The 121,896-nt window shown below is 39.3% G+C and overlaps 5 protein-coding genes and 1 long non-coding RNA gene across 7 annotated transcripts; 2 read left to right on the forward strand and 4 right to left on the reverse strand.

Moving 5' to 3' along the window:
• Positions 1-6,517: 6,517 nt before the first annotated feature.
• On the reverse strand, positions 6,518-8,186 carry LOC119691038 (silk gland factor 1). Its single transcript, XM_038107446.2, has one exon. The coding sequence runs from the start codon at positions 8,124-8,126 to the stop codon at positions 7,095-7,097; it is 1,032 nt and encodes a 343-aa protein (XP_037963374.1). The 5' UTR covers positions 8,127-8,186; the 3' UTR covers positions 6,518-7,094.
• A 16,381-nt stretch (positions 8,187-24,567) lies between these two features.
• Positions 24,568-66,422, reverse strand: LOC105392168. Of its 2 annotated transcripts, none has more exons than XM_038107456.2 (7): positions 65,451-66,422; positions 59,549-59,647; positions 47,028-47,155; positions 42,471-42,524; positions 27,807-27,901; positions 27,035-27,157; positions 24,568-26,749 (listed from the first exon to the last, which is right to left on the reverse strand). In XM_038107456.2, exons 1-7 carry the CDS (start codon positions 66,211-66,213, stop codon positions 26,578-26,580), a joined length of 1,434 nt encoding a protein of 477 aa, XP_037963384.2. In that variant the 5' UTR covers positions 66,214-66,422; the 3' UTR covers positions 24,568-26,577. The 2 variants fall into 2 exon arrangements, with proteins under 2 accessions (XP_037963384.2, XP_037963385.2); XM_038107457.2 differs by having other exon boundaries at positions 26,608-26,749; positions 27,031-27,157.
• LOC125490553 lies at positions 61,214-65,227 on the reverse strand. The gene is made up of 3 exons (XR_007267742.1): positions 64,778-65,227; positions 64,501-64,666; positions 61,214-61,732 (listed from the first exon to the last, which is right to left on the reverse strand). It is a non-coding gene; the product is annotated as an uncharacterized LOC125490553 (long non-coding RNA).
• Positions 66,423-67,323: 901 nt separating the features above from the next.
• On the forward strand, positions 67,324-68,488 carry LOC125490576 (ribonuclease H1-like). Its single transcript, XM_048630255.1, has 2 exons — positions 67,324-67,911; positions 68,351-68,488. The coding sequence occupies exons 1-2, from the start codon at positions 67,329-67,331 to the stop codon at positions 68,386-68,388; spliced, it is 621 nt and encodes a 206-aa protein (XP_048486212.1). The 5' UTR covers positions 67,324-67,328; the 3' UTR covers positions 68,389-68,488.
• Positions 68,489-72,029: 3,541 nt separating this feature from the next.
• LOC119691042 (WD repeat-containing protein 20) lies at positions 72,030-75,638 on the reverse strand. The gene is made up of 3 exons (XM_038107479.2): positions 75,256-75,638; positions 74,315-74,497; positions 72,030-73,852 (listed from the first exon to the last, which is right to left on the reverse strand). Exons 1-3 carry the CDS (start codon positions 75,532-75,534, stop codon positions 72,617-72,619), a joined length of 1,698 nt encoding a protein of 565 aa, XP_037963407.2. The 5' UTR covers positions 75,535-75,638; the 3' UTR covers positions 72,030-72,616.
• Positions 75,639-76,005: 367 nt separating this feature from the next.
• LOC105392169 (DNA damage-binding protein 1) lies at positions 76,006-121,681 on the forward strand. Its single transcript, XM_048630061.1, has 23 exons — positions 76,006-76,223; positions 76,600-76,748; positions 76,993-77,258; positions 77,398-77,497; positions 77,652-77,757; positions 77,965-78,047; positions 78,486-78,636; positions 80,143-80,364; positions 80,786-80,945; positions 81,403-81,511; positions 87,397-87,584; positions 88,502-88,653; positions 89,078-89,249; positions 89,682-89,825; positions 90,294-90,417; positions 90,873-91,074; positions 101,596-101,729; positions 102,049-102,174; positions 108,580-108,729; positions 109,547-109,677; positions 110,348-110,520; positions 120,898-121,124; positions 121,499-121,681. The coding sequence occupies exons 1-23, from the start codon at positions 76,163-76,165 to the stop codon at positions 121,580-121,582; spliced, it is 3,414 nt and encodes a 1,137-aa protein (XP_048486018.1). The 5' UTR covers positions 76,006-76,162; the 3' UTR covers positions 121,583-121,681.
• The last annotated feature ends 215 nt before the right edge of the window (positions 121,682-121,896 follow it).

A 121,896-nucleotide genomic window follows, 5' to 3' on the forward strand; every position in this document is an offset into this window, starting at 1 on the left:
AATCATAAGTTTCGGACACGTCGGGACGGCCGGAAAATTGGTTCTTGGAAAAATTTTAGGAGGTACCAACCGTCACTATGTTATTTCCTAGTTCAGTTCAGCATTTTAAACTACCTTTAGCATTAAGAGTTTACCTATTATTGTAAATCACATTTAGCATTAAGTATTTTCTGAATAAATATTCTATTCTATTCTATTCTACTATAATAATATTTATCTACATGTATACAATATTGTAAAATATAGCATGGGTCATATTATTATGACGTTTGATTGTCAGATATTTATGCCTGTAACATCCTGTATATAAAGTTAATTTTCAGTGGAAAACTAACAAATGATAAATTAAGTACACTTGTCCAAAATTAATAATGCACATGCAGATCTTCACATGCGAATCATTAAATCGTAAGAGCCTTAAAAATAACACTTGCATTTTGCACCTTGTTCGAAAGAAATAGGACTCAATATCATGTGTCACATAATCGAAAACAACCGATCTGTCAAAGATGTCTATGCGCATTATCAATTTTGGAGCACTGTATATGGTTTTGACAGCTGCCCTTTAGGCTTATTGCTATATTTTACGAAGTATAGTTGTTAACACATGAGGTCACGACTGACTTTAATAATATGAGTATACGTTAACTATGTGCTTGCAAATAGAGGAATCTTTAAAAAACGGTTTGACAAAAATATGTATTCAGGTTCGATTGTAAGTACTACCTACATGCGAATGAAAATTTCCATCTTCCACCAGCCCCACGGCTTTTGGTCGAAAATTTAAAACTATTTGTCGAGTAAACACCATCCATAACGCCAAACCACTTAGCCGTATTGGCCGCGAGAGGGCCCGGCGGGGGGTTACCGCGACGGAGCGAGCGCGAGGGCCGGCGGGGGGCTACAGCGACTGCCTGCTAGTCGCAACCGCCTCTTGCCTGATGGTCCATACAGGAAGGCTTGGGATATAAATCCTTCTTGTCTCACAAATTTGAGGATGTGGAGAATTGAGATATTACTAGCAAATCTCGGATATTTCCGGTCTTTTCGAGAGGATTTAGGCAATCTGCGTTACCTCTGGGTAACCTATCAACTAACAAAATTTATTACAGGTTTATTATCAATGTTTTCCTGATTTGCTAAAGAATGTGGTAGGTAATTAGGTATTAATTTTAAATTAAATTATGTTTTAATATTTTCTTAGCTTTCTATTACACGAACGTTGTTTATACTTAGAATAAGATGAATGTTGGGTATTTCGTATGGTATCGTACGGTATTTCAGAGTACACCCTCTAGGTTTAGGCCTTTCGATCGATCGGGGACTTTCAATTTATGTTATGGATCATACGCAGTGACGTCTCTTGGAATTTTGTGGATTATTTTTTACCTACGCACTATTTTGGTCTACGCTAGTAGTTGCGTAGGTAAATCGGTAAGTATAAAGGTTTCTATATGTGACCTAAAGCAACATTTATAACAGGCGTGATGTATCTATAGGTATAGTCGATAGAGTGTAAAAGAAACGTAGTATTTGTATGGAAAACTTTTAATTATTCTTAATCATATTTTCTTCATTGACCACAAAATTTGTAGTGATGTAACAATCTTCTACCTCAGTCCCATACCGTGGATTACCAGATATTACGTGCATAGACTGTACAAGACTGTAATTAACGAACCACGTGACAAAAACAATCATTTCAACCCAACGACAGCATAAATCGGTAAAAAAAACAAAAACAAAACACGATTCCTACATCGCGCATTTCACACATGAATACGTCGCCGTAATATGTTACGTATGTGCTGCGGCGGCGTCTATACCTAATATATCCATGTAATGTATATAACATAGACAGATATATATATATTCTTAAACATGTCATCTTTAACGTGTTTGCTCTCCCTAGCTAAGTAAACATGGCGACGTGCCTGCGACGTGCGTGAAAAGGAAAAAACCTAAAGGCGGTTTCAACGAAAATGTCAGCTTTCTGAGAAGATTTATTTATTTAAATCGTAATAATGTAATATTCGGTGGAGCGGCGCGTGGCTCGGCGCCTGTTGTGAGTTTCGAGCGTCGCCAGAATTGAAAACCGAACGGAGCAAGAATTTCAAATGAAACACCCTCATCTTTCAATCAGCTTTTGAATTAGCCACAAAATATTGACAAAATTTAGCTACCTACTGCATTAGTATTTTTTTCTCAATTGCTTTAGTTAATATTCATACTCAACTATTCGCAACCAGATTCTTTCACAGAGACCGAGTAATAACTATTGGACGTTCACCATCATCATAACTCTCCAGCTCCACACAAAATCAGTAAGTAAGTAGATTTATTTTTCCCATCAAATTACATTGGTCTTTAACACATTGAATGTCTATGTAGATGGCTATGTCCGGCAGTGGATGAATACGGGCTGATGATGACATTGAATGCCGACTACGCAATATTGCGTAGGTACGAACCAGTGATTCGAGGTACCACGGGCACTCAAAGGGTTAAACAATAGTTTATGCCCGGTCCATAGCGGCACGTGCACAGAGCCGGCGCGCGGTCCATAGACAATCACAGAGGAAAAAAACACTACGTTATAGGCCCAATGGTTACCTTTACAACCGACCATAAACCACCCGCGGAGTCACGGCCAAGCCCATCTCACACCCATAGACAACGTAGAACCTCGCGACCAAATCTATGGTGATAATTACCAAACGATTCCCCATTGTGTTCCGCTGATGCATATGAATTTGTGAACACCAGTAGCTTTTAAACGTATGTTTTGCTAACTTTCGCTTCGTTTTTTCTGGCCATACGCTACGCCTACTAAGTTTTAAAGTCTATTTTTGTACCTAACTACACATAACTAATAGTCCGTTATAAAAATTCTACACCTAGCTACCTGACATAATACATGTAGGTTTGACTTCAGCATTTGTACTATGCTGACACTGGATCCAGACCAGATCTATACAGAATACATATAATTAAGAAACAGGAATTGTAGATAAATAAAACATTGCATGTATTAGTGTACTGATGTATGTACTCATAAAAATACTGTAAATATACTGAAGTGTTTTTGTTACACATTACAGCAATTGTAAGTACACTACCAAGCAATGAAAAAATTGCACTAACTTGGTCTATGTCACTGGCACTTTTTGATTGGCCGCGGCCCGGCCCTAACCTACCTAGGCCTAAATTATCCAACGACGACAGCTGCTTATTAATTTAATCGTTAATCCATTCCCTTTATATTACGCAAAAAGTATTTATTTCCTACGTTCCAACACATAGTAAATGTGTTTATTCATGATTACAGGGTCAAGGTCAAGTAAGTGGCATACTTTACACAATACTTTACAAAAAATATACCTACTCACTTAAAAAAATCAATTAGTATGAAGAAGCTCTTCAACAACGCAACAAAATTTGTTGCTATAGAAATAAGCGAACATTTGACCAAAACTCTATTCTAATATCTAGTTGTGTTGAGCTTAAGTCTAGATAGTGCTGACTCATCTTTTTTTGCGTGATTAACACACAGCATATTTACATTCCTCAGCTTTTTGTCCTTGTGGGTGCTGACAAGAGCGTGATTGGCAAGTCTCAGAGTCTCTGGTGAGATACTTTGTATGTGCCAGCCTCATTCAATGCAACCTTTTTACGCCGTGTGATTTCCCTTTCTTTAAACAAATTAACACTTTAGTATAAGCGTCATCCCTTTTGTAGTTTTTATTATTTTATTGACGGCTCCGACTGTCCATTGACCACCTAAAATCTCTGCTCGTCCAACTTCATTCCGGCTTTTAAGTACAAAGGTAGAAGGCTCAAATTACAACAATAATATTGGTAGATCCCATAGATGTCGTGGATATTACTCTGACAGCCGGACGTTGTACGAAATGACCGGAATATGAGTTGCGCAATTGCCGACAAAAGTGAAAATGGCCGGCAGTAAAAGTTGACTTTATCTCGCAGACGGGTACCAGAAAATATTTTTTTACGATTTTTAATACCATTTAGCTATGTTTGGTTGTAAACAGAGAATGGGCTATTGTGTAAAGGGTTGAACTTAAAAAAATATACCCAAATACACAGTCCTTTGTTTTTCTTTAGCGCCACTTTGAACTTTGAATAAGAACTACTATTAAGAATTTGAGATAGTATAACAGATTTGCAGTAAGAAAATCGAATAGAAACACATAAATTATTTTTGTAAATACTTAATTTTATTAACTCTTGAAACTAACAGATGATATAATAGATCCTATCTAAATTCGAGTATAGGATATTATTAAATATGTATTTATGAACACACGGATAAATTTAGCATAACCACCGTCATATACCTACTTATGTACAGTACGTATATAATGTAGCCCATGTAAGCAATGTTTGACAAGTGTATGTGTTAAGTAATGCGAACAGGTAAAGAAATAATACCTAAGCTCTTTTGAATGTCAAATTATAATTTTTTTGCACATATGATGTAAGCTTTAAGTACTTCGAATCGCCGCCAGAGTACATTCTACTGTTCACTAGCTGCTTTAAAAAATATCAAAATTTATACAAGACACTTGCCAAATGGAATGCTAAATTGAAACTTGCATATAAATATATATTTTTATATTTAAATCGGAATGTGCACAAGTTTCGATAGGAACCTATCTTACACCAAACACCATATTTATAGTCTTACTTAAATAAAATTACTTACAGGCTATATATACAAAACTTATCTACATGTAACGTAACGCGTTCGATGGCGACAATACGAGAATTTTTTCAATTTTATCTATCTAAGAATTTATACAATTTTGTTGCCCAAACTCTCATGAACACAGACAATTTTGATGGCTACAGCAGTACTGAAGTATCGTGCATTGGTATCGTAGTGTTATCATAACTAAATATTCACAGTTGTAGAGTAACTTCTATAAGAAGCATCAAAAATTTACTATGCCGTAAAGTCATGTGAACGATTTCAAATATGTAATATGTGTGTTCCACATTAATTTATAAAATTTAAGTATAATCATTAATAATCAACCTGAGAGAAGAGTATTTAACTGCTAGATCTTCATTAGCCATTTCGTGTTTTAACCTATATTGCATCAAACTGATAGTCATAAATGTATATAGAAACTGCATCGGCAATGTCGATCGACAAAAAATACTGAATGAGATCGTCCATTGCGTACTGAAAGGTGGACGCTTATCTTACTGTAACTCTGAATAAATTTATCAAACCTTTTTAAAATCTATGAATACGGGAGTAAAATGTATGATACCATCTAAAATTTGCACCATGAATGTGATAAACACTATAAAAATCAGTACTGCTGTAGTACTTTTACTTTACTTTAACTTCGCTATATTTATATTTTCAAAGCCACTATTTAGTAAAACTCTCTTTAAAATAAAATTAAAAACCTAAACTATCAGAGTAAGATACAATGTGTACTTACTTAACATACCTAGGCTCATATAAAAGTAAATTAACTTTGAACTATATTTATATATCATCTTCTCACTAATATTATTTATTATATTGCACATTCCTACAATATTAAAATATCCTTTAGGTAAAATACATATTACTGTATGGTATAGAAAAGCTTAGTGGGGCACGCTTTAGCTGGTTTATTGGAGTTTGAAGTTAATTTATGTTTTATGAAAGTGCCTGTACTTATTAAAGAGAAAAGTCGAATTAAGAACCTCCTTTTTTCAAAGTCGGAAAAAAACATACGTGCAACTAAATGACTTATATACCAATCAGACATAAGTATATGAAGTTCTTGAGCATTTAACACATTGCACATATCGCAGTACTATAAAACATATTTTTAAATTAAACGAATTGAAAAATTACGCACTTATTCAAGTGTAAATATCAATCATTATAAAAACTATATCCCTATTAATATAAAACCATATGTAAGTAAAAAACTTAGATTACAACTGTTGCAATGATATTCCGGTCGTATTAAAAAAAAGTTATTTGAGATACATGAATTCGATAGTTAGTGTTGAATCCCTATAAATACAAGTTTTTATTTTTAATATAAACTTTTTATTAAGCAATTTAACGTGATTTTTACGAGCATAATTGACTTTGTTGCATTAAAACCTGCAGATAAATATTTAGCTTTCAGAATTTCATATGCAGAATTAACTTTGCCGAACGTATAATCTACGCACTCAGTAAAACATTTTAGTATGATCTATGCATGGTTTTCATTTTATTATTTATCACGAACAACTATTTCATTTTTAATGATACATATCAGTTTATATTTGTAATTTTATAGTTCGATAACTCATTGCTAGCAAATAATCGATATTGTGTGAGAGGGGCAATTGACTTTCTATACAAAAGAGTTCAACGTCGGCGAGGCACTTCCATTTTCGACATAAGCAAATAATCTCTTTGATAATGACGACTTTTGATAACACTATCAGATTAATTGGAAGCTTTCGATAAAAACGTGATATTGTTGCCGTTTTGTTTATATTTTTCTATGTACACAACACAGGAACGGTTTATGGCAAACTTTTTTAGGAAAATTATTTTTTTGTCTAATAAGAAACGAAGAGGATTTATTCATTGTGTTTTTTTAATCGAATGTAAATTCACACATATAGATAATTTTAGAAGGCTAAAAAAGCTAAAGACGTATTGAAAATACGCATTAGTTGATGAACTTCAAATTTGGTGGATCACTGTATATTGAGGATTTACCTTTTTCAAGCTAAACTATACGCATTGATAAAAGAATACCTATAAGATATTACTTGTACGAGATTTATATCCTTTAAGTTGAGTAGATGTGAGTTGTTTTACTAAATAGTGGCTGTGAGGAGCGGCGCGGCGCGGGCGGGCGCAGTTAGGCCTAGCGCCGCGCCGCCGCCGCCTTACTCGATCTTACACTAAATACTCATGTAACTTACTCGCAAATATATGTTACTATGTACACTCGTATCATTTACACACAAAATTCACAAAGTTATACCTATCGGCGAGTCCATCACTCACTTCACTCGGGGGTCCGGCCCGGGCGGGGTGCCTAGGCCAGCGGGTACTGTCACAAGGGCGGCTGCGCGTGGTGCGCGTGCGCGTGCGCGTGGTGCGCGTGGTGGTACAGCGAGCTCTGGTAGTAGTTGTCGTGCGAGTAGCCGTAGTTCACGTCGTACATCTTGAGGTCGGTCTTGGAGTCGGCGGCGGGCAGCAGGCGCGTGATGCTGAAGGGGTGCGAGGGCGGCGCGTAGCCCGGCGGCTCCTGCTTCAGCGCCGCGTAGTGCTCCAGCGCGAGTGGCGCGTGCTCCGGCAGGCACAGCTCGGGCGCGTGCAGCTGCGCCAGCAGCTCGTCGCGCATGTCCTTGTCCTCCCCCGCGCCCCCCGCGCCGCCGCCCGCCATCGCCTTGTCGTGGCCCAGCTCGCGCTTGTCCCCCGGGTGGTGGCCGTGCGTCTGCTTCTGCGCCTGGCGGATCGTCTCCTTCTTCTCGTCCTTGAAGCGCTTCTGGCGGCGCAGGAAGCAGCCGTTCTCGAACATGTTGCCGCTGTCCGGGTGCAGCGTCCAGAACGAACCCTTGCCCGGCTTGTCCGGCGTGCGCGGCACCTTCACGAAGCAGTCGTTGAACGACAGCGAGTGCCGGATGGAGTTCTGCCAGCGCTGCTGGTTCTGCCGGTAGAAGGGGAACAGGTCCATGATGAACTGGTAGATCTCGGAGAGCGTGAGCATGCGCGAGGGGTTGTTCTGGATGGCCATGGTGATGAGCGAGATGTAGGAGTAGGGCGGCTTGGCGTGCGTGTAGGAGCGGCGGTACGTCTTGTCCGTGCGCGCGCGCTGCAGCGCCGACGTGGGGCTGGCCGGGTCCTCGCGCGGCAGCGAGTAGCCGCCGCCCATGCACGACGGCATGCTGCTGGGCGGGCTGTAGCCCACGCCCGGGGAGCCCATGCACGAGCCGCCCGCCACCATGTTGTTGGAGTACAGCTGCGGATAGGCCTGCGCCGGCATGCAGCCCATGCCGTTGTAGGGCGGCGCCAGGCCGGGGCTCAGCGAGCTCAGCGCCGCGCTGGCGGGCACGTCCCCGTACGACAGCTTCTGCGAGATCATGGCTAGCGCATTCCGCGTGCCGCCGGACCGCCGCAAACACTACCACTGATTGAAAGAGTAAATAGAGGCCGGGGGCTCGCGCGCCCCTCCACCGCCGGGGGCGGGGCCTGCGCGGCCACGCCCGCCCCGCCGCGCCCCGCGTCCCCCGCGCCCCCCGCGCGCCCCGCCGGCCCCGCGCCGCGGTAGAGACGCGGAACAATCATAAGTGCGTTACCGGGATGTTCCGGCTGTACCGAGGGCGCGACGGATCTATGCCACATTCAAATTAGACCTATAGCTGTTTCACTTCCTTTGTCTGCTCTAACGTTGCATTTATTTTGAGTTCGAGACAGTTTTTGTTTAAATTTTACGGCTTCGCACCCAATTCTAATACACGTATGTGAGACTAAGGAGTTTATGATTCAAGTTCATACAATAAACAATCGGTTTCGAATGTGTAAAAAATCCGTAATTAAATTAAATTATAAACACCTAAAATTGTGAACATCATCGCAAACCGAAAGTCGCAAGGTACGAGAGCTTCTAGAACTAAACTTGTGTTTTGTTTTCATACTAAAATTATTTACATTACTTTAACGCTTAAAGATTAGTTTCCTATCTTATAAAGTGTTTATTGATAATGTATCAGTGCATTTCAATAATGATTGCTACGCGGTCCGTAGTCGCTACGACGGCTACGCGCTACGCCGCCGACGGCTAATAAAACGCCTGAAAAAGTTACATTTAGGTTTTTATGAAAACAATCTGAAGAAACTTAACACGGGTGTTATACTTACGTGTTACATGAATAGAATACCTTGTATAGACTTATAGAGGATACAAACTAGGAGTACAGTTAAAATATCTGCTGAAATACAAATGATTTATGCATTTTTTAAGTTACAGATTAGTAGGGTATCTATGAATGCATCAATTTTCGTGTTTTTATTGTGGTAAGTAGTCGTAGTTTTTCTGTGTTTGTGTGTACTAAAAAATTAGGTAGGTAAGTAAGTATATTTTTAGGTTTATGAACTGTGACGGACACAAACGTATTTTATAGTTTTAAATAGTCGTAACTTAGACTTTTAAAGATTTATTGTGAGATGGTTGTAAAATACTTACTACCTATAACTTTATAGTACAAGAGTTATAGATATATTACTCAATGTTTGAGGCCAGACTCGATCGACACCACATTTTTATTATCTGGCGAGGACAAGTGACCTCTGCCCTTCTTAGCTAATTACTAATTAGTTTACTCAGTCACGCAACACGCATAAATTTCTACCACTGTGAAGATATCAAAATAAATACGTATTTAATTACTCATACATGTTTTTATAAAAATACGATGATACATGAGGGGTATGTATACATTATTGCTAGGAGATAAACTGAAAGGAAATAATTAGCTAGGTCATTCTATAAAAATTCGTAAGCACATCTATATGTCTTTACATTGTATTTTACATAATAAGAGATTATCTGGAACTTTTTCATTGCCGCGAATGTCTGTAAGAAGTAGACCGTATAGCTAGGTTTGGCTTATATATAAGAGCACGTTAAAAAAGGCTATAGTGTGTTTTTTTTGGAAACTTATCTGCGTCGGTACTACGTTGCGAAGGCTTTTTGGGTGGAAATAAAGTAGTAGCACTGTAACTCGAACCACAAGAAAACACTTAACAAAACACTTAAAACGATTCTGTTCCCTTCATGAACGGTTTTTTCAAGTTGTGGGGGTTTCAAGTTATTTTTATTCGTTTTGTAGTATACTGTAGTTGGAGTTTGGCAAGTGAGGAAGGTTTTTTTCTTTATTCAGTGTGAATTCAGAAAATCTTTGTGGCGAAGTGAATCTTGCGGGATGAGAGCCATTAGTACCTACTGCCTACTATAATTCTATGTTCTTACTAAACAAACACATTAGTAAACGAGGTACAGCTACACGTTTCAGTCTTAATGTGTTTGTGCATCGCTGATTCCGAACCTTTACGATGCTACTCACAGTTGGTCAGACTATAAACAATACTAATTAACTTAAGTATTAAAGGATCTACTTAATTGATGTTACAGTCTCAGATAGATAATATTTTGAAATTGATGCCTTTTTCAGTTATTATGAAAACGGCTAGATGGGCACGAGATTTTTAAATATGTTAACTATTTGAAATTTATCTTTCACGATCTCTCTCTGAAATCATAAATAAAAGAGTATGATTTAATCATCATCTCTCTCATAACCCATCAAGTTCCCACTGCTGGGGCACGGGTCTCCTTCCAATGAAATAAGAGTTTTAGGCCTAGTCCACCACGCTGGCTCAGTGCTGGATGGTGCACAATTACTTAACAAACAAGACCTATCAATGCTAATTTCTCTTATTTGCTCCATCGTCTGCTGTTTTCGTATTTGAGCAGATCTAAGCACGGGTTCTTGCAAGAACAGCCCCAGTTTATATAAAACACGTTATCAGCTCCACTTAATGAGGCAAACAACAACTCCTAACGACCACAACGGAGGAACTGGCACAACACGAGCAAACAAACTTATCACAGGCAGACAATGTGGAAATTATTCCTTCTTGCTAATTGTTGGGGAGAACTCTTTGTTATTTGTAATGGACTTTGTATATTTTGTCCGTATACGAAATAACAAAAGAATCGATTTGTCAAATTATTTTGTTTTCATCTTGTTGTTGACTGTTTTGTTTAGTAGGTACTAATTTGCTAAAATTCAGTAATCTAACTGGCCGGTAATTGCTTAGGTACGTAGGTATTATTAGATACATATAATTATTGTAAATGTATTATCCGTGAATTTGGTCACAGAAACCCAGTTTTGTTGTTTGAAATATTAAGGTTTATCTTTACCCAGCATAAACACATGGCATTCACAATAATGCAACAAAACTGCCAACAATATCCACTAATCCTATTTCTAAGTGAAACTCCCTTAATCTCCATTCTTCTTAAACTAACAGGCTTCACCGAGCAAAAGTCACAACACTGACCAAAGGAGTTTAAAAACAAATTGCATTAAACCACAGAGATAAATAGGACAAGACAGGTAAGCTGAGGTAAGCCGGCCGGGCACAATCAGTGCACGCACCAAGTGACTCCTCCGCTCTATTGTTAAAAACCTTCATTCATAAACACCTCCACCTTCATCACTCTATATTGAAACCTATTGTAACAGCTGAAGAGACTATTTATCTGTATTCCAAGTGTATAAGTAAGTGAGGTATGGTTATGTTATGGTTATGAGTTATCGGGTGATGTCCTGCGTAGGTTTTGTGGCAAGATTGAGCTGAAACAGACGTGAGAATGCGATAGATCGGTGAGGATTTAAACATTTTAAACTGTCTGATAGTAGGCCACACGCAGGTTGCATGCGTATGCGCATATTTTAGAGGTACTAATATAGGTAGGTACTTACTCTGTCAGTTTCCCACCTGGTAACATCAAGTTAGTCAGAACTTAAGTGTGGAATGCAAGTCTGTGATTAACTGAATTACGTTGAACTGAAAAAAAAATCGAGTCAGAAACAGGGCTACGAAGTATAATCATTCAGAGAAATAAACAGTTCCGTTGTTTCGACTGTGGCTATTTGTAACGAAAACATGCATGAATGACATGCAAGAAATATACTTCATCATCATCAACTATTACTCTTTCACTCCTAGAAATATATAGGTACTCACAAAATAACTTATAAGCTTATAACACACTAGCATTCAACATAAAGTATCAAATCTAAATCTTTGTAGGTTGGTACTCTTTTATTTCTTTATAAGTATTTAACTTCAAAAAGCTTCGTTTCTATGTAACGTAACATAGCTAGTTTCAGAGCCTCTATCGTGAATTCAAAACTAAATATATCATTTACGAAATAATTAGTGTGAAATCCCAAAATCAGTTCGCGATAGGTACACTGTACGCAAAACCACTTGATGCACATACTTCTCAAAAATATTTAAACCACTAAAATTTAAAAATCACATTCTTGTAACAAACCATTTGAACTCTTTCGGATTCCCAGAATCCCTGACACCTCCACCAGTTCTTCTCAAGTTGCCTCTCGCGTGTGGACTGTAGAGTCTTAGATTAACAATATACGAACAAGATGGTATGTCACATACTAAAACAAAACAAAAAACTGACTGCATTTTGTTTACTATCAAACCACTCTAAGTAAGTCCAATCTAATGACAACCATTGTATGCACCAATGAATAAGGTCACAAATCCTCTAACCGAACTAATTCAAAATATGAGCTCAGTGGTAGAAGTGGGCTGTTATTTGTCGAGACATTTCTTTTTTACCAAAACTCCATCTTGTTCATATATTGTTAATCTAAGTGTAGAGTCAACACAGTAATGCGGCGGTGGGAGTGCTAATCTCGTTTGTACCAGTTAGCGAGCTCCCAAACTTGGGCACAGGGCATATATGACCCGTAGAGTGGTACCTTAACCTTGGATGCCGTGGGTCGCTGCCGTATTTTGATTGTGGTGAGATGTTTAGGTAAGAATAAAAGTCAAATTTAAATATGTGTAATGAGAAATCTTTGACAGAGAATTATTTTGGAAGAATAATTAATATATAATATATTGCTAAGTCTTACATGATAAATTTTAATGTAAGTATCCTTGGTATTATCTATACAACTCATGTTTAATGGCACAACCTCATAAGCAGCTAGGGATTAGATAATCTTATTCGTTTCTCTAAAAAACTACTACATCAGTACTTGATATTCGCGACTTGCGAAACACTTTTTGCTAAACTTTACATCAACAACACTGGCCTTGGGACAAAAGTAATCATAACCTAGACTCTCTATATCACAACCCACGCTTCCTCTCAATCAAAAAATCCATCAAAAGTAACTCGTTAACTCAAGAAAGAAAGAAAAAACTGGTCAAGTACCAAATTTACCAGCTCGAGTGTACTACCGCAACATAGTTGAGTTTAGTATTTTTGTTGCTACCACGTTTAGTTTGGATGTCGTTATGTTTTGGTAATCAAAAAAGTACGTTTCAACGTCAACAAATACGAGTACACACGCAAGCAATGAAAAAGTTCCAGTAACAACCAAATTACTCCTAAACGATGAAGAATATTGAAGTACATTTAACAGCGCATCAGAATATTACCAACTAAAAACGTAAATATTCTGATCAAACTCTAATTTAAATGTGTTAAATAAATGACCCATCATTTGGTGTTGAAATTTTGTAAATGGAACCTTTGCATTGCCCGTGAGTGCATAACCACTGAGCTACTATAGGCTTACTACTACTAATTTTATGCTTTGTTTAATTCTCTTAATTATAATTATACTTCTATGCTATCCTGAGTAGGTATGCACGAATTATTACACAGTATACAATACACTATACTGTGAACAACGTCACAATATAATACAATATAACTTTATTGAAAAAACACACAACATACATTAAATAACAAAAGGAGTAAGCACAATGGGCGGCCTTATCACTAAAAGCGATCTCTTCCAGGCAACCATTGGGTGAATGATAGACTTATTTAGTAAAAGAAGAAGGTGTACACGTATTACATTTAAATAAAAGTCAGTCTATCATCTACCTACCATCGGCATTGACCCCCAGCATAAGGTAGCCCTCGTGAGCTACTGTACAAGAAGCAAGCACTCGCAGCATTGTATTTAAAGTATAGATACATATTTGCATGAAGTCAACAGCTCTCCGTCGCTGGACGCTCTCGGGCGCACTCGCCGTCGGCAAATACTTTACTGTATAGAAAATCGTTTATTGGACTAGATACTAGTGTTTTTTATTAAAATTGGGATTTGCAATTAGGTGGAGTAGAAAAAAATTAAGGTAGAGAAGGCTATTTAATATTTACTGAAGTCAAAGTTTAACTGAAAAATGAAAGTGTATATTAGTTAAAACAAATAACACCTATTCGGAATTTAGCTAGACACTTTATTTAGACCGACCTAAAACTAAGTTATAGCGTCTTCTACTTAGCCCAATCTTGTTTTTTTTTGTAAAACCTGTTTTTTTCAGTAGTAAAGACTACAGTAGATTTTTGCTAAATGTATTTATAAATATAATATGTATCAATCTTTGTCGCGACAATTTCAAGCTCTCAGATTCGGATATTTAATTGTTTTTTCTTGGAGATCGTATATGAAGAATCTATAACTTGTTTTATTATGATAGGAATTCTAACGAAAGCTAACAAATGGATGAAGTTTTCTCGATGTCTCCCTGGGTGGTCCAAATTACGGCACTTAACGTGTGACACAAAAAAAAAACCTAAAAAAATATGAAAATTGGGAATCACACTCATAAAACGAAAGAACGGTGTGGATATGGTTCTATCCGTTGAACAAAGATATCTACATATTTTTGTGGGCCTAGGCCAATGGTTATGACTATACTTTCCTAATAAATGCTTAGGTACCTACTTTTGATTTATAAATTACGTATACCTAATAATATTATTATGTAGAGTTTGTTTGTCCTATTGGTATCACCCTCATTATCATCATACCAGACTTATCTCTACAGCTACCAATATAATAGCATTAAGTCCACCTCATTGTACATATTTACTTTTGTATATTGTGCAATAAAAGTATAAATAAATAAATACCTAATACCCTTATTTAAAACTTCAGAATATCATACGTATTTTACACCAGATAGAAGATAGATAGATAGAATACACTTTATTTGTACACCAACAATGAAAAATAAGATTAACAAATTGCAACTTAATTAGGGTACAAAAGGCGGTCTTATCACTAAAAGCTATCTCTGCCAGACAACCTTTAGATGGAGGGAATAAGAGATTAACCCCCTTATTCATAGAAAAGTTACAAGACGTTTTAACTAATAAACTGTTTTGTCCCTCTCCGACAAAGAACAATTTATTCTTTGACAGAGAGGGACAAAACAGTTTATTAGTTAAAAACGTTCTGTATTTTCTCTATGAATAAGGGGGTAAGACTACGACTACTTAACTTCCTAGCCATATCCATGTTATATGTATGACAGACATGGCAGCCACAATGTTTGTTTTCCTAGGTCAGGTAGGTGCGCCGGCGCACGGCGATGAAAGCTCCCCCCTCCCCTCCCCTCCCCTTCCCCTTGCCCCCTTCTCAAGAGCCTGTTTCCTCTCCCTTTTCAGATGATAATGAAACAACACAACCTTTGCCTCAGGAACGTGACTCCAAATTTAAAATGGCCTCAAAATTAAAATTTAGATAAAGTGAGTGTTTTTGATAACGATGCTTAGTTTTAGTCGATGAAAAAAGCTTGTGATATATATGACATATTTTTCAGATATTTATATTATTATTATTTTTTATATTATATTATTTTTTTGACGGCTGTATGGCGTAGTGGTTAGTGGCCCTGACTGCTATGCCAAAGGTCCCGGGTTCGATTCCCGGCTGGGGCAGATATTTGTTTAAAGACAGATATTTGTACTCGGGTCTTGGGTGTTGATATTTATATTTTTTATGTATCTATCTATGTATTTGTGTAGATATATCAGCTGTCCGACACCCATAACACAGCTTGGGGTCGGATGGCCGTGTGTGAGATGTCCCCACATATATTTTTAAAAAATAAAAAATAACAGTAGGCATGATAAATATGATCATCATCCCGCAAAGGTCTGGTCTTCCACTGCTGTACTTAACAAAATAAGTATTTTAAGAGAACTATATGCAAAAGTGTATGCAAATATTGAAAAGTTAATGAGCTTTTTCAACAACAAACGACAATGGACTCTTTTTAATAGACGCTTTCTCATTGTTTCCAAATAACCAATGTGAAGTACCAACAGTAGAGACTCATTGAATGCCCACTATCGCCATTCTTCGCCTCTCTTAAAGCTTACGGCGAGCACTAGTATTTAATTTAAGGGTCATACATCCCTTTTTACGAAAAATAAGTGTCCCACGCTCCCCTAAAAAGTTTGAGCCGCAATATCGATGGCCCGGCCCGTGCGCCCTCTTAAAAAACAATCAAAGTTGTACCACAAAACTATGGGAGCTCCCGATAAGGGAATGACCCGGGCTTTTTAATATTTAATTAAATTGTTACGTGAATTTTCCATGTTCGGATATCCCGGCCGCAGTTCGTAATTTAAAGACTGAAATATTGATGTGAGGGCAAATTGTTGCTATTACGGGCAGGTAATTGCTCTTATTATGGACAGAATTTTAGTATTATAGTAACCTACCTATAGCTATTATTTAATTAAGAATATAGTTACCTACCATTCTAATAACATTCTAATAAGTTATTAGGAACTGGGTATTTCAAAAAGTCTACATGCCTCTAATAATCCATGAAATTTATAAAATATATCTGCATAATAAAGCCATGTATGTTGTTCAAACTACGTAGATAGGATGGTAAGAAAATGAAACTCGCGGTTTTAGTCCTACATTACAAGCGTACCCAGTTTACACACCGATAAATGTAAAGAGTCTCCAAAAACACTAAAGAGGTCTTACAACCGACTAAAACCTGCGTATTGCCGGCTTAAGACCTCATAACTAGCGTGGGGAGACCACGGGAACCATGGGAGTCCAGATTAGAATATTTAACAGTCGTAATGCAAAATTAATTTGTGGTAACCCTAGGGAATGTGCGTACTTGAACGCACCCCTAGGCTTGCAAACAATTGTAATCTTTACCCCTATAACCTTTAGGATTATTGTCGTGTTACACGGTATCGCTAGACATTGGTAATCTCGGTGGTATTGGTTTGGTTCAGGGGTTGCTAATACTTTTTATATTTGTTAATATGCCTGTTAAAGTGTCCGTGTAATGAAGTCGCTAGTGAAAGTATTTTCACACGGGTAGGAAAATTATAAGTAGGTACGTACATTGACTATCGCTAGTGCCATCTTAATGCAGATCTGTGTGCTTTGCGCGCAACAGCTAATTAATAACTATAGGACATAGATCTCGTTATCTTTAACTTTATTGGTCACTGAAACCTAGAGCTTATAACTTTTTTTTAAAACAGTTATTTGCCTGTCAGCCATACTTTCAGCTAACAAGTAGTTTTTACTATGCAAGAATTAAGAAACGATACAAGAGTCAGAGTGTTACGTTTAGCGAGTCTCGCTGCAATGCTCTCGCCTAATTAGACAGGGGTCAAGCGGGGGTCGCGGGGCGCGGGGGTGCTAAGTGCCACTCACCATAAAACCATCATAAACTTGTGCCTCGGTAAATGTACAGTGGCAGGCAGCCGTGGTGTACTGGACGTTAACTGGTCAGGTTCTTGATGCGTGTCTAATGTCTTTGGACGTCAGTAAATGTATTAAAAATGTATGTATAAATTATGAGTACTTTTTCAAGCAAGTAGGTAGTAAGAGGTAACGTAAAGATACCGAATATTTATTGCATGTAGAGTTGAAGTTAAATTTAATTATATATTGTCTTTTTACTAAAATATCACTAACTCAACAGAATATCTTGTTGTTAAAAATAAGTGATTACCCTTAAAATAAAAAATTACATGGTCAACACAGCTACCACACTAGAAAACCATTTATGTGAGCGAGTGTACCCGACCACCCGCACTCGGTCCATGCAGCTCACCTCGTCAAGCCACTGCGGCCTACCAGCCTAGGGGCAACACTACTCCCGCCGCTTACCCAGGGAGAAACTACTTCTGCCTACCCGTCGCGTTGGGATATGTATGATGCTGTGATAAGAGACGAGATGAGAGCGATGAGAAGTTCCCCCCTATACATGTATAAGTATATGTATAGTTGGTTCATAGTGTTGACAACTTGTTGTATTGTAACAAAGCATCTATAGTAATTGTACTTTCACAATTCAAAATGGAAATTAAGAAAATGACCAACTTTAAAATAACTACCGAATAGCTGATGATTCGATCGTCAGTTTTTTATCAATCATAGCCATATCAACGGAATCAACAAACCGATAGAGATACATTCAAACATTCTTATCCACGTATATACCCATAAAGCCCTAATTTCCGATGGCAGCAAAAAAATACGCATCACCAATCTTTTTACAACATCGATAACGACCTGCCTCAACAGAGACGCACATTCTACCCGAAAACAGTCTCAATAAATGTTAAATGTTTGACCACTCAATTAAACAGGGGCTAGCAAACACTTCGCTGGTGGTCCCGGGTTCGAGGCCCGTGTCCGCTGTGGATCCGTCAGAAGTTGCATGAGCTTGCATTTTTGGAAGACGTGATGTGAAGTGATGTGATAATTTTATTAAGATTTTCGTGCGAAATAACACGAACGTGTTTTGTTTTTAGTGGGCGGATTATAATTTTTGGTGCTGGGTATATGTCTTGCATGTATGTATACATAATATATGTATACACATCGATAATTAATATTACCTATGTATATTTAGTATATGCATATTAAGTAATTAGTGTTATCTAACTACACTGAAGATTTTCCAATGTACCGTGGGTCGTGATTAGGGAATACAAGCCCGGGATCCCGCTCCCCGGGATCCCGGGATCCCGGTCATTTTCCAGTCCCGAAATTTTTGGGATTAAAATTTGCCAACCCCGGGATTTTCGGGATTGACAAAAAAGGGTAAATTAGTATGTAAGGGTATTCTCGTAGCTTTGTTGTCATTAGTTAAATGTCAAATGATTGTTTTGTACCCGTGTGACGTCACAGATGTGATAATTTATAAACAAATGTGGCTGACACCGTTTTCGCCTGTTTATGAAAAGTAGAACTTTTAAGTTAAAGTTTTGCAATTGGCAAGGTCCAAAAAAATAATACATAGATTATTTTGTTTGGTATAATAGAGCAATTATTAATCATATTAGACCTACTTTAAAAAAGAGTCAAGTAGCTTATTGTTTTTTTTTTAAGAAGTATATTTTTTTTTCAACTAAGTATGGTCTGACAATGTTAAATTATAAATACTGTGTCTCCAATAAACCTAAAAACTTTGATTCGTTAGACGTGTTTTTGTTTGTGACCTTAATCCCGGGACTATCCCGGGATCCCGGAATTGTCTTCATCCAGTCCCGAAATCCCGGGATCCCAAATAAAGGCCGGGATTGTATTCCCTAGTCGTGATGAAGTGATGATGAATAAAAATAAGTTGGTAATACATGGTATAAAGTATAAACTTATATACTCCCATGACTTTAAACCAAATGGAGACCGTAGCTCAGACGCACCGGAGCACGGGGTTCGAATCCCGTCAAAGGCAATCTTTCATGAATCGATCTACCTACCAACAAAAACTAAATTGAGTCATCATAACTTTGATTTATAGCAATAAACCCGAGTGTATTCGCATATAGCGTATGGCACGTGTGATGCGTTCGAAACCAGTGACCCATGGCCGGCAGAGGGCGCGCGCGCGCCAGTGTTGTTTTTTTAAAATATTTAGTTTTAATTTCGTTAATTGAACACATGCAATGCACATGACCATTCGTTTCTTTATGCCACGATGTGAATCAATCTGTGGTTTGATTTTCGCTGGTGTTTTAGTGTTATTTTTTTACTTACTGGGCTAAATCTATAGTAAGTACCTATATGTACTTACTTGTGGGTTTATAAGTTTCACGGGAGCATTTATGCGGTCGGTGGTCTGAAATGGTTGGACTGATTCTAGTGCAGTTTATATTTGGATTATGACTTGATGTACCAGTATAATTATTTTGAGAAGGCAAGAAAAAAAACAATTTAATTCACCATAAACTCAACAATAGACCAATAGATCTATAAGTAGAGTTTGTTTATGCTTGATTATGGTATAAGTATATTGGTTCCTAGACGCATTTCGAATTTAAAAAGCCAAAATCTAACCAGAACATTAACGAAATCGTATAAAACGTCAAAGTTAACAATTAACAAATTGCTAAGTCAAACCCACCCCTGCATCACGATTGATCAGCCTTCACTTCACACCTGGCGGCTATATCACACATTATCTTTTTATCCTCAACAATGGTACCTGCCAAGCTACCCTCAGAGGGTCCGCGGATCCCACGCAATGACGCAACCCTCCCCATTACCGATGGTATTAGAATAATACTTGTAAAAACATAATTATGTTCGCACACGCGTCTCTACCGACTGTGAGAGTGGGTCATCCCTGGGTTTAGGGTTGCCGCGGGTAGGTAATTATTCAAATTGGTATGTCCTACAGTTAGTACTGTAGCCTGCTGTATATGGCCTAAGACAAATAAATTATGATTATGATAATTTAAAAAAATCGGTTTTGTAAACAATTAAAATTGTATCTTATTATAAGAAGATTTTAGAGCACAGTAGCTCAACTAGCCACGATGGGGTAGGTATTCTAGTAGTTTATAAAATGTAGTGTCACATAATGAGACCGCCCAAGCTCCAACACAAGTTGCCTCCAGGGCGATGTCTCCATTGTGCACCTCGTTGACGGATACTCGATGTTCTTAGAATCGACACTCGATAGAACAAGTTCGTTCGGTAACACCGGTAGTGAACGTTTCGGAGCTTTTCTCCGATTCGGCGATTGTTGATGTAGAAGACATTTTGATGAGAGAGTTGTGAGACGTTTATTGACGATAATTAACTGATTGATTAATTATAACTACTTATTATTATTCTACTTATTATATTATTATTCTAACGACCCTGAAATAACAACTTAGTAGGTATTTTCAGATCGTTCCATATATGTTATGTAACATTATAACAAATGATTAGTAAGTATATGAAAGAGCTTCGTCCATTGACGTATAACCTGTGCTTATGGCCTTATTATGCGCCCGGAGTACCCTGGGCCGTCAGCGATTGTGTGCGAACTAAATTGATCCATATCTCATTACTTAATAATGAATTGTATATTGTAAAAGATTAGATGGGTTTATTAACACCGCAAGAGCGAATAGCAATACGAGCAAACTTATAGTGCCACAAACTTATCTGTTCCGGTGAGAACTCACGTAAATGTCTAATATTTCTTGATTCTGTAAGATTTTACGTTTGCCTATAGTGGTAATTCACCCTTGTAGTTTTAATAAACCCATCTAATCTATATGAATATATAATTCATTGGTAAGTTATGAGATATGGATCAATTCAGTTCGGTCTCACCGGAACAGATAAGTTTGTCGCACTATAAAATCTTATAGAATTAAGAAATATTAGACATTTATGTGAGCTGTCACCGGAACAGATAAGTTTGTGGCACTGTAAGTTTGCCCAAGCTGTGTAATCGCAATGTGGAGGTACGAGCGCGGAGTACGAGGAACGAGCAGTCAAGAGTCTGCGCCCGCGCGGCTGGGAGTGGGAATAAGAATGGAAAAGATCAAGTGGTAAAAAATATTTGAAAATTTTTTAAGGTAGAGACTGCAGTTGGAAGCATAATAAGTTAATAATCTAATGTTTTGTTTTATGAGTAACCATATTTTTTAGACGGTCGAATAGTGGTTATATAGTGGCCCTGACTGCTATGCCGAAGGTCCCGGGTTCGATTCCCGGCTGGGGCAGATATTTGTTTAAAGACAAATATTTGTACTCGGGTCTTGGGTGTTGATATTTATATTTGATATGTATCTATCTATGTATTTTTGTAGATATAATATCAGCTGTCCGATACCCATAACACAGGCTCTGCCTAGCTTGGGGTCGGGTGGCCGTGTGTGAAGATGTCTCCACATATTATATTATTATTAAATATTATATTTTTTTAAGAAAATGTGTCTATCTCCTCTTCGTCTATCTATACTCCACGATACGGAATTATACTAAGCATTTTTTATTATTGCATAATAAAAACGAACTTTGTATTTTAATAAAAGTGTATTTATTTTTGCTGACGGTACCTGTCTAACCATCTGTTAAATTACTTTTACTGGTAATGTGCTACTGTATTTTCAATAGTCCTGGGACTGGGACTAAACAAAACCACATTGTCATATTGGTGTGGTGGGCGGAAAAGAAAACTCCTCGCGCGTCTGCGGTAGAGGAATAGTCGCTGAGGAAAGCAATGGTGGTCGCCTACACTGGTGGTGACTGCGCTATAAGAAAAGAAAACTACGACTTGTATTCAGTGACTTTTGATTGGACCAAGTAAGATTATTTTTTTTATTTCTAAAATCTTAGATTATTAGATTAGCTTTCTAGGTTTTTTCCTTCAATCCAATCTCAAATCACGATAAATGTACTTAGTAGGTACCTATGTAAATTCAGTCTAAAAACAAATTGAATCAATGTCTACAGTTGCTTAGCGATAATTGTGTTCAAATTACATTAAGGTAACGGTTTTTACCATATTAGTATTATAGAGGGTGTTTAGTAATTGATTGATGTGTCTGTAATTATTTTTGTAAACGAAAGCTGATGAGTTGGCACGGTCAGTATGGCACGCGTTGTGGCAGGTATTCTACCCCAGGGAAAATCGATCAATTTGTATAAGTAGGTAGGCAGGAATACTTACCTTATTTTTTTTTTGCTTTTAGGATCCTAACATTTTTGGTGCTGTTTTCAATTCAATAGCCAGGGTAATTCAAATAGGTAAGCCTCAGCAAAGCGCCATTTTCATATTATTATATTCTTTCTTTATTCACGGACGCACTATCCATAAGCACTATAGGTACCATAACTTAGCCGCTGCCACTGGTAACATCCCAATACTTCGTTTCCCAAAAACGCCTCTGTATCACGGCACTATAACCTTAAATACCGTGTAACAAGGGAGCTTTCTGTGGACTTTTAATGTGAACCTCAGCGTAGAGGACAAAAATCAGCGCGAATGATTAATTCATGGGTCGTAATGAGGTCGCCGGATTGATTCGCGTCCAATTTGTGACTGCGGCGGCATGCTAGACTGTGTTGCCATGTGAAACGAGATATTTTTGACACTTTATTATAGATTTAATAATGATTTATGAAGTCATTAAATACCTTTGTATAGTAGTTAACTATAAGTAACAAGGAATTAACTTCACCTAACTTATCTGTGCCTACTTACATAGGTACTTACTAATATGCTACATTGAACTGTTGATGGTAATTATTAAAAATGAAATTCACATTGTTAAAGTAACACATAGAGCAAGCTGTTACATTAGCGGTTGATGCTCTATGAACGTGCAGGGGCGTCCCACTATGTCTACGGCTGGCCACCCCGTGGTCACATCACCCTTGCATATTTCATAGACTGACTACCGCAGAATGATTTTCTGGTAATTACTATTGGTTACAGTTTTATAATAAGTAAAACCTATACCGTGTAGTCACCTACACAGTTTTTAGAAGTACTATCTATTGTTTGATAAAATGTATCAGGCAGGTAAACCCTAACCGTCCTGAACAAAATACAAACTAATAAGGTCATCAAACCCAAATTACAATCACATTACGGCTCCCCTTCTAATTTCAAACTCATCCCATAGACAACCGATGAGCGACACCTCCGATAAGGTTTCCCACCGCAATATGTCCAGCCAGCGCCACGCTTTCCGCCGGAAGTGCAAGATGGCGCCGCCACGCTCCCGCCACGCGCCCGCGCGTGCACTTTGCGCTTTTATTTTTATTGAAAACTATAAAAAACAATAATGGACACAATGCCCTTGTTTTCTCACTCTCGAATAAATTAGTGCCGGAAGGTTGGGGTTAAGCGCAATCGAGCTGCTCATTAATAACGAATAAGGGAGACATGATTTCATAGCAGAAAAAATACTATCTAAAGAAACTTCAATTATATTTCACACACACTATCATAGCTTTCTGTAGTTTCTGCTGTTTAGATTGATATATTAGTGGTATGTGGATAATGGGTGCTTTATTGCTGTAAGAATTTGTAACACTATAATTACTAACCTTAGTTTAATGTACAACAATCATATAAATTAATCCTAAGATGTTCGATAAATATATAATAATAAATAGATACTTGAATTGAATATAATAGGTTTTACTCACGTAGGCAAGTCGAAGGTCCAGGACTCGGAGCGGGGCCCCTCGAAGATGGAATCCGAAGGAATCTTGATGTTCACCCACAACATACGTCTGTTTATAATACTTACAGAAAACAAAATATAATCCCATATGGCAGCTGGTTATATTTAATCCATAATTCCAAATTCACCATTATTCCGTGTCAGTTAAAGTGTCAGAACCACCAGACAACGACTGATATCTTGACAAAGTAAAATTAACCTACCGCACAAAAAGAAATACATTGATTTCAATATACCCACATACAACACGTAAATAGTGTCACCCCTAGTACAATTAGACTTATAGGCGGTGCAAAATTAAAACAAAATGTTTCGATTAATAATTTTATTGTTTGATTTCCGTGAACATTATAATTGAATACGCTATGACTATGACCAATACAATATGTCAACCATCTTAGTTCTCTATTTTCTGAAACAAGGACGGCTACGTTACGTATTTAAGGCACCAGTGATTAACTATACATTATTTATCATTATCCGTTAATATACAAAGTATTTACTTAATAGAAGGTCGCATGACATGTATTTCGTAACAAATTATAGGCAAATTACTAACAGATTTTAAATCACATAGTTGAGAATTAAATAATATCATTTATTTCCGTCCGATCTGTCATTTTAAATCAATAAGTATAAGTATTTGCAAAAAAAACGTAAGAGTGTTACCTATACCTAAATGTCAGCTAAAAGTCTATAACTAAAACTATAAAATATATCATTATAATATAATTTGGTATGGGGTTATTAATTAGGCAAATAAGTTAATAAATAAAAGGATCAGTCTATTCTACGTGTCGTGGTGTCGGTGGTTAGTGGGTTGTTAGATGATGAGTATTGTTGTTATACTGGGTATAAGATCAGGCAAGCAAATATAAAGTTCTATAATTCGTCAGTTATAAACCTTCTGTTTGGTACAGAGGATCGTTTTGGCTGAAATTACACCCTGTACTATACATTCTACATATTACAGTCTACGATAGTTAATAAAATTGTTTGTGAAATAAAAGTTAGATACTATTTTAGTTTAAAAAATGAGTCAATGTTGATACAAAATAAATCACGAGCAAACACCATTTCACGCATTATCATAAAATTAAATTAAAACTGATGAAACTAGGATTTTACAAGATAAAATGTACTTACTTATTGATGTAGTGTTATAATTATTTCTTACCATTCCAAAACAATTCAAAGTTGTTGACATCTGTCTCAAAATTATATCTAAAATGCGATGATAAAAACAAATCCTTATACATTACAGATTAGTTAATGGTGTTGTTAGAGAGCACACACACATATTAATATAAAAAATTACCTGACGTATAAATAAGTTGAGACGAAAATCACAATAACATGAGCAGACATAATCACAAAAACATTTAAACATAAATTCGTAAAAAATGAGCATTTTTGCTATTGAATATTGGGACATAAATTAAATTGAAACATAAAATATTAAAATTCGAACTCAGCTAAACGAAAATGTTAGTCAAAATAACGTGTACTGTAAATATTAGTACATATTTAACTATCGAAAAACGCGATAAAAGCACATTCAGTAGACAAGCAGTTGGCTAAAGAAATAATAAAACAGAAAACTGCACAACAAATTATCACTATGTGTTTCTAAACAAAACGCAGAGAATTTGGGATTTAAAGATTATGGATGTTAATCTGAGCTTCCTTGTGTGGCCATGCCATTATGGCCACGGTGATGTGTCAAAAAGCGATTGCACAAAAATTAAAACCGTCAACATTCACACCACTTCTCGTGGGGGAAAAATGGCGGAATGCTGTAAATACATGCACCGACTACTTCGCCTTTATTTGCTGTTTAATTTACATCACCTTATGAGGAATCACTTGGCTGAGTGAGTAATTTACTCAATTTTTCACTTCGTACTAAGAATAGGGACCAACATTGTTGAACTCCAAATTGTGTTTTGTTTTGATGGGAAGATAATCTTGATGGACTATGTTGTGATAGATATTATTTATCGATAAGAGCTTTGTACTACAAAGTCATTTACTGAGATTCTATAAAAATATATTTATTTTATCTTTATTTCTATATTTTTCTTTCCTAATTTCTGAATATTTAATTATTATTTTATTAAGTATGAGTATTGTTTTAATCAAATTATTATATTTTTGTGTAAGTAACTGGAATATCTACTGAACACAATAACCATATTTTATAAGTGTGTAATTGAATTAAATGGGTTAACAATATAACATGGATTAAGTAATTTCGATTACATTTTCAACATTACAACGTATTTAATTCTATCCAAATACCAAAGCTCTAATTAATTTAGTCCGAAAAGTTTCCTAACCAATATCGCGACCAGAATTTGCTATGGCAACACTCACCTCGACAAACTTTTTGCACGCACTTCTTAATCCAACAGTCCCATTATTTTAATCCAACAATCGACCAAACGAGGTCGGTAGCCACCGCAACGAGTTCTCGGGCCACGAACGTTCGTTACAAGTCTGTGACGGGTCCGAACACGACGGTTGAGTTGTTGGAAGAGCTGGTTCTTCGCACGCGAGCGTTCGCCTCGTGCTCGGGCTCGCTCGGGAGCGACTCGGGGCCGCTCGGGCTGAGCTGGACGCCGTTGAACTTCGAACGCAGCTGCGTCACGAGGCGTTCGAGTCTGTAATGGAATAGTCTTTGGTCAGCTTTAGACGTGAAAGTTGCGTTCGCAAAATCTCAATTTTGCAAGAGTTCTTCTTTTTTTAGCGCGTCGGTGGCAAACATTAGATCTAGTCTAGGGTTTGCCACCGTCGATATCCTCTAGGATTGGCCAGTCAGATGAGTCTCAGTAGCTGACAGTACAGTTAACTCAAAACTACTAATAGTACCTAAGCATAAGTCTGATTTCGTGCACCTCATGGTAGGTAACTAGAAATACAATAGCAATCAAACACTACATACTTACTTCAAAGCGTGCTCCTCAGCATTGACCTTCGCCTTCTTCGCGTCGGTGACTTCTTTCCTCAGGCGCGTCAGCTCTTCGGTCTCCTCCGCGGCGGCGGCAGGGGCGCCCTCCTTGGCTTCCACACTGCGGGGAAACAGTGTTGTTAGCTCGGTACAGGTTAACTATAAATTGTTAAATATCGGAGACTTTAAAACAGAGTTCAGATGTTTTTTTGGATGTTCCATATGAGTGTGTCGCGATCGCAGAACGAAGATAAAATAAATTGAGAAAATCGCTATCTTTTGTACTGCATAATTTTATAAAATATCTAAAGGATCGCAGTCGAAATTAGGTGATTTGCAATACTGACATAGCTCTTATAACTTTTACGCAGCAGTAGGTCGGCTAGTCCTTGCTGCACCAAAACGACTCTAAACCGGTAAGTGGTTGAATACAACCGCGTGTTGGGCGCTGATTGGCAGACGCAGGTATCAGCAGATCTGACGGATCATTATTATACAACACGACCCATCCATCACGGGTAGACCCGTGATCTAGCCAATGAAGGAAGAGTTTTTAGGCTTAGTCCACCACGCTGGCCTAGTGGGGGCTGGTGGACCCCAACACAAGCAAGCTAATTCTAAGAGAGTTGTCGGGTAAGTGGCCAATCCGATTTTCAGATATTTTCAAGCTGCCCGAAGGCCTCATTATGATTGGCAGACGCCGGTATGCAGCACATCAAACGGATGACTATGATTGGTTGGTGCCGACACGGGGCCGGCGTGGCGCGTACCCATTGGCCCGGGAGACCCTGGTGAGCTCGTCCTCCAGCTTGCCGATGCGCTCCAGCATGCGCCGCTTGTCCGCCTCCGCCGCGCGCAGCGAACTCTGCAAGAAACAAATGAATATGAAACAATTGAACGATGTGGTTTTTAATTGCAACTACAAGTTGGAATCTGGGAGTGTGGAATACCTATCGAGCAATATTTGCTATATCATAATTGGAATAGTTCTCTAACCTCGGGATATGGCAGTAGTAGAGTAGTGCCAAAAAATTACGTTGTGGTTTTATGTATCCGCGATAAGTAATATTGCAAGGCTTGATTTGTGTGAGCATTTTTGCTAGCTATTGCACTCTCATAAAACATGCCTGACTTAGGGCAATGGAATTCGAATAAGCCCTACCATTTCATAGCTACGTATCCACTAACGACACTCCACATCAAACTTACACCATTTCATAGCTACGTATCCACTAACGACACTCCACATCAAACTTACACAGCCCTAATTTCCTTCCAGAAATCATCAACGACATCCCGAAAAAATTGTTTAAAACCGCAACGCCGCTATATAAATCTTGCAAGGCGTACAATTTACGGCTTCGGCGGTCGGTATTTCACTCAGTGTATCTGGCCCGGGCGCGGGAGGCAGCAGAGCTTTCGGCTAATGTATTCGGAGACACGACGTGCTGACCAGACGATACAGTGAGGGCGCTAATATGACCACACGAGAGGTGAGCAGTCATTTGTGCAGGTGAAGATTTGAAATTTCAAGAAATGTTTCGCGAACTTTTGGACGAAAGAAAGAGCGAAGGTAGTAAGTAGTAAGTGTAGATTAATTTTACAAAATCAGCACAAGTAGTTCGGGTTTTTACACCGTTCAAGGAGCGGCGAGTGGCGCGGGATAGTTGGAAAACCTACTTCTGAATACTTTTTCGTTTAGAATTTCATGATACGCTAGAGGTGCTATTTTGAACAAGAAAACAAAAACTTGTATATCTACCGGAAACGTCAGCATTGGAAAAGACAACGACCAAAACATACTATGACACATAAATGGTTGTATTGTAACTAGCAGTTCCTCCACTCTGGCCATTTTAGCGCCCCGCACCTTCAGTAGCACAATATGCTAGTCGCTGTAATGCGCGGCATTACCTGTTCTACCACTCCCCCTGTATAGTGTAGGCGCGTAAAGTGTTCATTAAATATCATAGTAATGGACACAGTAGTTTTCTATTATCGCTGGTGGTTGTTGACCGTTCAGACAAGCCAGTTTCCATAGACGACCACGAATGGTTTTTCGGCTATATGAGGAAAGCCGAGAGCAGTGCCTATAGATGTCTAGCTAGCAATACATTAACCAGTTTTTGATAAGTTTATTTTTAAAAAGACACAAGATTGTATACTTTTTATTCCAAGTAAAATGCAGTAGTACACGTTCAAATCTAAATTGCAGTATGCCCGCTGGTTATCGGTACTCCTCGAAAAATAACATATTCTAATGGTACGATGAACTTACAAAGCTCAAATGCTACAAACTAGGATAGAGTTAGAGCTTATGTAGTAATATTAACGGCAATGGTCTTATACTATAGCGCTCCAAAAATCTTTTAGTTGGTGCCATATCAAAACCCTGGCATGCCACACGAACCCAACTAAATAAATAACAATGGCCGCAACAACGGCTACAGATAGTTTGCTCAGTAAATTCATCAAAAAGTAGCTTAGTTCGGTAACCAGTATATCTTGGTCTATCAGGGCAGTCCAGTGAAGGGACCACAACGGTCAAGGAGTATTGGTAGGTAATGCTGTTTACTATAGGCGTAGGAAAGACGAAGCTAGCGGTTCGAATTTAGGTGCCAATATTTTTGATCGAGCACTACAGAAGGGGTATTATGTAAGTTTCCCGTAAGTATCTTTTGTATTAATTTATTTATACGGCACTGTAGCGATGTTAAGTTTTCACCAGTTTTATGTAGATCTCAATGTAATGCCAGTTTACAACAACTTAGCTATTTAACTAATGTCCAGAGACTTTTCTGAAAACTACCGGAGTTCTAATAATCTACATAAGGTTTCATTTGAATTTGAAGATCCTAGTTATTCTTTAACTGAATTGTTTGAAACCATGAACTACATAGAGCACCGTCGCGCCAACAGTGGGGTTGCCAGTGTTGCCACCACCGAGACGACATGTGTGTGTCAGACAAACAACGCGAACGCGAGACACCTAATTTTATTTGTTCCGCTAATTTCTTGTTACAGCAAACACTATGATAGATTGGGCGTAGATTTTTTGGTCAGTTTTGTACATACCTAGTTGTTGCTGAATTTATTTTTAACCCACGGCAAAATGAGGTGTATTATAAGTTTAACTTGTCCGTGTATCTGTCTGTTGTAGCGTAGCTCCTAAACGGCTGAATCGATTTTCGTTTGGTTTTTTAGGGTCATAGCATAGGTAATGTTACCCCGAGCCACCCGAGTGTCCATATTTTATCAAAATCGGCCGTTCAAAAGTTATGCGATTTTTAATAATAATAATAAATAATAATAATAATATGTGGGGACATCTCACACACGGCCATCCGACCCCAAGCTAGGCAGAGCCTGTGATATGGGTATCGGACAGCTGATATATCTACACAAATACATAGATAATAATAATGTCCTCCTAGCCGAATTTCGACTACGGCGGCCAATCTCATTTGAGATCAGCCATCTACGCAGGAGTAGATTATAGTGCCCAAGTGTGTGCGCAGTACACAGGAGCACTCTCTGTTCCATCACTCTCATAGCCCAATGGGACGGATTGACCGACACGACTGGAGAGAGCTAGGCGCAGGACCGACTGCTTTACATGCCCATCCGACAGCATGGATCGTTTCACTGTTTCGGACATCAGGTGATCAGCCTTCTATGTCCTAACCAAACTTAGAACCACAATTTAGAAACACAAATTGATGGTCCCACCCGGGAATCGAACCCGGGACCTCTGGGCCATGAAGCGAAGCTTCTACCACTAGACCACAGATACAGTAGACATAGATAGATAGATATTAAATATAAATATCAACACCCAAGACCCGAGAACAAATATCTGTGTTTAAACAAATAGTTTTAGTTTTGAATATCGGGGGGTTAGTTATGGCTTAATCGAATCTATGTATAATCTCAAATATATAATTATTCATGGTGCTACGTATCAATATGTCGTCTTCCCAGTAGACCCGCCACGTGCGGCCGGCGTGATCCGCAACGAGGCGACTGACACCTCGCCGCTTAATAAGTTAATTGAGGTGCAAAAATACACGCACTTAGCACACCAGAAGGTACAGGCGGCTCCACGTTCTATATGATCTTTTGTGTGAAGTTTGTGAACATACAGACGGATGCTCATGACTGTAATTCACGAATGGGTAGTCAGAAGTGACTCGCAAGCGAGCCACCCGCTTTTCGCTGTAAGTACATTTGTTAATTTAACATTTTGGAGTTAGTGAAAGAGAGTAATATTCGGCAGTTGGAAAGCTTCATTTTTATCTTACTAGCTGTCCACATGAGCTTTAGATCGGTAAACACTCTTCGAGGCAAAATCTTATCGAGGTCGTTAGATGAGTTTTTAATTTTTGTCCATATCAGTCCCGCAGTTGTTTTAAGCGTATACTGATTATTTTTTTCCTATGGTACCTATGCAGATTAACGTGTTTTATGTGTATTTGTCGACCCGACAGTACTTTACCATTGAAACAGCGTAGCTACGTACCTACTGCGAGCACTCAGGAGACTCGCTAACTCGAGGTGAGCGCAGCTTGAATGGAACCAGAGATGAGCATTTATCTATGCTTTGTTAACAGAACTAAATAATTTATTACAGCATACGCTACTTGTCTTTCAAACACAAATAACCATGAACTCAACATACCATAAATTCATATCTTTATGAGCGGACTCTATTATTCCTATTCATTATTGATAATAAAAGTATATAGTTATGATAATTAATCATCAATTTAATTAAGCTTAAAATAAACAAAAATGAGCCTACAAAGAAATGTCAACTCTATCAAATTAAGAGCGGACTAAAACATAAATCCAACTAAAAAGGACTCCGGAAAACATTACGTTAAGCCCAACGCCGATTACAGCCATCAGAAGCGGCGCAACAAATCGCGCAATCGAATAAAACGTCTAGAACCATACAATAATAATGTTAATGACGCCCAACAGTTATCGGCAAAGCCGCAGCCTGATCCAGGGGGGATACTCTGACTTTGCAAAAAACACACGAAATTTAACTGCCACGCAATCAGTACGATTAACACACCGACATAGGGTTGTGGGTAGCGCAGAAACGCTCAGAAACTTTGCTTTTCGTAAACTAGAGTGACCCTGTGTGACGTCACGGGCCCGGGGTGGCGCCGGTGCAGCGCCATCCACTTCCATCTGCCAATATTTGCTCAGCACCCCTCCTATAGTCCTTGCAGTACAACACTTCGAACGCAAAATCGACCCGTAAAGAAAGGCAATAGAGGTGGCACTGGCTCGGCAAACGCACCCGCACCCGTTAATATTTGAAATACGAAGGGACGCCGCACGCACCGAGACGCGGATCGCATAGATTTAACGTCCATTTTTGCGTGACGCAATCGGCGCCCAAATACGGGGTTTGGTTGAGTTTTCGGTTTAGTGCTGTGATGGACGCCGGCTCCAGTTACTGTATTGATAAAGTGCCTCCATGTAATCAATACTTTTGATATGTCAATTTGGTAATGCGGGACGCGCTATATGTGCTCAGTAATGTGGGAATGTGTTGCTTATGTTGGGGAAAATATTATATAAGTACAAACTTACAGCTTATGTCAATTGAATACAAAACATTTTGCAGGAGCCATTGGTTTTTCATAGATTCTTAACAGCAAATATTGAAAACATCGACAGTCGATAAAATCCGTAATGCGTCTATCGATAGTTTCCCACCACTAGCCAGGCTCGCCCGGTGTACGGCCCCAGCGTTAACGTTTAGCGACGATCACAATGTGAGTTGTCGATGGTTTTATAATCCGCAATGCTACCATGCCCTATGGGGGGCGAAGAATAACTTACAAACTGTTATCCGCTCGATAGAAAAAATACATTATAAATACATTGGGTACATTGTGCAGCGATGATGGCTGTAGCGCTAACGGTTGCAGCGGTTTGACTAAAGTGCTTTCGATTCCCGGCCGGGCTATATATTTGTTAAAACATGGATTTTTGATCTAGTATCTTGGTTGAATGACCTATTTTGATCAAACATATTTCAACATAATATTTAAGTATATTAAAAGGTGATTAAAAGATGAAGAATGCGTTTTCCGTTTGCCTTGAAACGGTGCCACAGGCAAGAAACCCACCAAACTTCTAACACTTTCTTCTTTTATTCGGTAGAGTACTTAATAAATATACCAACCATTAAAAAATATAGAGATAAATAATAGAAACTACACACACTTTTAATAATCTACCCTACTTACTTGTCTCTAAGGGCGTCTTGCACAACAAAGTTAAATAAAATTAAATCTATGACATCTTGCTCTGGCATTATACTGTCAGAGCAAGGGACAAACTATTTAATTTTATTTAACTTTGTTGTGCAAGACGCCCTAAGTATAGTTGGAAATCACAATATTTTGTTAAGTGTATTATTCTAATCTTAGTAAATTTTACTCTGGTTTACAGGCAACCCAACATATAAGTATACATACAAATTGTAAGAATGGACACGTACGTTTTGTATGTGCCATATGTAAATAAATCACTTTATTGTAATCCGGTCCGCATTCAGCCGTCCTATTCTATTCTACAGTTATTATCTGCATAAGTAAATAAATAATTTATGTAAGGTGAAGAGCTCCATTCATAGCTTTACTACAAAGCGGGCGCGATACAATAAAAGGTGACATTAAGTAAATAAAATGACAACGCATTAAAAACTTTGCCCGTAAATGTCTGCGGATTTTAATTTCATTACTTTCAATCGTTAGAGATGTAGTATTTATGCGACATATTATTTGGGCCATTATTTTATTTTAGGGACAATTATCGGTCCCCTAAAAAGAAAGATTTAAAAAAATATATATAATGAAGTTCAGGAATAAAGCTACCGTCTGTAGCAATCAAATAAGACACCGGTCACATAAAACATTATAAATTTAAGAAAAATACTTAATTTATTTACAAATTACGGTAACTCTGTTGTTGTTTTTGGTAACGCAATTGTTTTTCATACAAAAATTGTCTGTCCCTCGGAGCGAGTCATATGAAACAAGCACAACGTGTGTAAAAAATTATAATGGAAACAATTTTTTTGAATATTATAACGAATATGTCATTATTTAAACTTTACTTCACGGTAATAATCATGATTTTATATGCACATATTATGGGACAATTAATATTCCTGGCCGAGTCCCCAAGCCTAAGCAAAAATACACCTACACTAGGTTACCCTAGGAAATTCAATCATAAATAAACTTTTTTTCACTTTCTTACACCTAAGATCATTTGAATGGCTGTGTATTTGTATCGGAGTGCAGGAAGGAGAGCGGGACGGATAAAATGACCAAATCTTTCGGATAAGAGTCCTGGAGAGAAGCGCGTGTATTTATTGTGGCGCCACTGAGTTACCGGCGACATACGGTGAGTTTTATAGATATTTATTATTTTATTTCATGCAATATATGTAATAATTAGTAACAATTATGAGGGCATTTTGATATCCCATGTATGTGTATTCATTTAAGTACTAACTTCAAATAGGTTATTGTTTTACAACTGCGTTACCGCTACACTTCGTTACTTTTTCAGTAACGCAGTTGTAACTATAGTAACTCAGGGGTTTTTCTTATAGTTTTCCGGTATCTGTTACTCAATTTATGGTACAAATATAACATTTGAGCTTATTATATTGTTACAGTATAACATTTCAGACTCAATGGCGTAAACAGCGGCTGAAAAACAACGGCTTTATAGGCAAAAAAAATGAGAAATATTTCTTAGTATTAAGTTGTTATATTTTCAGCGATTTTAATGTTTGTTATTAAACAAAGAGTTCTGTTAATTTTAGTTTGATAGTTTTTTTCACATTATGATTAGTTTTAATTGAAGAAAGTATAAAGATTGTGATTGAGATACCACTGTGTTACCAATTAACCACAGCGTTATCTATTTGTCCCTCGTTTCCTGAGAGTATTCACAAACATTTTAGCTACTCTATATTAGAAATAATGTTAAACTAAATATAATAATTATAATTCACCTTATTTAGAGCTATTTCTAAAGCTTTGAGCAAAAAATTATGATTATTTTGTCCTTTTTTCGAAAAGTATTGCATTAAAACTTATTGATTGGTAACGCAGTGGGAAACTTTATTATAGAATGAATAACAAAACTGAGAATATTTTGTAATTTAAACTGTTAGATTAATGTTTTTTTTCTTACTTTTTATCTGGTATATGTTTACAAACCAAAATATATGTTCCTAACAATAAAACATAATTTTGTATGAAAGTAACGCAGTAGTGTTTTTTTCTCATCGTTCCTCGATTAAACGTCAATAACTTTAAGAAATAGCAAGAAAACATCGCTGCAAATGTATTTAATGAATAATATAAATGTTAATTAACATAAATAAATATTGAAAGGTTAATTAATAAGAAGTTTATTTTTGAAAAAAATATCTGTAAAAGTATGCCAAATTGTACCCAAAATAAAATAATGGCCCATTTATTCAATACTCTCGTATATTTATTTGTGTGTTCTATGTAATACCAACAATGTATAATTTTCAATGTTATATTTTTGTATACTGAATCTAATAAAAATGGGGCAAAATATTATGCATAAATAAAATTGTTCTAGTCTAGACGAATGTCATTGTCCGATACAAAGTTTGCGTAGTTTCTTATGAATGAGTTCCACTATTTTCTTGCAGCTTAGCAGCAATAAAGGTAATTTAAAATTTTATAAAAGAAATATGGGCATCACGTACAGACATGTCACACATTCCAAAATCCAACACACTTTAAACCGTAGCGATGTGTTGGTAAGCTTATTTATTCCCTACGGGCTAGACATAAGATTCAAATGTCCTGTTGAGCTTGTTTCGCACCGTTTCGCGCTAAAATAAATAAACAATATTTCGAATGAGGCGCGAAGTGGCCTGCGCGTATTTCCAATCATCCTTTTGAAAGTCTATGTTTATTTTTGATTTTGGAAAAATTGGGGCTCGCTATATACTTAAGGTGACCATACGTCCCGCTTTCGGCGGGACAGTCCCGCTTTCAAGCTGTCCGTCCCGCTATCCCCCGCGAGGGCAAAAATGTCCCGCTTTCATAAACATGCCAAACGATAATTTAAATTACCTACATTTTGCATTAATCACTTGAGACAGCTCTATATCTTCTTACCTCTCACATAGACTTAGGGAATGCAATCTCGTCCCGCCGAGATCCCGAACTCGCGAGACCCCGGCCATATTTAACGAGATTGAAACTCGTTAAATTTCGTACGGGATCTCGCGAGATAACGAGATCGACAAATGCAGCGTGACTACGTGTATTTCATTCAAAATCAGAAGTCGTCGATCAGATGATTCTCTCGACATGATGGGTTTTTTAAGAAGCCATGATGTCGATTCGAAAGGCTGAAATTCTAATTTTAACGCTGTCAAACTATAAATTTTGCTAAAAAGCAGAAAAAAATGACAATTACGCAAACACACATAGGGTGGGTTGCACCATTTAACTTTAACTATTACAAACGTCAAATCCCTTGACGAGAGAGATCAATCTTCAAGAGATTTGACGTTTGTAATAGTGTTAAATGGTGCAACCCACCCATAGAGTCGAATTTTAAACAAATACAATAAGGTTTTGACAGCTCTAAAATTAGAATTTAGTTATGTCTTCAGAATCGAAATAATTTTCACACCTTGATGGCCTTTCCGTACGAGTACCTTGATAACTTGATCTGACTTCTCTTTTGAACTTCTTTTATTTGATTAATAAGATCTCACAACATTTATTTAAGAACTTCACAAGTTCTTACAAGTTAAGTTTTTGTTTTTATTTAGTAAAACTAATGTTCCTATTACTCCTAATTTTTGAAAGTAAAGTAATAAATTTACAAAATACTAAATATAGATTTTTTTTACCAATTTTGCACAAATTTGAGCTGATTAGCCGTAATAGGTGTATTAATTATAGACATAAACATTTTCTTTATTGGAGTTAGAGACAAAATAATATTTTCATTCATTTTTTTAATAAAAGTCACTTATTTTTTATAACTAAGCAACGTTATGTCAGTTACTAGTACCTACTATAAAAATAAGCATATTCCCTACATAGACTACATCAAAATTGTAATGAATAGGTACCAATAAGTTTTTTTTTTGCAACATAAATCCGCAGGTGTCCCGCTTTGACAAAAAAAATAAATGGTCACGTTATATATACTACGTGTTTAGTATTAAACGTGTATTCATGTTTTTATCTACTTTAATTTGGTATTTATAATAACTTTATACGGAGAGGGCTATGCTCGGGGTTGATCTGAAGGATCGCATTATCAATCAGGTAATTCGGAAGAGAAGTAATGGAACAGATATTTATATAAGCTCTTAAGTTCTGCAGACTATAGTAGCATTAAGCCGGCCATTGGATAACAGACTAGGTAGGTACCATGGAGAGATGACCAAGAATAGGCTTAAGCTTTATTTATTTTTTTCTATAGTAGTTACCTATTTATTTAATTAGTATATCATTTATTTAAGTATATTTCTAATATATATTTTATTATTAAACACTTATGTCTGATGAGTCTGACGATGAATCATTTGTATCGGCTGATTCTTCTTCATCTTATCTTAGCGCTGATGCTGATGGCCTGTGTCTAGGTGATATTTTAATTAAAGAATTCTCCTCACTTCCCAAAAATTTTAACGTTTGCCACATTAATGCACAAAGTATTCCCAAACATTACAATGAACTGCTAAATACTTTTTCATCGGGCATAGTTCATGCAGTTTTGGTATCTGAGAGTTGGCTAAAACCTACCTTATCTTCTCATGCGTACTGTCTTCCTGGATATGTCCTCGTTCGTAATGATCGCGTGGGGAGAGCTGGTGGAGGAGTAGCTATTTACTTGAAAAGTGATATCCCGTTTTCAGTCATTGCCCAGTCTCCTTCGTCCAGTAATGCCCCCGCTGAATATTTATTCATTGAAATTAATCTGGGCGTCAAGGTTCTACTTGGAGTGTCCTATTGCCCCCCAAGTAATAATTATTTCCCCTCATTAGAAGCTGTGCTTGAAAATATAACCCCCAACTACTCACATCACTTAATTATGGGTGATTTTAATACGGATGTGCTCGTTCCTGACTCTCGCACCCGAAAATTACACTCAATTGTCGATTCAGTGAACCTCAAAATTCTGCCCTTATCGGCAACTCACCACTCTTCCACAACTGACACCTCAATCGACCTTATCCTCACTTCTGATGACTCTCTCATAGCTCGCCACGGGCAATATCTCGCGCCTGGTTTCTCCAAACACGATTTAATTTTTTGCTCGTATCGCTTACGCATTCCCAAACCAAAGCCAGTGGTACTTTTTCAACGCAACTTCACCAAGATCGATGTTGAGAAGCTTAGATCCGATGCCGCACAAATCCAATGGAGTGACATGCAGGACTTGCCTGATGTTAATGACAAAGTTGAGTTTCTCTGCACTAACATCATTAAACTTTTTGATACTCATGCTCCTGTTCGACCAGTAAAACTCAAACATCGACCAACTCCTTGGATAAATGACACTATCCGAAAGTTTATGGTTAGGAGAGATAGAGCCTTTCGTAGGTACAAAATGTCGCGTACTGACGAAAACTGGACTGCTTGTAAGGTTGCTAGAAATCGGTGTAACCAGATGTGTAGGAACGCCAAACGCCGATACATCGCTGAGCAACTTGAATTATCTTCGCCTGCAGGCATTTGGAAATTTCTCAGGTCTCTTGGCGTGGGTAAGCCTCCCAAACAAGATGAGCACATCCCTTTCGACTTAAACAATCTGAACAAACACTTCGCATCCTCTTCCACTGTCGACACCTTTACTAAAACATTAACTCTAAACCATATTCAAAATTTGCCCACGCCAGACATCGATACCTTCAATTTCGCACCGGCAACAGCGGAAGAGATCAGGAAAATTATATTGTCCCTTAAATCTAAGGCGGTAGGTCACGACAACATTGGGCGCATTATGGTGGTCAATCTACTCGACATCCTTCTCCCTGCCATCACTCACATCATCAACCATTCCCTTACCTCTGGACATTTCCCTGATCTTTGGCGTAAAGCTTATGTTATTCCTCTCCCTAAAATAGCAAATCCTTCTTCTCTTAACCATTACCGTCCCATATCAATATTACCTTTCCTGTCCAAAGTCCTGGAGTCGATTGTCCACCGCCAGCTCACCGCGTTTTTGTCAAATGGTGGTCTCCTTAACCCATACCAGTCTGGTTTTCGGGCTGGGCATAGCACGACGACTGCCTTGTTGAAAGTCACAGAGGACATACGAAGCGGTATGGAGAAAAGAATGATTACCGTGCTTGTTCTTATTGATTTCACCAATGCATTTAATGCTGTGGACCATGACCTTTTGTTAGCTGTACTAGAAAAATCCAAGATCTCTCTCGCTGCTGTCAGCTGGTTTTCTTCCTATCTTCGGGGTCGTCAGCAGGCTATTCGGAGCTGCTCGGTATTATCCGACTGGTCTGATCTGTCTGCTGGCGTCCCTCAAGGCGGTATACTCTCTCCTCTACTTTTCTCAATTTTTATTGATCTAGTTTCCTCAAACCTTTTCTGTTCCTACCATCTATATGCTGATGATCTGCAACTGTACAGTCAAGTTAATCCTGATGACCTCGTCTCGGCTATTAATCACCTAAATGGAGACCTAAACAGGATTCTAGAGTGGTCAAATCGGTTCGGCATTATGGTAAACCCTACGAAATGTCAGGCAATAATTGTTGGAAGCTCTCAATTAATGTCAAACCATGACCTAGTTTCAACTCCCTTAGTTTTCGATGGATGTAATATTCCATTTACATCTACAGTCAAAGACCTTGGAATCATAATCGATGAACATTTGAGTTGGGTCCCACAGGTTGACAGTGTGTCGCGTCGGATCTACGCTTCGATGCACTCTCTTCTACGCCTTAAAAACTTTTTACCTTTTCAGACTAAGCTTTCTCTGGCCACCTCTCTTCTCTTACCCATTCTCGACTACGCTGACGTGTGCTATTTGGATGTGACCGAGGCACTCCTTAATAAACTGGAACGCTTGCAGAACACCTGCATACGTTTCATTTTCGGACTACGGAAGTATGATCACGTGTCCAGCTACCGTGCCAAGTTGAAATGGCTTCCTATCCGAGATAGGAGAAATTTACGTATTCTCTGTCTTCTGTTTTCTGTCCTCCATGAACCCAAATCCCCTCCATACCTAAAGTCCATGTTTAACTTTTTGTCTGACACTCATAGCCGACACCTCCGCTCCTCCCACAACCTTTTATTATCATTACCATCACATCAGTCTGGCTTTATGCTACATTCCTTCTCTGTCTCAGCAGTCCGTCTGTGGAATGATCTCCCTGAGTCTATCAGGAAGGCTCCCAGTCGTGCACTTTTTAAATCCTTAGTTCGGTCTCATTACCTCAACAAGTTAGGATATAATTAATTACAGCCTTTTCATGTACCTCTGTTTTAGTGTTATATATTTATGTGTATGTATATGTAGTATAAGTATATATAAATGTATTATTATATATTATTATAATGTTAGGTATAGCTTTATATATATTTTTTTATATATATATATGTAGGTATAATTATGGTAGATTTTGTGTAAGTTTTTTTTTTTGTGAGATTCATTGATTGATTGTGATTTTTGTTATTTTTTTGCACTTCCCTACTTTCTGCTCCTGAACCTCCTGCAGGTTGACTGGTAGAGAATGCTCTTAGCATTAAGTCCACCTCATTGTACATCTACTTTTGTAAATTGTGCAATAAAAGTATAAATAAATAAAAATAAATAAATAGGCAAGCATGGCGTGGAACGCCATCCAGATCATAAAAAAACCCTGAGTAACAATCAATCAAGAGGTTTTGATAGCCTTGAATGTTGTTAGATAGAGATTGAATAGCTTATCACCTTTCAATAGTGGATACTATTCAACAGGGCAGCTTTTAAACATCACGAACTCTACACCTTACTGTGACTGTTAGCCTACTGTGTCTGTATTCAGAGCATCCTTGCACCCAGCGTGAATGTAAATACGCGTCCGGGACCACCCACCTCGCTGTAGGTGTGTCAATAATGTTCTAATAGGTGCGTGGAAAAACGCCGGGTTTTTATATCAGCCCCGGCCGAGACGGGATAAACAAGCGAAGAGGCTGCCAACCCTTCCTCAAGTGGAAGAAGGTTTTTTTTTTAAGTGGCCAGTGTTGTTAAGCGTTTATGCATATTCGAATTATTTTAAGAGTAGCTACTCTTTTGTTTTTGCACAAAGATTTCATAGCCGTACCTTTTGTTAAATTTGTTGGTATTATTTTCTTACCTATCTGACTTTGTACACTATAGGTGATACTGGAGCTGTACATATCGATTTATTTACTGTTGTAATACTAGTACCTATTTAACAGAAACTGCTAAGCTGTTCTATAGTATGTTAGTACATAATAATATTATTATTTATATATAACTATTCGTTTTATTTTAGTCTTGCATTTGATATCACCCAGTCAAATCTGGTCAGCACGGGTGATTAGACCAAACCTCACTGATAGATTCAGTGAGAGGCCTACCATGTCCTATAAAGGACTTTAATGAATTTGACATAATTTTAATGTGAATATAAATTAATGGTATTATTTTGTTACGTATTGTTTGAGTTGCATAATATTTAATGGTAAATAATTATTGTTATTAATTATAAATTTATATTGATTATAATTAGATATTAATAGAATGTTTACTTAATTGAATGATTGTATTTGTTTAAGATATTTGGATATAATAATTTAAATTGGATAAATTTCAAGACATATTTTTATATTTAATACTTTGCATGATAGTGTAGACAAAAAAAATATTATTATTAATGTATCTGTAATTGATTAATGTAATTTATTTAAAGTGTTAATTTATTTTAATAATTTGTTTAAATTGTCAATATTTGCATGATTATGATTACTTGTTTGGTAATAATTTCTTAAACTAAAGTCAATGCATATATTTGTAAAACTTATTATTGAATAAAGGCTTTATTATTATTTGACTGGCATGTGATATATTTTAGAGTGCACTTTTCCACAATACAAATACCTTACCATACATTTATGTAACAAGTACATCACTTTTCTAAATTATAAACGGCTTTACGAAAATATACTTCCACGCCCTCTAGAAGGAAATGTATGAACTACCTAACATGTCCAAATTCCGAGAGTACTGTAATGGTAGAGTGAGAGCCTTGACAGTTCCGTTCCTACTCATAGATGGCGCTGGTAGTCTCATTCCAAAAATTACTCCGTTAATTTTCCGATTTTTACTTTGAAAATATAATATTTTGCTCATACCTTTATATCCTCCAGACTTCTATCTGACAGTTTTGTGTCTTGTGAAATCCCATTCTGAAAATAATAGAAGAGTTTCTGTTAGTTTTTTGTAAACTTAATTATTTTACTATGTACCTACGGAATATGAAAATTTCGGATTGGGATCGCGTATTAGAACCGGCTCTTAGTAAGTAGGAACTATCCAATAAGCATTAATGTAAATAATTGGATTACTATAGTCTGCAGTGCAGAGTCAGTCACCTTTTACTCTTTAATTGTGTTCATACTGGTAGTAAATAAAAGTACGCTAGTTCTGTTAAGAAGCCATATTGCATTTGTGGCAAGCGTGTCATATGTCAGATTGCCGCTAGTTTATCGATAATCTAATAGAATAGTGAGCTTGTTTATATCTTAGGTATATATTACAGCTTATAATGATAGCGTTTTGAATGGTTTTTATTAGTGCGGTTAGTAAACAATGCCAAAAATCTCTTAGGGATATCACAACACAACATGCATAGGCAATAGGCATATAAATAGGATTATGAAAAGTATATATAAATTAACCTTATCCACAATTTGCACGTAAATAAGAGAGAGTAATATTTTTTTACCACGACTGTATCTATCTTTGAAGTCCACCCCACAAATAATATATCTACCATTCAGTTTGAACTCTTACCATGAAGGAAACAAAACAAAACTCAATGTTCCTGCGTCCTCAACTAGCAAAGTTAGGTATATTCCATGCGTATTTAACCACAACAATTTTCATACATCACTGCCATTGTAAACCCAAGGACAACTATCATATCAGACATAATACGGCTACAACAATGATATGTCATTAGGACGGGTGCTAATAAGCCTATTTCCGGTGTAACAGGAAGTATCAAAATCATGGAGTAGCCACCTAACCTTTACAGGTCATTGAACCGGGTTGGTTCGGTCCATCTCTGTAAAGTTGGAGGGAAGCCAAGTGATGTCGTAATGACATGGCTTGTCTAGACTTGTGGCGTGTCGGAGACACAATACTGAGTCGAGACAGACAGTCACCATCGTTAAATAAATATCATTTACAAAGGCAAAAAATGAAACATCAGCCGTAGGGTTTCGTTCCCGTGTACCCGGGAATTCCCGGGAAATTTGTCCTTCCCGAAACCGGGAAAAAAATTGCATTCCCGGGAATTCCCGGGTTTAATTTTTAATCGATTCTATGCTATATTTTCATCTTTATTTATCTGTTTCTCCTACCTTAAACCAAACAAAATTATCGGCAGGCTCGTCGTCTACATCAGAAACTCGGTTTTGTTGTAAATTATTGGAAAATCATACCTACGTGTTATTGTTTTCGCGCAGCTGCATTGCAAAGATAAATTCACCTCTGATAGTTTCACCTCTTCCTGATTCAATATTTTCATTTTTATTTATCTGTTGGTCCTACCGCTAGGGTTGCCAACCGTACTATATTATAGTATTGTACTATATTTTGGCTCTTCGTACTATATACTGTTGAACTAAAATATAGTACGCAAAAATACTATATTTCACAATACAGTCAAGCATGCAATGAATTTTTTGAGTATTGATGTAGAGAACATTATTTTGAAAATGTATAGTTACTTCTCTGTTTCGGCAGTAAGACGTGAAGAGCTTAAAAAATTTGTTGCATCTGTTGATGGTGAATGGCATGAATTAAAACGTCATGTTGGCACCAGGTGGCTTTCTTTACTGCCTTGTGTAGACAATATTCTTTTGAATTGACAGCCTATATATAATTATTTTATAAGTTTAGGTGATGAATGTCCAGTTCATATCAAAAATCTCTTGTTGATGGATGAATGTAACGGAGTCAGTAAAGTTCAAGTTTTTTTTAAATTTCTCAAGCCATTTATTACACAACTTTTATAAATCTGTTAAACAACTTGAAGGCAATAATGTTACTGTTTTAGATTTGTATAACATCATGTCAACTTTAAAATCAGCTTTAGAGCAGAGAAAAAAAGACGGATACGAAACAAAAAAAAAAATGCAAACTTTTTATCTATTAGAAAAGGCTTAAATAACAGAAAACTTTGTAGTATTTATAGATAAATCTTTAAAGTACCTAGATAAATGGTTTAATTTTGAGGATAATAATTGGTTACAGTAAGTACAAAAATTTAATTTAAAACAAGAAATATCTTTTGATGCCTGTGAATCTGTTGTGGACGTTCTCAACTTAAAATTGAAGTTGGCCATCGACATGGATGAACTTTACTCTGATATTTTAATTGTTAATGAAATATTGCAAAAATTAAAAGATTGTCCTGAATTTCAAAATTTTAGTACAGGCCACAAATGGCAACATATTTTTTTTAAATCTGAGAATAATTTAAAAAATATTTATAAATTAATAGCCTTCTTACTTTCTATTCCCGCCACTTCGGCGTTTACAGAAAGAATTTTTTCTATTATGAACATCAAGTGGCGGGAAGAAAGGAATCGAGCAAAGCTCGAACTAATAAAAAATGAGCTCTTTATTATAAACTTAAACATAGAGTGCGAAAAAGCATTTAATACGTTTATATTAGATAAAAAACTTTTAAAAGATGCAAAAAGTGCGAAAAAGTACAATTTTTACAAAAATAAAAATAACTGAGTAACAAATTAGTGTTTTATTCGATTTTCAAAAAATGTACTGTATTTTTCTTTAGTGTCCTATATTTTTTTATGACTTATTTTGAAATATACTATAATTTGGTGAAAAAATGTTGGCAACCCTACCTACCGCCTACCTAACTACCAAACAATTGATTGATCGGCTTTTACATATGTGACCTGTCATATTTTTTTTATGTCCCGTTTTGCATCTGCGTTTATTTTTTATAAAATTACTAACGCATAGAAAATACCAAAATAAGAAGTAGGTTGAGCGATAAATCGTTAAATGAATAAATTTTTCTAAAACATTACCTCAAGTGTAATTAATTTTCTATTTTAATTATATGTCATAACAATATTATTTTCAAACTGTTAATTATAATACCTTTGTTATTGTTTAATTTACAATTAAGAAAAACAAATGATTTGGCATGTAAAACAAATCATTATAATTTTGGTTTTTAATTTATCTGACGGTTGCTTTTTTCTACCTATACGAGTGATAAAAGTATATTTGATTTAATTGTAAGTGTTTAAAATATAGACTTTTAATACCAGAAAATAGCAAAACCAAGCATTTAAAATATTTTCCCGTTTCCCGGGAATTCCCGGGAAATCTTGAAAAAAATTCCCGTTTAACGGGAATAGAAAAAGGTCGGGAAAAACGAAACCTTTCAGGTCTAATCCATTGCTGCGAATAAAATCAAATCTAAATTGGACCATGGACCTCTTCCAAGGAGCACCTCTACACTCTGTCTCCACTCGAGAACTCGTGTACTCCACTGGTCATATTTTTTATGATAAAGGTATGGCCCATCACTGGCACTTAAATCACTTAATATCTGAAGCTCTCTAATTTAATATGGGGGAAAGATCAAAATATAGGCAAAGACAGCGCGTCCTGCCTTGACTCGAATGCCGATGTTATTTATAAAGATATGGACTAATTCTATTAATAAGCGGTTGCATGCCGACATCCACGCAGGAGATGATGCCAGATAACAATTATAATTTCAACAATAACAAGGCTAAGGATAACTAAATTTACTGATACTTATCTGTTATACCTATTGGCATAGATATAGTTACATGTGACGTCAGCGTCGGTTTTATTATAATTATGATAATGATAAGAGTAGGCAAGGTTGGCGCTAAGGTAGGTTACGAACGATATGAAGTGTCTTGTGAATGTTGATGAGACGACACACTGCCAAGATCGTAAGTAATTACAATTCTATAAGGATCAGGATTCTACATTGAAATCGTTAATTGAATGTAGAGTATTACAACTCTACTTTTTATTATCAACATAGTAAAATTATTGGTAAATTCAATCTACCTATTACTATACCAAATGTATTTACTCGATCGATCAGAAGAATAAATCCATTAAAATAACCCTAATCCCTCCAACCTTACTAGTTAAGGCTGAATTACGGAGCATTCACTCTTGGATGCAGTGAGAAACGCGAGGAAAATTTGACAAGAGCCAAGACGGTATGCGATACGTGCTTCGACTGCTCTTCATCATTGGTTCATGAGTGAACATCCTATACAAGAAGCCGATAGTGGCTGGATGCAGGTGTAGTAGCACTTATTGAACTGTTACGACCGCTTTCATATCCTTTGTTCATGAGACCAACCCGCACTAGGCTAGCGTGGTTGACTAGGCCTAAACCCTTCGTTTATTGGAAAGAGACCCGTGCCCCAGCAGTGGGGACGTGATGGGTCTTGATGATGAGATCTACTTCAATCCCTTCCGGATGTCTTATTTTTATTTTATATATTTAAAGGAAGACTTACAGCTAGAGATATCAGTAAAAATAGCAAAGTATGAAAGAGACAGCCAATTCCAAGTTTCCACATGTAAGAATCAAAATATTGCCATTATGCCTATTAACACATGCCATTATGTGTTGTCTCCAGTCTCCTCACCTCAGTGCGCTCGCGCAGCATGGCGCCCACCCGGCAGTAGACAGCCTCCTCGCGCAGCCGCGCCGCGTCCCGGATCTCACGCACCAGATCCGCCAGCACGCCCGGGGAGTAGCCCGCGCCCAGGATACCTGCAATATGGCGGGGGGGAGGGTTACTGGAGGGTCATTTAACAAAGTAGTTCTAGAGGTATAGAGGTAGAGGTAGGTTCCGTTTTTATCTTATGAGGAACGGAAGTAAAGCTGCTGCGATTACCATGACTTTTCCGCTCGGTTTTCTATGCTATAAAACATGTATCAATTTCGTATAAATTTGTATTAGGGTGTCATATTGTTTCTCTACAGCATGATTCAAAATAAACTTGAGAGGCCAAGAGGGTCACTCCCGTAATGCCAGTTAGCCTAACCACAACTCTTATTTCGTTTCAATAAACATAAAAGTACCAAGATATAGTAGCCCCGAAGGTAAGACGGAAATTTCAACCCAACGGCTAAAGTCGTAGTGAACTCATCATCAGTCCATATTCACATATTCATCGACTACAAGCCCATCCATTCGACACTGAACTATCTAATCGATCTGAATGAGATTCAATACATGCATCATATTGCCAGACTATAATCATTAAAATTGCAGTGCCGATATCTGATGCCGATTTAAAAATATCAAGTCACTCATTAGGAGGTTCATTAAAATGGGTAATAATTAGCTGCTCCAAATAGCCTTTAATCGATTGGCAGAACGAAATGAAGCTAGACTAGTGAAATGTGCCCTACTGCAGCCATTTGCAGCAGTATGCAGGATAGGTTATACAGTATCCGTGTAATTAAATTGATAATTAACTTATTTTCCTTCAGACACCATAAATTCTGACTTCAAGACCAAGAAGGTCATTTAATTGGGAAAAATATACACAATAGAATACAACATTCACATGAGCACTAGTACTACAATATCCAAAACGGGTTCCGCTCATCTGGCATAATCTTTATTGCCCAAAACTCATTTCGCATAACTCGTATGTTCTAAACTTTTTTGGCCGAACCATCACTTTGCCAAGACTTATGTGGCATAAGGCTCGTTTCGTCTAAAACTCTTTAGGCACAATCTTTAAACACCTAAGTTTCGTTTGCTCAAATTTATGTTCGTCTATACCTATGTATAATCTTGTTTCTCGTAATGTTAACTTAATAAATAATATATTAAGTACGTAGTAAATGTACAAATTGTGGTATTTTTCTCCTACATCCCGAAAATCACGATATTGTATGATCAAAAAATCGAAAGTTAACGACCAATATAATTATTACAAACCCCATGAGATCGAAACCTAAAAATAGGTGCGACGACGAGCAAAGCGAGGAGGAGCGTGTTAGGTGCACATGTTCATCAAAACCAAAGCGGAGCGCAGCGAAGCGGAGCGGAGCGTTTTCCAAACAGCGGAAACAATACAAGGCACCAGTTTGCGCTATGTAGGGAGACGCTCCGTCCAAGTTAAAGCCAAACGAATATTATTACTTTGTATAAACCTAATAATCCAAAACATAAACGACCTCCGGAAAACCAAACGAACACCCACAATGCATTTCTCTAAAGTCTAAATCAAAATCAATGGCACAGCTCTTTCTCATCATCAGCCCGTAATAGGGACCTGTCGGAATGCCACCGCAATAATAAATTCAAATGGATATCAAATGACGCGATCGGATTCAGAATGACTAAGCAGAGCTTCTCATTGTTGTGCGGTAACAGCTTGGATCGGTCCCACGCGATTTGAGCGCTAAAGATACGCTTACAGCCTTAGCTACTAACTACTAAGGACTGCTGTAGGTATATGTTTTCCCTTGACATAATAATTAGTGCATAAAGCGGATAAATTACTAAAACAAGGTGCAAAACAATCACTTGCACCAAATATTAAAATTTCTGGCTATATTTCTGGCTTGTTCTGGGTATACTTCCAAAGCAAGCTAGCAATAGATTTAATAACGTGCAAGTCACCCTAAATTCTCTAATGTCAGTGATACAGTAGGGTATGGTCAAGCTAAGCATAACATAGAGCCGTAGAGCTATTCTAAGATAATTATATATTATTTTGTACAATATGGCAATAACTAAGGTACGTGGAGTCAACTTAGAGTCTGCCCTTAACAGTACCCGGGTGCCATATTCTGGGGATATAACCACCAGTCCCCAGATGTCAGCATCACCTGAGCAGCCAGCAGACAGTGTCCTACCAACAGACGCTCAGCTGCCACCTGCCTGCCCCCCTGCTGATGTCCATCCAACTACCACAATCTGCAACGACGAGTCCGTCGTCGAGACGAGTAGTGTCCTACCACCTGACGCTCAGCTGCCACCAGCCTGCCCCCCTGCTGATGTCCATCCAACTACCACAATCTGCAACGACGAGTCCGTCGTCGAGACGAGTAGTGTCCTACCACCTGACGCTCAGCTGCCACCAGCCTGCCCCCCTGCTGATGTCCATCCAACTACCACAATCTGCAACGACGAGTCCGTCGTCGAGACGAGTAGTGTCCTACCACCTGACGCTCAGCTGCCACCAGCCTGCAATCTTCATGAGAACCAGCCTACTACAGTCTGCAACGACGAGACAGCCGTCCAAACGACCAGCCCGTCACCGTGTGGTGTGACCAGCCCGAGATTGCCCTATCTTCAACACCGTGTACCGGCCTGCTTCGAGAAGCTCCTTATGAGACAATTGTTTTCTCTGATAAGCTAGGTAGCAAGATGGGTCATATGCTGAATGACTATCTCAGGCAAAATGTAGTTAACATATGTATGCCAGGCGCCACATTTAAGCAAATTGTGGATAGGATAGTATCAGGGCAATACAGCTTGAACACTACAATAGTAGTACTAGTAGGAAATAGCATAGATGTAAAGAAGGAGGACCTAATTCAGTGTTATGACGCACTTTCTGACATGAATGTTACGAAAACCATAATTTGTGCGTTCCCCTACTCCGCTTCACGGACCACAAAGCAGAACAGCTATATTCATGATTTAAATATGTTATTATTTAACATGACCTTTGGTGACCGAGAGAAAACGATGTATTTCGATACAAATAAATTTATTAATAATTTTATTTTGACCAGGAGTACATTATTTGTACCTAAATTTTATAAGCGACAGATAGCTAAGTTGTTAGCTTACAATATTTATGACCCTGTTATAAGTTGTATAACAGAAGTAGGACCAACTGATACGATAGTTAGTAGTAATACTAATGTAAATTTAAACTGCCAGGTACGACAAGAGATGAGCAACTGAGAGTTGTACACCAGAACATTCAGGGGCTTTCTCGCAAACTTCTAATGTTAGAATTATTTTTAGAACAATACGACGTAGACATAATTTGTATTACTGAACATCACCTAAAAAATGATGACATGAATTTTAATGTAAAAAATTACAATGTTATTAGCTCATTTAATAGGAAATCGTTAGACAAAGGAGGATCATTAATATTTGTAAAGAACAATTTAAAATGTAAGGAAAGGAAAGATATTGTAAAATTATCAGTCGAAAGAATAGCTGAACTAGCCTGTGTTGAGATGGACAAGTATATAATTGTAAGCGTGTACAGGCCCCCATCTACGGACTATAAAGTATTTGAGAAAGTGATGGAGGATAGTCTTACCATCTTATCTAGGAGCTCAAAACAAGTGGTCGTGGTGGGAGATTTTAATATTGATTTATTAGTTGAGACTTCTATGAAATGTTCTATAGTTAACTTGTTTAAGTCATTTAATTTAAGTAATGTTTTCCTGGAACCAACCAGAATTACTCCCACCTCAGCGACTTGTATTGATAATATTTACTGTAATTGTGATTTTACTAATAATTCTGTAATCAATTGTTTATCATCCGACCACAGTGGGCAAATTATTACGTTTCCTTGTACTTTTGAACGTAAGTCAGCCACTTTCAAGTTCAGACCAGTAACATCATACAGAATTGATAAGTTTAAATCTCGATTGAACAGTAAACTTGACTACTGTAGAAGCTCTGAAAGAAATCCCAATGATGCCTTTAAGGAAATATTTCAAGGTTTGTCTCGAGAATTTGAAAACGTGTTCACTAAGAAAGAAGTAGATGTTAATTGTAAACTAAGTCTTAATGACTGGGCAACATCGAGAATTTATAAGAGCAGACGTAAATTATATGATCTCTATGAACAGCGTACATTTACTCATGACGATAGCTTTAGAGATTATGTAAAGAAATATACAAAGATATTCAAAGCCGTTTGCCACCAAGCTAAATCAGATTATATAAATAGAAAGATTAAAAACTCTAATAACAAGATTAAAACCGTATGGAATATCATTAATACTGAAACCGGGAAGAATAAACCACGTGATTTAAATTTTGAACTTAAAATTAATGATAAAATTGTTTCATCTAGTGAAGAAGTGGCTTCCGTCTTTGAAGATTTTTTCCGTAGTATACCGATAGCTACAACTGAGAACCTTGATTCATCTTGCGCTGAAGCTGAACGTTTGCTAAGAGGGAATGCACCGCCTTGCGATCTCGACTTTCAATTTCATGGTATAAATACACAGACTATAATTAGCACTTATAAAGAATTAAATTTAAAAATGACCGAAGATTTATGGGGCATGTCCGTTAAAGTTATTAGTCATGTTATTGATATCCTAGCACCCCACTTGGCTAATCTTTTTAACAGATGCATTGAGGTCGGTGTATTCCCCGATTTGATGAAACTTAGTAAACTAATACCGCTTTTTAAATCTGGTGAGAAAAATGATCCCAATAATTTTAGGCCTGTATCAGTTTTGCCAGTACTGAGTAAAATATTTGAAAAAATTATGCTGCATCAAATGCTTTCGCACTTTAGTATTCACGGCCTTCTCCATAACCAACAGTTCGGTTTCACCAAAGGTCGATCTACAACTGACGCTGGTGTCGCGTTGGTCAAACACATATTTAGTGCTTGGGAGGAGCGTCTTGATGCTGTGGGTGTATTTTGCGATCTATCGAAAGCATTTGATTGTGTGGATCATGCCACTCTACTTATGAAACTTAAATATTATGGGCTAACTGGCAAAGCTCTTACATTATTGGAATCATACTTGAGCAACAGAACTCAACTAGTTGACATAAATGGAGTGCGTTCGGCTGGCTGTCCTGTCAGTATGGGTGTTCCCCAAGGCTCGATTTTAGGACCATTCTTATTTCTTGTATATGTTAACGATTTACCGTTTTTGGTAGATAAATTATGTGAGATAGTACTGTTTGCTGATGATACTTCACTTATATTTAAGTTGAAGCGACAAGAAGTCAATTTTGACAATGCAAACAGTGCTCTTTCCATAGTTGCTAATTGGTTCACTGTAAATAATTTAGCTCTTAACTCCAAGAAAACAAAATGTATTAAATTCACTTTGCCTAATGTAAGACAAGTAGAGACATATTTGACATTGAATAACGATAAGCTAGAGTTAGTAAATGAAACGGTATTCCTGGGTATTACAATTGACTCAAAGTTGCAATGGGGACCCCATATTGAGAGGATAGCCGGTAGATTGAGTTCTGCAGCTTATGCGGTTAGAACCATTAGACAGTTAACAGATGTAGATACAGCCAGGCTTGTGTATTTTACTTATTTTCATAGTGTTATGTCTTACGGAATTCTATTGTGGGGACGAGCGGCTGACATTAATCAAATCTTTGTTCTGCAAAAACGAGCAATTCGAGCCATATATGTATTAGGGTCTAGAATTTCATTAAGAGATACGTTTAAGGAAATAGGTATACTAACTGTTCCATGCCAATATATCTATGAAAATATTATGTATGTTCGTAAAAACTTAAATTCATTTAGTAAAGTAGGAGCCACTCACGGTATTGAGACCAGAAACAAAAATAAGTTGCTTTTCCCCACACTCAGACTTTCGAAAACAAACACATCATTCATGGGGAACTGTATACGTTTTTATAATAAATTATCAAATGAAGCAATAAATCTTACTGAGCAAAAATTTAAGAATTATGTTAAAGCTACATTATGTAGTAAAGCTTACTATAGTATAAATGATTATTTAAACGACAAAAACGCGTGGTCTTGTCCACCTCAGCTAAGGCTATTGAAAAAATGAAATGGATATAGGTACTTAAGTAAAATTGTAGGTACTAGATATAAGTAAAAATTGTAATAGATATAAGGAAAAAGTTGAAAAGATGCTCGAGGAGTTTCTTTCGCCATTTCTTTCCTTCTCAATGACGGGGCCTTTGTGAAATGGTGGTAGATGACTATCGACAAATAATTGTAAAATTTTACGTCGATTAAACCATTTGAATTTGAATTTGATTTTGGTAGGTGCACACGGTTGTATCCTATACTCATTAGACACTGATCTACCAACTAACCGATACGAGGTTCGATTTAACCTTCCCCTATAAAGTCAGTAGAGAGCAGTAGCGCCGGCGCACTAGGCTATGAATGATTCATTGCAGACAATTGTTCAATGGAAATAACTGTTGATGGACGCACAATCATGTGCTTAGGACTTATGGCTTCTGTGGATATAAACTCTCCTCTAGGTAAGGTACTTATTATAATAGCATAGGTACTTATTACATAAATGTTGTTAATGTTAAGTTCTATTTTGTATATATTTTTTGTACTACCTAACAATAATTGCGTGTTGGCCATAGCTGTTAAGCATTATTGTGTTTTTTATAATAAATAAATAAAACAAGCCAGAATATATCGTTAATCTACAAATACTAAAAGCTATATAAATCAAATAGGTCATTCGACAAGTACCTACCTAGTAAGTCCACAGTCATGGAAGATATTTAAATAGCATTAAAACTAGGAAACCACGCACAGTGTCATGGTTGACTTGGTGCTGAGCCGTTATACCGCTAATAGCTCTCGAGTACGCTTATGGTTATGCGCAATCTATTAATCGGTATTCTATGATGTCTGAGTTTAAAAGCTTTTAAAACATATTCCGAGCAACTATTCTGAGTAATTAACTAGGGTACCTACATCATAAGTTTATGAGATTTCCCGAATCCATAGAACGAATTTTCAGTTTACAAGAGGCTTGCAAGTGTCAGTTCGTTCTCTATCTCTACAAATTTTGTGGGATTACCCTCGCATAACCCTTTTTAGGGTTCCGTAGCCAAAATGGCAAAAACGGAACCCTTATAGTTTCGTCATGTCCGTCTGTCCGTCTGTCCGTCTGTCCGTCTGTCCGTCTGTCACAGCCGATTTACTCGGAAACTATAAGTACTACAGTGATGAAATTTGATGGGAATATGTGTTGTATGAACCGCTACAAAAATATGACACTAAATAGTAAAAAAAAGAATTGGGGGTGGGGGCCCCCATACATGTAACTGAGGGATGAAATTTTTTTTTTCGATGTACATACCCGTGTGGGGTATCAATGGAAAGGTCTTTTAAAATGATATAAAGTTTTCTAAAAAACATTTTTCTTAAAGTGAACGGTTTTTGAGATATCAGCTCTCAAAGTCGTAAAAAGTATGTCCCCCCCCCTCTATTTTTATAACTACGGGGTATAAAATTCTAAAAAAAATAGAGGTGATGCATGCTAATTAACTCTTTCAACGATTTTTGGTTTGATCAAAGTATCTCTTATAGTTTTTGAGATAGGTGACATAATAAGTTTATTATATTTGCTGCTACGGAACCCTTTGTGCGCGAGCCCGACTCGCACTTGGCCGGTTTTTTATTAAACATATCCTTTACAAAATCCCGTGCCGATAGTTAGCACTAAAACTGTTGTACTGTTGCGCACACCTCATTAGGTAAGCAGGGCGTATAGGCTGCCTACGCACTGGCGACCATAGACGCGGCCAGGCCGCCGCGTCTATGGTCGCCAGTACATGTCCGCTGGCCGCTAAGTGCGTAGGGGCTATAGCGATTGCCATATAAAGTCCAGAATTCACTGGCCGCCGCGGCCAGGTCGCGGCGACCATGGTCGCCAGTGCGTAGGCAGCCATAGTTGCGTGTTTTTTACGATGCAAGCGTGATGGAATATCTTCGCCAAATTATTAGAATTCTATCCGCAGCTTACGGCTTAATAAGGCGTCGTCGGGTCGCGATATTTTATGCAATTACTGAACACCATAATTTGAAGGAGACCTCTTCCTTCATTGGAAGGAGACCCGTGCCCCAGCAGTGGGGACATAATGGGTCGTGATGATGATAATTTGATGTACCTCAAGAATCTGAATTATTTTGTAGTATTTATAGATAAGGTGCCAATTAAATACACAGATCCATATACTTCTGTGGTTAGTGAGTAAGGCAAGGTACAAAAGTGTATAGGTATAAGTATAACAACTAGCTATTCCTTAGTGTATCATCAACACCATCATACGTATGTAGTTTGTTTATCCTTCTATCGTTCCTACTTCTATCCTATTGTTCTCAAAGTATCTGAGATAATAAATACCTAATGCCTAGTGAAGTGAAAGCTAAACAATTATCTCGCGACTACTTGACATTTAGAAGCAATTTCTTGTTTGTTAACTGTTTCCGCCCACACATAGACGTAGATATTATAGTCCCCGTACACACATAGATAGTCCCTATATTTCTTATTACAGAATGTTAAAACATCTCCCCAAGTTTTAAAAGTATGTATTTATTTCTATGTCTTATCCATTATGGGCTACTTACTAAAGCCAGGAAGTATCAAAACATATTAATACATACCTGAAAAGTTTTTCAATAACAGATTTGTAAAACGAATTATAAATTATAAATAATTTCTAGGTCTTTATCATAGTACTTCTAATTTTGCAAGCATGCTTTTGGCTGAAAGCGTGATAAAAACAAAGAAAAGCACAATCCTTACTGGCAAATCGCTTCAATCTTTCTTGCTACTTAGTTAATAATAGATAATTTAACTTGTAAAACTGCGATCATTTACCAAAGTCATAACAGAACGTAGCTTCAAAACGATTTCAAGCACGCGAACTCGTGGTACCGCTGTAGGAAATACGGTAATCCAAGACATATCACATGGTGAAAAATGGCACATCGTGTCGTAAAAAGGATGCCAAATTTTCACCAGAAAATATAATAGAAATCAGAAAATTATTCTACAAAGTATTATAATGTAATTCTCAATATTGAATTATTAATCACCCATCTAAAATAGTGTGCAATAACTACGACTACGGGTTGCGAGGGTAGCTCAGTCGGGTAAGCGCTCGCCTCTCACGCCAGAGATGCGGGTTCGACACACGTTCACGTCACTGACATATACTAATGAGTTATGTGGAATTTAAGAACAATACATATTATCGCTCTTACGGTGAAGGAAAACATCGTGAGGAAATCTTTATATCTAGATTTAGCACATCTAGATATTTGAACCCACCAACCCGCAGTGGACCAGCTTAGGAGATGAGTTTAGACTTTGGGGAAATGCAAAAAGTTCCACTTGAGAGTGCCAGGTGCAGGTACTTACACCGCCACAGACAATAGAATAGAATAAAACTACGACTCATAGCAGTTTTTTATACTTGAGCCAGAGGTGACGTTGTTAAAATGTGTGGGATTTCTCTACCTGTAAGATTAATGTCTCGGTATGTAGAGTAGGTGTTAAACGACTAATTGAAATCCAATGAACATGTGAAACTATCAAGATAAGGCAGGCTGGCAGCAGATAATAATTATTTTATAAGATTTATTGGTCCACTGAACAATTTATCCGACTAATTGGCATTTAACACAAATTAAGCTTGAGAGAAATCGTCAAACAGTCACCGCACCGCCGACACTCGCTTGTATTTCGTAGATTATAGTATTATAGATATAGAGAAAGCATTTGGCAAAGTAATAAGTACCATGACCAGATTGGTAAAGGTGCCAACTGGCCGCCGAATACGAGGTGTGGCAGCGTCACTACTACAGCTGCCGTACCAGCACCGCATTTTAAATAGCGTCGCTCGCCTGTCAAACCTCTGTCAGATCCATACAAGTTACGTCAGATATGACAAGCTAGTGGCGCTGCTTAAAAAATATTAATTGATAATGTTCAGTGGCGGCAATCCCGCTGGTTTTATATCTTTTTTGCAATGATTTGGCTGTTATATAGCGAAATAACGCTCGACGACGCGTCCTTAGAAATACATAAATAAATATCAGAAGTAACGTTGCGACAAGGCGTCTGCTGTAACCTCATGTCTGCGGCGGCCAATAGGCACCTTAAGTTAGTAATGTTAGAAGTAGGGCGTGCGAAATTGGATAATAAAACTTCAATTGATAATAATGAAGATAAAGTTGATAGGTGAAAGTATGAACCGTATTGGATATTGCTACAGTTATAACTAGTGCTTGTGGTTCTTGATAAGTATTTCTTACTGATAAGGTTTTTGTAGGATGAAGTGATGACTAAATTATTACGTTCTCACTATCAACATGAGCCAAGAAAAGAGGTTTCACTTCCCATATAACACAAAGCTATTCATAAAAAATATGGATATTTTTAAATTTAAAGCACAATATCAGTATCGTATAGGTTCTTGTTCTTACCTTTAAACGACTAGAAAATCGATCATTTGCTCTATGAAAAATCTTAAAACAATAACTATTGCAGACATATTTTATTAGATAGATATTAGAAAGTCGAGTAGGAACTCAAGTAATATAACAATAAAACGGGTTCCGCTCATCTTGCATAATCTTTATTGACCAAAACTCATTTCGCATAACTCGTATGGTCTAAACTTTTTTGGCCGAACCATCACTTTGCCAAGACTTATGTGGCATAAGGCTCGTTTCGTCTAAAACTCTTTAGGCACAATCTTTAAACACCTAAGTTTCGTTTGCTCAAATTTATGTTCGTCTATACCTATGTATAATCTTGTTTTTCGTTATTTTATCTTAATAAATAATATATTAAGTATGTAGTAAATGTACAAATTGTGGTATTTTTCTCCTACATCCCGAAAATTACGATATTGTATGATCAAAAAATCGAAAGTTAACGATCAATATAATTATTACAAACCCCATGAGATCGAAACCTAAAAATAGGTGCGACGACGAGCAAAGCGAGGAGGAGCGTGTTAGGTGCACATGTTCATCAAAACCAAAGCGGAGCGCAGCGAAGCGGAGCGGAGCGTTTTCCAAACAGCGGAAACAATACAAGGCACCAGTTTGCGCTATGTAGGGAGACGCTCCGTCAAAGTTAAAGCCAAACGAATATTATTACTTTGTATAAACCTAATAAACTTATGCCATAGCATTATAAGGCTATTCAAGATTTGGCCATACCATTATTAGGCTAAACAATAATATGCGAAATAACTTTTTACTAAACGAGATTTATGCCATACGATTTTCGGCGTAACGAGACTTTGACCAATCGTTACTATGCAATACGAGATTAGGCAAATAAATCTTATGCCAAAAAAGGTAGAACCCAATAAAACTTTATGGCAATGTAAAAGGAAGCCACGCAAGCAACCGTAAGTTATGACTATTTACGATCAGTCTCTCTCCCTGGCTACTGTAGGGCTAGTTCAAATAATATTTTACATTACACGCTGGAAACCATAGCAGGATAGGCAGCCGATCTTTATTGCTTCACGAGGATTTCTCCTGATTATTTTGTTTGTCCTTATGGTAGCTAAGTTAGTGTAAAAAATATAAGGTCCTATTCCACAATGTCTGGATAGTGGCATAAATAAAACACAGTATGCAGTATGCGTGACAGCATGTCTTTTATCTTTTAGCCCACAGGTAGTCATAATCCAGAAATTGTGAAACAGGCCCTAAATATGTAGGTATAAATAAACCAGTCCCGTGGTGCTAATATGGTAAGAGTTCTATCAGAGGGTAGGTACATCATCATCATCATCAGCCAAAAAAGCCCAGTGTCACTTCACCTAACTTAATTACAATGGAGTACCACTTCTCTACAACTACATAAGTGCACTGTGGTTGTATTTTGTTGTATGTACCTAACTGATAAACTATATGATGTAATCTTTACATAATGAATGATGTGCGTCTCATCAGCTGCACCCACGTGGCTGCGCCTACAGTTCTACATATCTAACTACTGCTGAGATGGCCATTGAAGTGTAAAGCCGATAATCGCAGAGTATGTATTGTATATAATATGCATCATGGTTACGTAGTAAAGACTAAAGACGTAGAATTCATAGTGCAAAAGTCCGAATTTCGCTATCAAGTCTATAAATTCCAACAGATAACAAAGCCATAAATTCTAATTTAGATTACGTATGAGTTAATTTACATATAATATTATTATACCAATCTAATCTACTTCAGAACCATGGTCGCTGCAGCCTTCTATGATACACATACGTATAAGTTGTGTGTGTACAAATGAAGAATAACAATCTATTTACAGATTTACAGAATGATCTATGTGGTCCAATGCATTTTATATAAAAACGATGGAATGGGCTGTTATATCTTCATGACAAAGCAAACAATAAATAGTTTTTCTTACCATTGTTATTGAGATGTGAGTGGTTGGGGGTGCCTCCGAGACTGGAGCTGGAACTCTTCTGCCATATTGTGTTCTGTTGCCTCACGCACGCCAACTCCGCTGCAACAACAAATATTGTAGAAATATTAGAATGAGAACAAAAAATAAAAATATTAAAATATTTTTCTATGGGTCTGTCTAGGAGCCATGTCTACATAATAATTTAATGCTTTACTAGCTATCGTTATAAGATCAGTACAAAGTAATAACCAAGTTTTCTCTATGTTTGCATACAATCTGCTTCATTTGAGTAACTTTTGTACCATGTCATACTCATAAACTGCTTGTTTCTTCATCATAATAAAAATGTATAGCTACTTAGGAAGGTGACCAATAGTGACCATACATGTAATGTAAATTTTACCATTTTAGCCTTATTTTCGCTATAATAATATGTGTATTGCTAATAACTCTGTAATGTTTCACAGACATTAGAAACCGTGTTGCATAGCACATCCCACTCAGAAGCAATATTCATTATTGACTTGTATTGTAATATGAATATTTATGAATAAATAATGTTGTGTCCATCCATGTCGACACTTAAGCATTACATGAACTATGGACTGAAGCTACAAACCACTCTATTTCCTTGCATTAGAGACAGTAATGGCATGGCAACAAACTAATAAAATAGTCCATATTCATAAAGTTTCGTGAATTAAGTTAATGCTACACATTAGGTAGGTAGTACATACAGCTTAATGAGTTGTTGAAGGCATTACATCCAATGATGGATATGTACATGTACTGTACATATCCATCATTGGATGTAATGCCTACGAAATGGGCAGAAATAATTACTGGTTTCATGAGTGATTGCACAGTTACAAGGGAAATTGTGGATTTCAGCATTTGGGAAAATATTGAATGTGGATATGTTTATTTAAGTTTCCTTGACTTAGTTATGTAGTGTAGAAGTGGGCGGGCAAGAATAATATGCCTTTTGAAAGTGCAGTATGGAATGACCTTAAAATCAATGTGTGGGATGATATCTTTAGTAAATATTCAATATTATTTTATGTAAAAGGATGTGTGGTAATCAGGCTGCTATATTTTAAGTTTTGAAATGCTCTGATTTGATAAATCATGACTAAGAACAATAAGAATGAATCTTGAGACCTGGAGGGTGATTCGTGTCACAAAAAAACACCTTCGTTTTCATCTCGTTTTCAGATTTTTACGAACGAGCTATGAAATTGCGATTCACATGGCACTAAAAACAAGCTACATAGTAAGATCGTTTTGAGATCGCAAAATGAATGAACGGAATGGAGAATGACGCGATTCATGTCATTTTTGTTGAACTTTTTGATATCGCTTATCTGTCATATTTTGACGTTTTAGCGATTTTAAACTTTCGAAGAAAAGGGTGAAATTGTTCGATCGTTTTCAGAAAAAATACCTACTACTAACAGTGAAATTGACCATGTACGCATCTCTCCAAGATCTTCAAGCCATTTCTCAGCCGGACAGCCGTCCCTACAAGATACGTTTCCATCTTTACCGAATTCGTAATTTTCCTTTATAGTAAGCTTGTATTAGTGATATTTATTTGATTGGCGTGGGTTTTGGCCTGAGGCCCTCGCAGAATGAGGAAGAATATTTTAACCGAAAGCATACACATTCCCTCAGTGTGCAAATTGTAAGTTAATGAATTAAACACATTGTAATGCATGTATATTTTATTTATTGATAGAACTAATAAATTCTATGAATTATCACAAATACAAAAAAAATATCTAAGGTAGTAATTAGGTCCCTTTACCACTTAATAAAGCTACAGATAATGGCAATCAAAGATTAAAGTCTTATTATTTTTCTCATATTCTCTCCTATAGGTTGGCTGGTACAAAATGCTTTTAGCCTTTTGTATAATTATTAATACTTATATATACAATATTTTGGTAACAATTATTAAACTATTATTGTATATAGGAACTTAGGTAATCAGTAATCACAGGTGCTCCTCTGTTTGAATTGACGCATGAAGAAGAGGAAGAAGAGAGGCGTGAGGCCATTGAAGGCCAGGCGCATGCGCAGGGACGGGATCCTCCCGCGCAGCAGCGCCGCGCTGACCGCGCGCTCCACGCCGGTCGCGGAGCCAGAGCTTCACTGGTCGCGCAACTGCGTCGCCGCTAAAATCTGTGGATATTCAATTTATAGTTAAAACATATACCTACAAAAATATTTTGTACTTATTCCGATATAAATTATGTATACGTATTATTTTACTTTAAGTCTGGTCTTGATTGTTCCTTTCATTAGCCTAGAAAAGACAAAATGAAAAGTTCAGTATGATATTGTACTAAAAAATTACAGACAGATACTAACAAAACTACGCTGTAACATAAATATTCAACACCAGTTTTCCTAAGACATTGGTACCGATTCTGAAGGGCGCACTTCCTAATTTTAAAATGAGCTAAAATCTCTAAATTTAACTGACAGCGCTAATTTTTGCTATTCTGAAGGCAACGATTTTAACGGCCAACTAAATTTAGATGGCTCATTTGACGTCTTTAAAATGAGTGTGGCCATGTACTTAAGGATATTACAATCGAAAATATCGATTAAATTTTTTAACCTTGAAGTACTCCAAATAAATTTTATTGTCCTAAATAGTAGTTAAAAATAATTAAAAGGATTCAATACCCTTCATTTATATTGGTTTTAGTGATAATTTCAAATATTTATGTAACATATTCATAATTCATTATTGCAACTGGTAACTCTGGCTAGAAAATGCTTCTATGGTGGTCTATGGACATTTCCGAGTGATTTAAAAAAATATAATAGAGTAGAGATGGGGTAAGTTGATAAAATAGTGAGAATAATCGAATATAATCGATTATTTCACTAACATATTTTAAGCAATAGTTTTTCAGTGAAGTATGTAAGTAGGTACTAAGTTCTACATCTATGTGTTATCCACGATATTTATTGTAAGTACTTACTTACTTACTTAAATGTTTAATAGTTGATGATGATGTTACGTTATATACTTAAGTAGACGACTGTGTAAGGGATGATATTCATATAAGAATATGAAAAGTATCGAATACTTACAAAAACACAAATACCTTATCAGTAGGTACTTACTTAAGTATTTCCGATGTGTACGTATTTATATTTACCAAAAACGCATATGATTATAATAAAAGTACCTACCCAGGAATCGATCCAGCATCGATTATTTTTTCATTCAAGCATAGTTCGGAAGCAAGTAACATTGCACTAGGTACATCTCTATGGCGCATGCGCGCTGGACTGCAAGAGAGGCGCGCCGCCGCGCTGGCGCGGCGCCATCACCCACCGCCATATTGAATTTTCCGCCGAAAAGTTTGCCGCTATTTTTTAAAAGTATTTTTGTTAAGTCTTTACAATACAAAACAAACATCTATTATTAATTATTATGTTTGTGTTTGCAATATGCAATTGTAAAATCGATAAGGTGCTTGTGTGAAAGTTCACGATTTATTTTAGGAAGTTACCTATATACGTAAAATCTAAGGAAATATTTTTATCAGTTGGGCATCTGGTTATTAACTATCTGGTTACTTATATTTGTGTTCTAGCGTTTTCGTTTCTAATATTTAAAGTTTTGTGTAAATAGGTACCTGTAAGGATAACTTATTCTGTCAACTATCCATACAACTTACCTATATTTACTTTATTTTTCAGAGACAACTACAAAGAAAATGAAAAATCAACTACACCCATAAACTAAACATGAAACGCTGGATACAAGATATTAATTCCTCTCCGGGACAACAATACTAAAACGACCATCAGACCACCTAGTTACCTACCTACTAACTAGAAGGATAATGGAAATAAGATACAGAAATGAAATCAAGCAATTGTGTATATTGGTGTCAGAAAAATTACTCAACCAGTGTGTGTTGTGTGTGTTATTCACCCAAATAAAGTTTTACGTCCATAAAATGTATTTCTTCTTTCATAAAAAGTAATAGTATAGTAGTAAGTACCTATATAGTTTCTTGAAGTCAGGCATATTTTTCAGATAAAAGGTAACCTAGGTAGGTATAACTTGTTTTTTCCTGTAACAAAATAGGTAGTTAAATATTTGAGCTATGTAGAGATCACTTTGAGTAAAATATTCTTACAAGTTGAAAGGGGTAAGTAGAGAGTTAGATAGGTACACAGGTAGGTGAGTTAAGGTTAAGGTGTTCCTCATGTATGTAGAGCCGGTCCGTTTGGAAGAGGAAAGCCGAGGTGTTAGGGCTAGTGTAATCCTGAAGTAGATCGGTAGGTGAGTTGATTAATTTTTAGACCTAGAACTATAACTTAAGTGGTTTTAAGCAACCCGGTTCATGCCTACCTTGTCAGTTACACGTTTTTCAGTCAATCAGTCCAAAGATCAGAAATAATAATATGACAAAACAGAGTCACTTTCACATCGTAGTTTTGCAAAAAATAATAAGTAAGCGTCGTTGCAATTAGCTTTAAATGCTTAAACAACACATCAGCTCTAAGTTAAATCCATATGTATGCACCTACAACAACAATTTCCCATATATTTCACGGTTTTACTTTTAGAAATTTTAGTATAATTTTAACAGGCACCTGTTTAGACCCCTTTTAAATTTAGGAAGAAAGTTGCTAATTTTAAGTTGACAGCGCTAAAAATGGCACCTTCAGAATACCAATTCGACCATCTAACCTAAGTTGAATAGTTTTAACGCTGTCAGATTCAAAATTTAAAGTGACGTCTCTAATTTTGGAGATAAACGGTGCCTTCAGAATGCCAAATAAATTTAGAGAGATTGTAAGCGTTTTTTGACAGCGTTAAAATTAGAATGTGCCCTTCAGAATCGATACCATTATTGGGGTAAAAATGAAGTTAAATTCTATTCTATTATTTAGTCAAACATTTAGGAATAACCTACCTTTTTCCATATGAGGAATCCCTCCTCAAGAATCCTCTCATTGACTGCAGCCTGTCTGTTCATTACTTCAGCTAATCAGCTATCATTGTGAGGGCTGAAGCCGTGGCCCTCTCACAACGCAGTTGCTCCTTCTGCTACTCAAGCACATCGGCTGCTGCTTGTGTTTCTAAAATAATTCAAAACAGAAATTGGATACATCGTAAATTACAATACCTTCTTGACTACAACCGGTAACATTTATATTTAAAAAAAAATAGGTTAATACATTGATACTTACATGTCTCAGTCGTATTTCTCTAAGTAAGTTAAACTTCCTTTCTTCTTATTTTCCAAAAAAACTACGTTGACACGAAAATGAGCAAAGAAAATCAATGTTTTTATGGAGAAAACATGGCGGCTGTCAAAAGTGCCACAGGTTATGAATTTCTTCAACGTTGAATTAAAAAGCTGTTTCTTGATACTTGCTATCGACACTAATTCCAACAAAATATATTGTAGGAACAAAATTATTTAAAACAATTAGTGGTAGTATTTATAATTTTTGCATGGCAATTAAAAAAAATATAGTTTCATACATTTCACTCAAGCCATCCAAATACGAACTAGCGATATGAAAACGAGATCAAAGTATGGGTGCTATGAATCGCGTTTTTAAACATTGCGGATTTCATCTCGTAACTCGTTCGTATCGCTTTACAAATATTTCGGTTGAGATGTGAATCGCGCCCCTGATCCAATAACATAATTTAGAGAACTGTAAGGCTGCAGATATTAAATAAAACTACAATTCTGAATAAATAATGAAGAGATTCTGTGAAGCAAGAAATAGTATGTCATTACACTTGACCTCACCATAATGAGTTGATAGCCAAGGCTAAGCTAAAAATTACATACTTTAAAGTTGGAAATAACTCATTAACTCAATACAATACAGTGTGGTTATAGCTTACCTCTTGTCTCCTGCAGCTCTTTACTCAGTCTTTCATTGGAAATTTTCAAAGTGTTTATTTGGTCTAGCAGGCATGAGAGCAATCGGCTGCCGACCTGACTGCCAGAGAGGCCAGAACTGGACTCTGACCCCGAGTCTACCTCCCCCTTAGCTGGCTGCGCTACATCTGGCAAGCCCTGCACACATGGGTCACTATATCGGCGATTATTGGTGCCTGCCTCTTCCTTCTCATTGGTGTACAAGTCACTGTTAGAGTTGGTGTCAGCCACAGATGTGACTATGGGTGGTAAGCTGGCGTAATCCTGGCTGTCTGAGAACATTTTAGACTGCAGGTAGCTCTTGTTGAAGGATCCGTTGGTGGCCGCGGGCGCACCGCTCACGTCCTCAGGCTTGTCGCGGCGCCGCGGCCGCACCCGGGGGCCCGCCGCGCCGCGCGCCGGCTGGTAGCGCTGCTCCTGCCCGTAGAAGGCTCCGATCACAGGCCCGTTGTAGTAGGTGGGCAGCGTAGGCAACGAGGCGGGCTCCGCACAACCGTACAATAATCTACACGGGTCGAACCCTGGCGCAAACTGACCATTCATTTGCCACCCTGCGCCTCCGTAATCGTACGTTTCCAAATTAGGAGTCACCTCTGGTACATGGTGCATGGTTTTGTCCAACCATTTCGTTAAGTATGAGCCCTTGCTGCTTCGGGTTTTCTTTCGTTTTCCCAAGTTTCCGTTAGTCGTCGCACTACCGTTCACTTGCTTTGGCGTAGAAGACATCGCAACACTTAATTTACCAATCCAATCTGATTGTAGAATATTGCAAATATATTCTGCAGATTAAATATTGATATTTTCAATCCATGTTTATTTTATTAGCACAAAACACGGAAGAGTATCGTGGAAACACAAGTAAAAACAAATTCTTTCCGCTCGCTCACAACACAACCGAACCGATTCCGAACCAAACCTACCATAGAGTAGAGAAGAAAAACAAACGTCAAATTATACTAGTGTTGTTAGTCAAATAATCAATTATCGACAGTCTAGATAGGTCCAAGATAGGTCATTTCTATAACGAACGTGAACGTGAATTTGCATAAATATTATTTATTACAATGTATTTTATTTATTTATTAAATTCTTTATTGCACAAATTAAATTGGTACAAAGGCGAACTTAATGCTAGCAGCATTTTCTACCAGTTAACCTGGTGATGTTGAAAAAGTGATTGGTAGATGATGATGGTTTATATTGAGTACTTAACCGAAATATTAATATCTTAATAAATACCCATCTATACAATATAAATATACACATGATGACATGATACCTAAATAAATTATGTAATGACTATAATAATATGACTGTGATTGACAAACGAAGTCTGCTATATCATATATCATAGCAGACACACTATATTCCATCTAGGTAGTTAGAGCTTTATTTGGTTATCCGATAAAAAAAATATGGATTAAAAAGGAGTAGGTACTTAATTAGGTAACAACTTTTCCGTGAACAAGTGAAGTTGTATCCTACTACCCAACCTACTATTTGGTGTAAATTTATGTCATACATATTTATCATTATAAGTAGTGAAATAATCATAAAACAATTCGGTATGTTAAGTAATTTTATGGTGATTGTTTTTATAATTTTAAATTGAAGTATGTTGAAATTTGGGACACTAATTTGAATATTTTTTATTTTACTGCTCTCGTTAATTTAATAAAAAATAATTAAAGATCGGCTCTTCGACGATTTTATGACGTCATTCGCTACCATGCAGCCGCTGACGTCATCAAGATCGTAACTCTGTGAATATTTACACTTTAGATTGACAGAAGTGACATTTAACAATTGAACATTTTTATTCTCTTTGGTTTGTTATGGACATGGGCATTGTGAAAAACGCTCCGGGGGCCGAGAAAACATTGACTCATAAACTCCAGTCAGAGTGGCCTGGTTGGCTCCCAGTCTTCACAGATGCCTCCAAATTTTCAGATAAGAGCAATGTTGGTCTAGCTGTCTGGCTTCCTAAGTACAAAATTACCCTTAATTTCAAACTCCCCCCTGAATCCTCGGTCTTCACGGGCGAGGCTACCGCTATTCTGGAGGCACTTCTGTACACTGAGTCTCACAAACTCAACAAAACTATTATTCTATCAGACTCTTCTAGCTGCTTACACTCAATTATTTCATTTCCTTTTAAATCAAAATCTAAATTCCCTATCATTCTTCAAATTAGACAAACTCTCTTCCGTTGCAAGACTCAGGGTATAGAGGTGGCTATTGCCTGGATACCTGGCCACAGTGGCATCATTGGTAATGAGTGTGCAGATTCCTTCGCTAAGGATGCCGTTAGCTTGGGCCTGGATACTCATTACCATAATTTTGCCCACGACCTTGCCTCGCTCGCAGGACCGAGGCTTGATAATTCCTGGAAGGAGTCCTGGGAAGCTTCCAGGAACATTAAAGGTAAGTATTACTCCTTAATCCAACCACATATTCCCAAAAGGCCATGGTTTTTTAGAGCAAGACTCCTAGATAAAACCTCCACCTCGACAATCTGCAGACTCCGTCTTGGTCATGCGTGCACGCCTGTGCACCTGGCTAGGATTCGGGTGCGTGATAGTTCGGTTTGTGACTGCGGGACCAGCGAAGGATCTGTCGACCACCTTTTCTTTGAGTGTCCTAACCTTCAAACCTCCCTCTATGATTTCCTCCCTTCCTCTATCCCAAGACCTATAAATATCAATTACCTACTAACACTTGTACATACCCCAATCGCTAACATCCTGTATAAATTCTTCAAAACTAACAATATTAAACTATAAATTTGTTTGTGTTCATTATAATTTACTAACCCTATGTTTGTGATGTCCCTGTATAAATTGTGTCCGTCTGTTTGTTTCAGGTATTAACCTTGTAAATATCTTTAAATCTCCACCGTAAAGACAGCAATTAACATAGTGTGTACCTTAACACAATCGTTTTTGGCCGAATTTGCTGTGTTAGTCACACACGGCATACAGCCACAAACAAAGATTGATTGATTGATTCTCTTTGGTTGAAACTTTAACCTTGCGCAGCGTCTTGAAGGACAAATTATATTTTCATTTTTGATAAAATAATCGGAATCCTTGAATATTTTATATTTTTAAGAATGAGACACTTATTAAGAAGATAATATCTCGAAACGGTTTTGGAATTAGCATCAAAAATTTTAACTTAACATACCGAATTTGAATTTTCGTTTTAATTAAGGTTACGTTATTTTTTGGATCAATAGTCGATCATTAGTACAACACTAGTATAAACAATCAACCACGACCACAGAGTATAGCGACTCATCCTTGGAATAAGGAGTGTTTCGGATTTTATCAGTGCCTTCACTGACTTCACTCCACTCTTACCACCATCACCATACTTGTAGGTGAGGCAGATTTTCCTCGTAAGCACATAAATCATGGCCGGTAGCCCTGGACTATGATGCTGGTAGGCGAGGCCGAGCCTGGTAGAACCATAGTTATAGTAGGTAGGAAGTCTTTAGGACAAACTCCCTACTGCTCAGACAGTTGGAGCCAGCTTAAGTATGACCTATTCTTGGTTATCTAGTTTCCTAGAGGTTTTATAGATACAGCCATAGAAAAATGCGGACTCGGGTGTATACGACGCGCCCCAGTCCTGGCTTCTCTTTAGAGAAGTACCTATAAATACTTAAAAATGTTCCTTGGCCTGCCTGCGTGACCAACCAAACCTTGGCCATGTTACAAGCCCTAGTCTGAATTTGGAGAGAAGTTGAATGACAAGCTGAGCCACCTCCTTTCTGCTTGTCTACCTACAGGCTCATAGTTGATGCGAAGTATAAGGCCTCTACACACCAAAGCCGCTGACCCGGCGGCATAGCCCGGCGGCCTAGTGCCGGCGGGTTAACATAGTACAAAATGAGGCATGATTGTACAAAATTAGGCCGGCGGGTTGAGCCGGCGGCCTGAGCCGCCGGGTCAGCGGCTTTGGTGTGTAGAGGCCCATAGAAACAACGGTTTGGTAAGCTGTCCACAATAATAAAAATGCCAAAATTAAAGAGAATCCTCTATTTATTATAATAACCTGATAGGCTTGTATTCGTGTATTCTCACTAGTTTTTAATTTCAATAAATTAAATTCTAAACATCATACATAATTATAATAAGTGACCTTAATAAGGAAAACTGATTGGATGCATTAATTTAAGTTAGGTACTATAACTAAGTCAAAAATCTCAATTGTAGATAAACATTACACTAACAAGATAGGTAGTAGGTAGGTATGTAGGGCTTTACCACAAAAACTTAAACGGTATTTAACAGTTAACTTGCGCTGTCAAACACCTACAGAATCTGTAAAATTTATTTGTAAAACGGTGTTTAAAGTTTTTTGTGGTAGCACAGGTAATGTTTATAGACAAATAACTAGGTGTATGGGGACGTAGGAAAATGACCACACTATACATATAATAAGTACTGGAGGGCTCCTCTATATTGACGAAAAACGAACGGAAGGTGTCGTGCAATCGGCACGTTTAATACAACGAGATAAAGTCGTGGCTCACGCAGCAGCGCTCCAGCCCTCGATTTTCGTTATATAGATTGACCCCCTGATGTTATTTTTCCAATAGATATACCTAGGGTGTATTTTGTTCTTCATTACCATACATGTATCATTATTAAGGCCACAAAGAAAAAAAACATATTAGTAATAGTAACAGATGCAGAAGATGCTATCTCACTCAATCTTGTTTATGTACAATATGTCCATCTCTTTTATACAACAGTCTATAGTCTATCCATCTATACATAGTCTCCCTTCATTTATTCTAGCTACTTCCGACCACCGCGACTTTGACTCTAATTTGTACATAGCTAAAGTTGTTTTTTGACTGATTTCATAACATTGTAGACGATTATATAAATTTATTTCACCGTTTTTAGTAATAGTGAACTTAAAATGTTAAAATAGAACTGGAATACATATTTATACATAAATAAATTGATAAAATTAAATATACACAATTGTGATAAATAAAATGATTAATAGGAATATGATTCTATCAAATGATGAAATAATAATTAAGCCCTATTCATTATAATAGTTTACATTTATTTGTTAGTAAAAAACAACTGTTGATATCAAAATTGATATTTTTTTAAGGTCCGTTTTCTGTATTCAACGAAAGTTAAAATTCCTTAGTTTTTTAAATTATTTCCTTATGTAGTATAGCTTCGTAATACGATCAGATTCATAAGTAGCGATATGAGTTTGTACCTTGTCAAAATAACAAGCCACCAGCCATGAATGAATTAAGGGCGGTTTTAGGTTTGACAAGGTACATAAGTATATTGAACAATTGTACATAAGTATATTATGATCTTATGAAGCTGACTGTACCAGAGTAACTATATAGGATTTAAAAATGCTATGTAGGTAGTCAGTTTTATATAGAAACCAGCCTTAAATGCAATAGTCAAAGTACGAAACCGACCTATTTACATAAGAGCATATCGGGTATCTAATCTACAGCTGGAAATATCTAAAATAAGTATCTCTCAATACAATGAAGCAGAAAATATGACAATAATATAGGTATTTCATCATACGATGCCTACTGCTTACTTGGCCCATAAAAACCAATTCCGATATAATTATACGTATAAATCATGATTCAGTATTTTGGTTACCTACAAAAAGCTTGATTTTTTATATATTACAGGACCTTAAGCGAATGTATATTTGCTATAATGACAATAAATTTACTAAGCTAACTAACTACTTATATGTTATTTATTATACACAATAACAGACACTAAGATTATACACAAATTAAATTTGAACTTAGGAAGCTGATAACAGAAAATTTAAAATGAAAAATATATATATTATGACTGACGGGATCCACTAGCTCATCAAAAAGTAACAAATTTTATGATCTAATCATTTGTAAATGGCAGTATTTCTAGGAAGCCAATGGACCCTTTGATCCGTGTCAGTTTATGCGACGTCGCAGTATTATTTCAAATAGCTTAGTACGACTTGACTAACTTAACCAACTGCTCAGCTCCCATAGCCCAAAACCTTGCAACAAACTTAGCCCAAGTCTCAAAATTTTAATAAAATACCCCAAGTCTCTTAGACGGGTCACTTGCAACAACATTTAAATTGATTAAAAGAAAACAAATAAATAATAATGAGGACAATTCGAAGCACACAAGTGCTATTGCATTACCGAAGCCATCTTTGATCGCTTTACAATCTAAATGCTATATTTACATGTACGTGAGTTGAGAATATTCTTTCGTTACACTCATATTAATTCGACTATACAAGAATCTCAATTCTATTTCTATCTAAAACATACATCCGTATAACAATGTCTGAAGTATCGTTCAATGCCAGCGATGCGCTCTGACGCTATATCTTGTCTCTCTCTCTCTCTTCTAAAGGCGGATAATCTATTCAATACTGAATTCTATCTATAATGAAAGAAATGAATACATTTCTGAGGGTATGTTTCTTGAGGAATGCTGTTCAATTTCATCTGTAGATGTATGTAGATGATGCATGTATTTACACCATGGTTACATTTTCTAAGTAACTACCTAATCATTTTCAAGAAGCATGAAATATACCTAATAATATTTTTACATATCCACAAATCCGATAGGTATAGACCGTACATAATACGCAAAGGTTTAATATAATTATAGTTTTTGTGGCAGAAACAGAAGTGAATATAAACTTGTCACGATATAGTTTCAGAACGATCGCCTTTACACACTAGCACACATTCACACAACCTTGCTTTATGGAATAATGACGTCATCACTGGGGCCGACCGACCGCCGGCCTCACCGCACTTGTAACTTGATTGTCACATCAAATAAGAGCATGAGAACCGATTCTGAAGCAACCAATTTTAAAAGTAGCGCGACTTCATGATTGCGAAGATTTGACAGCACTAAATTTAATGCAGCTTGCTCCAGAATAGCTCCCAATAACTCCGAATTTTCCACTGATAATGAGAATCCACCGTTCAATAGTCTGTTGAGCAACCGACGGGGTCGGTCGCGGGCGCGGGTCACAGCGTGCGCGCGGGGCGGGGGGCGCGGGGCGCGGGGCGGCGGCAGCGCGCGAACACCGCGCACTAGTCGGCCGCGTCCTGCCTGCCCCCCGCCCCCGGCCCCCCCGCGCCCCCCGCCCCCGCGCGCGCCCCCGCCGGCCGCGCCCACGTGTGCACCACGCCGTCCGCGCACGCCGTCACGAAGTACTCGGCGCGGAACAGCAGCGCCGTGAGCCGCTCGTGCGCGATCTTCTTGCACACCAGCGGCTCCAGCACGGGGCACTCGTCGAAGCGCGGGCAGGACGCCGTGCCGATGAGCCGCAGCGGGTCCAGCGCGTCCCCCCGCGGCGCGCCCGCCCCCGCCTTGCCCTCCGGCTTGGACGACAGGCTGAAGTTGCGGCGGTGCTCGGAGCGCCGCTCGCCGAACGAGAACCCGGCGAGGCGCTGCGTGAGCGAGTTGACGCCGAGCGAGCCCGAGCCCTCGTCCTTGGCGCGGCCCACGCTGATGTTGAGCGTGGCCACGTTGTTGCGCGCGCGGCCCTTGCCGGCCGGCTCGGGCAGCTCGGCGTGCTTGTGCGCCACGCGGCGGCGCGGCTGCTTGCCGGGCACGCCGTTAGGGCTGGCGGGGGGCGCGGGCGCGGGCGGGGACAGGTGCGCGGAGGCGCGCGCGCGCGGCGGCGGCCGCAGCACGTCCTCCGTGAGGTCCCACAGGCACAGCTGCGTGTCCTGCGAGACGCTGCCCAGCCGGTAGCACGGCGCCGCCTCGCCCGCCGCCGCCGCGTGCTCGGGGTCCGCGAAGCTCAGCACGTAGGGGTCGAAGGCGACGACGGAGACCCAGGAGCGGTGGCCCTGCCCGCGCGCCACCACGCGCCGCTCGGCGCGCGACCACACGGTCACCAGGTCGTCCTCGCCGCCCACCACCACGTAGCGGCCGTCGGGCGACCAGCACACGCACAGGAAGCCGCCGAAGTACGAGCGCGCGCGGCCCACCAGCTCCATGGTGTCGTAGTGGAACACGCGCAGGAAGCCGTCCTGGCTGGCCACGGCGAGGTCGGCGCCGCACGGGGAGAAGGCGAACTCGTTGATGGCGGCGCCGGCGCCGATGAGCCAGCGGTACAGCGGGTTGCGCGTGGACTTGGCGCGGCAGGTGTGCACGGAGTAGCCGTCGCCCTGCTTGAACAGCTGGTAGGCGGGCGCGGCGCCGGAGCCGAGCTCCTCGTTGTACACGTACAGCTGCCCCGACGCGTGCGCCGCCAGGAACAGGTTGCTGCTGCCCGGCACCCAGCGGATGCACGTCACGCGGCTCTTGTCTATTAGCCTCTGGAAAAATGCAGTACACGCTTTTTACATCTTGATGGATATGATTTATTAATACTTTTGTGTGAACTATGATGGTAATTCTAATATGAATTGGTTTCTTTTATGTGGCTCTTATATCAATAAAAACAGACTTGAATGATAATAAATTTCTTGTGATTGGGATTTCTATATTTTCCAAACATTCTGAGCTAAATAGTATACAACTTTGGTTAGGTTAGGTAACTTCAGAAGCCACACTGAGGTAAGGGAAAATGAGCTCACAGGTGTTTGTAAAGAAACTACAAAGAGTAAAATTTCATGTGGGAGGTCAAATATGAATGTAAAACATGCCAACAATGCATAAGAAAAGAAAATCATTTTTTATTCTTAGTAAAATTACACCATTTGTAATGAAATTCAAATGAACTACACCCATATGTAGCCAGTCCAAATAGTTCTAAATAAATTTCATTTCTAACTTACCTCTTCATTGTATAATTTACTTAATTCCTTTTTAATAGGGTCTATCAGTTGTATTTGGCCAGTTGAGAACCCAATGACCAGTGAAACCGTGTCCGGTGTGAGTGTGACCGTGTTGAAATCATGGCAAGTTGGGTTGGTGCTCTTATACATTTTCTTGTCAACTGGTTTTGTGAGATCTACTGCCTGGAAAAGAAATAATTGCATAATTAATTTCAATACAATTTCTTTCCTGTGGAAATTGGGACTGTCTGTAGAATTGAAATATTTCATTGGTGTTGCTGCCACCACCAGCTTGTAGGCTTTGTGAGATGTGAAAGTTAAATTAATTCCTTAAAAGATCTATCTGGGTTGCTTTAGATTTATAGATAAGAAAAACAAAGTTAATTTAAACATATTTCTTTGACATTGATATTAAAATTTCAAGTATTTAATAATACCTATGAAACTGGTTTTAGCAATAAAATAACATCAGTTTCCTGCACCATCTATAAAATCTGTTGAATTAATTATCATCCTTGAAGCACACACTTAAGATGAACACTGACTTGTCTCTACTCTTGAATGTAATAGGATATGAGAAGTAATCTGGTTAGGTACCTCTCTGTTCTATTAGTAAAATCAATAATTACATACAGTGCACAATAAAATAACATTGTAAACATGTATTGATTAGAATGATATTTGTAATAAGTTCAATTTAATCAACAAAATGATATAAACATAACTTAATCACCCTGGTTCAGGGCTTCTTTCAATACACAGTGGGCATGCATAACAAATAACATTATACAGTCCTCATGTTGTCAGTATTAAGATAAAATCTTATCTACTCAGCAACCGTAATCTACTGAAACACTATCGGCGATCGTCCCCGGGCCACTGACGCAATCCTACGGTCTATCGCCCTTAGAACAGAAACATAAACAAAACATCGACCTCACCTTCTTGACTCCTCTGTACACGTAAACATAGAGCTCCTTCCCGTGGTTGAAGCATATCCGGTCGTCGGAGCCGGGCGGCCCCTCCGCGGCGCCCTCGGCGGCCGGCGGCGGCAGGGACACCAGGGACACCCTCACATGCGAGGCGCCGGATCCACTCGGGTAGCCCACACGGTTCGGGCGAGAGTATTCCGAGAGCGTCATCAGCCTGTACGTCCCCTCCCTGGTCACAAATTGGGTCTTAATGTCGTCCTTCCCGCCGGAATCAGACTGCACGGCCATGTTAACATATTATCCTGTTATAATTTCATAAAACTGTCGCCAAGGAACACAAAAAGTAAAGAAGCCCGAAAAGAATGACAGATCAGTCAGACACAGACAGATCCTCTATTTTCAAGTTGCCTACACTGCAAAAGAAAAAGTCAAGCCGGATATACACGATGGTTTTTGTCGGGGAAGGTTGTACGTGGAATGGGCGCGTGTCGGTGATGATAAAGAAATTTGATTTTGGGTAAACAGCCATAGTAACATAATGTAAAAAACCATCTTCAGGTCAGGTTTATAGTGGAGTAGTGGTCACCATCAATCACCATCGCCATCACATCACCACCGCACCTGTGAACCTTTGAGGTGTGCTGCACACCTTATTAAAAACAAAGACTATTCTGTGATGCGTTGTCCGTGGTTGACTCAGGTTAACCAACTTAAAGAGCAAAAAGAAAGAGACAAAACTTCGTTGTTTGACAGTATGTTAGTGGTCTCTTTCCCTCATTCAATGCTTCTTTCAAAATCAACATTCGATTTTGTTGTAATTTTTCTCTGTTGGATTGGACTACTTTTACAAACATTGAATATTTGCTGAAGCATACTATAATTTTGAGTTTCCTGAATGATTTAATGTGGTGTCATCATGGCTTACCATTACGTAGTTACAGCACAGAAGCCAACAGCAGTTACAGCATGTATCACGGGTAAAAATGCATTCTTCTGTTATTTGATATTGAGGTTATGTCTGTGTATACTACAGTCAATAAATGGATGCTTTATCAACGAGGAGGCACATTCATAGGCTCCCCAGACAATCTGCAAACATCAACCGCCTACTAGCAGCATCCCTGCACCAAATACGCCATGATCACAACATTCCACAATGCATTCGCCGCCGAAACCGGTGCCTTTCAATGCCTATAAAGTTTTCCTAAATTGTTGCCAAACAACATAACTTTTTCCCCTCTTAGCTTTACGATGAATAGGTATGTTTATTAGGACATGATGCTATAATTGCATTTGGATATGATGAATATGTTTATTAGAACATGATGCATAATTGCATTTGAAACTTTGCAGGCAACTTCACGTCCCCAACGGACCTGAACCTCCTGGTAGCGAAGGTGTCTCGCCTCGAGATGTACCAGGTGACGCCAGAAGGCCTGAGGCCCATGAAGGAAGTTGGGCTCTATGGCAGAGTTGCCAAGATGAAACTCTTTAGACCACCAGTGAGTAAATATCTGACACTGTTTTGGCGAAAGCTATGGATGAAGTTTATATTATAATTTATTGAGGAAGTTTTTGTAAGGCAAACCATTGCAAAGACCTATCTAGTCATTAATTCCAGGCATTAAGCAAATATCTAATCATTAATTAAATATGTAACTTATTAAATTATCAATAGGGCATTTCACTGTCATAATTCCCAATATTGATTACGCAAAACTTTACTAACCTTGACTTTTATTTCAGAATGAGAATAAGGATCTTGTTTTCATCCTCACTTCCCGCTACAACGCTATGATATTAGAATGGAGGACGGGTGCCAATGGAGAGCTAGAAGTAGTTACCAAGGCCCATGGAAATGTCTCCGACCGCATTGGGAAGCCATCAGAGAATGGTATCCTGGCTGTCATAGATCCACAAGCTAGAGTTATAGGCTTAAGATTGTATGATGGGCTATTTAAAATAATTCCTCTGGATAAGGATTCTACAGAATTAAAGGCAGTTAGCTTGAGGTAAGCTTCTTATATGTATTGAGATTATATTATGTTTAATCAAATTACCTAATGAGAAATAACAAAACTGAGATGTTGGTATAAAGTACTGACCTTTTACTATTTCATCTATTATAGTTATAGCATATTTCTATTACAGGCTTGAAGAATTAAATGTATATGATGTCGAATTCCTGCATGGATGTGCCAACCCAACTTTAATTTTAATACACCAGGATCTTAATGGAAGACACATTAAGGTAATTAATGTAATTTTGACTCTTGTTACAAAAGAAACCTTAAATTAAGTAATTCCAAGTGTGCAGTTTGTAATTCATAATTATTGGTTGTTGAAACTATATTTACCGATATGTTCTATAGATGTTAATACCTTGGTACATTTTATCATTTCAGACTCGGGAAATAAGCTTACGAGATAAAGAATTCATGAAGATACCCTGGAAACAAGACAATGTGGAAACTGAGGCTTCCATACTGATTCCTGTGCCGAGCCCACTTGGTGAGTTAGTCAGTTTCTCTCAGAGATCCTTTAACCACCTTTACAATGAAGCCAAAGTACTGCTCATAGTACACGTACTGATTGCATGTTTACAAAATCATTAAAAAAACCATAAAGCTAGTTCAGATTATCACTTTTACTGTAACTGTAAGCCAGGATCTTTTACCTTTTATTCTGTTTCTTGAAAAATTCAAATATATTTTTCAGGTGGAGCCATTGTGATAGGTCAAGAGTCAATAGTGTACCACGACGGGCAGAGCTACGTAGCTGTGGCACCCCCTCAGATCAAGGTATCCACTACACCATATTTATTCCCTCTCCATTTTGTACAATCATGTGATAGAATTTCGAAAATTCTTTCACTTTTCACTCTCTTAGATCCTGCTTCTGGACTCTGGGTTCGAATCCCATTCAATCAATCCCATTCGTATGATGAGTACTTATGTTTGGATGTTGTTTATGTATATAGATATATTTAGATAGCCATGTGTGAGATCCCCAAACATTAACCCTTTTATCTCAAAACTCCCCCAAAAGGACTAGTACGGGGCGCATTTAAGACGTGACAAAAGTTCACCGTCGAGCTCGCTCTTGAGGCCGCCCGATGTGAGTGCGCGCGATTCTAAAATTATGCACCCTAACTAAATGCGCCCCGTGCTATTAAGCCCGGAAAACCTTTAAATTCACAATACAAATACCAACAAATTCACCCCCAATCCCTCCCCCAGTCGACACCCATCAACTGCTACTGCCGCGTGGACACGGCGGGGCTGCGCTACCTGCTGGGCGACGTGGCGGGGCGGCTGTTCATGCTGCTGCTGGCCACCGCGCCGCCGCACCAGCAGCCCCGGGTCAACGACCTCAAGGTGGAGCTGCTGGGTGAGTGCATCTCCATAAGATAGGCTGCTGCAAGGACAATAAGTGGTGCTATAGCGTCGGTACCAACCTATGCGACTGTGGTACCGCCCACAGACTATGGAGCATTTACTCTCCTGTCCCCTGTGCCCTTCCACCTGCACTCGGGAAAACGTACTCCAGGCCAACAAGAATGCTATCAAAAGTGCTTCTGTTTGGCCTTGACAAATAAAAAAAATCGCATGATTACTGACACGAAAGAAGAAGAAGTGCATAACCACCAGTAGATAAACGAGAATGATGTACCCTACAATCAACTGCTACTGGCGACGTGGTGCCGCCGCACCAGCAGCCCAGGGTCAACGACCTCAAGGTGGAGCTGCTGGGTGAGTGCTGTCATGTCGGGGTCACCAGTAGATACAATCAACTGCTACTGCCGCGTGGACACGGCGGGGCTGCGCCACCTGCTGGGCGACGTGGCGGGGCGGCTGTTCATGCTGCTGCTGGCCACCGCGCCGCCGCACCAGCAGCCCCGGGTCAACGACCTCAAGGTGGAGCTGCTGGGTGAGTGCATCATGTCGGGGTCACCAGTAGATACAATCAACTGCTATTGCCGCGTGGACACGGCGGGGCTGCGCTACCTGCTGGGCGACGTGGCGGGGCGGCTGTTCATGCTGCTGCTGGCCACCGCGCCGCCGCACCAGCAGCCCCGGGTCAACGACCTCAAGGTGGAGTTGCTGGGTGAGTGCATCTCCATAAGATAGGCTGCTGCAAGGACAAACTCTGCAAGTGGGGCTATACCGGTGGTACCAACCTATGCGACTTAGGTACCGCCCCCCAGACTATGGAGAATTTACTCTCCTGTCCCCTGTGCCCTTCCACCTGCACTCGGGAAGACGTACTCCAGGCCAACAAGAATGCTATCAAAGTTGCTTATTTTTGGGCTGGACAAATTTAAAAATTCGTATGTTCACTGACACGAAAGAAGACGAAGTGCATCACCGAGGGGTCACCAGTACATAGACGAGTATGGTGTACCCTACAGTCGACTGCTACTGAGTGCCGTCACGTCGGGGTCACCAGCGAGGTAGAACGAGTATTATACATGGCTGAGTAGTAAAATCATAGACATTGTAATACTGTGTTGCTGTTCAGATAGACCGTGTTCTTAGTAAGTGCCATCACGTCGGGGTCACCATCCTCTTAAGCTAGTCTTTAAATATACAATATAAAAGTTTATTGACATTGTAATACTGTGTTGCTGTTCAGATAGACCGTGTTCTTAGTAAGTGCCATCACGTCGGGGTCACCATCCTCTTAAGCTAGTCTTTAAATATACAATATAAAAGTTTATTGCCCCAATCGTAATCGTTAATACTTTCTCTGTACATTAAACTAAATGAAAACTGAGCTTGAAAGATCCGTCAGTTATATCAATGGTTGTTTCGGGCTCCTTTCACACTTCCGACGTTCACAATGAAACCAACAAACTGACCCAATAATCTAACACACAACCCTCTTTCCCCACAGGCGAAGTGCCGATACCCGAATGCATGACGTACCTCGACAACGGGGTCGTATTCATAGGCTCCCGTCTCGGCGACTCGGCTCTAGTCCGACTAACCACGTCCAGAGACGAGACGACTCAGTACGTGCAGCCCATGGAGACCTTCACCAGTCTCGCGCCGATTGTCGACATGTGTGTCGTGGATCTGGAGCGACAGGGACAGAATCAGCTGATTACTTGCTCTGGTGAGTTGCTGTTGCATTTTATGTATGTATTCAAACTCACCTTTTATATATCTCGCCACTCTAAACCCAACCTTATCCCCTCATAGGAGTTTTCAAGGTTTATTCCCTTCGCAATATCCAGTACCAGTGTACGGTCAGCTGCATAGTCAAGTACATAGCTTTATATTTTTGTACCTTTTCAAACAAAACATCAATGTTTGAATGTATAAATAGGCAGTTAGTGAGTTTGACAAGATTCAAAAGTGTATGTATAGCTACTTATGCTGCTAACTGTACTTTCTAAGCCTTGTCACTTTAATCTTATAGGGATAAAATTAAAGTGACAAGGCTTAGAAAGTCCCCTCTCCAGAAGCATTCAACATAAGTAACCTACTAAACCATTAAACCAAGTCACTCTAATTTCAACCCTATTTTCACACAGGAGCGTTCAAAATGGGCTCCCTGCGCATCATCCGCAACGGCATCGGCATCGGCGAGCAGGCGTCCATCGACCTGCCCGGCATCAAGGGCATGTGGCCGCTCACGCTGCGCGGGGACTCGCACCACGACACGCTGCTGCTCGCCTTCGTGCAGCAGACCAGGTTATTATGTGCCTTAATTGGTGTGTTGCGCTGCGTTGCGTGGCGTCGCCCCAAAAGAAAGATCGTCCAAATGATTCAAAAATGAAGAGGCAAGGCACTAATAGGGCCTCGCCTTAATAGCGGCCAAATACAGTTGAAATTCTATTGCTCTAGAATTCGTGCTTCCTGCAAGTGGTAATGTTTGTACTAGACGTAGTTTTAGGACTCCTTGGAGGTGCGTAGTATAGCAGGGTTTACACAAGGACGATACGCATAGGGCGAGTGACTATTCGGGGATGCTGCAGGCGCTGCAGCCTATTGGCAGAATCGGATTATGCCGTATTTTCACAGGAAATCTGAAAGCGCAGAATAATTTACTACTGAAAGTCTATTAGTGTCCTATATATATTCCATAAGGTTGCACAAAACAGCTAACTTTTCCTAATAATTCTGTTGCTAAAGCAGTAATTCCTTGCAGAGTGCTGGCGCTCAACGGTGAAGAGGTGGAGGAGACAGAGATCAAGGGGTTCGTGTCGGACCGACAGACCTTCTACACGGGCAACGTGGCGCACGGACAACTCATCCAGGTGAGTCATAGCAGTATACATGTCTCCGCACATAGAAGCGTAACGTAAAGGGATCGCCTGATCGCCTCTTTTTCTTCTGTCAACGAGCTCGCGAACGCCTGGTAAGTAGGTAGGTAGAAGAAAAAAAGGCGATTCATTTTCGTTACGATTATAGTATTTTTTTATGATTAGTTCTTCTGTGATTTGGTTCAGTTACTATTTTATAAAAAAACTTATTAGTTTATCCCTGTTGATATTGAACTAGAACCGTGTATCTCTTGTGGTCTACATACGTATGGTATGGTAGGTATGACAAGGTTTGACTATAAATAAAACAGTTGATTAAATTCTGTTTGTATTTACCATTCTAAATAATTATCAGATTTTTTTTATTATATAATATTATAGGATCACATTTTTATTTTATGTTATAAAGCTATAGCTTATATTCATATCATATAAATAGGTATAAGTATTCACCTATACGAGTAAAATAAAATAAAAACTTTAGTACGATATTTTCACATACAGGAACTGCTCATGAATAAAATAAAAACATAACAAAATACATTATATCGGATGTCCATGCTCCGAAGCAATCAAATCCGCGGCTTTCTCCGCAATCATATACACGGGAGCCATGATGTTGCCGCTAGTTATAATTGGCATGACGCTCGCATCGACAACCCTCAATCTCTCCACATGGTAGACCTTCAGCTCGTGGTCCACAACTGACCCCATAGGACAAGTGGACGCCTGATGGTGCTGCGCTGCCACCATCGTTAGACAATAGCACCTCAAGTACTCGTCGCTCAGAAACTCGTACTTGTCACACTGAGGCAACTTTACTTTGACTACCCTCGAATGCACGCTGCTAAAGTACTGCGTATCGAGGATGCCTAGATGGTCTAGCACGCGCCGGATGCCCTGGATCGTCATGTCCAGGTCTGCGGGGTTCTGGAAGTAGTTGGTGAAGTATTCCGGGTCGTCTTCCACCCTAAGTCCCGTCACTCGGACGCCGCCTCTGGATTTGGGACGCAGCAGCGCGAAGTTTAGAAGAAATATCTCGTATTTGGCGTTGACGTCCAGAACCGACTGCGTCACCTCATCATTGTAGAAAAATGTTTCGCTGAGCGTCCCCTTCAGTCGTGGCGATGATTGGTTGTAGTAATACGCGACGATTTGGAAGTCCGGCTGCAATAGATTGCACGTAGAATAGAAGCCTTGGAGTCCCAATGTGATTTGGTTTAACGTGTACTTTGGACATGGTCCGGTCTCGTTTGAGTTGTCGTGATGGGCTCCGGTGATGAAGAAAGGCAGCTGGAAGTGATCTTGACTCTCTGTCCCGACCGGCAAGTCGACTAGTTGAGGCACCCCAAGTCTTTGCAAGTCAGCTTTAGGCCCTATACCCGAAGCTATAAGTAACTTTGGCGTATTGATTACGCCTGTAGAGACAATAACCTCCTTTTTAGCGAAGAAATTCAATTTGGTCCCGTTTACTACAACTTCTAATCCGTATGCTCTTTTGTCGTTGTCTATCAAGACTTTTGTAGCGTATGCGTGCTTCAGAACGTATAGATTCTTCTGTTTGTTGCCTACCAAGTACGCCTGAGCTGTGCTGTACCTCACACTCGGAGGCTTTGACTGTGTGTAAAGAGTTCTAGCTATTCCGAAAGGAGTCGGTCCATTGACATCCAATACCGGTTTGATACCAATCTCTCCCATGGACCTTAATAGAATATCTAGTTTCTCATCGAAGTCTGGGTCGACAGGTCTGGGTTTGGTGACTATGATAGGTCCGCGGGTGCTGTGGTAGGGGCCGTACTCCGGGTTGGTCAGTATCTCCTCGTCCTGGAGGTCCTCGCTCTTGAGGAAGTAGGGGAACACGGAGCGCCAGTCCCAGCCCGGCAGCCCCAGCGCGGCCCAGTTGTCGTAGTCGGTGGGACTTCCCCTGTAAATTATTAATATTATTTTGAGAAACAATTTGGGAACAGTGGCTAGCTAAGATTAGAAGCAGATCACATCCTAAGGCAGAGAGCAGTGGCCAAGGGTTAATTTATTTGTAGGGAAAGCTGGTGGGACAAAAAATTATTTACTCATCATGTGATATTTGCATATAAAATATCAAATAAGTCAATGCAAAAGGGAATATCAAAATATTTAATTGCAGCTTACAAAAGCTGAGTGAATCGTGTGTGATTTTATGCCGTATCTTGTCACTTGCTACCTGTCTCATGATATTACACGTAGCACGTAGTTGTTATATCCATGGAAACAATAATGTTTCCATGGATATAACAACTCCTACCCACATCTCACCTCACATAGATCATGCTGTTAACCCCTGAGCTGCCGCCCAGCATCTTCCCCTTAGTTATAGGGAAGAGGTTGGGGATCCTCTGCGCGTGGCCGCAGTGCGCGTCGTACGTGTAGTAGTTCCAGTCGTACTGCGAGCGCACCAGCCCGCCGATCAGCCCTGGCACCTGCGACGGATGAGACGTTAAAACAAGACTTATAAGCTGCGTAGGTACAGACCGGCCGAACGAACGCCCAACGATGGATATTTATCATACATAATACAGGGCAGATTGTAGCAACGAAATCCGTTCGTTGGCGTTCGTTTGGCCGGTCTGTACGCAGCTTTAAAAAAGAGCGGGCGCACTTTAGAAACTTTTTGCCTGCGGGCAGTTTTGACTTTATATTCCATGTTATCAAAATGTATGAAAGGTCGCACACTATAGAGCTAGACAAACGATGTCGTTGTCATATCATGGAATATAATGACAAAACCGCCCGCAGGCAAGACCTATATAAGATAACTTTCTTTAAATTAATTATGCATACGTTTTACGAAGCCTGACATTAGAAAAAGACACATGACTCCTCAATAGGCAATAACCGTATCGAAATAAAGTAAAAACTAGTTCATAGCAACACAGCGAGCAAGGGCAATAGATTGATTCGATTATAATTCAATATCTAGAGGCAAAACCACGACCTCACACAATAATTAGACCGATACATTTCATACATGCAATCTAACACTGTTGTTTTCAGAATCGATCACACAAATTATTAAGTTTTTAATATTTAGAAAAACTGAGTTTGTATTTGTTAATAAGTATACCGGAATTTAACATACCTAAGTATTATTTAATTTTTATTCCGGAAGTGTTATATTTCTGCTAAGGTATATTTATTTATATTAGGTATGCTGTAATATTTAGTTATAATAATCATGCCCGCCAATTTCGAAGGTTGAATTTCCACGAAAGGCCTCGACCCGTGTACATTTTCCTTTAACAGATAAATGTTGCTATCAGAACCGGCGAAACCGGGCCTATAAAAATGTATGATTATTCTGAAATACTCAGTACTGAAAATTATCTGCAAGTACTTATTTAAATGAAGACCCAATAGGTACTTGCCATTTATTTATACATAGTAGATTTTACAATGGTAAATGAACGGTGTCACCTGGAAAATATAAAAGTTACCATGGGCATTTCATGGCAGTTGTATCAGCTGAGAATAAAATAATATAGCCGATGATCAAGGATAATAGTCTTTTATTTTGTAAAATATAGCATGAGTCCTGTGATGTTTGATTGACATTATGCTTATGTCTGGTAAATAAATTTGGTTTTACCTTAAAACCAACAAAAATGACAGTTAAAATGTATGGATTTGACAGCTGTCATAGGGCTCATGCTATATTTTACAAATTAAAAGACTATTATCCTTGACCTATAGAGTCACAGCACATATAAGCGTAACGTAAAGGGCTCGCCTTTTTTTCTTCTGTCAACCAGGCGTCCGGGGACGACCTCGACAGGTTTTTGCCTCAATGGCCGAAGGAAGCACATGATCGGGAACTGTGGTCAGTTCATAAGGAGGCCTTTGCCCAGCAGTGGGACAATACACAGGCTGCATAAAAAAAACAGGCGTTCGAGCTCTTGTTCTACTGGTTGACAGACGAAAAAGAGGCGATCCCTTATATGTGCGGTGATCCATAGTGTCCAACATACGACGCTGTCGATGGGCGGGTCACCGCCCGCTTCCACCAGCAGGGCGGTCCACCGCCCGCCCGCGGTCAGCCGCTGCGCCACGATGGCACCCGCAGTCCCGCCGCCCGCTATTATGAAGTCGAATGTGGCTCCATCTGGAATCATATTGTATTATTGAACATCGCCATATACAGGGTTTTGCAAAAAGGGTGTAAGCCGAAACCGGAAGTGTGCAGCATAGCAAGTAAGCCCGGAAATGAAAACAGAATGTCGAAATTCGCGAAATAAAATATTTCTTTTTATTTATAGTTAAAAGTCAGGTGAAAGTCTCTATGTATAGTTAAAAGTCAGGTGAAAGTTTCTACAGCCCTATTCAGTGATATTATTATGTTGCTATAAGACCAGCTGTAGCCCGCGAGCTTCGTCTTAATAGGTTCTTTCGTTGGGATTCCGGGATACAGGCGCGTATGTTAATCCAGGGTGTCAGTTACCATGCCAAATGTCATCGCAATCCGTTCAGTAGTTTTTATGCCACACTTCATCCATTCATACTTATGTAGGATTGAACACCGATAAAGCCCGATTTACTACTGAAAGTACCTAATGCAGATTTCCCATCACCATCAAAATACGGTACGCTAATACGGTATATCCTATAAGCATTAGTTGAAAGAAAGCGGGAGTAGATAGTTCAGCATTACTACATGCGTACCTTTCAAGCATGCGTCTTGAGGCCAGTCCGGGACGTAGTTGATCGCCGTCAAAAACGCCATACACACACAACTCGTGCATGCAACCATTTTTTAAATTAGTTAACTAGGTAAATTAACTATAAAATATATTTATTTAATTACATATAGTCATCACGATTACACACTACACATCCAAACTAAAAGACACATGAATAGTAAAGAAGCTACCCTACAACTGAACAAATTTTGTGTAAATAATTACAATATTATCTTAACTTCAAGGATTTTAGTACATATAAGTACATAAGGGTTCAGTACTTACATAATTTCACACACACAGCTGCAGCGTATTTTAAATGTTAATTAAACCGTTTTTTGTTCATTCCATTGTATAATAAAACAGCTATAAATTAAGCTATTTCCTAGATGGAATAAGGATAATAAATTCGAATCGTGGAAAGGAAGAATTTATATGTATACTAACTTCATGTTTTATTTTATACAGACCCCATTCTAGCAAAAATACCGATATTTAACTAAATTAATGCTAAGGTTCGATCACGCACGGCAACTACATACATAGATAGGTAAACAGTAGGTATTTTTTCTATTGCTTACTCAGTTGGTGTTAATTTATCGTTAGTATTGTTTTACTTGGTGTATTCATTTGTCATGCCTTTTACTTCCACGAAACTAGGAATTTTAGAAAGTACGTGCTTAAAATATACAAAATGTGTTGTTGACTGTGCCCGAAGGATATAAAACCGTCTATTCCTCACCTATTCACATGACTACCGGGTGTACCTATATGTTAATGCATCAGTAGTCAAACTGTTTTTTTATTCCTATTTTTTTAAACATTTACGATAGAAAGTTAACAATAGCATTTTTTCTATATGGTTGGAACGTAACAAGTGGACATGCAGGATAATTAAATACCTACATTTATATGAACCATTTCATTTTATTCAGGTAATAGGAGTGGAAAAAAATATTGGAGTCCGCAATGGGTACCCAGTAGTAGTGATAAGTAGGCAACTATGTGTATAATATGTATAACTGTGTAGATATATTAGCTGTCCGATATCCATATTACCTACAGCCTGTAGTCTACAGGCTTTGCCTAGCTCGGGGTCGAATGGTCGTGTGTGAGATGTTTACCTGCTATTATCATTTCAGTAACAATATGTTTTTCACTCCTCCCCAGGTGACAGACGAGGGCGTCCGCCTGATAGGGCGCGACGCGACGGGCGAGTGGGCGCTGGTGGCTCAGTGGGCGCCGGAGGGCGCGCGCGGCATCTCCGTGGTGAGCTGCAACGAGAGCCGCTGCGTGGTCGCCGCCGGGCCGCGGGTCCACCTGCTGGCCGTGCATCCCGGGAGGCTGGAGCTCATCGCGTGAGTGTGTGCGTGTGTGTGTGTGTGTTGGTCCACCTGCTGGCTGTGCATCCAGGGAGACTGGAGCTCATCGCGTGAGTGTGTGTGTGTGTGTGTGTGTGTGTGTGTGCGCGCTGGCCCCGGGTCCACCTGCACTGTAGCTAAGGCGGTAGTGGAGCTGCTTCCGAAGCTGGGGGGCCGCGGGTTCGAATCCCGCCCAGGGCAAACATTTGTGTGATGAGCATTTGAGTTTGCCTTGTGTCTGGTTGTCGTTTATATATTCAATATGTATCTATCTATGTATTTGTGTAAATATATCAGCTGCCCGACACCCATAACACAGGTTCTGCCTAGCTTGGGGTCGGATGGCCGTGTGTGAGATGTCCCCACATATTATATTATATTATTATACCTGTTAGCTGTGCATCCCGGGGGGCTGGAGCACATCGCGTGAGTGTGTGCGTGTGTGTGTGTGTGTGTGCCGTAAAGATAGTGAAGTAACGTGATTGTCTATTCACTATGTATATTTATTTACTTGTACATAATAACCGTTAATTTACCTACATTAACAAGAGTATGTGCGTCACACCGTCATTTATTATTATTTACATTATTTAAAAACAGCTGTAGAAACTTCTTTTGTATACCATCTCATAATTAATTAAATTATAAAACCGAAAATGATTTTTCAGATTTCAGAGTAGGTATGAGCATGGGGCTCATAAAAATCGGTCTTGTATCTCTTATAGTATAAAACTCATTTAATAATGAGTATAAGCTTCATCGTATAATTATATATTTTTTTAGAATGGTAATACTTGACAATCTACTTTCCATTTGGAGAAGAATGAAGGAAACAAATTCCTGAGCCTTCAAAACAGAACTAACATTTTCTGTAGTCAACATTTCCTTACACATTCCAATCTCCACATTTCCAGCGAGAAGTGCATGGACGAGGAGGTGGCGTGCCTGGACCTGGGCGCGGGCGGCGCGGGCGCGCTGCTGGGCGTGGGGCTGTGGACCGACATCTCCGTGCGCGTGCTGCGCCTGCCCGCGCTGCAGCCGCTGCACACGGAGCAGCTGGGCGGAGGTACACTCAGCTACAGAGACATGTGTAGTGTAGTGGGGCTGTGGACCGACATCTCCGTGCGCGTGCTGCGAGTCATCATCAGGCTTACCGTGCCATTTGTTGCTTAACCCGCTCGACTACGGACGCTTCATCATCACCCTACAGTAGATCATAAAATTAAAGTGTCTGCGCTAGGGTGGCCAATGCAGTGTTTTTTTTTTGTGCCTGTACGTGAAAGGGTGTCACGAGAAGTGGGAGTATCACGTCGTAGTCACTTATGTTGAGATACTTTTCAATGCGCATTGAAAAGGGGGGATTTTCTGACAAAGCTGTGTTTTACGTAGGTTAAAAACATAGCGTATTATCACGTCAGGGTCACCACTCCCTTATCCCACTGCGTATATACTCTGCCAATCTAAAACCACCCTTATATCTTACTCCACAGAAATAATCCCGCGGTCGCTTCTAATCTGCGTGTTAGAAGGCATCTGCTACCTGCTCTGTGCTCTCGGGGACGGCTCCATGTTCTACTTCACTCTGGATCAAGAGACCGGCGCTTTGAGGAATAAGAAGCGAGTGACGTTAGGCACTCAGCCCACTATGTTGCGGAGCTTTAGGTGAGTTGGGATGTGTTTTGTATAGTAGCATAGGTTGTTTGAAAGCATATAGAAAGTAAGGGCAAAAAATACATTTAATTTCGGAAGTACTTTAGGTGGTGGTACTTATAATAAAAGGCAACAAAATAAGATGAAATAAAAATTTGCATGATGGTGTCTTATTGGTGTCAAAGAGACTACCACTCTGTAAATTCGTAGCTGATACGGTAGCTCAACCGTGCTGTTACTTGTTTTATTACTACATACTTACTATTGTAGGCATTACTGCGTGTAGGCATTCTAGGCATACCCTCTAATTTTTTGAAATCATCATTATCACAAAGTTGGACCTCAATATATTATGTGTATTTTATTTATTTCAACGACAATCCGAACACTGGCAAATCTGCCCAATCTCTCTGCTTACTATATCAATGAATGTCTAACTTGCAGGTCGCTATCCACCACGAACATATTCGCGTGCTCGGACCGGCCGACCGTGATCTTCTCGTCCAACCACAAGCTCGTGTTCTCCAACGTGAACCTCAAGGAGGTGTCGCACATGTGCAGTCTGAACGCGCAGGCCTATCCCGACAGGTGAGCGAAATGAGCTTTAGGTAAAGTCTGTTTTTTAATCTTAGATACTAAACTGACAGATTTTCGACGGTTCATCAACAGTCGATTGTCCCGCCACTAGAAGAACTTAATCGCGGGACAATCGACTGTTGATTAACCGTTCAGAATCTGTCAGTTTAGTATCTGAGATTAAAAACAACTTTAGTAGAACGTAAGATTGTTAGACAATAATTAGGTACATTTGTGTGTCAGCAAACATTGCACTGAATGAGTGTTTTGTTTGAATTTTATAGTGTCCTTTCTATCTTCAACGATAATCGTTTACCCCTCTCATAAACCAATCAGGCGTCACAACACTGGTTCAGTTGGTCAGCCATTTAAACGAACTTTATATTCTTTCAAAGTCATACATTATGAGTTAACGAGTAAGCCCGTGTGTGTAAAATGTGTCAAAATGAATCCTGCTCACACACACATTTCCCCCCACAGTCTAGCGCTAGCGACAGACAGCACGGTGACTATCGGCACCATAGACGAGATCCAGAAGCTGCACATCCGGACGGTGCCTCTCGGGGAGACGCCCCGGAGAATAGCATACCAGGAGAGCTCACAGGTATGATTGATATTGTCAACTTTGGAGTGATAATTTTAGGAAATTCTGATTTATTATTACTTACGCCGTAAGTCTTACGGAATTCTTATTTCGTTACTTATGATAGCCATATTATTTAAGTACCGTATGTTAGCTGGTCGTAGGTAGGTGCTTCATTTAGTATTCGGGCGTGCTTGCGAGGATAGCAACCTCAAATGTTATCCTTTGTAGGTATTATATTTATTTATTTTAATATTGTCGGATCACTAACAACTATTTATTACTTGGTAGCCACTATTATAGTAACTGCGAGTCATTTAGAAGTGACCACTGTTAGGAAACAAGTATATGCACTTACATGAAGTACAAAAAAGATAATATTGATATATTTCCAGTAGTTTTATTTGTGGTTTTCAGTATGTCTAATAAATGTTTCTTTATTCATCTTTATGTTAAACATAACATCAACCCCGCAGTCGTTCGGCGTAATAACCATGCGAGTGGACAAACTGGAGGCTTGCGGCGAGGGCGGCGGCATGGCGCTGGTGGCGGCGCGGCCGTCCGCCTCCACCGTGTGCGGCGCCACCAGCGGGGCCGCGCCCGGGCCCAAGCCCGCGCCCGCCGCGCCCGAGACCGAGGTGCACAACCTGCTGCTGCTCGACCATCACACCTTTGAAGGTAACGGTTTTTTAAATATTTATTTTATAGAGAACTTGGTACGCTAAGGCGACCATTTCGTCCTGATTGTTACAATCAAACTGTACAACATTTATCTTAAGACTAAACAGCGTATAAATAGTCTGTACAGTAGCCTGGCGTTATCAGACTGTGGATCCGACAGGGTGCTGTTACAGGCTTATTACGGATACTGCTCTTCGGCTAGTACGGGGCGCATTTGAGACATGTCAAAAGTTTAGCATCGCGCTCACTCACTTCGCGCAGCCTCAAGAGCGAGCGCGACGGATAACTTTAAATACAAACTTAACCGGCATTTCCTAAACCGTAAAGAGCCGAGCGAAGCGAGGCCATATAAACCAAGACTGCATTTTATAAACCCTTGAGAGCCGAGCGAAGTGTAAAGAGCCGAGCGAAGCGAGGTCATACATCTCAACACTGCATTTAATAAACCCTTGAGAGCCGAGCGAAGCGAGGCAATGCAATCTTAACCGGCATTTCCTAAACCGTAAAGAGCCGAGCGAAGCGAGGCCATACATCTCAACCCAGCATTCCCTAAAGCCTAAAGAGCGTACTTGTGAAGATGTTGTGAAGACCGTATTAACAAAGGGAAGTGTATGAAAGTGTCATATAAAATCTTCTAAAATTACTGTGCCTTATGCTGAGGCACAGTAATTTAATTATCTATAAGATGCGATACAAAATGCAAATGAAATAATTTAGGTTTTTTTTTTAAGGGGATCCCTAAAGCTAAAATGCTAAAGTCGGCTTGATATACTTGATTAGATTGGAAAAACGGTGGCTTCTATCACATTGATAAAAATATATTTTGTAGCAGAGGGTATACTGAACATGTTAGTTGCTTATAAATTGGTGCAGGATTATAATAAGTATGTTAAAAAAAATTGCAAACACACCATGTCTTTTGCCATTTTTTGACTTATTATGAAAAAACCCTCGAAATCAGAGGGCCCATTTTCATGGAATCTTATATGTATGTGTAGGTAATTAAATTCTTAACAAAGTTACCTTAAAGAGTTGGATTTAATGGACCAGAAGTCAACTTTTTTTGCAAAAAACTAATAAATTCCGGTTTAAAAATGATGACACCGTGACAGATTTCAGATTTCTTCAGTCGTCGCCCTGGTGGCGGCCTGTTAGGAGCGATACCCACGCCATTTTATTTTTTATCAAATATTTCACAAAAACTGATTAAATCAACAAATTATGACTACAAGTATTATAATACATATGCATTTGCTATGGAAAGTTAATTTTCTAATCATTTTAGATGCAGAAAAGCCGAAAATTCTTAGAAAACATTTCGCCTTTTCGATTTGTTTACATTTTTTACTATAGAGTTACAGATGCATAGATAAAGGTAAACATTGCACATAATGACACTTATTAGATTCTCCGAATAAGAACTATACGGTCAATGCAGTATGCCAAAGCGCGAGCCTGTTTATATTCTGAGGGGTAATTTATTTTATTTTAACGGTTGTGTATGGTAGGTAAGCTACACAATATACAGGGTGTTGAAAAGTAAGTTCATAATTTGTTTTATTTGAAACCAAAAACCGTAGTTAATTAAAAATATATATATTTTAAGATGTGGTAGTCTGTACACTACAGGTTGTTAAAAATAAGTAAGTATTTTTAAAAATTGAAGATCTAAAATTTACATAATTTTTTAAATCTATTTAACAAGCTTTGCAAAAAAGCGGTTAAGTGCGACTGTATCTCGCCATGAAAAAAATGAAATGTTTACTGTAGCTATGAATTTTATGCGTTACAAGTGGAATAAAATACCGCATAATATTATGTACAACTATGTAAGAGCCTAGTTTTTAAAAAAAAACTCATAAGAAAATATTAAATACACAGGTTTTTTAACCCCTGAAGGAAATAGAGGGGTGTTATAAGTTTAAAGTAAGGGCTGATTTTTTTTTTTAAATTAGGGTGATAGGTAATGTATATTTTTAATGATTTTTTCAAATAGATAAATGTTATACAATTTTTAAATTGCCATAAAATTACCTATAGTTATAGTTGTAGAAAAGGGCAGGGCTACCAGTGCCCATTCGCCACTGCAACCTAAAAGATCTATAAATTATGACTCCCCATGCCGAGTCTCACTCTACAGGCCCAGGTCTTTTATAAACCTGATATTACCTATACAGGATGTTGCAAAAAGGGTATACTGTGCCGAAAGGGTTTGACTCAGGGGTTATTCTGAACAACTTTTGTTCTCCAAGTTTTGGAAATTCTCGAAAAATAAATTCGGTCTCTATAGTAAAAAGTCACGTGATCGAATAAGTTTCTATGTAAAAGGTTTTGTTACGTGAATTTTCAAAATTGTAGAAGAAAACTGGATCAGAATGGCACCTAAATCCACTTTTGGCTAAGCTTTATACCCTTTTTTCAATACCTTGTATAAAATATCGTCAGCGTCACCTTAGATCGTAATCATCGTAACTCCTCGTGACCAAATTTTAGAGGAGACAAAAATACTGTTTTATTTGTAGTTCTAGTTGGCATACTACCCACCTAAAGTTTTTTTTAACTAGCCTAAAAATGATTTGTTTAGACAGTCTATCTTCCTGTTCAACCGCAGCCTGAGTGCCAGTGACTCAATGACTGAAAGGAGGCCATTAGTGCTCCTAAATAAATAAAGCAGGCCTGTAGATTATCTTTCAGTGTACCGACACATCTGATTGCTGTAAGAGCCTGATAAGCTCTTCGAACGAGTCATACCTCTGTGGTGGTACGGTTTCGACCTTTCGGACAGTCAGTTTGGCATCCGAAATGCGGATTCGAATAGTGGGTACAATACTTTGCGTTCGTTCACTGTCGGAGCAGGATAAGAACCACGGGCGAGTTGTTGCGCTGGCTGTTTGCTTAAAAATAGTAACCGCGTTCAACTCTATCCCCTAGACGCCCTAGAGGGCGAACCTTTAGGGCGGCTCTTGTATACCATCACTTGTCTTCTTATCTGCAGAAAATTGACAGAGGTCATACGTGTCTAACAAGTACATTAAGGATGCGAAAAGAGAGGGTTTGTTTTCACTGAAGAAGTTCAGTTGCGGAGTTCCACAGCGGTAGGTCTTGGACCCCTCTGCTGTGGAACTTGGCATACAACGCGGTCCTGCAAATCAAGCTCGCAAACGGCGTTAGCACAGTGCATTTTTCTAATGTCACACAGGTCGTGAGGTAGGCTGAGAGCCTCCTTCGGGGATGACATCCCAATGATTCATTACGAAAAAATTGCTGCAGCTGTGCTCGCCATGCAGTGCATGGGCTACTTCCGAATCTGGGGGGCTGTTGCAAAGGAGTCCGTTGCCTCTATACGGTACGGGTTCCGTGCGATCTATGATCCTTCCGGGAGCACCTATCTTGTCAAGTCGAAGAGAATGGCTCGTATTCGACGCAACCTGCAGTACTGGTGGGATTGGTTGTGTTATATCTACGTGCGCAATGAAAGACGTTCGATTCGAGACTGATAATTTATTATAGAACTATAATGCGGGTACACAACATTCTCCCCCAGTGATTTGGAACAAATCTTATTGTTTAAATACAGGGTGTCTTATTTCGAGTATGCGTCAATTTATATAACGTTAAAAGTTACATATCTCTAAATAGATGTTTAATTTGTATAAGGTAAGTTAGGTACATATAAAAGGTAAATAAGTTCATAGCCGAAACACAACGATTATTAACTACTTAAGTCAATATAATTATATAACTACTAAAACTAAAAGTACACTAGAGACAATGAACAAAAGGCTTACAATACTTACTGAAGGAATAGTCACTTCTTATTAGCTGGGTAGGTAAGTGGTAAGAATATAAACCAAACTAAGTTACAATATTATGGAGTAAGTAGTTACTTAGGTATCTGAAACATTTTTATTCTTAATTAGCTTATTGTTTAAGTACATACTATATCTACTATAACTACGTACATACTATATGTAATTTTGTTATTACTTATTATTCATAGCCGTATCTATTTACTGGTCTGCGCGTGCGCGTTGGTCTGTTATTTGCTATGGGCTCCGGGGTGGCTGCAGCGGCGCGCTCGGGCGGCGGGGGCGTCCCGCGCGCTGACTGTGACGTCATGTTAGGTCCCGCTAGACTTGGTACGTCACACACTTCAATAAACTCGTTATTCTCTCTCCCCTCCCCATCTATTAGTATCCCGCCTAAATTGAGATCATTACGGACAATATGGTCAACGTGTTTTCTAAATATTTTGCCGTTTACGTCTATTTTATAAGAAACCGGTCCTGTGCGTTGCGAAACGACACCATTCATCCAGAATGATTTATTATTTTGAAACGCTTTGAACATTACGTTGTCCCCTACTTCAAACGATCTTAGATGGCCTCCCCTGAGCTCCACCTGCTTGCGCTGTCGCTCCCGGACGGCGTCGGCCAGGCTGGGCCGCAGCAGGTGCAGCGGGGTGCGCAGCTCGCGGCCCAGCAGCAGCTCCGCCGGCGAGCGCCCGGTCGCACTGTGCGGGGTCGATCTATACATTAAAAGATATCTGTCTAGGGCCAAATCTAAATTTTCACGCTCGAAAATAGCTTTTTTCAGACATGTTTTAATAATTTTCACCGCACTTTCGGCTGCCCCATTGCTACTAGGCTTGTACGGACTCACTAAAATATGCTTAATACCACAGCTACTCATAAAATTCCCAAACTCTGTACTCCCGAAGGGCGGGCCGTTGTCGGTTACGGCTTCCCGGGGAAAACCAAGTCTCGCAAACACGTTGCGTAGATTCTCGATTGTACTCTGAGCCGAAGTACTCTTCACTCTATAGGCCTCAAGCCATTTTGAATGCGCGTCAACCAACACCAAGTAATAAATGGTGTTACCTGACAATGAGAAGAAATCGAGATGAAGGCGAAACCACGGTTCCTGTGGCCAGGCCCAGGGGTGCAGCGGCGCGGCGCGGGGCGCGGGGCGCAGGCTCTGGCACGCGGCGCACGCGCGGCACTCGCGCTCGATGTCGGCGTCCACGCCCGGCCAGTACACGAAGCCCCTCGCCAGCGCCTTCATCTGCACCATGCCCTGGTGCGTGGCGTGCAGCCGCTGCAGCACGGCGGCGTGCAGCGCGCGGGGGACCACCACGCGGTGGCCGTACAGCAGGCAGCCACCTTCTATACTCAAATATTGTTTTATGCTGTAAAACGGTTTCAATTCCGTGTCCGTGCAATATTGCCAGTTTGTCCTAATCGCATGTACGACCCGTTGTAGTAGCAAATCTTTGGCTGTGGACTTCGCTACCGCCCTGTGGTCTATCGGTGAGTCCGTTGTAATAAAATTCAGATACGACTCCGTACGTGAATGTTTAATGTCCTCGACTACGGGTATGCGCGATAAACTATCGGCTACACAATTTTGTTTCGATGAGATACACTTGATTTTGTAATCATATGCGCTTAATATCACCGCCCACCTCTGTAGACGGCTCGCCGCCATCGACGGAATCCCTTTGTTCTCACTAAATATGGACGCAAGTGGCTTACAGTCAGTTACAAGCGTAAAATGTCTGCCGTACAAATAATCATGAAACTTGGTGACTGCGAATATGACCGCCAAGCCCTCCCGACAGATCTGCGCGTAATTCTTTTCGGCGGCGCTGAGCGTGCGCGAGGCGTGCAGCACGGGCCGCTCGGCGCCCTCGCGCGTGCGCTGTGCTAGCACGGCTGACACGCCATACGGCGACGCGTCGCACGTCACCACCGTCTCCAGCTCCGGGTCAAAATGTGCGAGGACTGGAGCGTTTAATAAACGTTTCTTGATTTCTTTAAATGCCGTTTCGCATTCTTTACTCCACTCGTACTTTTGTTTCTTATTTAAAAGCTCATATAACGGATTCAGAACATCGCTCAAATTTACAACGAACTTCCCGTAATAGTTGATAAGGCCCAGGAAGGCCCTCAGTTCCGCTATATTCCCCGGCGCGGGGGTATTGTTAATCGCGTCAATCTTGGTCGCCTCGGTTCTCAACCCGCTCGCATCGATCACGTACCCAAGATAAGATATCGACTTATTAAAGAAGCTACACTTTTTCGGTTCGACTCTCAATCCACTTTCTGACAAAATTCTAAAAACTTCCATAAGTCTGCATAGATGATCATCATCATCATCACCGGTGATGACCACGTCATCTAAATAAATAGCTACATATGGTAAACGAAATAATTTTTCCATAATTCTTTGAAATTTAGACGGCGCGCACTTCACTCCGAACGGTAGTCTATTGTACGTAAACATTCCGCGATGAGTCACGATCGTGCAATAAGTTTTAGATTTTTCATTCAGTAATAGTTGTTGGTACGCCCGCGACAAATCTATTTTACTGAAGCATTGCCCCCCCTGCAATATCATGAACACGTCCTCAATTCGCGGGATTGGGTATTTGTCCTCGACCAGAACCGGATTAACCGTCAGCTTGTAATCACCACAGAGGCGGACCTCGCCCGACCTCTTAATGACCGGCACGATGGGAGTGCCCCACTCACTCCACTCGACCGGCGAGATGATGCCCTCGCGCTGCAGCCGCGCCAGCTCGGCCTCCACGGCCGGCCGCAGCGCGTACGGCACCGAGCGCGCGCGCAGCCACACCGGCGCCGCGCCCTCCACCAACTCTAACGCAATTACACCCTTATTGAATGCGCCTATCCCCGGAGCAAACACATTAGGAAATTTTTGGATCAGCTGTTCGCGAATATTACTTTTGTTTATGTTAGTGACCTTGCCCTTCGCAATGCTACTCTTATCTAAGTTGTTTACGCAAGGAAATTGAATTTTAAATGCGCGCATCCAGTTTCGTCCGAGCAAAGATGGGCTAGTACAGTTATCTATAACGATTAGATTTAAATTATCCACTCGGTTACCATTGAACATTACAGAGCAAGTAAATTCACCTTTAGGTTTGACACTTTGTCCACTATACATTTTAAGATTCGCAGTACAAGGAAGCAATTTGTAGTTCTTGAAATACAAATTATAAGTTTTTAATGATATAATACTCACAGCTGATCCCGTGTCGCCCTCCATTAATAAATCTTTACCATTAATGTTCACCTTAATGTTCCAATGGTCATCGTCAGCCTCAGAATCGCTCAGCTGATACACTTCCCGCTCCGAGTCAGAGGCGGACGCGGAGGCCTCCTCATAGACCTCGACGTCATCACCAATCACGTGATGCACCGTTGCATCTTTACGATATTTGCACATTTTCGCGATGTGACCTCGGTCACCACATACGTAACACTCAACACTCATAAAAGGACACTTGTCGGCCATATGATCCTGACCACACCGATAGCAACGCCTCGCAGACGAAGTCGGTGCGCGGCGCCTCCACGCGCCCCGTGATTCCCGTGATGCAGCAGTGCGCGGGGCGCGGGGCGCCGCCTCGCCGCGCCGCCTGCCGCCGCCGCCGTCGCCGCCGCCCCAGCGGCCGCCACGTGCTCGCCGCTCCACCGCGTACACGTGGTCTCCCGGCTGCCCCGGCCGCTCCCTGAGCGCGCCGGAGCTCGATGCTGCTGCAGAGTCTCGTACTGCCGCCTCCAACGACAGCGCCATCTCAATGGCTGAATCGAACGTCAGGTTACTTTCCGTGAGTAATCGCTGTCTGATGCGATCGCTGTGTAGCCCGAATACGAACTGATCGCGAAGATTCTCGTTCAGGTTCTTCGCGTCGAAATTACACGGCTTACTCAGCTTCTTCAGTTGGGCCAGATATTCTGTGACTGACTGGTTTTCGTTTTGTCGGCTGGCTCTAAAAATCATTCGTTCCGCGATAACGGATCGTTTTGGCGATAGGTGATCTTGTACTAATGATACAATTGTTTCAAATTCCACTTGTTCCGGCTCTTTTGGATAACATAAATCGATTATTAAATCTAAAGTTTCCGTGCCAACAACCGCCACCAAATAAATTGAGTACTGTGCCTTTTTAACATTTTGTATGTCAAACCACGCCTTAAGTCGACTAACGTACGTTGACCATCGGTCCACACTTGGTCGAAATTCCTGCAACCCGCCCATATTTGGCCTTTGTCCCTCACTTTTATCTTCACCCGCTTTTCTAGTGTCCGGCATTAGCACAAAAACAACACACAATTAAATAAATAACGCGTTTTACGGCTCGTTCGTCGCCAGATGTTATATCTACGTGCGCAATGAAAGACGTTCGATTCGAGACTGATAATTTATTATAGAACTATAATGCGGGTACACAACAGGTTGGAGGACAGGACAGCAGGAAGCTGCAGCAGCCGTCATGCTGTGATTCGACGCATAGATGCAAAAAAAAGTTGAAAGTAACTTCATGTTAATAAAATATTAGATCTTAATTTAACAACATAACATTGCAAAAAAAAATTAACATTGTTGAGTATGTTATTGTAATTTACTAAAGTAGTAATAAAAACAAAGGCTTATTGCAGGGATGCACAGACTTATCAAGACTAGGGGCCACTCGGACAAATTATGAACTGATGGCGGGCCGCCAGAAGTATATCTAATTAAAGACAATAAAGAATTGTTAATGATGTTCAAATTGAAAAAGAATTTATTTATTTTGAAGCGTGGCATTGAATAGTGCTTACAATCGTTTTTTTTATTTATTTGGCTGAAATTTACATGTAAAACTGCTTCCAAACATACGTTTGCAAGGCGGTTTTGATTTTTTGTCGATTTAGTATTGAAAAGGTATGTTCACATATATCACCTACAAATTTCAGAGCAGAGTTTATACGCAACTCTTTGTATGTATTTTTATCAATGCAGCGGTAAGCTCAGCAATTTTTTTTCGTTGAAGTTGTTGCGTAAATCTTGGTCGTTTTGAATTTTGACATTTTTTAATGGATTGATTGATTGGCTTTTTTTCCAGAAAAATTCCAATTTCTTCTACTTATTAAATTAAGATATCGTTCCAGTGTCAATTCACGACTTAAGACACCTTATTTCTGTATATAATACAATAAATCTCTATATTCGCTTTCGATGTCATCAAGGAACTGTTTAAATTGCCTATGATTGAGTACTTTTCGAACATATTTTTTTAGAAATAAATATTATTTGATTGTACGACAATTATTTTTGCTGTCGGCGGGCCACCAGTATTCGATCGGCGGGCCGCATGCGGCCCGCGGGCCGCGGTCTGTGCATCCATGGCTTATTGCATAGTTTTCGTTCACGTTCGCCTACATCGCACGTTGTATATGAGAATAAAGGGTATAATTACTAAGTTTTCTTGTTTAAAAATCACGGTTTGGGGTTTAGAGGAAAACAAATGGTAAAATGCGGAATACAGTTTTTTTTTTCGAATAAAGAGGAAAACATGTGAATTCAAAAAACGTTTCTATTGACACCAAAGAGTACTTTTCGCCGAGAAAAGTGGAGTTACAATGTTTGCGATCTAAAGTGATGATAGAACTAGAACTTATTTTTTCAGTTCACCTGCTGTTGAGTGAAATCGTAATTAGGTAAATGACTCCTTGACATGAAAATAACTTTTTTTTTATAATCGTTATAACAAAACCGTTTTTTTTAATACAGCAATATTTGTAGGTGTACTTACAGTGAGCAAAAGAGCGCAGCAAGGTGTAAATTTTTTGGTTTTTAAGAAACAAAAATATTATTTCTATCATATCCCAAATACACATAAGTACTTAAAAAAAAAAATACACACTCTCGCCTTGTACTAATGTACTCCCTTGCGGGGGTACTTACATGTTATTATTTTTCTGGTGACCTCCCCATATCCCTTTGCCAGCTACGTAACCTTTTGTGACACCCTGTATATGCAGAGTTCTGCAAACTACTGTTCTGCTTTTGAAACACCAAAAAAAAACAGGTCGTCTAACTAAAAGGTCACGTGACCAAAAAAAAAATTATATGAAGAAGCGTTTTTTTCATGAATATAAAAAATTACGTAGGATAAAAGTTTTTCAGAGTGACGCCTGAGTAACGCCCTTTCGGCTAACTATACTTTTTTTATTACACGGGGGCAGAGTTTAATACAACACCCTGAACTATTAAACTCTGATAATATTTTCGCGATTTTTTTACATTCTGATTTCATTTCCTGGCTTAGAAATAACATCAATAACATGCTGCACACGTAGGTTTCGGCATAGTATTAAACCCTTTTTGCAACAACCTGTATAAATATCGGCACGGGTACGACTTTATATATAATTAATTATTAAATATTAAAAATACTTTCAAACAAAAATAAATATTTTCGTATCACAAAACAATATTACTTAGTATATTTTTAACAAAGTGGCATGTCTTCACTTTTATGTTTTCGAGTACTATGTTAAAATTTCATGTCATTGTCCGTAGAACGCCCCGCATACCTCAACCCCCCCTCACTAGATTTGACAGATTCTGATTTTCTTCCAGCTTTAGTGACAGCCTTAAATTAAAGAATTTGTCAAAGAGAGTCATCTATAATGTATCTAAGATGTGACGTGTAATATGTTCCAGTGATGCACGCGCACCAGCTGCAGACGAGCGAGTTCGCGATGTCGCTGATCTCGTGCCGGCTGGGCGACGACCCGCGCCACTACTACGCGGTCGGCACCGCCATACTCAACCCGGAGGAGGCCGAGCCCAAGCAGGTACATACCAAAATCCCTGATGTCAGACTGCCGTCTGACTGAAGGTATAGTGGCTGTAGTTTATGACCGAGTCATCGAGAACTACAGGTCACTATAATTATATCATTTAGTTTAGAAAATGGGTTACGTGTACACTAAAATATATATTGCAAGCAATGAAAAAGTTCCAGTGCCAATAGCACCAAATTACACGTAAACTTGCTTGTAAAGCCAGGACCAATGTGTAAAAATAGCAAATAAACCCTCACACGTCGACCCAGGACGCTGGAGGGCGTCCCACGCTATTCCCAAAATAACCCCACCACCTTTCTGTTCGCAGGGCCGGATCCTGCTGTTCCACTGGACGGAGGGACGACTGATACAAGTGGCCGAGAAGGAAATTAAAGGCGCTTGCTACACGCTAGTAGAGTTTAATGGGAAACTGCTCGCCTCTATTAATAGTACGGTAAGGAGAGTGTTTAGGTTGATAAGTTTTTACTGCGTAACGAATAGGTGATTTTTATTTGATATATTTTGGGGGATCGCTAAGTCTGTATGGACCGGAGTTTACTGTAAAAATATCTACATAACTTCGTAGTTACAATGGTATAATCCCGAATCCCGAAGTACATTAAATCCATAAAATTATGTACAGAAATCTGCAAATAAGCCAATGATCCATGTCGGTAGCGACATTTGTTCTAGTTATGCATTCATGAAAAATGAAACCGTCACCTAAGTTGCCTATGCTGATTTGCAGAAAGACACTTTAAGCTATGTGTGCCTTGTCGTGACAGTATATGGACATAAAGAGACAGAGATTTAATGACATTAGCTTAAGGCTGTCACTAAAGCTGGAAGAAAATCAGAATCTGTCAAATCTAGTGAGGGGGGGTTGAGGTATGCGGGGCGTTCTACGGACAATGACATGAAATTTTAACATAGTACTCGAAAACATAAAAGTGAAGACATGCCACTTTGTTAAAAATATACTAAGTAAGTAATATTGTTTTGTGATACGAAAATATTTATTTTTATTTGAAAGTATTTTTAATATTTAATAATTAATTATATATAAAGTCGTACCCGTGCCGATATTTATACAGGTTGTTGCAAAAAGGGTTTAATACTATGCCGAAACCTACGTGTGCAGCATGTTATTGATGTTATTTCTAAGCCAGGAAATGAAATCAGAATGTAAAAAAATCGCGAAAATATTATCAGAGTTTAATACACTCGCGAGCAACCAAATCGACTCAAGCCTTGACGGCGCAAACATACATTAATACAAGTAAAATTATGAATAGAAATAATAAAAATGATATGTCATTTAAAAGCTTAAGATGTCAGCTTTAATTTGATATCATTATTATTGAAATCCATTCATCATTTTTGAAATAAATGATGTCTGAACGCAATTGTAGGAAAAACGGGAATTTAGGAAAAAAGGGTATGGGTATCGTATTATACAAATTAAACAAAAAATGTTAAGATAAAAATTTATTTATTTAAATCAATACTTTGTATTGCCCCCTCTTGCCCTAATTACAGCCTGCAGCCTGTTTCTCATAGACCTTATCAACTTTTTGACAGTTTCCTGAGGAATGCCGTCCCACTCCTCTAATAAAGCTGTCTTCAGCTCGTCCACGCTTGCAGGGACTGGATTCCTGGCCCGAACTCTTCTTTTGAGCTCGTCCCATAAGTGTTCGATGGGATTCAGGTCAGGACTGAGCGCAGGCCAGTCCATCGTGCGCAATTCCTTCTCTCTCAGAAACTGCCGACTGACTCGTGCCGTGTGGCAGCGGGCATTGTCGTGCATTAGCACGAAGTCTTCACCGACAAATTCTGCATAGGGCACAACATGACCGAGTAGAATGTCGGTGATGTACCGATCAGCTGTTAACCCGCCTCCTCGGCCGCCTCCAGGCACGAAAACAAGTGCGGTTTTTCCCTCTAGAGAAATACCAGCCCACATCATGCAGGAACCGCCGCCATATGCTACTGTTTCAGCGAAACAACATTGGGCAAATCGTTCCCCCGGACGCCGGTAGACCCGGCCTCTCCTGTCACTGCCATGCAGACACACTCTGCACTCATCAGTAAACAGGACCGACCGCCATTGCGCAATGCTCCAATCGAGATGCTCTCGAGCAAACTGAAGACGCGCTTGTCGGTGGCCTGCAGTCAATTTGGGGCCTGATGCAGGTCTTTTTGGTGTCAAGTTGGCTTCCTTCAAGCGTCTTCTCACTGTCCACTCGCTGACAGCCACTTGTCGTACACGTCTCAGTTCTTGCTGCACATCAACGCCCGTAAGGTGTCGATTGCGCAGCGAGGTTGAGACAATGAAGCGGTCGTCTCTCTCTGAAGTGCAGCGGTGGCGGCCCGTTCTTGGTCTTCGATTGAAGGCACCAGTCTCTTGGAACCGTCTGTATACTCGGGATACAGCAGACTGGCTCAAGTGGAGCTGGGCAGCGACTGCTCGCTGACTTAACCCTTGTTGCAGCAAGGCAACAACTTGAGCAGCTTCTTCTGGTGTGGTATCCATGGGTTTGCGAAAACAAGGAATACAATGCAACGAGATGTGTACCGGTCAACTTGCAACAAGCGACTGATAAGGTACACCGGATGTGGAAAGGTTTTATAGCGGGATCAGGTAGCGCAAGGCGTGGATTCCTAATGAGGTAATTAACACTGACGGGCAATTAAAATGCGTCATTAAATCTGCGCTTAGTTTTTTTTTATGGTATTGATCTTAATTGAAAGCCTAATTCTTCAGCTTTCGAATGACATATCACTTTTATATTTACCATTTATCGTTTTAGGAAAATCAATGTATATGTGCGCCGTGAAGGCTTGAGTCGATTTGGTTGCTCGCGAGTGTAGTTCAGGGTGTTGTATTAAACTCTGCCCCCGTGTAATAAAAAAAGTATAGTTAGCCGAAAGGGCGTTACTCAGACGTCACTCTGAAAAACTTTTATCCTACGTAATTTTTTATATTCATGAAAAAAACGCTTCTTCATATAATTTTTTTTTGGTCACGTGACCTTTTAGTTAGACGACCTGTTTTTTTTTGGTGTTTCAAAAGCAGAACAGTAGTTTGCAGAACTCTGCATATACAGGGTGTCACAAAAGGTTACGTAGCTGGCAAAGGGATATGGGGAGGTCACCAGAAAAATAATAACATGTAAGTACCCCCGCAAGGGAGTACATTAGTACAAGGCGAGAGTGTGTATTTTTTTTTAAGTACTTATGTGTATTTGGTATATGATAGAAATAATATTTTTGTTTCTTAAAAACCAAAAAATTTACACCTTGCTGCGCTCTTTTGCTCACTGTAAGTACACCTACAAATATTGCTGTATTAAAAAAAACGGTTTTGTTATAACGATTATAAAAAAAAAGTTATTTTCATGTCAAGGAGTCATTTACCTAATTACGATTTCACTCAACAGCAGGTGAACTGAAAAAATAAGTTCTAGTTCTATCATCACTTTAGATCGCAAACATTGTAACTCCACTTTTTTCGGCGAAAAGTACTCTTTGGTGTCAATAGAAACGTTTTTTGAATTCACATGTTTTCCTCTTTATTCGAAAAAAAAAAAAATGTATTCCGCATTTTACCATTTGTTTTCCTCTAAACCCCAAACCGTGATTTTTAAACAAGAAAACTTAGTAATTATACCCTTTATTCTCATATACAACGTGCGATGCAGGCGAACGTGAACGAAAACTATGCAATAAGCCTTTGTTTTTATTACTACTTTAGTAAATTACAATAACATACTCAACAATGTTAATTTTTTTTTGCAATGTTATGTTGTTAAATTAAGATCTAATATTTTATTAACATGAAGTTACTTTCAACTTTTTTTTGCATCTATGCGTCGAATCACAGCATGACGGCTGCTGCAGCTTCCTGCCGTCCTGTCCTCCAACCAATCCCACCAGTACTGCAGGTTGCGTCGAATACGAGCCATTCTCTTCGACTTGACAAGACAGGTGCTCCCGGAAGGATCATAGATCGCACGGAACCCGTACCGTATAGAGGCAACGGACTCCTTTGCAACAGCCCCCCAGATTCGGAAGTAGCCCATGCACTGCATGGCGAGCACAGCTGCAGCAATTTTTTCGTAATGAATCATTGGGATGTCATCCCTGAAGGAGGCTCTCAGCCTACCTCACGACCTGTGTGACATTAGAAAAATGCACTGTGCTAACGCCGTTTGCGAGCTTGATTTGCAGGACCGCGTTGTATGCCAAGTTCCACAGCAGAGGGGTCCAAGACCTACCGCTGTGGAACTCCGCAACTGAACTTCTTCAGTGAAAACAAACCCTCTCTTTTCGCATCCTTAATGTACTTGTTAGACACGTATGACCTCTGTCAATTTTCTGCAGATAAGAAGACAAGTGATGGTATACAAGAGCCGCCCTAAAGGTTCGCCCTCTAGGGGATAGAGTTGAACGCGGTTACTATTTTTAAGCAAACAGCCAGCGCAACAACTCGCCCGTGGTTCTTATCCTGCTCCGACAGTGAACGAACGCAAAGTATTGTACCCACTATTCGAATCCGCATTTCGGATGCCAAACTGACTGTCCGAAAGGTCGAAACCGTACCACCACAGAGGTATGACTCGTTCGAAGAGCTTATCAGGCTCTTACAGCAATCAGATGTGTCGGTACACTGAAAGATAATCTACAGGCCTGCTTTATTTATTTAGGAGCACTAATGGCCTCCTTTCAGTCATTGAGTCACTGGCACTCAGGCTGCGGTTGAACAGGAAGATAGACTGTCTAAACAAATCATTTTTAGGCTAGTTAAAAAAAACTTTAGGTGGGTAGTATGCCAACTAGAACTACAAATAAAACAGTATTTTTGTCTCCTCTAAAATTTGGTCACGAGGAGTTACGATGATTACGATCTAAGGTGACGCTGACGATATTTTATACAAGGTATTGAAAAAAGGGTATAAAGCTTAGCCAAAAGTGGATTTAGGTGCCATTCTGATCCACTTTTCTTCTACAATTTTGAAAATTCACGTAACAAAACCTTTTACATAGAAACTTATTCGATCACGTGACTTTTTACTATAGAGACCGAATTTATTTTTCGAGAATTTCCAAAACTTGGAGAACAAAAGTTGTTCAGAATAACCCCTGAGTCAAACCCTTTCGGCACAGTATACCCTTTTTGCAGCATCCTGTATAGGTAATATCAGGTTTATAAAAGACTTGGGCCTGTAGAGTGAGACTCGGCATGGGGAGTCATAATTTATAGATCTTTTAGGTTGCAGTGGCGAATGGGCACTGGTAGCCCTGCCCTTTTCTATAACTATAACTATAGGTAATTTTATGGCAATTTAAAAATGGTATAACATTTATCTATTTGAAAAAATCATTAAAAATATACATTACCTATCACCCTAATTTAAAAAAAAATTCAGCCCTTACTTTAAACTTATAACACCCCTCTATTTCCTTCAGGGGTTAAAAAACCTGTGTATTTAATATTTTCTTATGAGTTTTTTTTTAAAAACTAGGCTCTTACATAGTTGTACATAATATTATGCGGTATTTTATTCCACTTGTAACGCATAAAATTCATAGCTACAGTAAACATTTCATTTTTTTCATGGCGAGATACAGTCGCACTTAACCGCTTTTTTGCAAAGCTTGTTAAATAGATTTAAAAAATTATGTAAATTTTAGATCTTCAATTTTTAAAAATACTTACTTATTTTTAACAACCTGTAGTGTACAGACTACCACATCTTAAAATATATATATTTTTAATTAACTACGGTTTTTGGTTTCAAATAAAACAAATTATGAACTTACTTTTCAACACCCTGTATATTGTGTAGCTTACCTACCATACACAACCGTTAAAATAAAATAAATTACCCCTCAGAATATAAACAGGCTCGCGCTTTGGCATACTGCATTGACCGTATAGTTCTTATTCGGAGAATCTAATAAGTGTCATTATGTGCAATGTTTACCTTTATCTATGCATCTGTAACTCTATAGTAAAAAATGTAAACAAATCGAAAAGGCGAAATGTTTTCTAAGAATTTTCGGCTTTTCTGCATCTAAAATGATTAGAAAATTAACTTTCCATAGCAAATGCATATGTATAATAATACTTGTAGTCATAATTTGTTGATTTAATCAGTTTTTGTGAAATATTTGATAAAAAATAAAATGGCGTGGGTATCGCTCCTAACAGGCCGCCACCAGGGCGACGACTGAAGAAATCTGAAATCTGTCACGGTGTCATCATTTTTAAACCGGAATTTATTAGTTTTTTGCAAAAAAAGTTGACTTCTGGTCCATTAAATCCAACTCTTTAAGGTAACTTTGTTAAGAATTTAATTACCTACACATACATATAAGATTCCATGAAAATGGGCCCTCTGATTTCGAGGGTTTTTTCATAATAAGTCAAAAAATGGCAAAAGACATGGTGTGTTTGCAATTTTTTTTAACATACTTATTATAATCCTGCACCAATTTATAAGCAACTAACATGTTCAGTATACCCTCTGCTACAAAATATATTTTTATCAATGTGATAGAAGCCACCGTTTTTCCAATCTAATCAAGTATATCAAGCCGACTTTAGCATTTTAGCTTTAGGGATCCCCTTAATGATGCTTTCTGCAACTCAGTGTAAGACTAATATTCCCATTCAACAGTTCACTGTTTCGTTTTCTCAACATTGATGGAGATTCTTTAGCCACAAAATCTAATTGTAGAGCTGTCAAACTATAGATTTTGCCAGCGAAAAATTAGAAAGAATTTAAGATTTTGAAAGCTCTAAAATTAGAATATCTGCCTTTAGAATAGCTAACATTGACCTTCCATCCTACAGGTGCGTCTATTCGAGTGGACCTCAGAAAAAGAGCTCCGACTCGAGTGCAGTCACTTCAACAACATCGTGGCGCTGTACCTGAAGGTGAAGGGCGACTTCGTGCTGGTGGGCGACATCATGCGCTCCATGTCGCTGCTGCAGTACAAGCAGGTACAGTGCGGCCCACGCGGCCTGACCACAGGCACAGAGGACACTTCAACAACATCATGCGCTCCATGTCGCTGCTGCAGTACAAGCAGGTACAGTGCGGCCCACGCGGCCTGACCACAGGCACAGAGGACACTTCAACAACATCATGCGCTCCATGTCGCTGCTGCAGTACAAGCAGGTACAGTGCGGCCCACGCGGCCTGACCACAGGCACAGAGGACACTTCAACAACATCATGCGCTCCATGTCGCTGCTGCAGTACAAGCAGGTACAGTGCGGCCCACGCGGCCTGACCACAGGCACAGGACACTGCTTAGGTCTCTTTGTTGTCTAGTTATAGAGCCGTATATAGCTATAGAGCTTCATGGTTATAAGGTAAGTTTACTGTTATTTGAGTTTGTCATTTGCTTTTTGTCACTGTGAAATAAAGGCGTGGTGATTAGATTACCGGCAATCAACGCCCGTGAGCCCGATTCTGGCGATTAGGGAGATAATAGTCTTAATTTTACCACATTAGCAAAATGAACCCTGTATTTTGGTTTTTACAGACTTTATTCCTACAGTTATTTTTTCAATTGCTATTTTTACAATATCGTGTTTGCAATTCAAAAGGAAAAATGCGCCTGTCAGAACATTTTGCTTGTCACCCGCGTGCGTGCTGGCCCTAATTCAAGCAAATTACGACAGATTTTGGACATTTTCTTCAACGGTTGGCTTTGTCCTTACGCTAGTAATATCTATGTAGGTATCTATCTATACCTACATAGTCAATGCGTGTATGTTTTTAATATTAACTATACAAACAATGTACTGTCCAGATGGAGGGCAGCTTCGAGGAGATAGCGCGCGACTACATCCCGAACTGGACCATGTCCGTGGAGATCCTCGACGACGACACCTTCCTGGGAGCTGAGAACAGCTTCAACCTCTTCGTGTGTCAGAAGGACAGGTTAATATCACTTCTGCAATACATCTTCAACACAAGATATCTTGACCAAAACGGTGGCCATATGTTGCATTTATCAACAAACCATAAGGCGATTCACACACGCACCGCCTCACCGAACGGATTGCGGATTTTAACATTATTTCAGTCATTATCAGTAAATTTCCGCGTGGTGAGGTGGCGGCTGTGTTTGCGTTTAGAGTGTAAGCCTTTTTTCTATATATGTCATTTATGCATACAATGATAATCTGTGGTAGTGCGCGGTCAAGTGTGTAAATCGCCAAAGCAAGGATCCATCCTTTCATCAAGGTAAAAAAACCCTAGTCTAGCTCTTGTTCGAAAGGATTCCACCCGCGTCTTTCCACACACTTCTAAAGGGGTCTTTGAATGTTCATGTATGTTTTGTAATATTCAATTTCATCACCCGTTACTTACTTATTTTACCAGGCAATATATTTTAAGCATCCTCCCTTTACTTTTGCTGTAAGTTTGTTTTGAAAAATAAATAAATATTTAATAACCTACCTTTTTTTAAGCATCTTTCCATTTAATTTTGCTGTAAGTTTTACTCGCCTCGAGCAAATCGGGCACGGTTGTGCCATCTTTTCTCGAAGCGATTCGCGGCTGTTTCGCCCCTCCTATATCTTTATTTAACAACCCCCCTCTCCCCCAGCGCGGCTACAACCGACGAGGAGCGCCAGCAGATGGGCTACGTCGGACAGATGCACCTCGGCGACATGGTGAACGTGATGCGGCGCGGCTCGCTGGTGGGCTCGCACGCGCCCACCGACTCGCACGCGCCCACCGCCAACCCCGTGCTCATGGCCACCGTCGCCGGCGCCATCTGTTAGTACCGCTTGTTACTACTAGCTGAGGAGGTGCCATCTGTTGGTGGAGTGTGTAACTACTAGGCGACATGGTGACCGTGCTCATGGCCACCGTCGCCGGCGTCATCTGTTAGTACCGCTTGTTACTAGGTGAAGATAGAGGTGCCATCTGTTGGTGGAGTGTGGAACTACTAGGCGACATGGTGACCGTGCTCATGGCCACCGTCGCCGGCGCCATCTGTTAGTACCGCTCGTTACTACTAGCTGAGGAGGTGCCATCTGTTAGTGGAGTGTGTAACTACTAGGCGACATGGTAACCGTGCTCATGGCCACCGTCGCCGGCGCCATCTGTTAGTACCGCTTGTTACTACTAGCTGAGGGGGTGCCATCTGTTGGTGCTACGTAGAACTACTAGCCGTATCAACTCCCAAAGGTCCCGGGTTCAATCTCCTAGTGGGACTATCAAATAGAAATTGAAAGCTGACCCGTGACTTCCGAAAAGTTAAATTCATCTTCATCAATCCATGTACATACGCTAGTAAGCACACTTTTCACACACGTGAGCCCTATTATAATCTCCTAAACGTCGTCGAGATCTACTAATTAAATTAATTAATGGGTAGCAATAAAACGAGTGACTGTAAATTACAGTTCTAAGTGTCAAAATTAATTAATTTGGGTTATAGAATTACTAAGTGAGCGACTGACTGCGAGTGACCAGAAATCAACAGAACAGCAACTTACAAACATTAATTTGAGTTACTTAAAATACAAAATGAGCAGCTTCATAATATTTGAGCGACCTAATATTTGTTTGAGTGTCAACGTTACGTCCTGCATTTTTTTCAATATTTGGCAAATGTATTTTTTATACTGAGCGGCATTTTATCTTAAATGAAGTGTTTCGAATACAAAAACCACTTTGAAAAATACACTAATGAGCAGAGTATAATGAGCTCACATTTAAAAAATAAAAATAATATGAAATAACTTTTTGAAGAAACACTATTCTATTAGTTGAGAAATTTGATTAAATAAAACAATGTACTCCATAAAAATAAAGTAATATGCATGCATTTATTTCAATAAAATGAACAAAAATTTAAATAAGACGCTTCAGTCAACAAAAATAAAACTTGTTATTAATACTAAGAAACATTGATAGGTATGAGGAGCCCTACTACTCATCGTCACTGGTAAATAAGTGCGGTGTTCGGTGCATTTGCAACCTAACACCTTGTGTGCGCCCGCCGCGCCGCCGCCGCTTGGCGACACTTTACCTAAAGACATCAGTTCACGTACGGACAGCAATTACGCCGCGTGTGCTCACTAGCATATCAATAATTATCATTGTTCACCATCAGTCCATTCTAGTTATAACATATTGAAGTGAAATAAACTATTATTAAATTAATCAAGCATCTTATCATTTGAACTCTAGTACTTTAACGTACATTTTTGGTCCTTCGAAACCTCTCGAGGATCACGCGCGTCGGTATCGGTGACTCGGAACTTTGACTCGCGTGTGACTTGTGTGAACCAGTGAAGTGGTGGTGAACCTAGCAGTTTGGATTTCAGTGAGGATACTCCTCGCTTATCAACTACAGATAGCAAGGCTTTGCGTGTGACGCAAGCTAGCACTCAGCATCAGCAGCAGCAGTAATCAAGTAAGATCTACCCTTACTATACCTTATCAACCATGAGCATGGATACAGCAATGGATTCTCTCTACGAGAGTCAAAAGAACATCTTCGAAGCCATGACCAAGCTTCTTTCTAATATGAAAAAAGACCCTGCCGATAGGCGGACTGTCGACAACTGTAGGCGGAAAATGGAAATGTTAGACTTATTATGGTCGGAGTACGACGCCAATAACAAAAAGCTCCTTCCATATGAGTCTATGGAGCATCAATACTTTCAAAAAGGTGAGTTCGAATCAACAAAGAAGCTCTACCGTGACATCAAAGCATACATCGAGAACTTGGAAGGTGAGATCAAATCAAGCGCCGGCAGGACAGCAGCAGGTCAGCAACCAGCACAGCAGCAGCAGACTAAGCAACCTCCCGGAAAACCCCAACCTGGGACATCAGCACAGCAGCAGATATCAGTCACGCAGCAGCAGGCAGTGGAGCCTGCAGCACAACCGGCGGTACAGTATAAGTCGAGAGGGACTAACAGCAAACTCGACGACTTACTCCGTAAGCAGACAGTTAATTTCAAAGCATTTATTAGAACGGTTAATACTATAAACATCGAATCGGTTTCCGAGAAATGGGAGTTTCAGGATTTATTGAAGTCTCTGGACAGCCGGTGGACGGTGATTGATTCTCTTCACTGGGACATCATCGACGCATTGGAAGGTGAGGAGGACGACGCATATGAAAGTATGTTTAGCAGACATGAGTCAACATATAATCGTATCAAAAAGGCGCTAAATTCTAAGATGTGGTCAGTCTCACACATTGAAAAGTCTACACCTACAATAGAACTACCAGTTTTCACGGGCAGTTATCAACAATGGGTGTCATTTCGAGATCTATTTTTAGAAACCATACATAAAAATCCATCGTTATCAAGTGCACAAAAGATGCAGTTCTTAAAAAGCAAAGTGAAAGGCGACGCCGAGCGACTCATTCAGCATTTATCAATCAGCTCAGAAAATTACAGCATCTGTTGGAAAATTTTAGACCACCGTTACGAAAATAAGAAGTTAATTTTTACTTCACATGTCAACACTCTTCTGAATTTACCTAACATGCAAGCACCAGCATGTAACCAAATTAAAAAGTTACATGACATCACCGTGGAAAGCCTCCATGCTATTAAGAATCAAGGCGTGGACATAAGTACTTGGGATCCTCTCCTTGTGCATCTCCTATCGCAAAAATTAGATAGCATTACGTACGGTGAATACGTCGAATCATTAGGCAACTCGCGAGAACTACCAATTCTACAGGATTTCCTAGATTTCTTGGAACTCAAATTTATCACGATGGAATCAGCACGTAGAAGGCAGGAATGCACACCAAAAAGCAGTAACACTCAACAACAGCCACTTCCCCATCAAGTACCTACTCAGAAATTTTCGGCAACTTCAAGCCCAAGAAAAGCATTCGTTCCCAGGAACGGCAACAACGAAAACGTGGGCAAACCATTTTTCAAGTATTCCCACGCATCAACAAGCATCAAATGTCCTCTGTGTGAAGCCGAACACGGTTTGTTCATGTGCGACAAGTTTCTGAACATGCCGAATGATATCAAATTAAAGACACTGAACAATCATCAACTTTGCATAAATTGCTTGTATGACCATCGCGGTAAAAAGTGCATTTCGACAAAAACATGCCGGGCATGTAACAATAAGCATAACACGTTGCTACATGACGCCTTAGCAAAGCAGAAATCCCAGGAAATGCCGCCGCCGGTAACTAGAGTAGCAAATAACAGAAATAATAATTCCCATGTGTCACAGTCACAGGGTGATGCGTCGGAAATTTTACTAACAACAGCATTAATTAAGGTGACTTCAAGGGATGGAAATCAACACATTATGCGAGCCTTAATAGATCAGGGTTCCCAAATTTCCTTGATAAGTGAACGCGCAGCACAGCAACTAGGTATAAAACGTCAATCATGCAACGGAGTTATATTTGGAATAGGAGAAAAGGAGAACAATTGCAAGGGGATGCTCGACATAACTTGCCAATCATTACACAGTGACTTTGTTTTTAATGCAAGGGTAATGATAATGAATAATTTGATTAAAAATCTTCCGCAAAAAACATTCAGCAAACCAGCATGGAGCCATATATCAGATATCAATTTAGCAGATCCCGAATTCTATGTTAGCCGCCCTGTTGACATTTTATTAGGTGCGGAAATTTATTCATTAATCATGATGGACGGAATCATTCGTGGCGATGAAACGCAACCCCTGGCCCAGTTGTCGCAACTAGGGTGGATTCTATGCGGCAGCGTGACTACTTCGTATCACTGCAATGTCGTTTTAAATCAAATTGAAGACATACAGCAATTCTGGCACATCGAAGATATCCATGATCAATCCGAGATGTCAGCCGAAGATCAAGAATGCGTGGAATTTTATAATTCTACTACGCGTCGTCTACCCAGTGGTCGCTATGAAGTAGGGCTACCACTAAAGCTCGCTGAAGTTGAAAAATTAGGATCAACAAAAGAAACCGCCATGGCGCAATTCAGCAACTTAGAGCGTAAATTAGCAAAACAAGATTATCTAGCAGAGCAATATAAACAGTTTATGAAAGAATATCAAGAATTAAATCACATGAAAATATCAGAAGACAGAGAGAAGAAGGGATGCTATCTCCCACATCATGCTATTCAGAAAGAGAGTGAAACAACGAAGGTGCGAGTTGTATTCAACGCAAGTAGCAAAAGTACTTCCGGTCTAAGCCTCAATGACGTCATGCACAAGGGCCCCAATCTACAACAAGATCTCATGGGACTTATATTGAAATGGCGACAATATCGCTATGCGTATACCAGTGATATTGCAAAGATGTACAGGCAGATTATGATGAGAGAAGTAGATCAGGAATATCAGAAAATTGTTTGGCGCGAGTCACGTGATCAACCAATACAAATATATCAATTGGCGACCTTGACATATGGAATGAAGCCAGCTTCGTATATAGCAATGATGACCTTGAAGAAACTAGCAGCTGATGAACGCCAAAATTACCCGGAAGCATCAAAAATTGTAGAAAGCTCATTCTTTATGGACGACTTAGTCCATGGCGCGCACAGCATAGAGGAAGGGAGACGAATTATTTCTGATCTTAACAATCTTCTTCAATCAGGAGCATTCACACTAAGAAAGTGGGCATCTAACGAGCCCACACTTCTATCAGACATTCAGCAAGAACAACACAGCAATAACAACAATTATACATTCAGATCAGAAAGCACGGCGAAAACTCTAGGCCTCCAATGGAACTCCGAAAATGATACATTCACATTTAAAACGGACATTCACAACCACTCATCATCAAAAATAACAAAAAGAGTTCTTCTATCGGAAATATCACAGTTATTTGACCCGCTCGGTTGGATAGCACCCGTAACAACCAAGCTAAAATTACTTTTTCAAAAGGTATGGTTAGAGCCTAATTTACAATGGAATGATCAAGTCCCCAAGGACACACAGGAAGAATGGCTGAGATTAAAAAAGGATTTAGCTACACTAAGCGAGTTCGTGATTCCGAGATGGCTAAACAGTCTACAGGATGACGTCATAGAGTTGCATGGATTTTGTGACTCATCGACTAAGGCTTATGCTTGTGTTATCTATGCACGCATACAGAGGGAGGGTCAGGTTTCCGTAGTGCTCGTTGCCGCCAAAACCAGATTGGTACCAAACTCAAAATCAGTATCACTTCCGAGATTGGAGCTATGTGGAGCTGAATTATTATCAAGACTTATGTCAAAGGTTACAGAATGCCTACAAAATTATCATAAAAAACTATTTGGCTGGTGTGATTCTATGGCAGTACTTGGATGGCTGCAGGGAGAGCCCCAGCGATGGAAACCATTTGTGGCAAACAGAGTTGTAAATATTATCAAAGTCATGGGACCCGAATGTTGGAGATACATAAAGACGAAAGAAAATCCCGCTGACGCAGCTAGCAGAGGCTTGACGTCATCGCAACTAAAGGAGCATTCGCTATGGTTTAATGGGCCGGCGATGTTATCAACAACAGCTGATTTGAACAAGGAGCAACAACAAGCAAACTATTCCACCAATCAGGAAATAAAAATTACCAAGCAATCAAATGTTGTCCAAAAAGAGCCACCATCATTTAACATTTATGAGAGATTGTTTGAAAAATACAACTCATTTACAGAAATGTGCAGAAGCCTGGCATGGATTCTACGTTTGAAAATACCTAGAACAACCAAAAAAGTAAATTACCTAACATTACAGGAACTCAATCACGCAAAAATGCTCATAATTAAATACATACAAAGAAAAGAGTTTCAGGTGGATATCGAGAGATTGGAAAATGGACTATATCCACAAACAAACAGCAACCTATTGTGTCTCAACCCGTACGTGGGCGAGGACGGCGTGATGCGAGTCGGAGGCCGACTACGCAACGCCAACATCGACGAGGAAACGAAACATCCCATCATAATACCATACGATAGCAAATTAACAACGTTACTTATCAATCAAGCACATGAGTTGTGTTATCACGGTGGACCACAACTGACATTAGCAATTTTACGTAAACGTTATTGGATTATAAAGGGAAATCGAGCCACAAAGAAAGAATTACGTCGTTGTATCACATGCAGAAAGCAGGAACCACTGAAGCAAAAACAATTAATGGGGGACTTACCAGAATACAGAGTCAACCCAGCACCAGCATTCTACCATACAGGCGTCGATATGACAGGATTTGTTGAGGTCAAGGCCAATAAAGGCCGCGGTATCAAGACGACTAAAGGCTACATTGCGCTCTTCAAGTGTCTTGTAACAAAAAGCATACACATCGAGATAGTATCAGATATGACCAGTGAGGCCTTCTTAGCAGCACTGCGTCGGGCAAATGCTCGCAGAGGCCCAATACAGAACTTATATAGCGACAACGGCACCAACTTTTGCGGCGCCAATAGGCTATTACAGCAGGAATATGACCAAATCCAAAGCACATTCGACGACACCTTACTAGGTAGCATAGCCGACATGAACATTCAATGGCATTGGAACTGTCCATCCTGGCCAAGTGCAGGTGGTATATGGGAAAGATCAATTCGCAGCTTGAAGCAACATCTGAAAAGAGTGGTTGGACATCAGAGATTGACATATGAAGAGTGGAGCACTTTGCTGGCACAAATCGAAGCGTGTCTTAATTCACGGCCCTTATGCGCCCTGTCAGATGACCCGAATAACCTGGATTTCTTAACACCAGCTCATTTTTCAACGGGAAGACCAGGCCAAAGCATTATAGAGACCGCACACGATGCCAGAACGAGATGGTATTTAATCTCTAAGCTCTTCCAAGACATATGGCAGCGATGGAGAGATGAATATCTAACTACATTGTCACCGAGAAGCAAATGGTTTACACCTAAATCGAACATCAAAGTCGGAGATCTGGTAACCATCCATGACGACAACATGATAGCAGCAGGAAAGTGGCCCATGGGACGTGTAACCGAAATACACCCAGGCAAAGACGGCCTAGTGCGTGTGGTAACACTAAAAACAAAAAATGGATTTATAAAACGACCTGTTTTAAAGTTATCAATCCTACCCCTACACAATCAAGAAAATAAACAAGATGAATTGCCAAAAAATAACACAGACAGCGAAGCACAAGACGACCAGCATAGCAAGACAAAACAGCAAACAGCAACTCAGCATTCCAGCTTTATGGCAATAGCACTTGCCTTAATATGTTTCCTGAATATACTGTGTCCAGCATCAGCATCATACAATATAACAGATTTAGAGAGCAACAGAACGTTGTATTTTGACTCATTAGGGAAAATGCAAATTCTGGGAGATGAGTGGCGACTCATCACTTACTATAACATGACACCATATTGGGAAGCAATCACGGCAGTAAATAAATATTCAAAATATATAGATCATACATGCAAACAAATACAAGAGCAAAACTACTGTCATATGATATTATTACAAGTAGGTCACGATGCCAACGAACTCCAGCATTACAACGAGTTGTTGTTGAATCAGCACTTCTCACGGTCAAGGACTCGTCGAGGCATTATAAACATCGTAGGCAATGTTGCAAACTCCCTGTTCGGAGTATTGGATGACCGCTTCGCCGAACAATATAAACAAGATATAGAGCATATTCAAAGAAATGAGAATCATTTATCTTATCTACTTAAGAACCAAACTTCCATAGTTGAAGCCGAATTTAACCTATTGAAGAGAACTGAAGAAACCATCGCTAAACAGCATACCATCATAAATCAGCACATCAGTCAGCTTAGTGGAATCACCAATTCCATGCAAACAGAAATACAAGGAATGTCACGATTGCAAGATGTTACCCTGTCAGCATTAGCAGTCAGCAATATGATTCAGAACTTACGAAGAATCCAAGACACTCTTTTGAATACAGTTACTGATATTTATCACGGCCAAATAAATGTGCACTTGTTAACACCCAATCAGTTAAGAGAACAACTTCAGACCATATCAGCCCAATTAACAAATGATTTGAGACTGCCTATAGATAACATTCAAACAGATTTTTATAAGATGTACAAACTCCTTAATATTCGCGCCAGAATGTTGGAAGACTACTTCATTTTCGAAATCACCATACCATTAATTAGCCGAGAAAACTACAACCTATACAAAATAATACCTCTACCTCATCAAATAGAACAGCATATGATAAGCGTTGTCCCAGAGTCAGAGTATATAGCAGTCAATTTGAGAAAAGACTCGTATATACTAGTGTCCTATAACGAATTACTAGCATGTAAATATGAAGATGGCTCATACAGGTGTCATTTATCATCTACTCTCAATCATCTAAACTCTGATGAACAATTCTGTGAAACCGATTTAACCAATAAATGCAAAACAACCAAAACTGGCTGTCGAAATAAATGGACACAATTAAGCAACCCATCAAGCTACTTATACTTTGTCTGCAACACATACGCGATAAGAGTCATATGTGACAAGGAAGTAGCAGTTCGTCAACTCAGCAAGGTTGGGATCATTGCCCTCGACCATACTTGCATAGCAAAGGGAAGAGATATCACGATACACTCGCGTCAGCAGAACGCTCAGTCTGTAGTAAACATAGAGGCAGACGTATACATACCGAGTATATCAATAAACAATGTGTTGAATATTTCTACACCAATAGAGACAAACTTAAATGAAAATATGGACCCCAAAATTAATGGAACCTTAAACAGACTAGGAGAACAAATCAGAGAAATGAAAACTGTAGTGAACAGCTACGAGAATGAGAGTATATCGAGTCACGACATACACCAGTACTCCATAATGTACGTGCTGGTGTCAGCAGCGGTAGTGGCAGCAGCAGTGTTCCTGTGGAGACGCCGCCGGCGCGCAGGGGCCGCCGGCCGGAGCGCGCCGCGCCCCCCCGCCCGGGCCGCGGCTGCCGCGCGCTCCCGCCACGCTTCTTGTGAGATGGCAGATTTGTGTAGTGCGCGAAAAGTCTCTTTATCCGTAAAAAGTGATTCATGTGAAAATAGTGTTAGTGTGCATAAACCGAATCGTAATTTCGGTCGTAGTGTTAGTGAAAGAGTGAAGGGTAGGCAAAATAAAGCCACCTCCCCAATTATGAAAAATCATGTATTTAGTGTGCACGATTCTTTAGTTTAGTTATCATTAACATTTAAGAATATTGTTTTATCACCTTGTAAGCATTTCATTCATCTCATCACTCATTATTTTCCTTAAGTACTATCAAATATTGTAAAATGTCTTCCAGCATCATTTCCCGGTCGGGAGCATGTTCGGTGCATTTGCAACCTAACACCTTGTGTGCGCCCGCCGCGCCGCCGCCGCTTGGCGACACTTTACCTAAAGACATCAGTTCACGTACGGACAGCAATTACGCCGCGTGTGCTCACTAGCATATCAATAATTATCATTGTTCACCATCAGTCCATTCTAGTTATAACATATTGAAGTGAAATAAACTATTATTAAATTAATCAAGCATCTTATCATTTGAACTCTAGTACTTTAACGTACATGCGGGCTTGGACTTATTGGGCCGGCCTCGTTTTCTTTTTTGTCCAATGGGTATCATTTTGCTTCCAGTGGTGGCGTTGTTAGTTTGAGCCGAATTGATAGCCCCAAAACGTGTTTGCAAACATATCTATTGAAGAATTCGGGACAGTCGCACGATCCTTTTTGCCAGTGCATTTAAAAATCTGTAGTTTTCATTAAAAAGCGTATCAAAATAAAAAAACATAAGCCCTCAAATAGAATATCAGTATCCAATAATCATTAATAAAGCAGCATACAAAACTTTACTCAAAGTGAACTTTTTATTAGTTCGCTAAGTATAACCTCACTTAGAAAAATCGAATATATCTTAATATTGTAGTTGCCCTCTCTGTATTTCCAGACGCTCACTTAGTAATGAAGTCGCTCGGATAAAATTTTAATATCTGAAATGGATTTATCACAGTCCACTTTTTGTAAGCTCGTTCTGGATTTTATTATAAATCAATATTCGTCGTCAGTTTAGTTAATTTTTCGCTTACTCAAATTCATACCGCTCAAGTTATTAAAACAGTACTTATGTCATCATCAGTCGCAAAGTTTTTTTTTGTTCGCTCGTTTTATAATTCCCCTTAATTAATTATCTCTTCTACCCACCAGGTCTAGTAGTCCAAATATCGCAAGAGCTGTTCGAGTTCCTGCACCAGCTAGAAGAGAAGCTGACCCACACGATCAAGTCGGTCGGCAAGATACCTCACGCGTTCTGGCGTTCCTTCCACACGGAGCTGAAGACAGAGCCGGCCGAGGGGTTCATTGATGGAGACCTTATCGAGAGCTTCCTCGATTTGAACAGGGAGATGCAGCAAGAGACCGTTGTGGGTTTGCAGGTATGTGTATTTTGTTTTATTTTTTATACGAAAAAGAAGTTTAGAAGTTACCTTGTGCCCTTTTATCCTATAATTATCGTTTCTCTGCCACCTTTTTAAAAATATATATCCTAAAGTCATACATATGCTCACGACTGTAATCCTCTATGTAATCAATCCTACATGTATAATCTAGATGTGTAGGTTTCCTCACGATGTTTTCCTTCATCGTAAGAGTAACGGTATATATTGTACTAAAATTCCATAGAACTCATTGGTACATGTCAGCGCCGGGATTCAAAACGGCATCTCGGGCGTTAGAAGCGAACGCTTAGCCGACTGAGCTACCACCGCTCTAAAGTCATGTTATAATAAGTCATTATAATTACTTTCAGATCGACGACGGCAGTGGCATGATGCGGGAGGCGACCGTAGACGATATAATCAAAATAGTGGAAGATCTCACGAGAATACACTAGGGACCGACCCCTAGCTACGAGGTTAAGTGATATGTGTGCGACACGAATGAAAATGTTATATTATGTTTGCGATAATTTAGTAAATACTTACTGTACTAACTTTCTGTTTTCTTTTCAATACCGATATATGTTTTAATTATTTTTAAGTTAGAGTTACAATAATGGATCCATGAATCTGACTTTAATTTTGTTTAAATTCTTCAACATCATATTGTAATCTTCACGGTGAAATGTACTGGGTATAGAGTATCAAATTAAATTAAACGCGTGTTTTTAATAACTTCATAATAAATAGGTATATTTTCAAGCATTCT

The sequence above is a fragment of the Plutella xylostella genome, chromosome 25 (assembly GCF_932276165.1).
Source record: "Plutella xylostella chromosome 25, ilPluXylo3.1, whole genome shotgun sequence".
NCBI lineage: Eukaryota > Metazoa > Arthropoda > Insecta > Lepidoptera > Plutellidae > Plutella > Plutella xylostella.

Bases quoted from the DNA above. Each gene is read 5' to 3' on its own strand.
- LOC119691038 (XM_038107446.2), bottom strand. From the start codon at position 8,126: ATGATCTCGCAGAAGCTGTCGTACGGGGACGTGCCCGCCAGCGCGGCG.
- LOC105392168 (XM_038107456.2), bottom strand. From the start codon at position 66,213: ATGTCTTCTACGCCAAAGCAAGTGAACGGTAGTGCGACGACTAACGGA. The intron at 47,156-59,548 runs GTAAGAAAAACT...GCCATATTGCAG, and splicing joins CTCACATCTCAATAACAATG to GTATCCTGGGCGCGGGCTAC. The intron at 27,158-27,806 runs GTACGCGCCACG...GTTTCCCCGCAG, and splicing joins AGGGTCTCCCGGGCCAATGG to TGTGGAAGCCAAGGAGGGCG.
- LOC125490576 (XM_048630255.1), top strand. From the start codon at position 67,329: ATGGGCATTGTGAAAAACGCTCCGGGGGCCGAGAAAACATTGACTCAT. The intron at 67,912-68,350 runs GTAAGTATTACT...TGTTTGTTTCAG, and splicing joins AGCTTCCAGGAACATTAAAG to GTATTAACCTTGTAAATATC.
- LOC119691042 (XM_038107479.2), bottom strand. From the start codon at position 75,534: ATGGCCGTGCAGTCTGATTCCGGCGGGAAGGACGACATTAAGACCCAA. The intron at 74,498-75,255 runs GTGAGGTCGATG...TTTCTTTTCCAG, and splicing joins TGTACAGAGGAGTCAAGAAG to GCAGTAGATCTCACAAAACC. The intron at 73,853-74,314 runs GTAAGTTAGAAA...GCATTTTTCCAG, and splicing joins GTAAATTATACAATGAAGAG to AGGCTAATAGACAAGAGCCG.
- LOC105392169 (XM_048630061.1), top strand. From the start codon at position 76,163: ATGGCTTACCATTACGTAGTTACAGCACAGAAGCCAACAGCAGTTACA. The intron at 78,048-78,485 runs GTATCCACTACA...TCCCTCCCCCAG, and splicing joins TGGCACCCCCTCAGATCAAG to TCGACACCCATCAACTGCTA. The intron at 87,585-88,501 runs GTGAGTGTGTGC...CCACATTTCCAG, and splicing joins GGGAGGCTGGAGCTCATCGC to CGAGAAGTGCATGGACGAGG.